General features: G+C 50.9%; 4 protein-coding genes across 13 annotated transcripts in view; 3 read left to right on the forward strand and 1 right to left on the reverse strand.

The window, feature by feature from the left end:
- Positions 1-17,705, forward strand: part of WNT5B (Wnt family member 5B) — a 122,837-nt gene extending 105,132 nt beyond the window's left edge. For 2 of the 4 annotated variants that reach the window (XM_073544170.1, XM_073544168.1), the window contains exons 3-5: positions 276-523; positions 12,311-12,603; positions 15,020-17,705. In XM_073544170.1, coding sequence (XP_073400271.1) covers positions 276-523; positions 12,311-12,603; positions 15,020-15,478 — 1,000 coding nt within the window. In that variant the 3' untranslated portion in view covers positions 15,479-17,705. The remainder of the gene's footprint in view (positions 1-275; positions 524-12,310; positions 12,604-15,019) is intronic. The other 2 variants (XM_073544166.1, XM_073544169.1) reach the window with 1 other exon arrangement.
- Positions 17,706-23,640: 5,935 nt separating this feature from the next.
- On the forward strand, positions 23,641-41,523 carry RAD52 (RAD52 homolog, DNA repair protein). 2 transcript variants are annotated; one of them, XR_012220075.1, is made up of 13 exons: positions 23,641-24,027; positions 26,700-26,792; positions 27,232-27,333; positions 32,332-32,425; positions 32,498-32,565; positions 32,909-33,027; positions 33,239-33,314; positions 33,548-33,750; positions 35,570-35,715; positions 35,932-36,024; positions 36,677-36,892; positions 39,685-39,867; positions 40,001-41,523. XR_012220075.1 is itself a non-coding variant. In XM_073544177.1 (12 exons), the coding sequence occupies exons 2-12, from the start codon at positions 26,712-26,714 to the stop codon at positions 39,735-39,737; spliced, it is 1,251 nt and encodes a 416-aa protein (XP_073400278.1). In that variant the 5' UTR covers positions 23,641-24,027; positions 26,700-26,711; the 3' UTR covers positions 39,738-39,942. The 2 variants fall into 2 exon arrangements, 1 of the variants encoding a protein (XP_073400278.1); XM_073544177.1 differs by lacking the exon at positions 40,001-41,523 and having other exon boundaries at positions 39,685-39,942.
- A 2,292-nt stretch (positions 41,524-43,815) lies between these two features.
- WNK1 (WNK lysine deficient protein kinase 1) lies at positions 43,816-113,453 on the reverse strand. Of its 6 annotated transcripts, XM_073544171.1 has the most exons (31): positions 112,650-113,453; positions 84,622-84,794; positions 82,371-82,591; positions 79,764-79,921; positions 71,398-71,486; positions 70,616-70,835; positions 70,240-70,531; positions 69,945-70,123; positions 64,489-64,725; positions 62,406-63,392; positions 61,718-61,786; positions 61,475-61,600; positions 60,272-60,469; positions 59,205-59,272; positions 58,932-59,094; positions 58,742-58,858; positions 58,476-58,649; positions 58,262-58,319; positions 57,974-58,105; positions 56,517-57,886; positions 53,346-53,429; positions 52,994-53,077; positions 52,571-52,640; positions 52,299-52,363; positions 51,632-52,188; positions 51,264-51,466; positions 50,995-51,174; positions 50,513-50,584; positions 47,531-47,572; positions 46,284-46,474; positions 43,816-46,204 (listed from the first exon to the last, which is right to left on the reverse strand). In XM_073544171.1, exons 1-31 carry the CDS (start codon positions 113,172-113,174, stop codon positions 45,884-45,886), a joined length of 7,425 nt encoding a protein of 2,474 aa, XP_073400272.1. In that variant the 5' UTR covers positions 113,175-113,453; the 3' UTR covers positions 43,816-45,883. The 6 variants fall into 6 exon arrangements, with proteins under 6 accessions (XP_073400272.1, XP_073400275.1, XP_073400273.1 ...); XM_073544174.1 differs by lacking the exon at positions 64,489-64,725 and having other exon boundaries at positions 50,492-50,584; positions 112,650-113,452; XM_073544172.1 differs by lacking the exon at positions 50,513-50,584 and having other exon boundaries at positions 112,650-113,452.
- Positions 113,454-138,680: 25,227 nt separating this feature from the next.
- The window catches only part of NINJ2 (ninjurin 2), a 69,304-nt gene continuing 63,805 nt past the window's right edge, over positions 138,681-144,179 (forward strand). The window contains exon 1 of the mRNA XM_073544179.1: positions 138,681-138,761. Within this exon, the coding sequence (XP_073400280.1) occupies positions 138,729-138,761 (33 nt within the window). The 5' untranslated portion in view covers positions 138,681-138,728. The remainder of the gene's footprint in view (positions 138,762-144,179) is intronic.

The following is a 144,179-nucleotide window of genomic DNA, read 5'->3' on the forward strand; positions in this document are numbered from 1 at the left end:
CATGTTGTGGTGCAGGTGATGGGGGGGCTTCTGTGGTGTAATGCATGTTGTGGTGCAGGTGATGGGGGGGCTTCTGTGGTGTAATGCATGTTGTGGTGCAGGTGATGGGGGGCTTCTGTGGTATAATGCATGTTGTGGTGCAGGTGATGGAGGCTTCTGTGGTATAATACATGTTGTGGTGCAGGTGATGGGGGCTTATGTGGTATAATGTATGCTCTGGTGCAGGGGGGGGGGGGGGCTTCTAGGTCATCTCATCTTTCTCTCTGATTTTCCAGGTCGTTGGCCCTAAACCCCATCCAGAGGCCTGAAATGTACATAATCGGGGCGCAGCCTCTGTGCAGCCAGCTGAGCGGCCTCTCGCCTGGGCAGAGGAAGCTGTGCCACCTGTACCAGGACCACATGGTGTACATTGGGGAGGGTGCCAAGACCGGGATCAAAGAGTGTCAGCAGCAGTTCAAGCAGAGGAGGTGGAACTGCAGCACCGTGGATAACGCCTCCGTCTTCGGGAGAGTCATGCAGATTGGTAAGAACCGCGACAATCTGAAGACCTCCCGTAAATAAAACGTCCTGCGTCACCCTCAGATGGTGAATCATCTGCTGTGGTGGAATCCATCATTTAGTTATTGTAGACCTCAGTGATCGGGCGGAGACGTCCGTGTCCCGGAACAAGCGGCATCTGTCCTGGGCAACATCCACATCATAAACCGGGCCGACCCCAACCGGAAAGGGGGATCGGGCAGAGATAATGACGGCCAGAAGAGAAGTCAGAGAACAGCTTACACGCTCTAATTCTAAACCAATCGTAGACGTATATGGAGAGCACGTCCTGCAACCGCCAACTGTATACAGTGGGTATGGAAAGTCTTCAGACCCCTTTACATTTCTCACTCTGTTTCATTGCAGCCATTTGGTAAATTCTATAAAGTCCATTTTTTTCTCATTAATGTGCACTCTGCACCTCATCTAGACTGAGAAAAACAGAAATGTGGAAATTTTTGCAAATGTATTAAAAAAGAAAACTGAAATCTCCCATGGTCATAAGTATTCAGCCCCTTTGCTCAGTATTGAGTAGCAGCACCTTTTGAGCTAGTGCAGCCATGAGTCTTCTTGGGAATGATGCCACACGTTTTTCACCCCTGGATTTGGGGATCCTCTGCCATTCTTCCTTGCAGATCCTCTCCAGTTCCGTCAGGTTGGATGGTGAACGTTGGTGGACAGCCATTTTCAGGTCTCTCCAGAGATGCTCCATTGGGTTCAGGTCAGGGCCATGGCTGGGCCAGTCAGGAACAGTGACAGTTGTTCTGAAGCCACTCCTTTGTTATTTTAGCTGTGTGCTTAGGGTCATTGTCTTGTTGGAAGGTGAACCTTCGGCCAAGTCTGAGGTCCAGAGCACTCTGGAAGAGGTTTTCATCCAGGATATCTCTGTACTTGGCCGCATTCATGTTTCCTTCAATGGCAACCAATCCTCCTGTCCCTGCAGCTGAAAAACACCCCCATAGCATGATGCTGCCACCACCATGTTTCACTGTGGGGATTGTATTTGGCAGGTGATGAGCAGTGCCTGGTTTTCTCCAAACATACTGCTTAGAAGTAACACCAGAAAGTTCTATCTTCGTCTCATTAGACCAGAGAATCTTATTTCCAATAGTCTGGGAATACTTATGTCCCCCCAAAAATTGAGAAAAGTATTCAAGGTGTGATACCTTTATTGGCTAACCAGAGAAATTATATTTGCAGGCAAGCTTTCAGGACTCAGAAGGTCCCTTCATCAGGCTAGATTACAAGTGAATTACTGAGAAGAGACGGCAACATTTAAATAGGAATTATAGCAGGACATGAGGTGATGCTAGCTACAGAGAGGCCAAGGAAATCAAGTTAAGGTTTTTGTTACACATGCAGATGAGGTCCAAGTGTTCTATTAGAGATCTGAAGACCTTCTTGTGGAGGTAACACGATACCACAATTTTATTTTGTATTGTACATCATAGTCTGGGAGTCCTTCATGTGTTTTTAGCAAACTCTATGCGGGCTTTCATATGTCAGGCACTGAGGATGAGGAGAGGCTTCCGTCGCGCCACTCTGCCATAAAGGCCCGACTGGTGGAGGGCTGCAGTGATAGGTGACTTTGTGGAACTTTCTCCCATCTCCCTACTACATCTGTGGAGCTCAGCCACAGTGATCTTGGGGTTCTTCTTTACCTTTCTCACCAAGGCTCTTCTCCCACTATTGCTCAGTTTAGCTGGACGGCGGTCAGGTCTAGGAAGACTTCTGCTGGTCCCAAACGTCTTCCATGTAAGGATTATGGAGGCCACTGTGCTCTTAGGAACCTTGAGTACTGCAGAAATTCTTTTGTAACCTTGGCCAGATCTGTGCCTTGCCACAATTCTATCTCTGAGCTCCTTGGCCGGTTCCTTTGGCCTCATGATTCTCATTTGGTCTGACATGCACTGTGAGCTGTGAGGTCTTATATACAGTGGGGAAAAAAAGTATTTAGTCAGTCAGCAATAGTGCAAGTTCCACCACTTAAAAAGATGAGAGGCGTCTGTAATTTACATCATAGGTAGACCTCAACTATGGGAGACAAACTGAGAAAAAAAAATCCAGAAAATCACATTGTCTGTTTTTTTTTCATTTTATTTGCATATTATGGTGGAAAATAAGTATTTGGTCAGAAACAAGCAATCAAGATTTCTGGCTCTCACAGACCTGTAACTTCTTCTTTAAGAGTCTCCTCTTTCCTCCACTCATTACCTGTAGTAATGGCACCTGTTTAAACTTGTTATCAGTATAAAAAGACACCTGTGCACACCCTCAAACAGTCTGACTCCAAACTCCACTATGGTGAAGACCAAAGAGCTGTCAAAGGGCACCAGAAACAAAATTGTAGCCCTGCACCAGGCTGGGAAGACTGAATCTGCAATAGCCAACCAGCTTGGAGTGAAGAAATCAACTGTGGGAGCAATAATTAGAAAATGGAAGACATACAAGACCACTGATAATCTCCCTCAATCTGGTGTTCCACGCAAAATCCCACCCCGTGGGGTCAGAATGATCACAAGAACGGTGAGCAAAAATCCCAGAACCACGCGGGGGGACCTAGTGAATGAACTGCAGAGAGCTGGGACCAATGTAACAAGGCCTACCATAAGTAACACACTACGCCACCATGGACTCAGATCCTGCAGTGCCAGACGTGTCCCACTGCTTAAGCCTGTACATGTCCGGGCCCGTCTGAAGTTTGCTAGAGAGCATTTGGATGATCCAGAGGAGTTTTGGGAGAATGTCCTATGGTCTGATGAAACCAAACTGGAACTGTTTGGTAGAAACACAACTTGTCGTGTTTGGAGGAAAAAGAATACTGAGTTGCATCCATCAAACACCATACCTACTGTAAAGCATGGTGGTGGAAACATCATGCTTTGGGGCTGTTTCTCTGCAAAGGGGCCAGGACGACTGATCCGGGTACATGAAAGAATGAATGGGGCCATGTATCGTGAGATTTTGAGTGCAAACCTCCTTCCATCAGCAAGGGCATTGAAGATGAAACGTGGCTGGGTCTTTCAACATGACAATGATCCAAAGCACACCGCCAGGGCAACGAAGGAGTGGCTTCGTAAGAAGCATTTCAAGGTCCTGGAGTGGCCAAGCCAGTCTCCAGATCTCAACCCTATAGAAAACCTTTGGAGGGAGTTGAAAGTCCGTGTTGCCAAGCGAAAAGCCAAAAACATCACTGCTCTAGAGGAGATCTGCATGGAGGAATGGGCCAACATACCAACAACAGTGTGTGGCAACCTTGTGAAGACTTACAGAAAACGTTTGACCTCTGTCTTTGCCAACAAAGGATATATCACAAAGTATTGAGATGAAATTTTGTTTCTGACCAAATACTTATTTTCCACCATAATATGCAAATAAAATGAAAAAAAAAAACAGACAATGTGATTTTCTGGATTTTTTTTTTCTCAGTTTGTCTCCCATAGTTGAGGTCTACCTATGATGTAAATTACAGACGCCTCTCATCTTTTTAAGTGGTGGAACTTGCACTATTGCTGACTGACTAAATACTTTTTTTCCCCACTGTACACAGGTGTGCGCCTTTACAAATCAAGTGCTATCAGTGTAATTACACACAGCTGGACTCCAATGAAGGAGCAGAACCATCTCAAGGAGAATCACAAGGAAATGGATAGCATGTGACTTACATATGAGTGTCTGAGCAAAGGGGCTGAATATTTATGCCCATGGGATATTTCAGGTTTTTAAAAAAAAAAAAAAAAATTTGCAAAAATTACTACATTTCAATGAAACAAAGAGTGAAAAAGTTAAAAGGGTCTGAATACTTTCTGTACCCACTGTATATACACTGCACAGTACCACTCCTCCTGTATATATACACTGCACAGTACCACTCCTCCTGTATATATACACCGCACAGTACCACTCCTCCTGTATATATACACTGCACAGTACCACTCCTCCTGTATATATACACTGCACAGTACCACTCCTCCTGTATATATACACTGCACAGTACCACTCCTCCTGTGTGTGTGTGTGTATATATATATATATATATATATATATATATATATACACTGCACAGTACCGCTCCTCCTGTATATATACACTGCACAGTACCGCTCCTCCTGTATATATACACTGCACAGTACCACTCCTCCTGTATATATACACTGCACAGTACCACTCCTCCTGTATATATACACTGCACAGTACCACTCCTCCTGTATATATACACTGCACAGTACCGCTCCTCCTGCATATATACACTGCACAGTACCGCTCCTCCTGCATATATACACTGCACAGTACCGCTCCTCCTGCATATATACACTGCACAGTACCGCTCCTCCTGCATATATACACTGCACAGTACCGCTCCTCCTGCATATATACACTGCACAGTACCGCTCCTCCTGTATATATACACTGCACAGTACCGCTCCTCCTGTATATATACACTGCACAGTACCACTCCTGTATATATACACTGCACAGTACCGCTCCTCCTGTATATATACACTGCACAATATCACTCCTCCTGTGTATATATACACTGCACAGTACCGCTCCTCCTGTATATATACACTGCACAGTACCACTCCTGTATATATACACTGCACAGCACCACTCCTCCTGTATATATATACACTGCACAGCACCACTCCTGTATATATATACACTGCACAGCACCACTCCTGTATATATATATATACACTGCACAGTACCACTCCTCCTGTATATATATACACTGCACAGTACCACTCCTCCTGTATATATATACACTGCACAGTACCACTCCTCCTGTATATATATACACTGCACAGTACCACTTCTCCTGTATATATACACTGCACAGTACCGCTCCTCCTGCATATATACACTGCACAGTACCGCTCCTCCTGCATATATACACTGCACAGTACCGCTCCTCCTGCATATATACACTGCACAGTACCGCTCCTCCTGCATATATACACTGCACAGTACCGCTCCTCCTGCATATATACACTGCACAGTACCGCTCCTCCTGCATATATACACTGCACAGTACCGCTCCTCCTGTATATATACACTGCACAGTACCGCTCCTCCTGTATATATACACTGCACAGTACCGCTCCTCCTGTATATATACACTGCACAGTACCACTCCTCCTGTATATATACACTGCACAGTACCGCTCCTCCTGTATATATACACTGCACAATATCACTCCTCCTGTGTATATATACACTGCACAGTACCGCTCCTCCTGTATATATACACTGCACAGTACCACTCCTGTATATATACACTGCACAGCACCACTCCTCCTGTATATATATACACTGCACAGCACCACTCCTGTATATATATACACTGCACAGCACCACTCCTGTATATATATATACACTGCACAGTACCACTCCTCCTGTATATATATACACTGCACAGTACCACTCCTCCTGTATATATATACACTGCACAGTACCACTTCTCCTGTCCTGTATAATTCAAATTCAAAGAAGCTTTATTGGCAGGACTAAATACCCATTAGTTTTGCCAAAGCATGTGTCCTGTCCAGTACGGAGTAGGGACTGTGGGGATAATGGAGGGGACTGAAGGAATGATGGATGGGGTACAGGGTGGGGATATATACACTGCACAGTACCAGGGGTTCAGGGCCATGTTTGGGGGTATGGCAGAGGCTGTGTTGCTATAGTGTGGGCTGCCCATGACCGCATCCCTCTGGCCCTTCCCCCGTCAATAGCGGAACATCTCCCCTTTGATTTGAGGTGTGAGGTCTCATTGTCTCCATCCATTTGAAATGGAGAAGAGACTCCTAGATTTTGGGCCAAGTCTCAGGCCACATAATAAAGATAGGTGTTAAAGGGGCAGAGCTCCCTGCATTCCTAATCCCCTGATCAGAGGGGGCAGGGACCACCAACTCCATCATTACTGCAGCATTCAGCCACTTTCTTCTCACAAGATGAAGCTCATAAGCTTAGGGGACTCCTGAAGAACCACAGTGGTCACCATAGAGCTGCTCATGGCCATACAACCCCCCCCCCACACACACACACAGACAGACCCCCATAATCAGATCTCACATTGGAGAAAGTTATTTTTACAGTGTCCTGTTATCAGTGACTGCATAGCCCCAGGGAGACATTCTCACAGCACCTGGACCCCTCCCTCGCTGGCCCTAAGGGGGTCCCAGTACCTTATCAGCCCCATATTTGGAGGTCCCGTTATCACCATTCTTATCCCTGTGGATTCCTGTGTGGATTCCTGCATGTAATCAGCCCCTAAACAACTGACCCTACAGGATCCTCACCCAGATAACCTGGCACCATGGATCTCCCAGCCGCACCACCTGCAGCGGCCACTCGATGGCAGCGCAGTCAACTCACTGACTGTTATAGGAAAACAGGTTCTGAGAAACCCCCCTGGGGGTCTCCCAGTGCCCCTCATCCAGTGTCAGTACCATGGCAATGGAGGTTATCTGTTATCATCCCTACTGATATCAGCTTCAAAAATGCTGAGACCCCGAGGTGTAACGGTATCTGATGTGTCCAAAGGTACCGTCACATTTAGCGATGCACCAGCGATCTCGACCACGATACGACCCGGTCAGGATCGCTGGTGCATCGCTAAATGGTCGCTAGTGAGCTGCCACACAGGCAGATCTCACCAGCGACGTAGCGGCGGTCGCTACTTACCTGTCAGAGGCGGCGATGAAGACGTCCTTCCGCCCGCGTCCACGCGTTGCTCGTCGGCGCCAGCAGAAAGCGGCCGATGAGAAACGGCCCTGGACGATCTCGCGAGATCAGCGATAGACAGCGGGGGAGCCGGACGGAGGTAAGTATCACACATAGCGATATCGCTTAATGTGACGGGGCCTCTACGCATGGTCCGGACAGTAAACGGGTCACGTTCTTCCGACCCCAGGCTCCTGTAACACCAGAAGTCCCAGCATGACCCATCAGTATCTCACCAAGTATCTGTATACTGGGAGCTCCCCCGAGTGGTGACTGCAGACAGGATCTTATGTATCTTTGTATACAGGGAGCTCCCCCTAGTGGTGACTGCAGACAGGATCTTATGTATCTTTGTATACAGGGAGCTCCCCCTAGTGGTGACTGCAGACAGGATCTTATCATGTATCTCTGTATACAGGGAGCTCCCCCTAGTGGTGGCTGCAGACAGGATCTGATGTATATCTGTATACAGGGAGCTCCCCCTAGTGGTGACTGCAGACAGGATCTCATCATCTATCTCTGTATACAGGGAGCTCCCCCTAGTGGTGACTGCAGACAGGATCTCATCATGTGTATCTGTATACAGGGAGCTCCCCCTAGTGGTGACTGCAGACAGGATCTTATCATGTATCTCTGTATACAGGGAGCTCCCCCTAGTGGTGACTGCAGACAGGATCTTATCATGTATCTCTGTATACAGGGAGCTCCCCCTAGTGGTGACTGCAGACAGGATCTTATCATGTATCTCTGTATACAGGGAGCTCCCCCTAGTGGTGACTGCAGACAGGATCTTATCATGTATCTCTGTATACAGGGAGCTCCCCCTAGTGGTGGCTGCAGACAGGATCTGATGTATATCTGTATACAGGGAGCTCCCCCTAGTGGTGACTGCAGACAGGATCTCATCATCTATCTCTGTATACAGGGAGCTCCCCCTAGTGGTGACTGCAGACAGGATCTCATCATGTATCTCTGTATACAGGGAGCTCCCCCTAGTGGTGACTGCAGACAGGATCTTATCATGTATCTCTGTATACAGGGAGCTCCCCCTAGTGGTGACTGCAGACAGGATCTTATCATGTATCTCTGTATACAGGGAGCTCCCCCTAGTGGTGACTGCAGACAGGATCTTATCATGTATCTCTGTATACAGGGAGCTCCCCCTAGTGGTGGCTGCAGACAGGATCTGATGTATATCTGTATACAGGGAGCTCCCCCTAGTGGTGACTGCAGACAGGATCTCATCATCTATCTCTGTATACAGGGAGCTCCCCCTAGTGGTGACTGCAGACAGGATCTTATCATCTATCTCTGTATACAGGGAGCTCCCCCTAGTGGTGACTGCAGACAGGATCTTATCATGTATCTCTGTATACAGGGAGCTCCCCCTAGTGGTGGCTGCAGACAGGATCTTATCATGTATCTCTGTATACAGGGAGCTCCCCCTAGTGGTGGCTGCAGACAGGATCTTATGTATATCTGTATACAGGGAGCTCCCCCTAGTGGTGACTGCAGACAGGATCTCATCATGTATCTCTGTATACAGGGAGCTCCCCCTAGTGGTGACTGCAGACATGTTAGGAGGTGCCACTCAGTGAGACCTATTGCATCTGATGGGGGCACAATTTAAAGGGCATTGACAGAGTGATGTAAATAAAGCTTAAAGGGGTACTTCAGCTTTAAGAAAGTGGTCTCTCTCTCATATATATATATATATATATATATATATATATATATATATATATATATATATATATATATATATATATATATAAAAATAAGAGAGAGAGAGATATATATATATATATATACACACACACTAGCTGAAGAGCCCGGCGCTGCCCGGGCATAGTAACTAACTAGGGTTAGTTATAACAAATTATAATGATTATATATAATATGCTGAGTGTAGAGCCCCGCCCATTCCGCATTCAGTATAATATCCCACATTATCCCGTCAACAGAATGCCAAGAGTGTGCCAAGCAGTAATCACAGCAAAAGGTGGCTAATTTGAAGAACCTAGAATATGACATATTCTCAGTTGTTTCACACTTTCTTGTTAACTATATAATTCCACATGTGTTAATTCATAGTGTTGATGCCTTCACTATTCACTATAATATCCCACATCATCCCGTCAGCCAGAGCCCCCGGACTACTACCCCTAATATCCCACATCATCCCGTCAGCCAGAGTCACCGTACTACTACCACTAATATCCCACATCATCCCGTCAGCCAGAGCCCCCGGACTACTACCACTAATATCCCACATCGTCCCATCAGCCAGAGCCACCGGACTACTACCACTAATATCCCACATCATCCCGTCAGCCAGAGCCACCGGACTACTACTACCCCTAATATCCCACATCATCCCGTCAGCCAGAGCCACAGGACTACTACCCCTAATATCCCACATCATCCCGTCAGCCAGAGTCACCGTACTACTACCACCAATATCCCACATCATCCCGTCAGCCAGAGCCACTTGACTACTACCCCTAATATCGCACATCATCCCGTCAGCCAGAGCCCTCGGACTACTACCCCTAATATCCCACATCATCCCGTCAGCCAGAGCCCCCGGACTACTACCCCTAATATCCCACATCATCCCGTCAGCCAGAGTCACCGTACTACTACCACTAATATCCCACATCATCCCGTCAGCCAGAGTCACCGGACTACTACCCCTAATATCCCACATCATCCCGTCAGCCAGAGCCACCGGACTACTACCACTAATATCCAACATCATCCCGTCAGCCAGAGCCACCGGACTACTACCCCTCATATCCCACATCCTCCCGTCAGCCAGAGCCACCGGACTACTACCCCTAATATCCCACATCCTCCCGTCAGCCAGAGCCACCGGACTACTACCCCTAATATCCCACATCATCCCGTCAGCCAGAGCCACCGGACTACTACCCCTAATATCCCACATCATCCCGTCAGCCAGAGTCACCGTACTACTACCACTAATATCCCACATCATCCCGTCAGCCAGAGCCACTTGACTACTACCCCTAATATCGCACATCATTCCGTCAGCCAGAGCCACCGGACTATTACCCCTAATATCCCACATCATCTCGTCAGCCAGAGTCACCGTACTACTACCACTAATATCCCACATCATCCCGTCAGCCAGAGCCACCGGACTACTACCCCTAATATCCCACATCATCCCGTCAGCCAGAGCCACTTGACTACTACCCCTAATATCGCACATCATCCCGTCAGCCAGAGCCACCGGACTACTACCACTAATATCCCACATCATCCCGTCAGCCAGAGCCACCGGACTACTACCCCTAATATCCCACATCATCCCGTCAGCCAGAGCCACCGGACTACTACCACTAATATCCCACATCATCCCGTCAGCCAGAGCCACCGGACTATTACCCCTAATATCCCACATCATCCCGTCAGCCAGAGCCACCGGACTATTACCCCTAATATCGCACATCATCCCGTCAGCCAGAGCCACCGGACTACTACCACTAATATCCCACATCATCCCGTCAGCCAGAGCCACCGGACTACTACCACTAATATCCCACATCCTCCCGTCAGCCAGAGCCACCGGACTATTACCCCTAATATCCCACATCATCCCGTCAGCCAGAGCCCCCGGACTACTACCCCTAATATCCCACATCCTCCCGTCAGCCAGAGCCACCGGACTATTACCCCTAATATCCCACATCATCCCGTCAGCCAGAGCCACCGGACTATTACCCCTAATATCGCACATCATCCCGTCAGCCAGAGCCACCGGACTACTACCCCTAATATCCCACATCATCCCGTCAGCCAGAGCCACCGGACTACTACCACTAATATCCCACATCCTCCCGTCAGCCAGAGCCACCGGACTATTACCCCTAATATCCCACATCATCCCGTCAGCCAGAGCCCCCGGACTACTACCCCTAATATCCCACATCATCCCGTCAGCCTGGGGCCAGAACCAGAGCGCTGAGTGGAATGGCCCTAACTTCCATACCAGGGAGGCCTGGCGTTGGAACCAGAGTGCAGAGTGGATTTGCCCTGAATTCCATACGAGTGATCCCTTTAATAGAAGCCTGGGGTGAGAATAAGAGCGCAGAGTGGATTTGCCCTCAATTCCGTACGGGGATCCCGTTAAGAGGGGCCTGGGGTCAGAAGCAGAGCAGAGTGGATTTGACCTGACTTGCATACCAATGATCCCTTTAACAGAAGCCTGGGGTCAGAACCAGAGTGCTGAGGGATTTGCCCTAACTTCCATACCGGAGATCCCTTTAAGAGGGGCCTGGGGTCATAACCAGAGCGCTTAGTGGAATTGCCCTAACCTCCATACCAATGATCCCTTTAGGAGGGAAGATGTGCCTATTGGATGGAGGATGTGCGGTGTATATGGGTACAGGAGGGGGGGATTCATTTCTGTCGTGCTCTCTGCTCCTTTCTGGGGGCAGACGATGTCTGGGAGCTTATGTTCCCGGGGATGCTAGATTTCTCCCACCATGTCAGTGTCTGCTGAGGTGTTGTCAAGTGGGAAAACTTGCTCATAGCAACCAATCACAGCTCACCTTCTTTTAACCAGCTCTGGTTAAATGAGAAATGCTTAGTGATTGCTTGCAAGGAAAACTGTTGGTCATGGCAACCAATCACAGCTTAGCTTCTTTTGAACAGCTCTGGTGAAATGAAAGATGCTTTGTGTTTGGTTGGTGATACACACACACACACACACACACACACTCATTTTTATATGTTATGTTTTTTTTTTGTTTGTTTTTTATTTAAGGTCTTTGTTAATCACTTTCTTCGGGTCCAGCAGTGGTTCCACCACTTTTCCAGTCTGTGTCTGGGCAGCAGGAGTGATGTCATGACTACATCACACATTACCACTGCAGCCAATCACCTGAGGTTAGTTGTTCAGCTAATTAATGATTGGCTGCAGTGGTGAAGTGCGCGGGAATATTGATGTCACCCCTACTGCGAAAACACAAACCTTTTGGTTCTATCATCTTTGACCTCTGATCTTCTCCATTTCCAGGAAGCAGAGAAGCTGCCTTCACGTACGCCATCAGCGCCGCCGGTGTGGTGAACGCCATCAGCCGTGCCTGCCGTGAAGGGGAGCTGTCAACCTGCGGCTGCAGCCGGACGCCTCGTCCCAAAGACTTACCCCGGGACTGGCTGTGGGGCGGCTGCGGAGACAACGTGGAGTACGGATACCGCTTTGCCAAGGAATTTGTAGATGCCAGAGAAAGGGAGAAGAATTATCCCAAGGGGTCGGAGGATCAGGCCAGGGCGTTAATGAACCTCCAGAACAACGAGGCCGGCCGCCGGGTAAGTCGCTGCTGGATTGCTATAAATGCTGTCAGTTTATTGCTCTCTGTTATCAGCCATTTCTGGCCGTGACGAGAAGCATAGAAGCCAAAATTGCAGAACTTTTCTTGGATAATGGGGATGGGTCAGTATGATGTAATAGGGTCCGATGGAGAGACCCCCGTTCCTGGCCGAAGACGAGAGATCGTCACCTGTTGGAGATTCAGTAGATTCAGCTGCCGGACAAACAAAAGGCAGCTGACACAACACGATGTGGGGGGAGACTCAGAAAATGTGAGGGACCCTCAGTAAGACAAAACATAAGACACGCCGCATAGGGGATACAAAACTCCCCTCTGGCAAAGTGCACAGGCAGACTCGACAGCCGGGGTCTTTATCCATTCATTGACAGCAAGCAAAGATCTGAGAGCCTCCATGCCAGCCACAATCTCACCTACACCCCCTCCACATAAGGCTGCGGACCCTCACACCAGCACATATGTTGGGGGGGGGGGGTTATTCCCATTCTTCCTCCTCAGGACTTTATGGCCCCCTCTCCTCTTGGGTTACATCCTCCTCTGTTGTTCTACCAATTCCTTTATTTTCAGCTGCCCTCCCCCTTTACCATTAAGTGCGGACCCCCATTCCCTCTGCCTGTTTGTCTTACCTTAGGGTCTCTCCTCCCATGTTTGACTTTCAGGATCTCATGTAGTGACCAAGTGACACCAAGTTCAAAAGGGCACAATCCCGGCCACGGCCATAATGGCGTCCTCTGGATACATTGTCTTTATGCTTTTCTGAAGGGTCGTAACAATTTCCTACAATGTGATGGGAAAAATAAAATAAAAACCTGTTCTTTAAGGGGGAACGCACCGCCCTTTAGGAGCCGAATGATGTGGGAGAAATCCTGCAATGGGCGACCTCCACCTTCCCTGTGGGATCGCAGACATATCGGTCACGTCCCACTCTCCCACAAGCAGACAGAACTTGACGTTAGGGGATGACTCCCTTGTGATTTTTGGGGGAAGCGCTCTGTGAATGCTGAATCGACTCCCAACCTAAAGTGCATTGTGAGGCTAGCTGACCCCAGGCCGGTCGGCACCCCCTACCTCCGAGATCTAAGACCCCCTGGGGCAGTGACCTAATTGCTAAGTTCCTACATGAGGAAATAATCCCTTTCATATGGAAATGGTGAGAGGTCTCTAAAAACCTGCAGTGGCAAGGAGTGGGATCTAAGCATTGGGACCCCCACTGATGAGGGGCTTCCTGTTCTCCCTAGGATTGGAGCCAGACACTCTGTCTGCTCATCCTTGCCATGGTCTAGCCCCATTCTGGTCCCTGGCAGGTCACCAATGGGATAAGCAAAATAAGGGGGCCAGACCAATGCCAGGAGGGGATAAATGGGGCCGCCAGTCCTACTCTTGATTTTGTGCTGTTAGAAGACCAGGGGTTGTCAGTGCGGGGCCCCTACTAATCTCCATGATGGGGCCCCAAGTGGCCGCTCCATTCAGTCAGAAAACAAAGACTTGAGAGCCCCAGACCCTTAGGCTGGAGTCACATTAGTGTTTGAATAATCGGTCCGATGTTGATCAAGAAAAGTAGGACGAGTGTCATTTTTCTCACCTAGCATCTGTCTGACATGCGATATTAATATGAGCTTTTACCTAGAGTAATTTCTCTGTCATTTATAGATTTCCAGGGAAATTATTATTCAGTACATAGAAATATGTCGGCAACATATATAATTAGTACAGGGCTTGGGTAGCTTACTCATCATCTGAAATTTTAATAACCAGCAGAGGGAAAGCTGACGGCTGATGTTTGTAGCCTGAGAAGTGGATAATAGAGGTTCCCAGGCAGCTCACAGCTGTATACATAGCCTTTACTGGCTATTAAAAAGGGGCTCCCCCGCAAAAAAAATACGAGCGGGCCCTCATATAATTAATAACAAGAAAAGGCTAGGCAGACAGCTTCAGGCTGATATTAATAGGCTAGGAAGTGGCCATGGATATTGGCCCCCTCCCAGACTAAAAACATCAGCTCTCCATCACCCCAGAAATGGCACATCCATAAGATGCGCCAATTCTGGAGCTTAGCCTCGCACTTCCCCTGGTATGGAGGCAAGTGGGGTAATGGTATCGAGGCTGATGCCAGCTTTCTATTGGCAACTAACATCAAGTCCAGGGGTTAGTAATGGAGAGGAGTCTATAAGACACCCCTATTACTAGGCGAGGTGAGGCTTCATGGTATATATTTCTAGCAGTGGATATAGTCTGGACTTGGATCGTAGCCCCACCTTGTGGCTGTTACCCGTCACTGCACAATTGAGATGTAGCAGCAGCAGCATTCACCAGCTGTTGGATGCGCAGCGTAAATCTCCGCAGGATGGTATTTCTGTCATATTTAACCCAAGTTTTTTTTCTGTCCTTACTTCCAGGCTGTGTATAAACTCGCAGACGTCGCCTGCAAATGTCACGGCGTCTCCGGATCGTGCAGCTTAAAGACTTGCTGGCTGCAGCTCGCTGACTTCCGCAAAGTGGGCGAATACCTGAAGGAAAAGTACGACAGCGCGGCCGCCATGAGGCTGAACCGCCGCAGCAAACTGGAGCAAGTGAACCAGCGCTTTAACGCCCCCACGCCGGAGGATCTGGTGTACCTGGACCCCAGCCCGGACTACTGCCACCGCAACGAGACAACAGGCTCCCTGGGAACGCAGGGGCGACTTTGCAACAAGACCTCGGAGGGGATGGACGGCTGCGAGCTGATGTGCTGCGGACGCGGTTACGATCAGTTCAAGACCATGCAGGTGGAGCGCTGTCACTGCAAGTTCCACTGGTGCTGCTTCGTCAAATGCAAAAAGTGTACGGAAATTGTGGATCAATACGTGTGCAAGTAACGCTGCGCCCCATTGCAAGCACCGCCACCTCCATACACAGCACCCCTTCCCCCGGCACTTGGAAGGGAGGCAGAAATATATATGTATAGGATATAAAATTAAATCTATATGTGTAGATATATATTTTTATATATGTACAAAGGAACGGACAGGACCGGGGGAGGGGGAGAAGAGCAATGCATGGTGTTTGGACTCGCTGTTGTCAGTGCCTGGCAACATGGCAGAGACTGGCAAAGAAAGACATGATGTCGGCCATTCAGCAAGCCATATGGAAAAGACTGTTATGTCTGCACCGATCACGCTGCAGACAATCACTTTCCCTCCAGTAGATAATGAAGTGTGTGAGCCCACTGTGCATCCCCTTCATTCTCTGGATTATGAGGGGTCCGGACCATCACTGGGATAAGGTGGACTCCGAACGTTCTTATGCACCTAAAATAACACAGAGGGGGGGTGGGGTATTTGCCTTCCCCAGGTCCAGCAGTAACGTTGCATCAAGAGAGCACATCAATGCTGCAGCCAATCACTGAGCTTGGTGATTGACAGCATGCATCATCGCTGCAGCCAATGTGATTTCACCACTCAGCCGAGACCTGAGCAGTGGCAGGGAGCAGACGCTGGACCTGGGGAAGGCGTTACCAGCTCTGTTTATTATTTTAGGTATATGAGTGTGTTTGGTGGTCCACCTAAAGAGGAAAACCCCTTTAAGGAAACTAGGATAGGTGAAAGCCGACACTGTTATTACACCCAGCATCAGACCTAAAGTTCTTCCTTTCAGCTTCTCAGGTGTATTTACTAGGGGGATGTTTTGTGCAAAAATAATGTAAAAAAAGGTCTTTTAAGAAGTTTTTTGAAACTTCCCAAGTTTTTTTTCCTCCTGTTTTTATAGCCCTGCCCCCATTAGTTGGCGGCACACAACCACGCTCTCACTACAATACTGCCCTCTAGTGGTCAAGATTCCAGAAAACAAAAATCTAAAAAAATGTTAACATTATTCTCTTTAGCAGATATTACAGATGACAGACCCTCGCAATAAACAAAAAGTAACAGTCAGTCACGCTTAACCCCTTTCCTGCTGGCCTAGCAATGCAGGAGTTAATTTTAACCTCTGTAATTTTATTTATTTTCTTTTTGTTTTATATTTCTTTTTATATATAAATTTATGTTTTTTTTGGGGGGGGATGGGAGGGGTACAAGAGACAGACTGACACCAGCAGGACAACAACGGGTGTAAATATAATCTGTGCTCCGCCACCGCCGGAGGAAGCGCTCCGGTGTTTGTATAGATCTTCTTTGCTTTGTACGGTTGATAAAACTTTACCAAATTATAATCACAAGAAACAAACAAAAAAATTGGACCACAACCCCCAGCGTCCTTGTATTTTGCGTGGTTGACTACTTTTACCTCCGGACACTGGGAGGTTGCTGAAAGTGTTATCTGTACTGGAAATATTTCCACCTTCCTTTAATCTGGCATGAATAGGTGTCAATCAGACATCCTGGATTACTGGACTGCCTGTAATCGGCCTCTATTACGGCTGCGTCTGATATTCCAGAATGTCTGATATCTGCTTAATCCAATACTTTTAAAATTTACAAATGGAATGTGCCAGATTAGCAGATATACTGGATTACTGGACTGTCTGTATAGTTTATTGGTAACTCACGTACCGATAATCCTTTATTACTGCAGGGTCTGATGGTCCAGAAAGTGACCATAGGTAAGATTGGGAAAGTCCTTTAATCTGGTATTTGATAATCTGATAACTCGGCCACTGATGAGACTCCTAGGAAGAAAAGGACAAGTATTAGTATCCTGGTGTGAGCCAGAGCTTCTCCCCCCAGTATAAGAGCCAGAGCTTCTCCCCCCCAGTATAAATGTCAGAGCTACTCCCCCACTATTCATGCCGTGCACCCCCAGTATCAGAGCCAGAACTCACAAAAGTGACAAGTTCTACAGCCTCCCCGGTCTTGTAGAGATTCTTTCCACAGGAGGGGAGGCCGTGAGCACTGCAAAACGGGTCCTACGGCGGCTGTCCTGCTCCGCATACACAAATATGATCTGTCTAGCTGAGCGTGCATGTGTTCTGAGTGGGGAGAAGGAAGGAAACCAATGCCAGGTCCCTCTTCCATCTTACCAGCTTAGGGGCACAGCGATGGGCGACTCTTGTGCTCCTACCTATACTAATCTGCTGCTGGGAGGAAACTGTGCTTTTTGGTGATGACTCCAGACACAAAGATTATCTGGTCCCGACACACAGACGACATTGTGACCTGGAAGGACGACGTTACACGACTCTGTGACGGACTGAACAGCTATCATTTAGGCTTTAAGCTATTAACAGAAGATGAGGGAGATGATCGGGTCTATGATCCCTATGAGGGGACGTGGGCACTGGATTGAGGCTCCGTCCTCTGCATGGCTCAGTGGATCACTATCACCCCCTGGGAGTCCATCATGGACGCAGCACAGGAATAAGTGCCCTGACGACAGACTCCATGGGGTTAATAGAGAGAGATCTTAGATGATATATTAAGGTTAGATGTTAATCACCCCATTATGTAACAGCACATTATTATCGGGGGGGCTCTAATCAGAAATAATGCTGCTTATTATACCGCTCTGCTCTTCCCCATTCTCCTCAGACTCCTCCACCCCTTCCCCCAAACTCCTCCATCCTTTCCCCCAAGAGATCTGTTTTATCCATCCCAGACACCTCCACCCTTCCCCTCAGACCCCTCCGTCTCCTTCAACCCTCCCCCCGGACCCCTCTGTATCCTTCATCCCGACCCCCCCCCCCCCCCCGGATCTCTCCATTTGCTTCACCCCCTCCCACCATGGATCCCTCAGTCTCCCTCACCCCTCCGTCACTTTCATCTCTCCCCGGACCCTCTGTATCCTTCATTCCTCCCCGCCGTCTCCTCCCCGGACCCCTCCATATCCTTTATCCCTCCCTCTGCTTCACCCCTCCTGTTATGAATGGGTCACCGAGGAGGATGGCAGGAACAGGCTAGGCCACCAGGAAACCAGAGAGGTTGGTAACTAAGCGGATGCAGACCCCTGATCCTATCCACACAGCTAGCAGTAGCCGTGAAGCGTTCCTACGAGGATCCTAGACGCCTCGACACGGCCGGAGAGCTAACTCAGCCTAAAGACAGAAAGATGAAATCTAAACTGCCCCAGAGCAGACCCCAAAGGAATAGATAGCCCCCAAACATATTGTCGGTGGTCAAATCCATCAAAGGTTTAACAATACCAGAAAAATTACTTATAAGTTTACGGTAGAACTTAGCAAAACCCAAAAACTTCTGGAGAGCCTTCAGAGAAGTGGGCTGAGCCCAATCATAAATGGCCTGTACCTTGGCCGGGTCCATTTCAATAGCCAATGGGGACAAAATGAATCCCAAAAATGAAATCCTCTGTACACCAAAAAGGCACTTCGATCCCTTAACATACAGAGCATTTTCCCTCAAAATCCGGAACACAGTCCGAACATGTTCCACATGACAATCCCAATCACTAGAAAAGATCAAAATATCATCCAGATAGATGATCAAAAACTTATCCACAAAGTCACGGAAAATATCATTCATAAAAGACTGTAAGACAGAAGGGGCATTAGTGAGCCCAAAAGGCATCACCAGGTACTCAAAATGTCCTTCCGGAGTATTAAACGCCATCTTCCATTCATCCCCGTGCTTGATGGGAATAAGATTATACGCCCCCCTGAGGTCAAGCTTAATAAACCAGCAAGCACCTTTAACTCTGGAGAATAGATCAGAAATCAGGGGTAACGGATACTGATATTTAACAGTGATTTTGTTAAGGGAACGATAGTCAATACAAGGTCTTAATGAACCATCCTTTTTGGCTACAAAAAAAACCAGCGCCTAACGGTGACGAGGATGGTCTAATATGACCCTTCTCCAACGACTCCTTAATATAAGATCGCATAGCATCATGTTCGGGTACTGATAAGTTGAAAAGCCGACCCTTGGGAAATTTACACCCAGGCATCAACTCAATTGCACAGTCATAACTCCTATGAGGAGGCAAAGACGCAGACTCATTCTCACTAAATACATCATAAAAATCAGCCAGATAATCAGGAATATCAAGAGACTGAGGAGAGGTGGAGAAAACAGGAGCATCACTAAGGGCACACTGACAACCCCAACTCACCACAGACTTCCAATCCAAAACTGGGTTATGAGTTTGCAACCAGGGAAAACCCAGAACAATAGTATTATGCAGCACCAAAAATGTACAATTCTCTTGATGGTCCGGGGCGACCCGCATTATCATCTGGGTCCAAAACTGAGGTTTATTCTCCGTCAAAGGAGTAACATCAATCCCCCTCAAGGGAATAGGCGTCCGCAGAGGTGTCATGGGAAAACCACAACATTTAGCAAAGTCAAGATCCATCAGATTTAAAGCTGCTCCTGAAGCCACAAAAGCCTTAGCGGAAAAAGTAGACAAGGAGCAGATCAAGGTAACTGCCAAAAGGAACTTAGGATGTACACTGCCCACTGCAAATGCGTGAGCAAAATGTTTTTCTCGTTTAGGGCAGACAAATAACATGAGTAGCGTCCCCACAAAAGAAACATAACTTATTACGCCTTCTAAACTCCTGACGTTGCGTCCTAGACAAAACCCTATCACATTGCATGTGTTCAGAAGTTTGTTCAAAAGGCGGCAACGCCTCGCGTACGTTCACGTAAACGCCAATCAATTTGAATGGCTAATGACATGAAGTTGTTAAGACTAGAGGGGACAGGAAATCCCACCATAACATCTTTTACAGTCTCTACCAGACCTTTCCAAAAGAGAGCTGCTAGGGCATCGTCATTCCATTTAGTAAGGACCGCCCACTTTCAGAACTTCTGGCAGTATAACTCTGCAGAATCCTGACCCTGGTTCAATGCCAATAAAGTTTTCTCAGCTTGATCAATAGCATTAGGCTCATCATACAATAACCCCAGGGCCTGAAAAAACGCATCCACATTAGTCAGAATAGGATCTCCAGGTGTCAGAGAAAATCCTGGGGATTGCCGCGCAGCAAGGAGATGACAATTTTAACCTGCTGCACAGAGCTCCCCGATGAGCTAGGCTTCAAGGCAAGAAATAGTTTACAATTATTCTTGAAATTCAAAAATTTAGACTGATCCCCAGAAAACACATCAGGAGTAGGGATCTTTGGTTCTACAGCAGATGATTGAGCGAGAAAGGCAGAAATTCCCCGCACTTCAGCAGCGAGCTGCTCCACACGATCAGACAATTGCTTAGTCTCCATTAAAGAAAAAATCCTACTACGGCCCCAGAGAAAAAATATATATAGATATAAAAAAAAATTGACACTTTTTTTTTTTTTTTTTACAATTCTCTCCTTTTCAGTACCCTAGAGTCTACAACTTTGGCTGGTGATTCTGTTATGAATGGGTCACCGAGGAGGATGGCAGGAACAGGCTAAGCCACCAGAAGGCCAGAGAGGTTGGTAACTAAGCGGATTGCAGACCCCTGATCCTATCCACACAACTAGCAGTAGCCGTGGAGTGTTCCTACGATGCCCTAGACGCTTCCTCACAGCCGGAGGACTAACTAAGCCCAAAGACAGAAAGATGAAATCTAAACTGCCCTGGAGCAGACCCCAAAGGAATAGACAGCCCCCAAACATATATTGTCGGTAAGATAAGATGAGACATAAACGCAGGCAGAAAACAGACTGAGCAAACGGTGGGGCCCAAGCTGTCTAGACAGGACAGGACAGAAAAGATACTGTCTGCAATCATGCACAAAACCCTGAAAAAGTCCAGCACTTCTGATATACAAAAAAACCTGAGATCACACGATCTCACCCCCGCTAGATCAGCACTCTGGTATAAACTGGCAGCAAGCAAAAAGATACTAACATAACAGGGAACTGAACAAGCTGCAACATATAAAGCAAGGCCCAGCGCTGCCCCCAGCAGGGAGCATGCTGAACCATAGCAGCAAAGCAAAAAAAGACACAACCAGATTAGATGCAAAGGATTAGCAAAAGAATCACTTAGCTGCACATGCAGGGGACAAAAGAGCTCCAAATGCACAAAGGAAAAATCACCAGCAACCTTCAAGAGCAGCCAGCTCAATTATATGCTCCCAGCCAGCAATCCCAGACTCCCAATTATCATAGGTGGAGAACCTCCATCCACCTGGCCAGCTCCACTACTCTCAGTAACCACCAGAGGGAGCTTCAGCTCAGAAATCCGAGCAAGGGAGTTCACAATACCCTCCCACCCTGGATCCCTCCGTCTCCTTCACCCCTCCCACCCTGGATCCCTCCGTCTCCTTCACTCCTCCCACCCTGGATCCCTCCGTCTCCTTCACCCCTCCCACCCTGGATCCCTCCGTCTCCTTCACCCCTCCCACCCTGGATCCCTCCGTCTCCTTCACCCCTCCCACCCTGGATCCCTCCATCTCCTTCACCCCTCCCACCCTGGATCCCTCCATCTTCATCCCTCCCCCGTGATCCTTCTGTCTCCATCACCCCTCTCCCTCGTTTCCACCCCTCCCCCCGATCCCTGTCTCCTTCATCCCTCCACCTGGACCCTCCATCTCCTTCACCCCTCCCCCGTCTCCTTCCCCACTACCCCCGGAACCCTCCGTCTTCACCCCTCACCCACCCCTCTTCCTGGACCCCTCCTTAACCCTTCCTTCCCAACCCCTCTCCCTCCATTTCCTTCACCCGTCCCCTCCTTCACCCCTCTTCCCAAACCCCTCAGTCTCCTTCACCCTCCCCTCCTTAACCCTTCCTTCCGGACCACTCTCCCTCCATTTCCTTCACCCCTCCCATCTCCTTCCTCCCAGACCCCTCCATCTCCTTCACCCCTCTCCCCAGACCCCCCATCTCCTTCAGTCTTCCTCCCAGTCCCCTCCATCTCCTTCACCCCTCTCCCTGGACCCCCATCTCCTTCAGTCTTCCTCCCAGACCCCTCCATCTCCTTCAGTCTTCCTCCCAGACCCCTCCATCTCCTTCACCCCTCTCCCCGGACCCCCATCTCCTTCAGTCTTCCTCCCAGTCCCCTCCATCTCCTTCAGTCTTCCTCCCAGTCCCCTCCATCTCCTTCACCCCTCTCCCCGGACCCCCATCTTCAGTCTTCTTCCCGGACCCCTCCCATCTCCTTCAGTCTTCCTCCCAGTCCCCTCCATCTCCTTCACCCCTCTCCCCGGACCCCCATCTTCAGTCTTCCTCCCAGACCCCTCCATCTCCTTCACCCCTCTCCCTGGACCCCCATCTCCTTCAGTCTTCCTCCCAGACCCCTCCATCTCCTTCAGTCTTCCTCCCAGACCCCTCCATCTCCTTCACCCCTCTCCCCAGACCCCTCCATCTCCTTCAGTCTTCCTCCCAGTCCCCTCCATCTCCTTCACCACTCTCCCCGGACCCCCATCTTCAGTCTTCCTCCCAGACCCCTCCATCTCCTTCACCCCTCTCCCCGGACCCCATCTCCTTCAGTCTTCCTCCCAGTCCCCTCCATCTCCTTCAGTCTTCCTCCCAGTCCCCTCCATCTCCTTCACCCCTCTCCCCAGACCCGCCATCTCCTTCAGTCTTCCTCCCAGTCCCCTCCATCTCCTTCAGTCTTCCTCCCAGTCCCCTCCATCTCCTTCACCCCTCTCCCCGGACCCCCATCTTCAGTCTTCTTCCCGGACCCCTCCCATCTCCTTCCCCACTCCCCCTCCATCTCCTTCCCCCGAGGCTTCTTGTCCTATTTCTTCTCACAGTATGGCATTGAGGCGCCTCTGTCTCTAAGTGCAGGACTTGATCATCAGTCCTAGAGACACTGAATGGAGCGACAGCTGCTCTCCCCTCCACCATGCTTTACACTACGTCTCTTCTCACTCAGATTGGTGGAGGTGCAGTGAGAACTACATATTAGTTTTCACATTCAAGAAAAGTTTCAACCACCATGGCCGCCAGCACCGTTCCCTCAGGGGTTGTCTCCACGGCTCGTGAACGGCAGGATGCCTATATCTGTGGTAATGATTAGGAGGGAGGGAGCTCCTCAGCTGATGTGGAACTACAACTCCCAGCATGCCCTGCCAGCTGCTGGATCGCCTATAATTGTGGTCAACCATTAGAGTGAAGCTCAGCACATACAAGGTGGGCGGATGAGGAATGTGACTGAGCCGCAGCCCCTCACGCCCCAAGCTCGGGATCTGGAGCACAAAGATGGCGGCCGCGGGCTTCAGTCCTGAGGAGCTTTAACTATCACTGAGCGGCGCCCCCAGAGCTCCCAGCCCGTCCCGCAGCTCTGTGCGGTCCTCCCACCTCCGTGCCCTCCCGGGGCTCCGCTCACAAGTCACTGTCGCCATTACTGCTTCCGCTTCACTAGCGGACAGACCCATCAATATCTCATGAGGTGAAGCCGCCGGCTCCAGTATACATCCCGAAATGCACTGCGAGCGAGGACTCTGATTGGCTGGCGGCCTAAGGCGGGAACGTCAAGCGGAAACTGAGGCGCAGAAGAGATCGCGGCGTCTGAGGAAGAGGGCGGGAGAATTATCCTCCTCAGTAATACTTTATATATACGTTATTTTCCGATCTAATATCATATATGTGCATTATACCCCTATATAATACTGTATATCTACGTCATACGCCTATATACTAGTGTATATCTATATTATACCCTATATAATACTGTATATCAATGTCATACTCCTATGTAATACTGTATATCTACAATATACCCCTGTATAACACTGTATATGTACATTATACCCCTGTATAACACTGTATATCTACATTATACCCCTGTATAACACTGTATATCTACATTATACCCCTGTGTAACACTGTATATGTACATTATACCCCTGTATAACACTGTATATGTACATTATACCCCTGTATAACACTGTATATCTACAATATACCCCTGTATAACACTGTATATCTACATTATACCCCTGTATAACACTGTATATGTACATTATACCCCTGTATAACACTGTATATGTACAATATACCCCTGTATAACACTGTATATGTACATTATACCCCTGTATAACACTGTATATGTACATTATACCCCTGTATAACACTGTATATGTACATTATACCCCTGTATAACACTGTATATGTACATTATACCCCTGTATAACACTGTATATGTACATTATACCCCTGTATAACACTGTATATGTACATTATACCCCTGTATAACACTGTATATGTACATTATACCCCTGTATAACACTGTATATGTACATTATACCCCGTATAACACTGTATATGTACATTATACCCCGTATAACACTGTATATGTACATTATACCCCTGTATAACACTGTATATGTACATTATACCCCTGTATAACACTGTATATGTACATTATACCCCTGTATAACACTGTATATGTACATTATACCCCTGTATAACACTGTATATGTACATTATACCCCTGTATAACACTGTATATGTACATTATACCCCTGTATAACACTGTATATGTACATTATACCCCTGTATAACACTGTATATGTACATTATACCCCTGTATAACACTGTATATGTACATTATACCCCTGTATAACACTGTATATGTACATTATACCCCTGTATAACACTGTATATGTACATTATACCCCTGTATAACACTGTATATGTACATTATACCCCTGTATAACACTGTATATGTACATTATACCCCTGTATAACACTGTATATGTACATTATACCCCTGTATAACACTGTATATGTACATTATACCCCTGTATAACACTGTATATGTACATTATACCCCTGTATAACACTGTATATGTACATTATACCCCTGTATAACACTGTATATGTACATTATACCCCTGTATAACACTGTATATGTACATTATACCCCTGTATAACACTGTATATGTACATTATACCCCTGTATAACACTGTATATGTACATTATACCCCTGTATAACACTGTATATGTACATTATACCCCTGTATAACACTGTATATGTACATTATACCCCTGTATAACACTGTATATGTACATTATACCCCGTATAACACTGTATATGTACATTATACCCCTGTATAACACTGTATATGTACATTATACCCCTGTATAACACTGTATATGTACATTATACCCCTGTATAACACTGTATATGTACATTATACCCCTGTATAACACTGTATATGTACATTATACCCCTGTATAACACTGTATATGTACATTATACCCCTGTATAACACTGTATATGTACATTATACCCCTGTATAACACTGTATATGTACTTTATACCCCTGTATAACACTGTATATGTACATTATACCCCGTATAACACTGTATATGTACATTATACCCCGTATAACACTGTATATGTACATTATACCCCGTATAACACTGTATATGTACATTATACCCCGTATAACACTGTATATGTACATTATACCCCTGTATAACACTGTATATGTACATTATACCCCTGTATAACACTGTATATGTACATTATACCCCTGTATAACACTGTATATGTACATTATACCCCTGTATAACACTGTATATGTACATTATACCCCGTATAACACTGTATATGTACATTATACCCCGTATAACACTGTATATGTACATTATACCCCTGTATAACACTGTATATGTACATTATACCCCTGTATAACACTGTATATGTACTTTATACCCCTGTATAACACTGTATATGTACATTATACCCCGTATAACACTGTATATGTACATTATACCCCTGTATCACACTGTATATGTACATTATACCCCTGTATAACACTGTATATGTACATTATACCCCTGTATAACACTGTATATGTACAACATTCGTCTTTTTAAGGGTGTGTGTGCTTACGCTGCGGATTCTGCTGCGGTTCCGGCCCTGCGGATCTGCAGCAGTTTGTGCTGCGGTGTACAGTACCATCATTCCCTATGGGAGATGCTGCGGAATTTTCCACGAGGATTTTCTGCGGTTTCTAAACCGCAGAAAGAAATGGCATGTCAATTCTTCCTGCGGATTCCGCAGCGGTTTACCATATCCATTGTGGAGATGGTAAAACCGCAGGATAATCCAAAGGTCTTTTGACCTGCGGATTTATCTGCGGCTCAATCCGCAGCAGATTCCGCAGTGTGTGTACACAGCCTAAAGCTGTATATAGATATATTGCATATATGTATAATATATAGCTGTTTTTTCCGTGTTTGTTTTACGTGATGTTTTCAGCCGGGGCCGACAATGTCTGTTGGAAATATTAAAGACAAGATGAAGTCGGGGGAGACGGGGTCTAGCGGGAGCCAACCTCTGAACTTTGGGCAGGTACTTGGATGTTCCTTTACATAACCACGATGTCAGTATTTATCTTACTGCCCAATGATATCATCGTCCTCTCTCGTGCGGCTGCTCTCCAACTGCTGCAGAACTACAGCTCCCTGCATCCTCTGACCGGCAGGTCTTAACAGCTGGGAGATAGCGTGTTACATCAGCCGGACAGACACAGATCGGGACCATTTTACCTTTTGATATCCTGAAGGGATATATTATAAACTGATAGTGTACGGCTGGGATGTGCTGTCCACTTCTTGACTGGACCTCCGACCTGAGAATGACCGGGCGTCACGGCTGGTTCAGTGCTGTATCTGCGGCATGAGAATCCACTGCACAGCGCCACTGACAGGCAGCCTGGCCGCGTGCACTTCTTTATTAATTAGACTCTGCATTTTTATTTTATCATTTGTTCTTCTTTTTCTATTTGCAGCATAAGTACAGTGCGGAGGAATACCAGGCCATACAGAGCGCCCTGCGCCAGAAGCTGGGGCCCGAGTACATCAGCAGCCGCCAGGCAGGCGGGGGGCAGAAGGTGTGTGGTGACAGACACTTGTACAGCTGCATTTCTGTGCCCAAATTGTGGGCTCCAGGTGCTGAACTGAAAGCCTACTTGCACACAGGGATTTTTAGAAATTTTTGGGGGGCATGTCCGCTTGAAAAATCGCTTAAAAAAATGATTTGTCTTCTGCATTTCTATGGTAAAACTACTTTCTTTATCACACCTCATTGGGGGACACTGGTAACCATGGGTGTATGGTGCTGACAGTAGGCAAATAAAGAGCCAGCTGCCCCTCAGCAGGGTATACCCATCGATCGGCACAAGGCTCGGCAGATTTCGCTCAGTGTCAGGAGGCAGATCTGTACCTGATTATGATCCGTCTTTTCCCCCTTAGGTCACCTTGTTGTATGTTATTAATCTTTTCTCTTTGTTTTCCAGATTCTTGTCTTTTGGGCAACAAGGTGTAACGTCTGGACCTGTTTTCCCAAACTAGCAACCGAGAGAACAGTGTGGTGGCGTCCACATCATCCACTCTGTGGTCTGCGAGGCTGGACCTTTCCCCGTGACACAATCGTGTCTCAGTGGATCCTGGTGGACGTTCCTTTGCCTGTTCCCCACCTCAGCCCTCTCCTAGGAACGGTTCCGGGAGGAAGACGGTGGCCACTTCTCAGTGACCGTCCTCCTCAGGGTCGACACTGTCTTCTGCACCGTCTGGGACCACGACGGTGCTGGAAGGAGTTACAATTTTAAATATATCGTGGCACTACTGAGTAGGTGCACAAAAAGAAGGTTCCCACACCAGAATAAGTAATTGAAAAAATTTTTGGCACTCAACTTTTGCGATATGTGAAGGATTTTATTTGCAGTCACAAGTATTAGACGTTTCGGCTATGACAATAAGCCTTCATCAGTACACAAGACTGGTCATGTTCAAAGAATCATTGAATATTTGAGTGAAGCACCACTCATAAGAAAAATATGGGCCAAAATGTCCACAAAAGATCTGGAGATCTGGGCAGAAAATTAGAAGGATGAACATCAGTATAATATCCTCAGTATATGTGTATTATAAAGTGGAATCCCTTGAAAGGTCAATCTCACACATGGTATTAATATATTTATATCAGCTATTGGAAGGTGACAGCTTTGGTAGTGTGTGGATAGCGGTCGTTGGTGGGTGTTGGCGCTGTGTGGCCTGGAGGAACGCGGTATCCACCGCTAGTGCCGCAGGTCAAGGGATTCCACTTTATAATACACATATACTGAGGATATTATACTGATGTTCATCCTTCTAATTTTCTGCCCAGATCTCCAGATCTTTTGTGGACATTTTGGCCCATATTTTTCTTTGAACATGAGCAGTCTTGTGTACTGGTGAAGGCTTATTGTCATAGCCGAAACGTCTAATACTTGTGACTGCAAATAAAATCCTTCACATATCGCAAAAGTTGAGTGCCAAAAATTTTTTCAATTACTGGTGCTGGAAGGAGGATATTTACGTTTGCCAGTGACTCCTTCCTCACCTGGGAGCTCCTGTCGTCGACCTCGGGATGGAGAAGGAGTTGGGACCTCATCCAGACAGGCACCGCTTCCCCCGTTCTTTGTCCACAGTCCCTCTTCAGGAGGCGGGGAGGCATCACAAACAAGAAGAGATCACAGCGCTCCCCCTACTTCCAACATGTATCCTCCAATGTGCCAATGTAGGACACAGAGATTAATTTCCCGGTCTTTCTTGAGGCCTATTTGCTTAGCTGCGCCCTCCCCCCACTTGTGCATGTGGGCTAGTCAGGAATCGGGGGCTCGAACACTCTTTTTATAACCCTCATTTCACTAGTAGGCTGGGCTCGTTCATGCCTCCCGTGAACGCCAGCCAATCAGCGCGCAAGGCCTCACTCGCCCTTTCTGGTCTATGGGAGCCCATTTTTTATTTTAAGCCAGCTTGTCCCCCCTGCGAGTGTCAACCAATCAACGCGTGAGGACTCCAGCATGCGTTTTTCCTCTTATAGGAGCGATCCTTTTTATTCTTCTCAGCGTGGGATTGCAGTGGTCCTTGCTGGAGCCCTCCCCTTCCATCCCCTTCACTCTGACGTCATCGCCGGACTCACTTCATCCCCTCCGGTGCTTGCACGTCGCTCTTCTTACTGCTGGACCGATCTTCTTATCCAGCAATCTGTAGACTGTCCACCTGAGCTTAGCCCTCCTCAGAATCAGTTCCTGGGAGTGGAGTCCCTGGCCTTACATATGCACAGACCCACGGTCCCTCCCTCACTACTGTTCACTACACATGGGCCCTGTGCTAAAAGAAGTGACTCACAAGTCAAGCCTTGGCCTTCTGCCCAGACTGCAGCCCTTCCACCAGTCAGTTTCTGCCTGGGCAAAGCTTCTTTGTCAGGGCATTTTATCAATGTCCTTACCAGATGAGCTAGCAGATCAGATAGCTCATACCTCGATGCCACTAGTTGTCCCGCCCGTGTTACCAGCAATATTGTAGCCATACGGAGAAGTTCCTCTGCTTGGTGGATATTCAGGACGCCTATCTCCACATCCCGATTTGCTCGACACATCCGAAGTTTCTGCGCTTCAGGGAGAGCACTATCAATTCACCACTCTCCCCTTCCGACTGGCCACTGCCCCCAGAGTGTTCACGAAGGTAATGGCGTCTGTCATGGCCATTCTTCTTTCCAAGGGTATTGCAGTCATTCCCTACCTGGACGACTTACACATCAAGGGCCATACTTCCGAAAGCCTTCAGGTCACCCTGGACACTCTTGCCCGTCTAGGCTGGGTAATCAACACAGCAATGTCCTTTCTGATCCCGACCCAGCGCTTAATTTTCCGAGGCATGTTGTTCGATACCGCTCTCACCAGTTCTTCTTCCAGAGGAAAAGGTTTCGGTACTCAGTCTTGGGATTCAGTCTCTAAGAGGCCCTCTCTTTAACTTTGCATGAGAGTACTAGGGAAGATGATTGTCGTGATGGAAGCGGTTTCTTTTGAACAATTTCAAACCCTTCCCCTCCAGCTAGCCCTTCTGTCAGCTTATAACAAGAAGACTTCTTCCCTGGAATGCCACATACTCCTGACTCTCCAAGTGACACAGTCCCAGAACGGGAGTTCATTCCTCCTTCTCCACTAGCAGGTTGTAAACGACAGATGCCAGTCTTCTTGGATGGGGAGCTGTCTTCCTTCATCACACAGTCAAGGTTTGCTGGAACTCTCGGGAAGCCTCCCTTCCCATCAATATTCTGGAAATCAGAGCCATTTACTTTTCCACTGGCAGGACCATCTGTCGGACCGACCAATCTGAATTCAATCCGATAATGCCACGGCCGTGGCATGCATAAACCACTGGGCAGGACACGCAGATGGTCCGTCATGCTAGAGGTATCACGGATTCTGGCTTGGGATGAATGGCGAGTGCCAGCGATCTTAGCGGTCCACATTCCTGGCGTGGACAACTGGGCCGCCGACTTCCTAAGTCATCAAGGCCTTTCATCGGGCGAATGGTCCCTCAACTCATCTGTGTTGAAACAGATCTATCAGAGGTGGGACACTCCAGATGTTTATCTGATGGCACCTCGGATGAATAGCCAGGTGCCTCGGTTCGTGGCCAGGTCTCATGACCCCCTGTCGAATGATTTTGATGTCCTGGTCATTCCATGGTCTCAGTTTCAACTTCCGAATCTTTTTCCACCAATTCCCCAGACTCTTTAAGAAGATTAAGTTGGAAGATGTGCCAGAAGAACCTTGTACGCAGAGTTAGGAAACCTTCGCCAAATGTTTGTTGAAAGATCCCTGACCGACCAGATCTACTCTCTCAGGGTCCCCTCTTCCTCCAGAATTCTTGGTCTCTCAATTTAATGGCATAGCTGTTGAAGCCACATTCCTGAGGAAGGCAGGCTTCTGTCCCTAGGTCATTCAGACTATGATCAGGGCGAGAAAACACTCGTCTTCATGCATCGGCCCTGGAGGACCTTTTTACGCTGGTGTGAAGATAGACACACAGCTCCCATGTTTTTTTTTTCTCTTCCATTTGTTCTGGCATTTTTGCAATGAGGACTTGTTTGTCTCTTAGTACCCTCAAGGGCCAGGTCTCGGCACTCTCAATCCTGTTTCAACAAAGTTTGGCCTCTCGCCCCCAGGTCAGGACCTTCCTTCAGTGAGTCACTCGTCTAGCACCACCATATCGTGGGACCTTAACCTAGTTTTGAGCGTTCTTCAGGAATCCTCCTTCGTGCCCATCCAGGATATCTCTTATTCTCTTCTCTCTTGGAAGGTTGCCTTTTTAGTTGCGATCATTTCCATTAGACGGGTCTCTGAATTAGCGGTTCTCTCTTGCCGCTCCCCCTTCCTTGTCTTTCACCAGGACAAGGTCGTCCTTCATCCAATGCCCTTCTTCCTTCCTAAGGTGGTATCCCTGTTCCATATCAACTATGATATTGTCCCTCCTTCTGCCAGTCACCCATCCATCCTCTGGAAGGTCTCTCCACAAGCTGGACCCAGTCAGAGCATCGCGCTCCTACCTCTCAAGGACAGCGTCCACACGATCAGACTCTTTGTTTTCGTCATTACTGAGGGTCGCCCCCCAAGTCTACTATCGCCCGTTGGATCCGCTCAACTATTTTGGAGGATTATCGTGTCAAAAACAGACCACCCCCTCCAGGTGTGAGGGCTCACACCACTCGGGCGGTGGTGGCCTCCTGGGCCACTCTTCACCAGGCTTCTGCAACCCAGATTTGCATAAGGTTACATACCTACGTCTCGGCCGATGCCGGCCTGTGTAGGATGGGGCTGCAAGCGGCGGTCACCTGACCTGATTGGGACTGCTTTAGGACGTCAATGGTTACCTGTGTCCTCCATTGAATGGAGCCTTACATGACCATACACAGAGCGATCCCGCTCCCCCCGTATCACAGCGTCACACCCACATCTCTCACTCGCATTGGAAAGCCCAAAAATCAGGAGAGTCGTGCTCCTCCCGTGAGGATGAAAGTTGATCATTTACCGTTTCATTTTTCCGTTCTGTCTTTTCAGGTCTGTTACATCGAGGGGCACAAGGTGATCAGTTTGGCCAATGAAACGTTTGGATATAATGGATGGTCGCATTCTGTAACTCAGCAAAATGTCGGTGAGACTCCATAAAATCCACAATACGAGAACGACCGGCGCCGGCAGATTCACTGAACCGTTTCTCCTGCAGATTTTGTGGACTTAAATAACGGCCGTTTTTTTGTTGGGGTTTGCGCCTTTGTAAAAGTTCAGCTGAAGGTAACCTTCTTTATTCTATCGCTTCTGCACTGATGGAGCAGGTTTTATGGATTTGTTTAATCGAATGTGATCCGTAGAAATTGATTCTCAGGACCTCGGTCCGGCGGTCACGGCATTAGTCTATGTCGACCTGACCGGGAGTCCTGCGACCCGCCTCCTACCTGCGGGCATCCCTGCACACTTGTTTCATAGGCTTAGCATGGCGTCACACCATCCCTACGAGTCTGACTAGGCGCTAGATGACGATCCAGAGAATTGATTATTTCCACTCTGATCATTGGAAAGCAAATGTATAATGATCAAGAGGCTGCAGTCACCATCCTCCTCCATTTGTGATACGTAGGACGGCTCTTACCACGAAGATGTCGGCTACGGCGTCAGTGAGGGGCTGAAGTCTAAAGCTCTTTCCTTGGAGAAAGCACGGAAGGAAGCGGTGACAGACGGGCTGAAGCGAGCACTGAAGTAAGAACAACCCTTCCCAAAATAATATTATGTGTTTCATGATATTATTCCCGTTACCTTTTTTTTTTTTTGCCTCTTTGGTTTTATTTTTAACACAGGATCTGCTATCAGTTTGCACTTTTTAAATAAGATCATTTATTTGTCTTTTTTTTGGTTGTGATATGTCTCCTGGAGATAATTACATCATTGCTTTATGTTTTTACTGTTCCAGGTGCTTCGGCAATGTTCTTGGCAACTGCATAATGGATAAAGATTATCTTCGCGCTGTTAATAAACTTCCAAAATTGGTGAGAAATAAAGACATTAAATAGTAGTAACGTAATATCGTCATTGTCCACCAGGGGGCAGGTGCATTCCCAGATTTACTGTGTGAACATCGACGTAAAGATACAAAGACGATACAAATGAACCAAACGTGGACGGACACTGTAAATTCTGCTGTGGGCTGTAAACCCGGCCCTGGAGTTTGTCCCGACATCGTTATAATTGGTAACATATCTCTCTTCCTCCCATGTGTTAGCCTCAGGGGGAGCTGGATTTGGCTCAGACGAAGCGTCAGGACTATGATGCCACCGTGGAAAACGCACGATATAATAGTTTACTTCCAGAACAGAAAATTTCAGATGGAGCATCGGATCCAGCAGATCAGCAAAAGAGTAAAGATCCATCACCAACCAAACGGCAACAAAACATGAACAGCGAAAACTACCAAAGTGGCCCCAGGTAAATCACCAGAGGCAAAAAGGCCGCACCCGAGCATCCATATACAATCATCCAGAAGAGGAATATTGGAAGGACCACGGTCAAATTATGGCTTGAATATTTTACATCTGTACAATAAAGGACTAGTAATGGGCGAACCCGTAACAACCAGCCAAAGTAAAGCATACTGCTGGGGCCTGGTATTCTCATGCTGGGAAGGGGCCATAGATATTGCTGCCCCCCCCCCCAGCCTAAAAATAGCGTCCAGCCGCCACAGAATAGGTGCTTCTATTAGATGTGCCAATTCTGGCTCTTTGCTCGGCTTTTCCAACTTGCTCTGGTGCAGTGACAAGTGGGGTTTGGGGTTGATTTCAGCTGTTTTATGGTCACTGACATCAAGACCAGGGGTTAATAATGGAGAGGCGTTTATAAGAAACACTCATTAGTAACCCCATAGTTAGATTCTAAAGAGAAACCCAGCGATAATAAAGTCCTTAAATTGAAATAAAGACACTGACTCCTTTATTTGAAATAAAAGGCAAAGTTATACTCATCTAAGCACCGAATCCACTGAAACCCATGTCCCCTGAAAAAGACCAAAAATAATAAAACCCCATATTCCTCACTTGTCCGATGATAATCCATTAATGGGCATGTCCCACAACAATCTGGATAATTTAGAAAGGGGCCACAGATTAAGAATGATTGAGAATTTTGTCATGCAGCGAGCAAGTGATTGTGGTTCACATTAGAGGTGCGTTATCACGGTGAGATGGCTGTCGCTTCACCGATGTTACCACTCTAAATCATCCGGATTGTTGTGGAACATGCCCATTAATGGATTATTGTTGGACAGGTGAGAAATATGGTGTTTTATTATTTTTGTCTTTTACAGGAGACATGGGGCTCAGTGGATTAGGCATTAGATGAGTATAACTTTTGCTTTTTATTTCAAATAAAGGAGTCAGTGTCTTTATCTCAATTAAATGACTTTATTCTGGCTGGGTTGTCTTCACTCTAAGTATGGGGTTAACTAATGGGGTTGTCTTATAGATGCCTATCCATTATTAACCCCTGGACTTGATGTCAGCGGCCATAAAACAGCTGACATCAACTCCAAACCTATTACGCAACTTGCCACCGCACCAGGGCAAGTGGGAAGAGCGGGAATTGGCGTATCTAATGTACCATTTATGGGATGGATGTGGGCTGCTATTTTTAGGCTGGGGGGGTATCCATATCCCCTTACCTGCCTGAGCATACTACCCCCGGATGTCAGCTTTAGCTTGACTGGTTGTCAAAAATAAGGAGGGGGGAGGGCATACCGTCTTATTTTTAATTATTTAAATAATTAAAAAAAAACAAAAAACATGGCATTGGTTCCACTCTATTCTTGATAACCAGCCAAGCAAAAGCTGATAGCTGAGGGTTGCAGCCCACAGCTGTCGCTGTTTATGAATACTCCCATCAGCCTCGCCTGCTCTCACTATCAGTGACATCAGACTCTCATCAGTCGATACGTGTGACTGGTGGTCACAGCTGCTGGCTCACACTGTCATCTGTATGACACTGTGGGAACAGCAGAGCTCTGACCAGCGGTAACTAACTTACCGCCGATCAGAGCCAGTGTTTCTGGCGCTGTCACACAGATTACTGTGGGAAACAGCTGATGTTCAGGGTGCCGAACCCAAACAGTAACATGGACTTACTGGAGAAGTCTGTGTTCAGGGTCCGTACACAGACAATAGGTGTTCGGGACTGACCGACAACCTTACTGTTCGGGTTTGCTCATCACTATAAAGGACTAAAAACCCACAATTTTTCCTTTTGATACCGGCAGCTCCGGATGTGGGTCAATGAGTTTGGCGGCTCAACCCGAGATGGATGCCACGTTCCAACGGAAACTGCGGCAAAAGCAAATGCAACAGCGATTCCGCGAGGAGATGGAGAAGAAACAATGCCGGGATGCGGTGCCCGGGGAAGGCGGTGAGATTAGAGCCCAGTTCATTAGAGTTGAGCAAAAAGTTTAACATCAGGCTGTTCCAGCGGCCATGTAGGTAGTCCGTGACCGCTAGGCCAGAGCTTTTATTTACAGGGGTCTTTTGTGCCCGTCACACTTATCCTCTTCTACACTAAGTGGAAGTTCGATTATGAAATGATTTTGTCCTGACCTAATTCTACCTGATTCCCTCCCTACTGCAGGAACATCTACTGCTTTGAGGGTCCCTCCTGTAGGACACAGCACCCCGGCATCAGTGCTGGCCGCAGCTGCTTCCCCGGATGAGTATCTGCCAGGTGAGACTTTGCATCGTCACCTTTTGCAACCCTGAAATTGGTGCTTGAAGATAAAACGCAAAAACATGGAATAGTCTGTACATTGAATAAATAAATATATTTCCGGTGATCTGGTGCGTTGACTGTTTTCTGTTACACTAAAGCTGCCCACCACAATCTAGTGTCTACAGGGGTCTCACCACAACAGGCAGATCGGTAATGTAGGATTGTCAGAGATCGATAAGATGCCGACTAACATCGGTTTACGTGCGGAGAAAATGTCTGCACAAAAACGCCGGGGCCACGACAGCCGTCTATAGGGGTCTCTATATACGTCCCTATTTAGGCTATCTTTGTGCGGGGAGCTGCCTCACAATCACTGACGTCTCCACAGGGCTTGGACCCCGCTCCTCAGCAGCAGGTTATAGGTTCGGTTCCTGGTTTTTGTACATGACACGTACATTGCATGCCACGTAGCAGACGTGGACTGTGAGCAGCTCAGAGCAAAGCAGGATGGTGGGCTCTGCCCGACCAGGGGGGCACAAGATTAGAAAAACACGGCCCCCGTCGTGTAACAAGGGACAGTCCGTGGAGGGAGGAGAGTGACTGTCACTTGCATAATCTCTGCCTTCACTTTCTGGTAATCTACTTTTTTTTTTTTTGGCATTTTCAGATGACCCAGAGCTCTGGGACATCCCTGTAGAGTTCGAGAGCTTCTCTAATACAACGGCAGCTCAGGCCTCCCTGTCCAGACCTGCGACCCCCCTCGTACACCATCAGATGATGACACGGAGCAAGACCCCACAGAGACCGAACAACGAGCGGCAACCGATGAGAACGATGTCGTGGAACCAGGAGATGGGAAATGTGACCGGACAGCAGCGAACAGGTGACATACAGTTGTTTCCAAAAGTATTGACACCCCTGCAATTCTGTCAGATAATACTCAGTTTCTTCCTGAAAATGATTGCAAACACAAATTCTTTGGTATTATTATCTTCATTTAATTTGTCTTAAATGAAAAAAAAACCACAGAATTGTCCTAAAGCCAAATTGGATATAATTCCACACCAAACATAAAAAAGAGGGTGGACAAAAGTATTGGCACTGTTGGAAAAATCATGTGATGCTTCTCTAATTTGTGTAATTAACAGCACCTGTAACTTACCTGTGGCACCTAACAGGTGTTGGCAATAACTAAATCACACTTGCAGCCAGGTGACATGGATTAAAGTTGACTCAACCTCTGTCCTGTGTCCTTGTGTGCACCACATTGAGCATGGAGAAAAGAAAGAAGACCAAAGAACTGTCTGAGGACTTGAGAAACCATATTGTGAGGAAGCATGAGCAATCTCAAGGCTACAAGTCCATCTCCAAAGACCTGAATGTTCCTGTGTCTACCGTGCGCAGTGTCATCAAGAAGTGTAAAGCCCATGGCACTGTGGCTAACCTCCCTAGATGTGGACTAGGGTGACCGGATCTCATATGGGGGGAAAAAATGTCAGAATCTTGTTCGTCTGGACCCCACAAAACGATTCCCCTTTCCAGATATTGAGAGCCAAAATTTGAGCTCGATCAAACGACGTTAACCCGTGCCGCTCGTCGCTCAAAGTTTGAAAAAATCCAAATTGAGGTATTTTAAGATTTAGGTATTTTGCATAGTCTGTTAGACTATAAAGAATGTGACAACAACATTGCAGAAATAGCCCTGACCAAATTTTCGAACCATTTGTGGTATTTGAATGCAGAGTTGGTGGGATTATAGTTTTTTGATCCCACCATTACAGACAAAGAAAAGTTGTTAATGGCTAATAAATTGCTCAGTAGCACAGATGAACCATCAGAGCACGCTAGGGTTGTAAATCCAAAAGTTAGGAAAGAAAAATTAAAAGAGGTAGGAAGTAACCGACTTTAACGACCTTCTGACAAAAGATGAAGAACAAAAGCAATATGTCCTGCAAGTTGTAAGCAAATGCCGAGCATTATATTCTGACGTTTCAAAAACTACTTTAACAAAAGCTCTAGAATAGATTAGATAACTATGTAAAATTATCAACTCATGTAGGTTAGCGTGCTCTGATGGTTCATCTGTGCTACTGAGCAATTTATTAGCCATTAACAACTTTTCATTGTCTGTAATGGTGGGATCAAAAAACGAGAATCCCACCAACTCTGCATTCAAATACCACAAATGGTTCGAAAATTTGGTCAGGGCTATTTCTGCAATGTTGTTGTCACATTCTTTATAGCCTAACAGACTATGCAAAATACCTAAATCTTAAAATACCTCAATTTGGATTTTTTCAAACTTTGAGCGACGACCGGCACGGGTTAACGTCGTTTGATCGAGCTCAAATTTTGGCTCTCTCAATATCTGGAAAGGGGAATCGTTTTGTGGGGTCCAGACGGACAAAATTCCGACATCGATTTTTTGCGGTCACCCTAATGTGGACGGAAAAGAAAAATTGACAAGAGATTTCAATGCAAGATTGTGCGGATGTTGGATAAAGAACCTCGACTAACATCCAAACAAGTTCAAGCTGCCCTGCAGTCCGAGGGTACAACAGTGTCAACCCGTACTATCCGTCTGCGTCTGAATGAAAAGGGACTGTATGGTAGGAGACCCAGGAAGACCCCACTTCTTACTCCGAGACATAAAAAAGCCAGGCTGGAGTTTGCCAAAACTTACCTGAAAAAGCCTAAAACGTTTTGGAAGAATGTTCTCTGGTCAGATGAGACAAAAGTAGAGCTTTTTGGGCAAAGGCATCAACATAGAGTTTACAGGAGAAAAAAAGAGGCATTCAAAGAAAAGAACACGGTCCCTACAGTCAAACATGGCGGAGGTTCCCTGATGTTTTGGGGTTGCTTTGTTGCCTCTGGCACTGGACTGCTTGATCGTGTGCATGGCATTATGAAGTCTGAAGACTGCCAACAAATTTTGCAGCATAATGTAGGGCCCAGTGTGAGAAAGCTGGGTCTACCTCAGAGGTCATGGGTCTTCCAGCAGGACAATGACCCAAAACACACTTCAAAAAGCACTAGAAAATGGTTTGAGAGAAAGCACTGGAGACTTCTAAGGTGGCCAGCAATGAGTCCAGACCTGAATCCCATAGAACACCTGTGGAGAGATCTAAAAATGGCAGTTTGGAGAAGGCACCCTTCAAATATCAGGGACCCGGAGCAGTTTGCCAAAGAAGAATGGTCTAAAATTCCAGCAGAGCATTGTAAGAAACTCATTGATGGTTACCGGAAGCGGTTGGTCGCAGTTATTTTGGCTAAAGGTTGTGCAACCAAGTATTAGGCTGAGGGTGCCAATACTTTTGTCTGGCCCATTTTTGGAGTTTTGTGTGAAATGATCAATGTTTTGCTTTTTGCTTCATTCTCTTTTGTGTTTTTTCATTTAAGACAAATTAAATGAAGATAATAATAGCAAAGAATTTGTGTTTGCAATCATTTTCAGGAAGAAACGGAGTATTATCTGACAGAATTGCAGGGGTGTCAATACTTTTGGCCACAACTGTAGATGAGTTTATAGAGCCATCGTTCTGTACCGTCCCCGCTATTTGTAGAGGAACCGCACAAATCTGACAGATCCATCACTAAGCCCTAATACTAAAGCCCCCACATCGTTCGTACAAAGCATTTCTTATTGATATCCATTTTTTTTTTTTCACTTTGAAGATAAAAGTCCGCACTGTAGCGACATGAAGAAGCGGCGGCTCAACCCCTCGTGACCGAGATCTTCCCTACACACGTTCTCCTATGATGACGATCACTGACTACCGTCACTTTAAGAATATGGATCGCTAAATTCAATATCTGACAAGCAAAAAAAAGGCCGCGAGGTTTCCCACCTGTGGGACGGTGACTGTTGTTCTGCTTTGTTTTAGAAGATTGTGACGTTTTATTCATGTTTAATAAAAGAAATGTTAGGTTTTATTATTGAACATTTTAACATGTTTTATTCGCTCGGCACCTTTTATCATATCACCATCAGGTCTGCATTGTATAAAGCCGAAAAAGATCCTCTTCCCCATCTGGAAAAGCAGACGGGGATCTGATCGTCATCTGTTACTGCAGAAACCAGCAACGTGCATGGATGAAAGAGAGAGTGGATCCTCCACCACATTGATCAGGTTTTCTTCTCTATGAATCTCATTCTAAGCCGCGAGGGATCACATGAGCGGGTGAGCCTGATGCCTGCAAACTTGGGGGTCCAAGGCCCCACCATGGTTTTATCATTGCTCATCCATGGATCAATGTGAGGTCTATCTGGTGGCACCTTGGATCTTCTGGAGGGCACGGATCTGTTTTCTAAGAATCTCGTGCACCGTTCAGTGTTTCCACGTCGGAGCCATGTTGAAGGTTATTTTTTTTTTTCTTGCAACCAAAAATGTTGTCTTCAATTTTATTTATTTTTTCTAGATCACGTATTCATGAACGCGCAGATACCACATGTTTAGATATTTTCTTAAATAAAAAAAAGGGGGGATTTGATCCATTCCTCAGGCATGGTATAACACTTTTTGGGATGAAACAACAGAATCTGAGAAACCTGCTCCAGAGACAGTGAAGGCACCCGGAATCTGCTCCAGAGACAGTGAAGGCACCCGGAATCTGCTCCAGAGACAGTGAAGGCACCCGGAATCTACTCTAGAGACAATGCGGGCACCCAGAATCTGCTCCAGAGACAATGCGGGCACTGGGAATCTGCTACAGAGACAGTGAGGGCACCCGAAATCTGCTCCAGAGACGGTGAAGGCACCCGGAATCTGCGCCAGAGACAATGCGGGCACCGTGAATCTGCTACAGACAGGGCAAGGAATCTGCTCCAGAGACAATGCAGGCACCGGGAATCTGCTCCAGAGGCAGCGAGGGCACCCGGAATCTGCTCCAGAGACAGCGAGGGCACCCGGAATCTGCTCCAGAACCAGTGCGGGCACCCGGAATCTGCTCCAGAAACAGTGCGGGAGCCCAGAATCTGCTCCAGAGGCAGCGAGGGCACCCAGAATCTGCTCCAGAAACCGTGCCGGCACCCGGAATCTACTCCAGAAACAGTGCGGGCACCCGGAATCTGCTCCAGAAACAGTGCGGGCACCCGGAATCTGCTCCAGAGGCAGCAAGGGCACCCAGAATCTGCTCCAGAAACAGTGCGGGCACCCGGAATCTGCTCTAGAGGCAGCGAGGGCACCCAGAAACAGTGCGGGAACCAGAAATCTGCTCCAGAGGCAGCGAGGGCACCTGCCTCTGATCTTACTTGGCTGTTGGGACTATAAAACTCACCCACCTCTAATCTAATTAATGATTTATTCTCAGAGCTCAGTTTGGTTATTTAAGTGTTCATTTATTATACCAAGCCTTTTTTTTTTTTTTTTGTGCCTGTATTTGTGCGTCTTCAGATACATTGCTATACAATGCCTGAGGAAGGGACCCAAGATTTCCCGAATGTTGCTCTGTAACATTATTTTTGTTAGCCATTAAAATGTATCATAAGCACAAGATTATCTTGTTTTTCGCACTGAGAGCATTTTTTTGATTTTTTTTATATCTTATGAGGTGGACAATGTAATTTTTCTTTAATCTCGAGTTCATCAGTTTATTTTCTAGATCTGTCAGTCTGTCGCTGCAGGATGAGGATTTCACAGAGCTGTGACCAGGTCTCCTATGTGACTTTGGGGTCCGGACACTTGAATGAGACACATGCAGAACACAACCAGTCCTGACACAGCAAACCCCCCCCTAATATCCCGACATCCACTGCAGTGTTATGAGAGGTCATGGAGGAGGGTGCAGGCAGGGCCATGCCTATGTTTTCTCTACAGTGGAGCTTTCACACAAAAACCCTTTAGATGCTGTGATCAATATCCATGACAGCATCTGAGGCGCCGGAGAAGCACCCCCCCGCGTCAAAAATCCTAGGAGTTTGAGTCCCACCTGTGAGTGCATTGATAAAATACATATCTAAGGTCACAATACTCGTGTATGAGTGAGCAGCGCAGGACCATACACGAGGGTACGCTGAAGTCCTCGTCGGTGGGTCACTCAATTGTGAGAGGACGGCGCGGGCTCTGGGACTGTGGCACGCGATCATACGTGAGGGAACAGCTTGGGACTGTGGCACGCGATCATACGTGAGGGAACAGCTTGGGACTGTGGCACGCGATCATACATGAGGGGGCGGGGTGGGACCCGAGGCTGTGGCACACGATTGTTCGGGACTGTGGCGCACGATCATGCATGAAGAGACTTGCAGGATTGTGGTGTGCAATCATAACATGAGCGGACTGTGTGGGAAACAGGATGGTGGCGAGGGAACAGTGCGGGACCAGGGGCCGTGGCACACAATCATACACGAGGGGTCAGCGTGGGACTGTGGTGCGAGATCATACACGAGGGGACGGCGCAAGACCTGGGACTATGTGGACAACAACATGGTGTCGCGCGATCATACATGGGACAGCGCCGGACCTGGGATGGTAAAGCACGATCAGATGAGGGGACGGAGCAGGACTGTGGCCTGTGATCATACATGAGGGGACAACGCGGGACCCGGTATGGTGGTGCACGATCATACATGAGGGGACAGTGTGAGACCCAGTATGGTGGTGCACGATCATACATGAGGGGACAGTGCGGGACCCGGTATGGTGGTGCACGATCATACATGAGGGGACAGTGCGGGACCCGGTATGGTGGTGCACGATCATACATGAGGGGACAGTGCGGGACCCGGTATGGTGGTGCACGATCATACATGAGGGGACAGTGTGAGACCCAGTATGGTGGTGCACGATCATGTACATGAGGGGACAGCGCCGGACCTGGGATGGTAAAGCACGATCACGAGGGGACGGAGCAGGACTGTGGCCTGTGATCATACATAAGGGGACAGTGCGGGACCTGGTATGGTGGTGCACGATCATACATGAGGGGACTGTGCGGGACCCGGTATGGTGGTGCACAATCATACATGAGGGGACAGTGCGGGACCCGGTATGGTGGAGCACGATCATACATGAGAGGACAGTGTGAGACCCAGTATGGTGGTGCACGATCATATACATGAGGGGACAGCGCCGGACCTGGGATGGTAAAGCATGATCACGAGGGGACGGAGCAGGACTGTGGCCTGTGATCATACATGAGGGGACAGTGCGGGACCTGGTATGGTGGTGCACGATCATACATGAGGGGACAGTGCGGGACCCGGTATGGTGGTGCACGATCATACATGAGGGGACAGTGCGGGACCCGGTATGGTGGTGCACGATCATACATGAGGGGACAGTGCGGGACCCGGTATGGTGGTGCACGATCATACATGAGGGGACAGTGCGGGACCCGGTATGGTGGTGCACGATCATACATGAGGGGACAGCGCGGGACCCGGTATGGTGGTGCACGATCATACATGAAGGGACAGTGCGGGACCCGGTATGGTGGTGCACGATCATACATGAGGGGACAGCGCGGGACCCGATATGGGGGTGCACGATCATACATGAAGGGACAGTGCGGGACCCGGTATGGTGGTGCACGATCATACATGAGGGGACAGCGCGGGACCCGGTATGGTGGTGCACGATCATACATGAGGGGACAGCGCGGGACCCGGTATGGGGGTGCACGATCATACATGAGGGGACAGCGCGGGACCCGATATGGGGGTGCACGATCATACATGAGGGGACAGCGCGGGACCCGGTATGGGGGTGCACGATCATACATGAGGGGACAGCGTGAGACCCAGAGCTGTGGCGCATGAAAAGAAATCAAAGATTAAAAACAATCAAAACGCAGAATCAGACGTCATAACAGACGTAAAATAAGGCTTCCTTTATTAATATCAGTCTACAGAGGCGGTAAAAAGAGAAAAGTGCAAATTTGTACAGAAAGATGCAGGACAAAAGTGCAAACGGGAAAATTCACAGCTCCAGGGAATCCCACAAATCTCATTTCTTTCAGCTTAATACAGTGTTAAATAATGTGAGCAATAGGCTCATTTAGGGGAAGGGCTGGATGCAAAGATGTCTACAGATCTGGGAACAATTCAGTAGCATTTTTTTTTTTTATTTTAGTAATTTTGTGTCCACAGGAAAGAAAAAAAAAAATAATTTGTGGAAAATAAACCAAGAGCATGCACAACATAAATGGAGAAAAACGACCTGAAACCGGAAGAAAATGATAAAATACGTATGTAAAATAAATATTCACCTGCCGCCTAATAATCCCTTATCAGACCTCTGCCGACTATAGACAATCCCATCCCTCCCCCACCTCGCTCCTGACAACCCAGCCGCTGCTTTACCCTGGGTTGGAGGGTCTACACTCCTAGAGCCTTTACTGATGGACGACATAGGACATCAACGCTCGGGGTCCGCACAGTCGGGACGGGGAGGCTACAATAGTCCGGTAAGATCCAATCTTTTCCTAATACATTCACTACAGGTTTGCTTGGCTCTTCCCTACTTTGGGCTTCCACGTGCCGTAGCACTTCATGGATGTTTTTTGGTGAAGGAGCCGTTTACACAAAGCAGAGAGTCCGTTTCCCCGATGATCTAACTGCTGGTTGTTGCATAGAACCACAAAAAAAACCACAAAACCGAGACCTAGAACATCACATTAAGTTTTGCACTTAACAGGCAACTTTTACTAATAACAGACGGGACGGTGACGTCGACCCAACGAAACGTACGACAACGCAGGTTTGCCGAAGTCCCAGATCCGTGCGACTTACTAACAACAAAAAAATATCAACCTGGTGTAAACTCCAAAATGAGCCGTGCCGCTCGACAGAATTAATACTGCTCGCAGGTTACATTGCTTTTCTTAAAAGTGCCAAAAGTGAGAGAGAAAAAAACAACAACAAGCAGGTTTCAAGTATAAGATGCCGCCACGGATTGTGAGAGGAGTTAGGACGTGACCGACCACAAGGACATCAAGGCACCTTCACCAGAAGAAAGCACAGCACCACCTCCCATCTAACATCCTTTGACCACTTATCATTTAAGCTATTGACCGGCAGAGTGTTACGTGGTGAGGGCGCCACGGATTTAACCCCCTCACCTCTCTCCAGCCACACCAAACACGAATCACTTACATAATGACATATCCAACAACCTGTGGCCCCAACTCCAGACTCGGGAGAAGAAATCAAAAACCTCGACCCATGTCTTAAAAGGAGAAAAACAAAAAAACCTCCCAGGTTCTCAAGGCACTAAAATACGCAGTGGAAAATATTCGGGTGGGGGAGGAGCCGGGTTCAAGTTACCTTTATACACTTTTACATTCACATTAAATCTAATAAAAGGACAGAGCAAAAAAAGGGTTTTTTTTATTGTCTTTTTTTATATTTAAAGTGACTGATGAGGTCGGGACGGGCCGCTCCGCATCATCTGTAACCCTCTAACATTCTATTACTACTGTTGTCCAACAACATAAATATATATATCACAGTGTGTCCACATCATAATGATGGCAGAGAATTGTCCTCACCGAACTTTGTTTTTTTTAACTTTAATTTTATTTTTCTGTTTAATAAACTTCTATATATTTATATATTTTATAACTTTTATTCCGTACATTGTAATGCTGCAGTCAATTGCCTTAATAGTTCTGAAAGCATAAATGACCTATTACCGGAGAGAACGCTGCGCCCTCCCTGCTGCTGCCCTGCTCACGCGGGCTGAACCGTCCCCAATCTCACGCCACCCCAGTGTATGATGGTGCACGGCTGTGGGGTGCCCCCTGCAACCGCCATTCCTGCCTCCTCGGTGGGAAGGGTCCTTGTGGGGCATGTAACGGCCGGGACGTAGGTACCGCGCTATGGACGCAGCCAGCGCCACCAGAACGTGTGCGGTCCACCAGCCAGCCGTCCTTCCTAGGTAGTCCGCAGGTTGGACCCTTGTGGGTTACTGATGGATTTCTGAAGGCTGCTGCTGATGTTGAAGTTTTGTAATGAAGTAGTCACAGGCGGGGGAAACTGGTTAATGGGCTGGGGAGGTGATGGCCCGCCAGGTCCACTCCATTGGCTTTGGAACGGTGTGCCCTGGAAGCCATACTGTTGTGGGCAGAGTCCTTTGGGATAGTGAGCCAAAGAGTTGGCAGAGGCAGCAGGCATCGAGACGGGGACCCCCAGGGACGGAGTCATAGACACGCACAGCTGTCCGGGGGCAGAAAACTTCCGCGCCATTCCAGGTCCCTTAGAAAAATAAAATATGAAATGGTCAGGATTCTGCCGTCGGATGTTGTGTGACCGGCAGCTTGGCATCGCCGCTCACCTCGTAGCTCGGGTGTCCGGGCTTGCTGCTCTTTTTTCCAGTCAGGTTCATGGCGTCCCGAGCCCAGTTGTCCACCAGTTTGTGCAAGTCGTCCGTAAAGGTTCCCTTCCGGCTGGAGGAGGAAGCTGGGGCCGTGTTTGACTGGGGGGCAGCAGTATTCGAAGGGGCCACTGTGTTGGTGCTGCTTGTTCCTGCAAGAGAGGACAGATCATGGACTTTCTGCACCTTGTTTGTGAGGCGTCTCGCACGTGACACCCGGCGCCCTCCGTGTCTAATGAAAATGCTGTCTAGATGATTAGTAACATGGGACGAGTTTCACACTGCGAGTTATGGGGCTGGCGCCCCCTATGGTCATATGTTATGGACAGCAGATGGTTAGTGTCCACAGACCCCACTGCCTAAAGCCCTGTTCACACCTGATTTTCACATACACATTGCATCCTTTTTTTTCCCTTTGCAGAAAGCACAAACTCGGGTCTCTGACCATTTCCACAGATCCATTGTCATTTTATTTTTGCAAAGAGTTTAGTCCAAACTAACTGGACCGCGATTAAAAAAAAAAAAAAAAAAAAAAGTGACTAAGGGCTCAGGCAGATGTGGTGAGACGTGTGCACCGGACATCCGCGCCACCGTACACGAGGGCAGTGACCCACATACATGTAGTGCTCCAGAGCTGCGAGCATGTGGTGCTTGTAAAGACGCATTTCGGCACTTCACGTTAACGATACATCCAGCTCCGACAGGCAGCGTACGGGGCAGCCAGCTGGCATCGTATGGGACGGCTGACGCATCTCAAACACTCCAGCCATGACTGAGTATAAGCGTCTAAAACGCGCTGGCCGCCCTGCACATGGCTCATCGGCTGTCCTACCCGCTCCCCGTCATAGCTCAATGTATGATTATCAACATGAAAAGTGCTGAAATGCGTCTTTACAACCACACGATTGCTGCTGCCCATCTGGCCGGCACGATTGTTTGTACTCGTTGGATTGGAAGCAGTGGGGTTTGTTGCTTACTCCGGAGCTGCACTCACTATTCTGCTAGGTACTTCGTACAGAAGTCCTCAATAAGTGCTTATGTTTCTAAGCCCCCATGACTGGACTATCAGCCATCCTGTGTGGTCCTACGGTGGCACTAGCCCTATGATCAGTGCAGGGACACTTTATGGAATGGCGCCAGGACAGAACGTGGGATGAGGAGGTTATCCACGGACACGAGACAGATAGATTTAGATAAAGGATAATTACTACAGAGCTGGTTGCAAGGACAGACTTTTTTCACCATCTTCCCTGAAGCAGAGAGAGAGAAAAAAAAGTGTTAGCTCGGAGCCGGCGGCATGAACCGATAACGGGGGAGAAGGAGGAGATCAGAGAGGAAGAAGAAGCGAGTGGTTGGGGAGGGGATCAGCCAGAGCGCAGGTGGTATTCAGCAGAGCAGTGGCGCCTCCAGTGGTCACACACAAAGCTGCGGGTTAAGGCCAAGCCGAGCAATGGGGTGAAGCTGGAGGGGCATCAGCAGATGACAGACCAGTCAGCAGCACGAGGGGCTTCCAAGATGTCAGCCAGCGCTAGACGCGTTAATGGAAATGCTGATTAACTGCCCTGAAAAAGCTGCAACCGCCGAGGACCCCTGCGATAGGGAATGTGCATGTAACCTGCACCGACACATTGTAACAAACGGTGAGGATGTGATACGTAGACAATGATGTACAAAAGGTGACATCACGAGGGCGGAGGCTCCAGACAGGAAGGGAAACTGCACAAAAGGAGCTCAGCAACGTCTCCTGCGGAAATGCACAAAATGGTGCGCGTGCTGGGACTTGTAGTGGGAGCGAAAGGAAGCCTATCTGCAGTGATTTGGGAATACTGCACCTTTAACCCCTTCTAGACACAATATAGGTAACATGTCTGGAGTGGCGTTATACAGCCGGCATCTGCCCGGAACGGCAGCGGTCAGACATCGTCATCAACCACCGACAGCGGCGATTAAATCGTACGATCGCAAAAGGGCAAAGGGGTTTGTCATGGTAGCCGGGGGCGCGAGTCACACACCAACCGTGGCAGCCGGGGGCGCGAGTCACACACCAACCGTGGCAACCGGGGGCGCGAGTCACACACCAACCGTGGCAGCCGAAGGCGCGAGTCACACACCAACCGTGGCAGCCGGGGGTGCGAGTCACACACCAACCGTGGCAGCCGGGGGCGCGAGTCACACACCAACCGTGGCAGCCGGGGGCGCGAGTCACACACCAACCGTGGCAGCCGGGGACGCGAGTCACACACCAACCGTGGCAGCCGGGGACGCGAGTCACACACCAACCGTGGCAGTAACCATGGCAGCCGGGGGCGCGAGTCACACACCAACCGTGGCAGCCGGGGGCGCGAGTCACACACCAACCGTGGCAGCCGGGGACGCGAGTCACACACCAACCGTGGCAGCCGGGGGCGCGAGTCACACACCAACCGTGGCAGTAACCATGGCAGCCGGGGGCGCGAGTCACACACCAACCGTGGCAGTAACCATGGCAGCCGGGGGCGCGAGTCACACACCAACCGTGGCAGTAACCATGGCAGCCGGGGGCGCGAGTCACACACCAACCGTGGCAGCCGGGGGCGCGAGTCACACACCAACCGTGGCAGTAACCATGGCAGCCGGGGGCGCGAGTCACACACCAACCGTGGCAGCCGGGGGCGCGAGTCACACACCAACCGTGGCAGCCGGAGGCGCGAGTCACACACCAACCGTGGCAGTAACCATGGCAGCCGGGGGCGCGAGTCACACACCAACCGTGGCAGCCGGGGGCGCGAGTCACACACCAACCGTGGCAGCCGGAGGCGCGAGTCACACACCAACCGTGGCAGCCCGAGGCGCGAGTCACACACCAACCGTGGCAGCCCGAGGCGCGAGTCACACACCAACCGTGGCAGCCCGAGGCGCGAGTCACACACCAACCGTGGCAGCCCGAGGCGCGAGTCACACACCAACCGTGGCAGCCCGAGGCGCGAGTCACACACCAACCGTGGCAGCCCGAGGCGCGAGTCACACACCAACCGTGGCAGCCCGAGGCGCGAGTCACACACCAACCGTGGCAGCCCGAGGCGCGAGTCACACACCAACCGTGGCAGCCCGAGGCGCGAGTCACACACCAACCGTGGCAGCCCGAGGCGCGAGTCACACACCAACCGTGGCAGCCCGAGGCGCGAGTCACACACCACCCGTGGCAGTAACCGTGGCAGCCGGGGGCGCGAGTCACACACCAACCGTGGCAGCCGGGGGCGCGAGTCACACACCAACCGTGGCAGCCGGAGGCGCGAGTCACACACCAACCGTGGCAGACGGGGGAGCGAGTCACGGCAGACGGGGGTCACGAGTCACACACAACCCGTGGAAGCCGGAGGTGCGAGTCACACCCCCTCTCCCCCATGGCAGCCGGAGGCACGAGTCACCCCCCCTCCCCAGTGGCAGCCGGTGGCGCGTCACACACCCCTCGTGGCAGCTGCCGTCCTCCTAATAGGAGAATCATAGGATACAGAACAATCACTTTGCAAGAAAGTTTAAAAAAATAATTTTTTGCCCAAACCCCCCACATTGCAGGATGTCACCGCGGCTGAGATCTCCCCGACCTGGCGATGACGTTTCCAGATCATTTTACTGCACAATGAAGGTCGTCAAAACAATAAACAAATGGAGAAATAATTTTTTTTCGGTAACTTCACTGCATTCAGGACTTCTCCCCCGTTTTTCGCTACATTATAAAGTGAATGATGAAAACTACAACTCTGCCTGCAAAAAACATGGAGGAAAAAAAAAATTTGTCTAACGCCCCCTTATGGCCAATTAGCAATATAGGTTTTTGCACGACGCTCGCTCCGAGATTTCACCTCATTGACCAAAGACAGAACTGGGAGTGTGACAAGTTTCAGAGCAACATGCGGCTCCAGCAATTGTGGGAACTACAACTCCCAGCATGCCCCACCACCTCTATTACTGAGAGTTCTAGTTTTGCAGCTGCCGGAGAGCTGTGATCGGTGGTGGCATGCTGGGAGCTGTAGTTCCACAACAGACCACTACTCTAGGACTGGGCAGTACCCGACTCCCCGGACCCCGTCCTATACCGGCAGGCAGATCAGTACCAGTTAGGGGGGATGCAGCATGCGAGCAGGAGGGGACGGAGGAGAGAGACGAGGAAGGAGTAAAGAGTTACACACAAAGAGCCAAGCAGGGCGTACTGAGAAATCGCGTCCTCCTGCCCGCCACTTTGAAGGACACCCGCTCGGACGCACAGTTAAACTTGGCCCAGCCTGTGATGGAAACGGAATAGAACAGGAGACAAGAAGGACAGAGACAAAAAAAAAACAACAGCAAACACAAGACACGTGAGCCCCACAATCCCCGCGATTTCAGCAGCACAGAGGATTTACAGCACCGAGCGCTACTGCTAATATCAAGGGCACACGAGGACTGGCACTGTAATCAGTAAGGATTAGTGAGGGTCCACGGACCACCACCCAATCATGCCGAGCATCGCTGGGGTCCCAGTGGTCGGACTCCCACAAATCAGGCACCGAGACTACGCAATGGATGGGCGTCATTACCAAGGAACTGCACTACCGCCAGCGGCCAGGAGATGGCAGCCTCCAGCTCTGACAACGCACAGCTCTGGGTCCGTCTCAGCCGGCACTGAATGACGGGGAGTGAGTGCAGGATTTACCTTGTCCCTGGCCCGATAAGCTCGGTGCCGACAGCGCGGCGTCACTGGTGAAGGCAGAGCACAGGATGTCACTGGAAGGGGAAGGTTTCATGAGTCCGGACTCTGCCACACTGCAAGGAGGTAGGAGAAGGCTCTGCTGGGGAGGGGCCGCAGGCGGAGCGCTCTGTGTGGATAGGTCGCCTACAGTAAAGAGCGATATGTGTGAGGTGGAGCGGGGACGAGGGCCGGGGGTCTCCACCCTATGTGCACAGCTATTCATAGCACCGTACCTGAGTGATGGGGGCTGCGGTTCCCGTGGGAGCTCCCTCTGCTGGATTTACTGCCCTTCCCCTTGGTGGGTCTCCTCCGTCGGCCAGAGAGGGGCGCTGCGGGTGGGATAATAACAGACGGGGGCACTTTTCCCAACGCTGTGTACAGCAGCTCGATCTCTTTCTTCTGGCGTCCGTGTAAATCCTGGATCTCACGGAGATGTCTGGAGATGAGATACGAGGTTACAAGCAGCCGGCGATGTAGCAGAGCTGAAGGCATCACCGTGCAGAACCAGACAGCGCTACTACAACCGAAGCAGGATTAATAGAGGACACGTCTACACCTCCACCCTCCCACCGCCCCAGGATAACCCCCAGCAGACGCTCACTTGTCTCGCAGTCTCCGCAGTTCCTTCTTCAGCTCCTCGTCTTCTATGTCGGACTCGTTGTCGCTGCTCATGTAGGAGGAGTTGAAGGAGTTACTGAGGCTCTGCAGGCTGACTTTGGAGCCCAGAGGGTGCTGTGCGACCGGGCTGTCGTTGTGTGAGGCTCTGGGTGGGTCGCTCAGGGAGGCCGAGGACTCTGGGTGAGAGGAGGGTCCATTCAGGTGCGGCTGAGTCTTTGGAGAGGACGACCCAGGAAGCTCGGGGTCCGTGTGTCCTGGTGAAAGATCATCATCGGCACGAGACACTGAGAAGCGACCGACTTTGCCCGTGGTTGATGACGTGGTCACTTGGAACCGTCCCACCTGAACGGACTGTTTGGGGGAGGGGCTGCGCACCAGGGGGTGTGGGAAGCCAACACCGTCCACAATATCCAAAGGAGCGGCCTCCAAGCGCTGCGGCTCAACCAAGGTGCTCTCCGGGCTGCTGCAGGACGAGGAGGACGAGGAGGTGGAGGAAGACTCCGGAGGAGGTTTTAGCACATCGTCTGTTGCAACAGAGACCTAAAAACACAAAACAGACATCAGCGCCAGCCATCAATGATGGGGGGGGGGGGCGCCATGTCCTGGAAATCAGTGCTGCAGCTCGAGACCCCCCGTTATCACACACCAACCTGAAATCGACCCATCTTTAGTACCCCTGTAGACTGCTCTGCTTCTGGCTTTGGCTTTAGTGGATCTGAAATTAAAAAGTATAAAATTGGTATTTCTAAAACTTTCAGTATCTGGGGGACAGTGACCCCCTACGATCGCTTCGAAACAGAGGCCAGGAGTGGCAATAGCCGATCCCTCGATAGTCAGTCGCTTTCATCCCCGTGCTCATCAGAAGTTTCCATAAAGTTCGATTGGAGACATCCCCTGTAAGACTGAGGAGTGCGGCACTTACCGTCAGCGTGGGGCTGCGAGGAGGCGCTGGCAGGCGCAGGGGCACTCGACAGGCCGGCAGCGGGTGCAGGCTGTGTAGAGAACAGGCTGTCAGAATGGACGCCGACTTATATTTACTGACCTCCTAGTAAAAGGCTAAAAAAGCAAAAGCACAAATACAAGATCACACCATGCGGGGGCGCTACTGTCTATAAGGGAGATGATGCAGGTGACGAGAGTGCACCGAGGCCGAGCCGCCATTCAGTCGTCTGTATTTATGTATACACTATCGGCGGCCATATTGGGGAGCGATATCCGTGCATCCTATAGATGGAGCATCTCACAGGTAACGGTCCCAAATTCATTATGTTTACTTAGGGACCCCACTGGGCACAGGGGAGACCCCGGCATCCTGAGCCGTCACACGCACATCCATCACACTCACAGCGTTGGATGCGGCGACGGTATCAGGGCTCAATGTCCGTCTCAGTTGGAAATCCAGGTCCTCCAAAGGCTGCTGCGGCTGGGACTGAAATGAGAATCAATGGGGGGGGGTGAAGGTCTGGAAACACCTGCCTGGTGCAGACACCCCACTACATGGCCCTCAGTGCACCCCACTACACGGCCCCCGCCCTCGGTGCACCCCACAACACAGCCCCCGCCCTCGGTGCACCCCACAACACAGCCCCCGCCCTAGGAAAAGAGTACATGCTCATGAGACAGAGGACACAGACGTGCAGACCTCAGAGGTTATGAGGGGGAAGGAGGAAAGCAAGAACACGAGGCTCATGCGGCACCTGAGTTAGTGACGGTCCTGGGAGAGGAGGCAGCGGTTCGCCAGGCGGACTGCCCACTGTGAGCTCTGCCCCAGCCGGGGGCACCTACAGGACGGAGAGGGAGCGCCATCAGAGGCAAGAAAAACAACCTGCTCATCACACCCAACCCCCGCATCACGGAGCGTCAGACTAGTACCCCCATCCTCCACTGACATCTGTCCCCATCATGCACTGCAGACAATGAAGAGGATGCAGGGTTAGGATCGGAGGGTCGAAGCCTATCGGCCGCAGGATATCGATTAGAAACGAACATTCCTGTTAGTGCTATGGGAAATACAGAGATGACTGCTGCGCTCAAAGACTATCACTCCCATCATCTGCACAATATATGTACCATCAAAGGATATATCCGACACCAACCCCCTGACACAGGAGAGATACAGGATGTAACTGATAAAATCTCTTATCCTCCAGAGCAGCACTCACTATTCTACTGGTGCTGTCACTGTGTACATACATTACGTTACTGATCCTGAGTTACATCCTGTATTATACCCCAGAGCTGCACTCACTATTCTGCTGGTGCAGTCACTGTGTACATACATTACTGATCCTGAGTTACATTCTGTATTATACCCCAGAGCTGCACTCACTATTCTGCTGGTGCAGTCACTGTGTACATACATTACTGATCCTGAGTTACCTCCAGTATTATACTCCAGAGCTGCACTCACTATTCTGCTGGTGCAGTCACTGTGTACATACATTACTGATCCTGAGTTACCTCCTGTATTATACCCCAGAGCTGCACTCACTATTCTGCTGGTGCAGACACTGTGTACATACATTACATTACTGATCCTGAGTTACATCCTGTATTATACTCCAGAGCTGCACTCACTATTCTGCTGGTGCAGTCACTGTGTACATACATTACTGATCCTGAGTTACCTCCAGTATTATACTCCAGAGCTGCACTCACTATTCTGCTGGTGCAGTCACTGTGTACATACATGACTGATCCTGAGTTACATCCTGTATTATACTCCAGAGCTGCACTCACTATTCTGCTGGTGCAGTCACTGTGTACATACATTACTGATCCTGAGTTACATCCAGTATTATACTCCAGAGCTGCACTCACTATTCTGCTGGTGCAGTCACTGTGTACATACATGACTGATCCTGAGTTACATCCTGTATTATACTCCAGAGCTGCACTCACTATTCTGCTGGTGTAGTCACTGTGTACATACATTACATTACTGATCCTGAGTTACCTCCAGTATTATACTCCAGAGCTGCACTCACTATTCTGCTGGTGCAGTCACTGTGTACATACATGACTGATCCTGAGTTACATCCTGTATTATACTCCAGAGCTGCACTCACTATTCTGCTGGTGCAGTCACTGTGTATATACATTACTGATCCTGAGTTACAGCCTGTATTATACCCCAGAGCTGCACTCACTATTCTGCTGGTACAGTCACTGTGTACATACATCCTGTATTATATCCCAGAGCTGTACTCACTATTCTGCTGGTGCAGTCACTGTCTACATACATTACTGATCCTGAGTGATTTCAGTTCTAGATAATGACATATAGTGGCTTGCAAAATTATTCACTCCTGTAGCATTTTTCATGTTTTCCTACCTCACAACCTAGAATTTCACTCTTTTTTTTTATAGGGTTTGCATCAGGTGATGTACAGAACATGCCACAACTGTTAGCTTCACAATAACAAGATGTTAACAAATCGGACAGAATAACTGAAAACTTCAGGGCGCATAAGCATTCAACCCCTTAAAGTCAGTACTTTGTAGAGCCTCCTTTTGCCGCAAATACAGCTGCAGTCGCTTTAGATAAGTCTCTGAGCTTTACACATTTTGCCATTGAGATTTCTCCCCATTCCTCAAGACAAAACTACCCCAGCTCCTTCACGTTGGATTGTTTCCTCTGACCACAGATTCTCCATAGGATTAAGGTCTAGACTGTAACTCGGCCACTGCAGAACATTCACACATTTCCCCTTACACCACCTAAGTGTTGCTTTAGCAGTATGCTTTGGGTCATTGTCTTGTTGGGACTGGGACGGAGATTCACCTTCCAAGACTGAAACAAGTTTTGCTGAAGAATATTCCTGTATTTCGCACCATCCATCTTCCCCATTTTCCCTGTCCCTGCTGCTGAAAAACATCCCCAGAGCATGATGCTGCCACCATCATGCTTCACTGTGGGGATGGTGTTTGGGTTAGTGACAGACATCGTGTTTAGCTTAGTGGCCAAAATGTTCCATTTTGGTCTCATCTGACCACAGCACCTTCCTACATTTGGGGAGTCTTCCATATGTCTCTTGGCAAACTCAAAACGAGCCTTACAATGTGTGTAAGTAAAGGCTTTTTTTCTGCCCACTCCTCCAAAAAGGCCAACTGTATGGAGTGAATGGCTTATTGTGGTCATATGGACAGATACTCCAGTCTCTGCTTGGGAACTCAGCAGCTCCTTCAGGGTTACATTTGGTCTCTGTACTGCCTCTCTGATTAATGCCCTCCTTGCAAGGGCTGAGAGTTTTGGTGGGCACCCTCTCTTGGCAGGTTTGTTATTGTACCACGTTCTTGCCATCTGATAATGGATTTGATGGTGCTCCGGGGAATCATCAGAGATTGGGATATTTATTCATAACCCAACCCTGACTTGTACATCTCCACAACTTTGTCCCTTACTCGCTTGGAGATCTCCTTGGTCTTCATGGTGGTGCCTCTTGTTAATGGTGTTGCATCCTCTGTGGCCTTACAGAGAAGGTAAAGTGTATATACTGACAGACACGTGACACTTAGATTGCACACAGGGGGACGTCATGTCACTAAACAATGGGACTTATGAAGGGAATTACTTGCACCAGAAATATTTAGGGGCTTCACAGTAAAAGGTTGAATACATTGTGCACATGCCAATTTTTAGTTATTTCATCCCACACATTTAATGTGTGCCTATATTTTTCTCTCTTCACCATCTTAGACTGTTTAGAGCTGATGTGTCACACACAAATAGGATTACAAATGTTCATACAGGTTGTAATGTAACAAATTAGGTAAAAGCTAAGGGCGTGAATACTTTTGCAAGCCTTCGTATTCTCAGTGCTTTCTTTATTCGTTTCTATGGTTACAGCTCGGTTTCAGCTACTTACCGGTACCCTACAGAGTGGGGGCTTGGAAGGCGGGGTCCCAGGTTTCCCTGCTGTTGCTGTGGCGATTGGGGCCGTCACATACGTCACTGGAGTAACAGCCTGTCCGGAGGTCGGACCTTGGCTCAGAATGGGAACGCCAGAGGGCCCCAAAGGCAAACTTGAAGGCGGTGCTGTTGGCGTGGACTTGGTCTGGCCCGAGACTGTGGTGGTCGGGGGTCCGGGCAGGGGAACACCTTCGATTCCTCCAGCAACCTCTTGCGGGGTGAGGCCGTGCTGAGCACCCACGTTGCCATGCTCACTAAACAGTGAGCGCAGCTTCTCCTCCAGGGTTTTGATGTCATCGATGCCCGGCTTTGAGCTGTCGGGGTCGCCCTCCACTGAGTGAGCGTGGGTGAGACTGCAGGCCGTGCCTGACTGACCGTGCGGCAGCGAGTGCTGCAGGCTCGGCGCTTGGTGGCCCACGGGCAAAGCTCCTGGCAATGGGACCTGGGAGGACAAAGGAGTGGAAGCTGCGCCTCCTGCCTGAGATACGACAGGCATGGTCGCAACGTGGGCCGGATGGATCAATGGCTGATTGCCAGTCATTGCCAAGCCAGCAGCTGCCACCCCGGCATAGGTAAGTGGAGCAGATAAAGGCAGGGACATGCCCGCCGTACTGGCAGCCAGCGATCCCTCCGTCATCTTCATGCTGCCCTCGGGTTGAGGTGCGGTCACGGGTGCACCTTCTACAAAGCTCGGTGCAGAACTGCTGCTGCTCAGCTGGACCTGTGCTGGTGGTCCGGTGCCAAGGATGACTGGAGCAGACACCGAGGTGTGAGGCACGCTCCCAGCTAGGCCACCGATCGGTTGTGGCATCGGAGTCGTCGGAGATGTAAGCAACTGTTGTAGCCCTGCAGGGGTGCCGACAGAAGGAACAGACTGTACAGGGGGCGAAGTCATAGCAGCAGGGGCAACTGGGACCCCCATGACCAGAGGCAATGCCGGTAACGAAGACACCGGGAGAGGAGTGGCTGTGGATATGGATACACCGGATGACTCCCAGGTCCGCTGAGTAGACACACTGGTGATTGGAGGCACCGAGGTTGGCACACCGCTGCGTGCCGGTATGGCAGTCCCCGCCTCCACCAGCGGATGTGGGGCAGCAGTGTGCAAGCTGCCGGGGATGGCTGCAGATGGTGGGGGAAAGGTGGATGAAAAGGAGCTGGCCAGATTCGTCAGTGAGGATGGGAACGGGGGTCCGGTCTGATTAAAGATTGGCGGAGCAGTACTGGGACCCTCGGCCATTTGTGCCAGTTTCATCTCTGCGAAGGCATTATGCAGACTGACAGAGGACGCGGAGTGAGAGAGGTTCATCCCGGGACCGTGAGACACTGGGACAAAAGAGGGGAAAAAATGATGAGACCAACAGCCAATATATGGGGCGGGATGCAGAGCGGCACTCATCCCCCACCAATCACCTGGAAGCGGAGGATCCTGTGCCGAAGCTGTAAAGAAGGTGGGCTCCCGCAGGCGGCTCTCCGGGACTGGACTGACGATGAAGCGTCTCCCCGCCGAGTGGACCACCTGCATGTTCAGAATTGGGGCGAGGTCTGTAGGAGCACAAAACATTAAATTATCAACTCTGTCCACACTGCCCTTGTCGGGGGTCCGGGCCTCACTTCTGTGCGAGGCACCATGCAGGGTCATGGCCCAGAACAACCCAAAGACTGGACGCCACGGTTACAAAAGAAGTGGTGGGCATTTACCTGGTCGCTGGGGCAAGCAGTAGATGGGGTCCGGATGCCTGAACTCGCCCTCCAGCTTCTGGAAGGAGAAGATGCTTTCACTATGTGCTACAGATGTAAATGGAGCGGCGACACGGAGGAGAAGCAGCGGTACCACGGGGGAAGGGGGTGAAAGAGCGGCGCCATGAGGCAGGTGAAAGAGCATCTGCGGGGTGGGGGACGGAGCCACCAGTACCTGTCCCTCTGGGTAGTAAGCGTCGTCCTTTATCTGCATGCTTTCCACCTCCTGCTCTCCCTCCGGCTCCGCAGTAACATCCTCACTCAGCATCTCGTCGGCCTTTTCAATAATGTCCTTCACCTGCTCCACAAAGGATTCTCTCTCAGAGGCCAAGATGAACACGTTCTGAACCTACGTGGGGGGGAAAAAAAAAAATAAATAAATAATTAGGCACCGAGATGTGAAGATGGATCTGCAGTCCCTGACGCAGGCAGGTCGCTCACCATGATGGTGGCAATTTCCTCCGGGTTATCTCCATCCAAGTCAAACTTGAAGGTGACCATCTTCCGGTTGTGGGTCTCCAGCTGGCACTCCACCACTCTGTCACCTTTGTTCGATACCTAAACGACAAGCCCGTTATGAAGACGCACAAGGATCACAAACCGTAAAAAGCTCCACGGAGGGGTGACTCACGTTGAGGATCCTTAGTTTGGGGCGTGCTGTCTTATCATGTCGGGATCGGCTGCGCACCGACTTCCGGTAATGGCGCTTGGTGGTGCGGCCCTCGTGTCGTCCAGTGGACGCCGCCGCTCCCTCGTTGCTGTCGCTCAGACCTGATGCCACGTCTGAGTGGGCGCTGCCAGAAGAAACACAGGCTTCACTTTGACCAAGTGGTTTTTTTTTTGACCGGTGACCTTGACATCCTTTACCTGTCATGATGCATAAAACCCATCTACTGACACTTACCTGTCCATGGAGGAGACCACCTGGGTGGTCTGCAACTGTGTCTCCACAGGGGCAGCGCTCTGAGGTACCTAAGATAAGACACAGAATTATTATGCAGAATTATCAGCCAAGCAGATGATGACAATGTACAATGGCAGCCTAACACAAAGCAAAGACCCTCGGCCGCTGATCTGCCCTCAACATGCAGGACTGGTGACCGATGCCCAGCCCCCGCCATGCATTGTCGGCAGCACCGGACCCCCCAGCAGTGAGGAGGAGCAGAAGACACAGCAATCGCCCAGCAGCGATGAGACATGGACCCTCTGGGCAGAGCCATGCTAGTGGGAAAGTGGAAGACTCACGCCCCAGGAGAAGGACCAGTGACAGCACGACCGCCACAACATGGTGTCACACTGCGGCAAGAGAAAGAGGACCATGTATGGGGGTCCGCAGGGTCCCAAGGTGCTCACAATATTACATGTAGGGGGGGGGGGGGCTTCAGTGTCCCAAGGTGCTCACAATATTACATGTACGGGGGGCTTCAGGATCCCAAGGTGCGCATAATATTACATGTACGGGGGGCGCTTCAGGGTCCCAAGGTGCTCACAATATTACATGTACGGGGGGGGGGGCTTCAGGGTCCCAAGGTGCTCACAATATTACATGTACGGGGGGCTTCAGGGTCCCAAGGTGCTCACATCCCTGGCCTCTTGTCTAGGCTGTTTGGCTACAATGCTTCAGTGCAGGTCAAATATCTATGGCCAAAGTTTTAATTAGTGGTGGTCCGAGTGCTGGGACCCCCAATCATAACCAAAACCAAGATGAGGGAACAAAAAAAAGTTTCTTTCCGCCAAGACTGAAAATGGAAAGTCCACGGGGTCTGTCTTCAGTCTAGTAGGAAAGAAGCTGAACCGAGACGCTCTGCACCTCCATTTCAGCGATTGTGGGGGTTTCAAACCAGATGACCGTTTCCTCCAGACCTCTATGGCACGCGAATCACTGTCCGTCGTGTCAGGTCTCAGCCGCAGCCTCAGCATAGTGTGTTACAGTATTTCATGTGACGCCATGACTGATAATCGACTTCGTACCTCTGTGACGGGCTGTGATGGAGGCGCCGCAGGCTGTGGCGCTACAGGAAGGACGCCGCTGATCTCCATGTAAGGCTGCGGCATGTTACCCTGGTATCCAGGCTGCACCAGGGGAGGGGAGACCACCGACGGAGGGGGACCAGCAGGAGGGGGTCCGATCTCTACAGGGAAATGTGATGGAACCGGAGCAGGAAAACCCTGGAACAGAGAAAGCAAAGTATGATGTCAGCAACATAGAAACACGGAGAAAAGCAGCGCCTACACGCAGGATGAGACAGTCACCCGATGGATGCCACAATGACTGCCTCACTGTGACATACACATACAGCCCCCCCAAGCGGAGCCAATAACACAAGATACGATCCTGTCTGCAGCCACCAATAGGGGGAGCTCCCTGTATACAGAGACACATGATAAGATCCTGTCTGCAGCCACCACTAGGTGAACTCCCTGTATACAGAGATACATGATAAGATCCTGTCTGCAGCCACCACTAGGTGGAGCTCCCTGTATAGAGTTACATGATAGGATCCTGTCTGCAGTCACCACTAGGGGGAGCTCCTTGTATACAGATATATGATAAGATCCTGTCTGCAGCCACCACTAGGGGAAGCTCCCTGTATACAGATATATGATAAGATCCTGTCTGCAGCCACCACTAGGGGAGCTCCCTGTATACAGAGATACAGGATAAGATCCTGCCTGCTGTCACCACTAGGGGGAGCTCCCTGTATACAGAGATACATGATAAGATCCTGCCTGCAGTCACCACTAGGGGGAGCTCCCTGTATACAGAGATACATAATAAGATCCTTTCTGCAGCCACCACTAGGGGGAGCTTCCTGTATATAGAGATGCATGATAGGATCCTGTCTGCAGCCACCACTAAGGGAAGCTCCCTGTATATAGAGATGCATGATAGGATCCTGTCTGCAGCCACCACTAGGGGGAGCTTCCTGTATATAGAGATGCATGATAGGATCCTGTCTGCAGTCACCACTAGGGGGAGCTCCCTGTATATACAGATGCATAATGATATCACAATTTTGCCCCTTTTCACCAGTAATAACCAGTGATTATCAGATTACAGTCATTTACTATCATGACCTCATTCTTTTTCCCCCTCTTTATATCACAGCTCGTCCGGTATCAGGATTTTCCTGCACCCTCGGCCAGGATGTCCACACCCAGGACGTCACTCACCTGGGGGAGCGTGGAAGCCATTTGGACCTGGGTAACGATGGGTTGGACCTGGGCAGGTTGGTTGGGCAGAGCAGCGGGCATCTGGTAATGTGTTGGCGGATGGGCCGGCGGCTGGTGCTGCGCGCTCTGAAATGAGAGATGAAAAACACAAGGGCACAAATGTTACTGACGCAGCAGCCACAATGGCCGAGGATGACGCTGCACTGTTAATGGGGAAGGAAGGGGAGAGGTCAAATGTGTCACCTGAGCATGCGGGGCTATCTGGACGCTGACACCGCCGGGCACGGCTGTGGTGTGAGGCTGACCGGGTACCTGTGCCAACAGCAATAAAAAGACTAAGTTAAAGCGCTGACTGACGACCGCATTGAACCCCACTATTGAGCAGCGGCATCTTCTGTCCCCCGTGTTTCGCTCCCGCCCTGGATTTGCCCACGTAATGCTAATCATGGGCAGATATATGTGGCTCTGGATTGGGATCAGCTACTAATTGGTCTTTGGGAGCAGAGGAGTAATCACTAGTGACAACCCCACACGGCAGCCCCTGCAACTATATCCCCCAGCATACTAGGAGCTGCAGTTCTGAGATGTGCAGGTCCCCTTTTTTTGTGATGTAGACCCCTTTAATATCTACACACATTTTTGAGTCCCCCCTGGAGGCCATTACATCTAGAGGAGGAAATCCTAAGTCTGGAACAGAACAAGAGTAAAGGGCAAGAATACAGAAATGGCACATGGGGCGGGGGACCTCGCCGGGACGCTGGAGGGGCGGGGGACCCCGCCGGGACACTGGAGGGGCAGGGGACCCCGCCGGGACGCTGGAACCCATCTGCTATCCTACTGTGGTGCGGGGTCCGGTTTGATCCAGCATGGCTGCAGTGCGAGGTCTATGGTCCGTCCCGTGCCCCCAATGATAGAACTCATAGCTAATAACCTGGGCGCCATAGACAGCAGTCTGGGTAGCGCATGTCACTCCGGATGAGGGGACTGAGAAGACGACAGGTTGGTCTTGAGGGAATTTCTGGGGGTACGTCAGGGGCATCTCCGGCTTCTGGCTGGATCCCGGAGGCAGAAGAGACAGATACTCTCTGGAGTCTCTCTGGGACGAATCGCTGGAGTATTCTGGTCTGTTACAGATGAGCGGACACTGGGGGGCTGGGCCCGGGGGTCCGTTCAGCTCCTCAGTCACAGTCTGGAGACGGTTCTGCAGCAATGCACTGTAGGAGACCTCCTCTATCCCCCCGGCCGTGCAGCGGGCGCAGTACACACGGTGGGGCACATACACGGCACCCTCGGGTCCGGAGGAATGGACATGAAACTCAAAGACGCAGCTGGGTTGTCCTTCAGTGCCCTGTGCGAGGACTGGTGGAGCAGACTGCGGCATGAACACCTGATGGAACATGATCTGGGGCTCAGCGGTCACTGGAGCAGACATGCTCCCCAGAGCGGACGGCTGGGCAGCGCCGGTTTCCAGTCTCAGCACCGGACGGGTCAGATAGGTTTGACCGGTCTGGTAATTATACATGGAGCCAACTTGTGCTATCAATGGTTCATTCGGTTGCCCGGTGGCTGCAGCGGTGCCGTAACCCTCAGCCTGTATGTTGTAGGGCACGCTGGCCAGATATATGGCCTCCGCCGGTCTCTTCTGGGAGTCTCCGGCAGCACCGGCACCATCATGTCGGAGATTCGTTATCCTTTGTGCATTCGTCCCATCGAGTGGAGGAATGGGGCTGAGTGTCCTCACGGGGGGCTGTCCGTGATGGCGGACCTGCGACTCCAGGAAGGACGTGCTCTTTCTTCTTTGGCTGATGGCCGCCATTGGAGACACGGATGGTGGTGGAGAGAATGAAATGGGACGCTCGTGAATGGTCGGGAAATAGTGTGACGTGTCTGAGCGTGGAGGATGCGCCATGGGTTGTGGCTGCAGCAATATGGAGGAGACAAGTGAAACGTTTAGACAGCAGGAAAACAGACAGATGACACATAATACAGTCACCCGAAAACCAACGGGGAGCGGGGAGGATGGAGACAGACAACGAGAACCGGCCATTGAACACATGGCGGCCAGCGCACCAGCTGCATTGACGGAGACATGACTTGCTTTACCAGCTGCTTTCCAGAAATCACCATTGACTCCCAACATGGGCTGTCATGGGTTGGCACATCTGCGCCTTCCCACCCAGCTTTCCCAGAACCCTGAGAAACAAATCTGCAAGAAGATTTCGGCCAGTGGGAAAAGCTGCAGCCACATTGGTGGTCCCCCATCGCCGGGCCAATGCCAAATGATGGGTGAATATCTCTTTAAGGATCAAATAAACGAGAGTCTTGCACAATTTTGGGAAGGATTGGCTGTCACCCAGATCCCCCCCCTCCCAATAACAGACCTGAGGATGGCCGTCATTACTTCATGTCCCTGGAAAGCAGCAGCAACATGTCAGCAGCCGACGCCACCATCGAACCGTTAATGCAGCCAGTATGGAGGCAAGACGGGCGATGTCTGGTGAGGGAGGCCAAGGAGAAGGAGTTAAAGCGCTCGTATTGACATTGGTGGCCACTGTGGCGGCGCAGGTAGTCGCCCAGCAGATATCGTGCACCAGGCGCTGGAGGACCCCTTTAATAAGTCAGGAGGTCTTCATATCTACGTAAAGAATAAAATGTTCTTAAATACTTGGTATCTCAATTCTTTCCAGATCTCTAATTGCTGTCAGTGAATGGTGATACTATACCCCTTCTAGACTTCGGTCCACCCTAAACGAGCTCCCAACACAACTGAAGCAAACCCTCAGCTGTGAGATGACCGAGTCTGTACACCGTATTTCAGTCACTGGAAGTAAACAGCAAGCAGAGATATTGGAAATGTAACGATTATTGGAAAGTTTTAGAACTTTATAGTGCAGGTTTCACCTTCGGGGCCACTTTCACCAAACCATCGCCGGCCTCGCCAGCGCTCGCCGGCCCCCCGCATTTAATGGGGACTTATCTGCCATGCCGGGATGTGCAGAGGTAAGGACACATACAGGGCTGGTATAGAGGGTGGGCATGCTGCATCGCCGCCGCTGCTGCTGTTTGCTGGGGCTGCCGGAGCGCATGGGCAGAATGCATTCTAGAGCCTTGGAAAGCTTGTCGGCAAAGGTTTCCTCAGGGGACGTCCAGCGAGGAGAGGTGGGGACCGACGGAGGAGGGGAGTACAGAGGCAGGAGAGGGGTGGAGGAGCAGACAGGGATGCACATGGACATGCTACGACATCGGCGTGGCTATGAGGAGAGAAAACACAGAAAATCAACATAACACGAAAACAAACAGGACAATAGAGGTGAAGATGAGCGCTGGTGACAATGGAGTCTTGTGGGGTAGGGGGTGACAGCATGGATGCATCATGGTGACCACTGGGGAGGAAGGGGCAACTAGCGGTCAGCTCCTGGCATGGACCTCCATCTGACCCAATGAAGAGTCAGGTGTACTTTCTTTTCTCTCGTTTAACCCAACATGTTTCCTGCAGGTTGCATTAATCAACGTGGCAAAAGACCTGAATAACTTATCGGTTATGGGATTTTTCATAACTAATGAGAGCGCCTGAGAGAGGATCTGCCCTCCAAGGAAAGGAAACCTACAGAGTAAAAGGAGGACACTCTCCAATCACATCAGCACCCTTTCAAAAGAAACCGCTCAACAAAAAGATTTTTATCATCATGAGATTGAGACACCATGCAAGCCCAAAACCCCCCAAAAAAGATCGGTATGTGACCAAACAATTTAGGGGATAAGGGCGCTGCCATAGGTTTTGGAAAACCCCATTACCTTTAAGTAGTTAACATCTGTTCCGTTCACCCATGACAGCGCCCCGGAGAGCGTAGAAGAGACCCCGTAAACCATAAGGAGGGACCACTGCCTGAAAAAATCTTCTCCCAAAGGAAAGATCGGAAGATGACCCCTACTCTTCTAGGGCATGAAGGTCACTAACCATAAGGGCCGAGGTTAGGACCAAAAGAAGGATGTTTTTCAGCATGATTACCCCCCACAGGCCTTACTTGGTGCTCTCTGACTACCAGACTCAAGTCCCATGATGGCAGTTTTAGGGCAGACACTGGCCTGGTCCCAAAGTTTGCCTGGAAATCCAACTGTTACTTGTAAGAGCACACTGGCACAAAGCACCGCCATCTGAACTTTGTCCTCGCCGACAGTCACTTCTCAATTACATTGTGGAGAAACTGTAAAATGGGTCTGTCCCGCACGACATACGTCTTTATTTAATCCTGACCTATTTAGAAATTTCTGCCATGATCTGACAGATCTTATCGCGGTTATCACCTCCATGCGTTATTTTTCCCCAACGTTGAAGCCCGATTAGGCAAAAAATCCTTTCAAAATTCCAGGCTGTCAAATGTGGGCTGGACCAGGATGGAGAATCAGGCCCTGGGATCTAGAATCTCTGGTGGAAACCATGGATGGGAGTTTGGCATGAGTCGAGGCCATCGGGATCACCTGATTCTCTCGGATCGTCAGACCTGTTGGGATCAGCGTCTGCCAGTCTAAAATCCTACTTGCGCATGAAGAACCCATGTCCTGCTTGAGAGTTTCTCTTAGGATCCAGAGAACAAAACATTTTCTTTACTTTCCCGCAAACAGATCTACGTCTGAGGCTCCACATAGGATCACAATTTGCTCCAACAACTTTTGCATTTAGTGTCCATGACTTAGAAGGGACGCTTTTCTGTTTTCCTCCCCCCTTATGTGAAGCGCTGAAGGGATAAGGGACGCCATTCTGCTACCTGCAGGATCCGATCGGTTTCTGCCATCAGATCTAGGTCTTGTTCTCCTTCTTGATGATTTTTGTCCCAGTTACCCTGTTGCTGATCAGATGCTTCTTTCATGGTCATTTATCCGCCAAAGTCATTCTTTTAATCCCCATTTCACTGCCGAAAGCTCCTTCAGGTTGGAGGAACCGGCCCCTCTTCTTCTGACCACAAACCTAAGTCCCGCAGGTGAGCTCTTCAGTCCTGAGGACTCGCGTCTCATCCAGTGCAGCCGTCTATACAGGTTCTTCACTTCTTACCACCAGAACAGAGACTGGATCGCAGCGGCGCAAAGAGTAAATATGGCCTAGAGTTCCCATTGCAAGCAGTGGCCGGACTGACCATCAGGGAAGATACCTCCTCCTTTTCTACTGGAAGAAAACATTTCCGCTTGACTGAATCCAGGAGGAGGAAGAATATTTGTGCCCTTTAGGGATAGATTTTGGATCTAACGTCATCATCCGTCAGGATGGCTCCGATTCCCCTGATCTGGACCCTGTAGTGTCGGCTGGATCTGCCAACTATCTGGAAATCGTCGAGACGAGGTCCTGGAAGTGGACGGGCGTCTCAGACACCATCTTCATAAATAGCACAGATATTCAAAATGGAAGAGCGTGAAACTGGACGTGCCGGATCTCTCCTCCATGCAGAGGGCCGCTCTTACGTACTTTTGACGATTCGCTCGGATTGGGACGTGGTAGGAGGCGTCAAAGCTAAAACTGCCAGGAAACAATCTGGAGAGAGAAGCTTATTGCCGACCTTGTGGAATCTATCCCAAAAGATTTGACGTTTAGGACCTTATATCTGGTTCTTTTACCAAAATGAGGGTCGAGTAGAGCAGGGTTTCCCAACTCCAGTCCTCAAGGCACACCAACAGATCATGTTTTCAGGATTTCCTTTGTATTGCACAGGTGAAGCAATTATCACCTGAGCAATACTAAGGAAATCCTGAAAACATGATCTATTGGTGTGCCTTGAGGACTGGAGTTGGGAAACCCTGGAGTAGAGCACCCATTCTTCTTTCGGGACTGGTATCAGATTTTCTTTTCCCTTCAGAGGAACAGAAGGGACTAACCCTAGTCCTGATCCTACGGTATTGAGAACTTTTGGGGGTCTTTCATGCCAATACCTCCTCCTTCGAAAACATTTTGTACACAAGGGTAAGACCAAGTTCAGGAACCAGGATGTCATCCACAGGTCCCCATAGGCATTACCCTTGTCCTCGTATGGAGCTAAGCCTTGATATGGACTGGATATTCCCGAACCACAGTGCGCGTCGTGCTGCACAGAAGATATGGCTGCCAACCCAACCATGTCTACTGAGGCATCTCCTAAGAACACAGATGCCCCCTGTACTATAGGGAGCGAAGATAAAATACTTTCCCATGAAGCCTCCAACATTGAGGACCTGGCCATACAGTGAAAACCTGCTTAAGACTCCACCTTCCTAGCTAGGGGGTCTCTCAATACCCCCATATCATCAAAGGGCAGTAACACTCTTGACATCCATTTCTTCTATGCAGGACTGACACCTTTCGACCCCCCGACACAGAGCCCCGGGAGTGTGCCCTGTCTTAGCGCCTTCTAGGCCTGTCCTATAAAGATAAGGATAAAACCCCGGAGGTTACTCACCCCCTCAGGAGTCTTCACATGCCGGATTAGGACGAATCGCACCCTCCAAATGATCCCTTCCTCCGTTGCGGGCTCCTCCATCCCGAAGTCTAGACACGACCCTGCCGGCAAGTCGACCACGCTTCTGCATTGAACAGATCTGGCCTTTTTCGACATGCGGAGTGAAACTTACGTCGGACGAGCCCCGCATAGCCCCCCGACTTCACAAAAGCACTTACACCGCTGTCCCAGCGCTCTGCAGCTACACACCCCCGCAGATGTGCTGCGGCGCCCCAGCTCTCCACCTGGCCGGCCGCGGGCAGTACACAGTATACCCCCTGGAGGCGACCGGACCAGGGCAAGTACTCCCTGATGATATATTCCCTGGACCAACCCCAGGGAGCAGATTCCCTTTCCATGGACAAGAAAGTACTGACGCCATGGGCGAGGCTCCTCCTCGTATTTTGTAGGTTTCCGGTCCTTGAAAGCAGATCCTCTCTCTCCGGGGGGCAGTGACGTGGGTAATAAGAAAATAGTGAATTCAAGGGATTAGAGAAAGGAAAAATGAAACGTCTACTGGAGCCTGGATCCACCTCCTACCTTACTCTTTGTCTCCATCTCTCCTACATGCTTTACACTGCACCTCCACTCCATTTAGCTACAATAGTCTACCCAAGTCCGAGGCACCCCTTCTATATCAGGGACTCTGGCCGCAATTTTGTTTTTCGCTGTACTATCCCCTGCAGCTTTGCTCGTTCAGACTGGCAGCACAATCTCCGCACGGAGAGGGTATCCATTACATGTAAACCACCAGCGTGATGAACGCTCTAAGGGTTACACCCTGGGTTATGCTCCAGTCACACCCAGAGCTGCACTCATAATGATGCTCCTCTTTTGCAGCACAGCACAATACTAAGATCTCAGCAGTGCATTCTGGGTGACGGGATCGGTTCAGGGTGGGAGTTGGGGTGTCTGGACCAGTTCAGCGTGGGAGAAAGGGGTGTAGAAAGGTTTCCAGGTTGCAACTAGCAGAATTGTGATTGCAGCTCTGGGTGGGACTGGAGAACAAGGCATGACATATTGAGAGCACAGGTCCCGTCATCTCTATTTTTAGGATCGCTTTGCCTCTCCGGGACCTGGAATTACACTTTCCGATCCTCAATATTTCAAGAAAGGACACGATTTAATAAAAGCAAATAAAATTAGTAACTGAAAGAAAGAGAAGCAAAACTGAGGAAGAGATCAGGGGGATCGTGGCTGTCCGGGGGTCCGGCCTCAGGCCCCTCGTCCTGTCTGGAGCTCAGTGCCAATAACATTACAATATAAATAAAAAGGGAAATGCGAGGAACGGGCAGAAGACGGGGGTCCAGGGAGCTGAGGACGGCGGGTCCAGGGGTTTACATTACATCAGGCAAATATTTCAGCGCAATGGCATACAGAACCACATGCAGGACTTGGTACACTGGAAGATCACAACAGCCCCCCCAAATATTCCAATTAATACTGGTAGAAGGCAAAGACCCCACAAATATATCATGTTAACACTGCCATCCTGTGAAGCCCCCAATAAAAATGGACGTCTCGACTTAATGTTACCTCTATGCGGCGGTAAGCGGCAGGTACCCAGATGTGACGCGGTACAAATCGAGCCCTGCTTCCTCCAACAAGCCCGCCCCAGGCCCGCAAGTAAAAGAGGGGTCCGAGCCCCCAGGGGTACGCAAGTAAAAGGGGGGTTCCCGAGCCACCAGGCCCGTGAGTAAAAGGGGAGTTCTGCGCCGCCAGGAACGAAAGTAAAAGGTGGGTTCCGCGCCGCCAGGAACGCAAGTAAAAGGTGGGTTCCGCACCGCCAGGAACGCAAGGAGGGTCCCGCGCCACCAGGAACACAAGTAAAAGGGGGGGTTCCGTGCCGCCAAGAACACAAGTAAAAGGGGGGCTTGCGCCACCAGGAACACAAGTATAATGGTCATAGTTACACGGCATGCTGTGAGTAAAGAAGCCGAGATCACAGACTGATTCCTATCCCGCATATATCCCTATGACAACACTACTGGCAGTCACCGGTCACTTACCCCTACTGATGAGCTGAAGCCACCTGGCTGGGGCTGTACGCTAGGACTGCTGTAGCCAGACACAGCAGTTGAGGAGACCCCCAGATCCTGCTGAGAGCTGAAGGAGACTGCATGCTGACTGGCAGCTCTGGACTCTGAGTACACCGTGGACCCCTGACCGCTGTCAATCGTGGCGTCTGCTGTGATGGGAAGACAAGTCAGGAGAAATATAAAGCGGTTGCTCTGAGCCATCAGCACAGACTAAGTGCTTCTACTGCGAAACAGGACTACTCTCCCCATCCTCCCCTGGACTCACAGGTCACGGAGATGCTGGGCTGCGGATACTGCAGATGCTGATCGGCCTCTGGCTCCTCCGGCTCTACCTGGGATGTGGTGGAGGCTTTACCGGTGCCCACAGGGGGGCTGTGGGGTTGCACCTCAGTCTGCTGCGCCGGTGGCTGCAGGCCGCCCTCCTCCTGCTTCCTTTTCTCCTGCTCTTCCCGCACCTGTTGCCGCTGCTCTCGCTTGCGTTTGATCAGCGACACTCGATCTTTGATGGCTTTGGCCATGGTTTTGTGATCGGCCTCACAGACATAGCCAGACTCCACCTGCAGAGGAGAAAATTTAAAGGCATAGCAAGTGCATAGTCCCTTTAAGAAGCCGGATGCCTACAAGCAGAATTTGGCCCTCACCATCTCCTGGGCCACGTCATCGGGGACATCTCTCTCCAGATCAAAGGAGAATTCGATGGCCTCATTGTCCTTGTATTTGCCTTTCAGCTTCTTGATGTCCTCGATGCGCAGCCACAGTTTCAGGGCGATCTTCTCTCCGTCGTCCTCTTCTGCCAGCTCCACCCGCACCCGGGTCTCCTCCTGGAAGAACGCGTGGTTCAGGAGGTCCTTGATGACGTACCTGCCCAAAACACAAGGGGAGAACAAAAGAGAGGGTCAGTCGTGCCATCAAGACCACAGACGAGCAGAAAGTGGAGGGTAACTGTGCAAAGAACTTTGCAAAACTGTCTCTTGCGGTTAGGTCTAAAGCTGCAGTCAAAATCCAGCAATGCATTATGGGAGCTCAGCGCAGTAGAATTGTGAAAGCAGCTCTGTAGGAAGCAATGCCAACAGGTCGGCCTGACCCGCTAGCCAAGGAACAGTCATGGCCGCCAACGGCCGCCCCTTTAAGGAGCCAATTCCATATTAATGATCAGGAAAGTACTGCAAAGGTCAACGGAAAGCAAAGCGAGCGGCCGAGATAACCTGCCATATAAGCTGCTGCCCCCAGGGGGCGCTGTCCTGGGCACTGCAAGCCCTCTCCCACTGCTCCTCATACCCAGGGGACACCACATGGCACCGGACTAGTGCCAGGAATGGAAGAGACCAGGACGTGGCCCAATATGCTGGTAGGGGTAACCGAGCTCTGCTAAAATACTCTGTGCTGCATTCAGCATTAAATAAACAGAGCGCCTTGTTCCTACCTTTCATCTTTGTTCTGGCGGATGCATCCCTCGATGATCTCCTTCACCTCCGGGATGGCGACCTTATCAAAGCTGGCCGGCTTCACACCCTGCAGACAGAGGAGAGAGCGGAGCCATCAGAAGATGGGGGGGTCGTCAGGCACAGCCCCCGCAGTTTATCCCGGGCGCTTGGTGTGAATGCAGATTCTGGAGTGGCCAGTCTACACACTGGGCACTAGGGGGAGCCGTGTAGTTTCACGTTGTGCTACGCCACCTCTGATGGTGGCGAAGTGCGCCAATCACACGGTTAAAGGGGCTATCCAGGATTAGAAAAATAAAGCTGTCAACAAACAGCGCCACCCCAGTCTACAGGTCGGGTCTAGTATCGCAACTCAGCTCTACACAATGTGGTTCCAGACAAACAACCCAGAGCGGGGGCGACAGACGATGGGGGGAGTAACGTGCCCTCCATATAGTATCATTAACCAGCGATGGGAAGGCGATCCAAACACATACTAATGCCACTGAGCACAAAACAAGCTGAAGTGGCTGATACCAGAGGACAATAGAAGGCATTCAGCAGGTGTCCGGTCACTGTGCTAATCCTGCTGCAAGACGCCGAGTAAGGGGCAGAGTTGGCAGCTCCCCCCCATCCCCGGCACTTACCCACCTGACTGCCCGGACATTCCCGGGAGGCGCTGCAGCAGCAGCAGCAGCGGGAGTCCACGAAGAGGATCACCGGAGAGAAATCCTTCCACATATAATCCATTGGGACAGAGCAGGGAGGCGCAGGGTCTGCCAGTCAAAGCACAGCGGGCGCAGGGTGCCGACCAGTGACCGAGCCGGGCATGGTGCTGGGACTATTAGATCAAGGACGCCGGAGCCTCCTACACTGGAAGCAGCAGCCCAGGTAATGTGCCAGCCCCCTCCGGACAAGGCCCGGCCTCCACATCGTCCCCATTGGTGGAGCAAACTCCCCTCCGCACCAGGGACCACAGTCCACCATGGCTCTATCCCCACAGTTTAACCCTTCAATGCCAGAAAGTTCTTAGGACCCACGTTGGGTCCGGTGTAACCAGTCACACCGCACAGTGGCACCATACCAGTGTAACCAGTCACCTCTATGGCACGTACCCTACTGAGGCTGTAACACGGCCGCAAGTGTCACCCAGGGTGTGAACAGGCACCTACACAGCAGACAATAAGGGATTACTGGGCAGTCACTGATCGGATGTGACCGCAGGCCCGATACATTGTATCACTGTAGGACATCGATTACTCATTCTGTGCCACCAAGGTCATAATTCCCAATACACCCAAGAAACAGGGCGATGCCGCCCCAGCCTGCTCCTCCATCACCCACATCTGTCAGGACGGGGCCCCGCAGAGCGTCACCTGTCAGCCGGCACTTCTAGATCTCACCGCCACCGATCGTCCTAGAAAAGGAAGACTAACAGTTCTACAATGTATCGGACAACGAAGGTCAGACGTGTAATAATCCCATATAAACAGGTATTTATTACCCCATATTCAGTGCAACCCAACCCTGGCCCCGTGACCACATCTCCACCCCACAACCCGGGGTCCCGTGACCACATCTCCACCCCACAACCCCGGGTCCCGTGACCACATCTCCACCCCACAACCCGGGGTCCCGTGACCACATCTCCACCCCACAACCCGGGGTCCCGTGACCACATCTCCACCCCACAACCCGGGGTCCCGTGACCACATCTCCACCCCACAACCCGGGGTCCCGTGACCACATCTCCACCCCACAACCCGGGGTCCCGTGACCACATCTCCACCCCACAACCCGGGGTCCCGTGACCACATCTCCACCCCACAACCCGGGGTCCCGTGACCACATCTCCACCCCACAACCCGGGGTCCCGTGACCACATCTCCACCCCACAACCCGGGGTCCCGTGACCACATCTCCACCCCACAACCCGGGGTCCCGTGACCACATCTCCACCCCACAACCCGGGGTCCCGTGACCACATCTCCACCCCACAACCCGGGGTCCCGTGACCACATCTCCACCCCACAACCCGGGGTCCCGTGACCACATCTCCACCCCACAACCCGGGGTCCCGTGACCACATCTCCACCCCACAACCCGGGGTCCCGTGACCACATCTCCACCCCACAACCCGGGGTCCCGTGACCACATCTCCACCCCACAACCCGGGGTCCCGTGACCACATCTCCACCCCACAACCCGGGGTCCCGTGACCACATCTCCACCCCACAACCCGGGGTCCCGTGACCACATCTCCACCCCACAACCCGGGGTCCCGTGACCACATCTCCACCCCACAACCCCGGGTCCCGTGACCACATCTCCACCCCACAACCCCGGGTCCCGTGACCACATCTCCACCCCACAACCCCGGGTCCCGTGACCACATCTCCACCCCACAACCCCGGGTCCCGTGACCACATCTCCACCCCACAACCCCGGGTCCCGTGACCACATCTCCACCCCACAACCCCGGGTCCCGTGACCACATCTCCACCCCACAACCCCGGGTCCCGTGACCACATCTCCACCCCACAACCCCGGGTCCCGTGACCACATCTCCACCCCACAACCCCTGGTCCCGTGACCACATCTCCACCCCACAACCCAGGGTCCCGTGATCACATCTCCACCAGACAACCCAGGGTCCCGTGATCACATTTCCACCAGACAACCCAGGGTCCCGTGATCACATTTCCACCAGACAACCCGGGGTCCCGTGATCACATCTCCACCCCACAACCCAGGGTCCCGTGATCACATCTCCACCAGACAACCCGGGGTCCCGTGATCACATCTCCACCCCACAACCCAGGGTCCCGTGACCACATCTCCACCAGACAACCCGGGGTCCCGTGATCACATCTCCACCCCACAACCCAGGGTCCCGTGATCACATCTCCACCAGACAACCCGGGGTCCCGTGATCACATCTCCACCAGACAACCCGGGGTCCCGTGATCACATCTCCACCCCACAACCCAGGGTCCCGTGACGACATCTCCACCCCACAACCCGGGGTCCCGTGATCACATCTCCACCCCACAACCCAGGGTCCCGTGATCACATCTCCACCAGACAACCCGGGGTCCCGTGATCACATCTCCACCAGACAACCCGGGGTCCCGTGATCACATCTCCACCCCACAACCCAGGGTCCCGTGATCACATCTCCACCAGACAACCCAGGGTCCCGTGATCACATCTCCACCAGACAACCCGGGGTCCCGTGATCACATCTCCACCCCACAACCCAGGGTCCCGTGATCACATCTCCACCCCACAACCCAGGGTCCCGTGATCACATCTCCACCAGACAACCCGGGGTCCCGTGATCACATCTCCACCAGACAACCCGGGGTCCCGTGATCACATCTCCACCCCACAACCCAGGGTCCCGTGACGACATCTCCACCAGACAACCCGGGGTCCCGTGATCACATCTCCACCCCACAACCCAGGGTCCCGTGACCACATCTCCACCCCACAACCCAGGGTCCCGTGACCACATCTCCACCCCACAACCCAGGGTCCCGTGACGACATCTCCACCAGACAACCCGGGGTCCCGTGATCACATCTCCACCCCACAACCCAGGGTCCCGTGACCACATCTCCACCCCACAACCCAGGGTCCCGTGACCACATCTCCACCCCACAACCCAGGGTCCCGTGACCACATCTCCACCCCACAACCCAGGGTCCCGTGATCACATCTCCACCAGACAACCCGGGGTCCCGTGATCACATCTCCACCAGACAACCCGGGGTCCCGTGATCACATCTCCACCAGACAACCCGGGGTCCCGTGATCACATCTCCACCAGACAACCCGGGGTCCCGTGATCACATCTCCACCAGACAACCCGGGGTCCCGTGATCACATCTCCACTATGCACCTTACATGTAGCAAAATTCTAGAATACTATAAACCTCTGTTACAAGAGGATGAAGATTTAATATCTGGAATCTTTTTGCTGGACAAGGCCAGAGCGGTAATGATAGGTATGATTACCAGTAGCATTCCTATTCTCCTAATAAGTTACTGCACCCCTTCCCCCACACTCCGGCAGGCAGCGTGTGCCTAGCGCTGGGATAACCAGTGGAAGGAGGAACCATTATCCAGACGTAACCTGACCGGACTGGACCAAAACAAGATTATTTCCAGGACGGACATCTGACCGACCGCTGGGATTTAATTAACTTTGTATGGAGGCTCCGGAGCAGGAGATATGAAGCCAATGATCGGCTCTGCAGGAGCCCACCCAACGCCCCTGTAACTACAAGCCCCCGTGTAGTCAGGCAGACTTACCATTCAGGAGCCTGGACAAGCTGGTTGACCACCCCAGAGAGAGCAGTCTCGTATATGGCAAATTTTAGGATTCATTATATGCGAGTCCGCCATTTCTGTACAACACAGTTGTGCTGTGTGTTACAACCTCATTAAAGGCAGAAGTTATGGCATTTCGCTCATCCCCATCATTCAGGAGAGTTTTAAGACATCAGCAATGGTCTTAGAGACAATTGTTGCCAACATTAATTAGGAATGATTATAAGGCTGTGTCCAAACCACTTTTAAAGCTCCTTGTGTTACGGTGAGAAAACAAGTGAAAAATATTCAAGACCAGAGTGAACGTTCCATCAAATGCCCCCAATGTCAGAGCATGTAAGAAACCCAAGAGCTAAAGGTCAGACTCTAAAGGACTTACAATGTCACAATTAGAAGAATAAAAGCCGGAAGAAGTTTTACTCATTTGGAAGGAAAAAAGCTGCTGCGTTCTCAAAAAGAAAAAGAAAAACACGAACATGGCAGAGCGGCAATACCTTGCAAAAATGCATCTGAACAAGACCCAAGACATCCGAACCAACGTCGTTAGGAGAGAGGAGACTGAAGTGGGGAAGTACAAGGCACGGTGGTGGAGGGGGTGGGGGATAATTTGTGCTGGTTTTACAGCCACAGGACCTGGGCACCGGGCAGTCGTGGAGTCGACCCATGGACCCCTTTGTTTACTAAAGCTACCTAGAGCCAAAACACTAGGTCACCTATCCAAAAGCGACCGCTCGGCCGAAACTTGGTCATGTCCGATAGTCCCGCCTAGAAAACAAAACGGCTGAAAAAGTAAAGAATGGCGGAGTCACGTGTCTGTTTATTATATCCCCGCAAGTAAAAATAACATTCAGAGAGGGCGTACTTTTTTCATGCATACATACACCTATACATAAATCCTATACACTTTTACTGTATTTACCTGATATAGCAGAAGAAAGCTTAAAAAAATAAAAAGCCTCTGCCGCGCTGCTGCTGCTGCCGCCCCTGCAGTGAATTAGTGTCAGGAGCTGCTGATAGTTCCTGATCCCAATTTACTGACGCATGAAGATCTGACCTTGTGCTGAACTCACAAAGAGCCGACACCTCAGCTGCAAAACAACCCACCGAGAACAACGCTCCGAAACGCGACTACCGGGCCAAAAATCCTACAGCCGCGAGCCCTCCCGACACGATCACTGGCCACCATGCCGGCAGATCCAGAAGTGTTGCTGCCAGGGAAGTGGTAAAGGGCCAGTACAATAGAAACCGTCTGCAACTCCCTAACATGCTTTATACTTCACGCCGCTTACAAGATCTCTGCGGCCGTAACTGAACAGAGGCCAGGAGCGACGCTCGAGAGGACGGTCAAAAGATCCACAGTCCGTACCAGGCTGCTGCTTGCTTTCTCCTCCATGCTTTACACTGCAGTTTGGTTGCAGTGCTCAGATACAGGGTCAGCAAGGAGACGGGAGAAGATACTGCAATCATGACACAGTCAGCACAGCTACATCATGAATCCCCCCCATCTATGGGCTGTTTGGGCTGGGGGAGCAGACACGGGGTGCTGCGCGGTTACATGGCATCAGCAACACTTCTCCCACGGGAAAGGAATTTACAAAACGGCTAATTAACACTGAGAGGATTAAGGGAAAATACAGGACAGTAATCTGGGGGGAGAGGAGCGGCACAGGGGGCTCCTCATATCAGAGGAGGGTCCTAATGAACCAGTCACCTGACTGCTTAAAGGGGCGCTGCGGGAAATAAGGTGAAAGCAAAGTACAACAACAAGCACCGACACCGTCTCCACGGTTAATAATTACAAATCGCTGCAGTTAAAGTATTTATTGTGTATAACTGGAGGCTAAACCTGGCGAACAACAGCAGGATCAGTAATGCATGTACACAGTGACTGCACCAGCAGAATATTGAGTGCAGCTCTGGAGTATAATACAGGATGTAACTCAGGATCAGTAATGTAATGTATGTACACAGTGACTGCACCAGCAGAATAGTGAGTGCAGCTCTGGAGTATAATACAGGAGGTAACTCAGGATCAGTAATGTAATGTATGTACACAGTGACTGCACCAGCAGAATAGTGAGTGCAGCTCTGGAGTATAATACAGGATGTAACTCAGGAAGAGTAATGTAATGTATGTACACAGTGACTGCACCAGCAGAATAGTGAGTGCAGCTCTGGAGTATAATACAGGATGTAACTCAGGATCAGTAATGTAATGTATGTACACAGTGACTGCACCAGCAGAATAGTGAGTGCCGCTCTGGAGTATAATACAGGATGTAACTCAGGATCAGTAATGTAATGTATGTACACAGTGACTGCACCAGCAGAATAGTGAGTGCAGCTCTGGAGTATAATACAGATTGTAACTCAGGATCAGTAATGTAATGTATGAACATAGTGACTGCACCAGCAGAATAGTGAGTGCAGCTCTAGAGGATAATACAGGATGTAACTCAGGATCAGTAATGTAATATGTATGTACACAGTGACTGCACCAGCAGAATAGCGAACGCAGCCCTGGAGTATAAAACAGGATGTAACTCAGGATCAGTAATGTAATGTATGCACACAGTGACTGCACCAGCAGAATAGTGAGCGCAGCTCTGGAGTATAATACAGGATGTTACGCAGGATCAGTAATGTAATGTATGTACACAATGACTGCACCAGCAGAATAGTGAGTGCAGCTCTGGAGTATAATACAGAAGTTAATAATTGATCGTCTCTGTGCCCTTGCCATACCCCCAGGCACGCCGCTCAGCAGTAGGGGCCATAATGATGTGTTTGCAGTGACGTTGCTGCTCATTAGACAGGATCAGCGCGGGTGATTACAGGTTGGACAATTTCTTCCTGGTATACGGCCATTTTGGTTTTTTTGGTTTTTTTTAAGCAAAAGTCAAAAACTTCTACAAATGTCACAATGAATAAGTCGGATGTAACATCACTCGCCCATCTTTATACGAACACCTTGACCCTATTTTCCTATATTTCTGTGGGTGTAGATGACCCCAGAAGAAAATCCACAATGTGCTGTTGGTATCCGCAAGCACTGCAGCCACTACAACTCCCAGCATGAAGCACAGATATCCAGCATGCAATCCTACAAATCTCCAATAGCGGCCGCTGCAGGAAGATTTTAAGTGTGATCATTGAGGGTCCGCTGCTGGACCAGGGTCCTTAGAGTAGTGGGAAGTGTCAATGACTTCAACCCCACTGTATAACACATACAATAACTCCTGACTAATGCGCGACCGTATGATGCAAAAACTACATTACTAAATTATTTTTCCTTCATTAAAAAAAAAAAAGTGCAGGAAAATCCATTGAATTACACAAGGGCGCAGCAGGACAACATGGACCCGGTACGGAAGGTTCTGTGCCGTCTCGGTACAAGGCACCCATGTGTAAATGTTTAACAGAACGCTGACATTATCCCGCTTTATGGCCGGTGTAGTGCCGGAGGCGGCAGCATAGCACTCCAGCACTAATGAAAGGAATGAGGTTCATGTGTGCGCCCACTGCTGGCTGCAACGTCACATGGCAACCGTAAACCAAAATGTCATGTGCCCCCCTTCACACCCAGTGATCTTCTGGTCACCTTCAATGATGGTCTGCATGGCTTAGGATGGTCGAGGCTTCGGCACGGGATTACAGCCTCATGCACAACCCATCAGTGTTAAGCCCCTTCCCCAGGCTGTGTCCAGTTTAACAAAGACCACCGCACTGGGATCGGGTGAAGCCGCTATGCCCTCCCGATGGAATCGCGGCTTCACCTGATGGCACGGCCATGCTGATTCTACCCAGGAAATGCATCCACATGGGCCACAAGCTGGAGGTGCTGCCATCTACTGGCACATAACAGAATTACTACATCCAGAAAAGCACCCATTGCGGGACAGACCGAGCGAGCCCCCGGCCGCCCGAGCGAGCCCCCGGCCGCCCGAGCGAGCCCGTAGGACTATATTGCACCTTTTTTTCATGCCGCTATCCTTACAATCCTCCGCACGGCCGGCTCAACGCAGACACTTACGCTGGTGACTCTCCGGTAGATCTGCGCAGCGTTTTGGCACTCGGAGTAGGGGTATTCGGAGGTGGCCATCTCAAGCATGCACATCCCAAACGCATACACGTCTACAGACTCGTCATATTTCTCCTCATACATCTCGGGCGCCATGAACTCAGGGGTACCTTAAAATTAAAAGAACGGTTCAGACGCTAAGTTTTCTGATACTCTCGAGCAGGATGCTGGCGCCACTACTCACCACGATAGTGTTCGGGGGCAGAAGACCTGCGAGAAAGACAGTGGGGGGCAAAGAAGAAAAAAAAAAAAAGGAAAAAAAAGAGGAGGAAAGCTTCTTAGTCAGGCTGTAAAGAAAATGCAATTTACACGTCTTCCATTGCAAGGTCTCAGAAGGGAAGTGGGTTGGAGCAAAAACCCGACCCCCAACATTACGGCCACTGTAGGATTAATTTCCTTCCATCACCAAGTAAATGGAGAGATGCAGAAGCGCGGCTCCCTGTACCGCACGCTACCTGTACCTACCTGTGAGGACGGCGCCACCTGCTGCTGGGAGGAAGAACAGATGACTATTAGTCATAACTTTCCATTCACCTGGGAGAACCGGACGCAGGATGAGGAGGAGGAGGAAACCTTGCAATGGAAAACGGCCACGAGTCTGGGCAGTAAATACATCACATTGGAAATCGGAAACGGCAGGGGGAAAAAAAAAAAAAAAAAAAAAAAATCACTCCGGACTCGAACTCACCAGATCCCTGCTCTTCACATACTTACGGCATAAACTGCAGTACACACTAATAAATGGCCAACTGCGGCCAAATATGGGGGAGCCCGTGGCCTACAGGCAAGAAAAACACTCAAAATACAGAGAGGTTGTCAGGATGGAGCGTCATGTGCTGTGAGGGGCTCTGGGGACATGTGATAGGGGGTTTGGTAGGGGGTCGGTCTATGACCTGGGAAACTGATCAGCCATCCTGGAAAGAAAGTGTTAAGAGCTACCGAATGTGAATAACCTGCATTATAGGACCACACAAGTCGCCCCCGTTATAAAAGACCCCAGAAACATGAGGCGGACCGCAGCCGGCAGGTCCACTTTTAGCCGCACACATGTGGGGATGCCCTTGTCACTGATTTAGGGCGTTGTTCAAACCCTTCAATACTGGAGGTATTTTCATTTTTGCTTCTCGCTCCCCTTCTTCCCAGAGCCATAACTTTTTTATTTTTCGGTCAATATGGCCATTTGAGGACTTGTTTTTTGGGAGACGAGTTTTACTTTTGAACGACACCATTGGTTTTAATATATCGTGTACCGGAAAATGGGGGAAAAAATTCCAAGTGCGGTGAAATTGCAAAAAGTGCAATCCCACAGTTTATTGCTTGGCTTTTTTACTAGGTTCACTAAATGCTGAAGCTGCCCTGCCATTATGATTCTCCCAGTGATTACGAGTTCACAAACACCTAATATGTCTGGGTTCTTTTTTATCTAAGTGGTGAAAAAAAATTCCAAATTTAAAAAAAAAAAAATTGCACCATTTTCCGATACCCGTAGCGTCTCCATTTTTCGTGATCTGGGGTCGGGTGAGGGCTTATTTTTTGCGTGCCGGGCTGACGTTTTTATTGATACCATTTTGGTGCAGATATGAACTTTTGATCACCCGTTATTGCATTTTAATGCAATGTTGTGGCGACCAAAAAAAGGTAATTCTGGCGTTCTGACTTTTTTTTCTCGCTATGCCGTTTAGCGATCGGGTTAATTTTTATTTATATTGATAGACTGGGAGATTCTGAACGCGGCGATACCAAATATGTGTATGTGTGATTTTTTTGTTTGTTTTATTTTGAATGGGGCGAAAGAGTGATTTGAACTTTATTTTTTTTTTAAATAATTTTTAAAAGTTTTTTTCTTCTTTTTTTTACTTTTGCTTTTGTTTGAATAGTCAATAGAAGTTGCCATAACCTGATCGCCTCTGCTACATACAGGCAATGATCAGATCGCCTGTATGTAGCAGAATTGCTCACTTGCTATGAGCACCAACCACCGGGCAGCGCTCATAGCAATCTGGCAGGGACAACCATAGAGGTGTGCTGGAGACCTCTGGTTGTCATGCCAACCCATCGGCGACCCACAGTCATGTGACACGGGTGCCGATGGGCGGAATTTCCAGCGCGATCACCGGAAGCGCCTTTTAAATGCTGCCGGCAGAGTTTGACAGCAGCATTTAACTTGTTAAGAGCCGCAGGTGGATCGCGATTCCACCTGTGGCTCGCGATTCCACCTGTGGCTATTAGAGGCACATGTCAGCTGTTCAAAACAGCTGACGTGCCGCAAAAGATCTGGTCTCCGTACCGGAGCCCACATCAAAGGGAGGGAGTCCGGACGCAATAGGACACCGATGTCAGAAAGGGGTTAAAGGACTGTTTAAAGATTGCTCCCCCCACAGGAGGGACGTGAGTAGCAGAGCGGTAATAGACTTCATAAATCCCACTGTGACTTGTAGCTAAAAGGGGCGACTACCAGCTCGGCCCCCCCCCCCAATCGGCAGAAGGGTTCATACATGTAAGTAGCGGCGGCCCCTGAGGGGCAGACGAGGAGGAGGAGGAGCGATTGCATGGACCTACCTATGACACTCTTGGCGAAGGACGCCCTCTTCAGGGTGGCCAGCCCCAGGTCTCCGATCTTCACTGAGCCGGTGGGGCCGGTGATGAAGATGTTGTCGCATTTCAGGTCCCTGTGGATTATGGGTGGGGTCCGCGTGTGCAGGAAGTGCAGCCCCTTCAGGATCTGCCGACACCAGCTGCGGAGGACCTTCAGCTTCATCACCTTGAACCTCTTCAGATACCTGAGGCAGAAAAATCGATTTGGATCGGGCGATGCGAGAAGTGTAGCCAGCTGTCCGGACCCCTGAGACGCTGGTCCATGGCCGCTCATTGCGATACCTGGCAAGCAGCCGGACAACCCCTTTAATCCAAGACATGGTGGTGGTCTGACTGCTAGGACTGTGGCAGATCCCCACAATTAGGCTGAGTGCAGACGGAATTTTTGGCCCTGCGGATTTTTCCGCGCAGAATGGAAGAAATTCGCAGGTCAAATGACCTGCATTTTTCCTGCGGATTTCTTCCATTTTTCATGCGGTTTTCTTGCGGTTTTTGTGCGGTTTTCCCCCTGCGGATTTGGTGACAGGGGAGATGGAAAACCGCACAAAAGTAGTAACATGCTGCGGATTTTGTACCGCAGGAAAACCGCACGGAAAAATCCGCAGCGTCTGCACAGCATTTTTTTTTTTTATTGATTCTAAGGCTACTGTACATCACAATGCGGATATGCAACGTTTCTGCACGGTAAAATCCGCTGCGGATCCGCTGCAAATCTGCATCGTGTGCACACAGCCTTAAGGGCCGAGTTCTGGATCACATGCAGCAGCCTCTGCCAGAGCCCACGCCATACGATGCACGGCAGAGGTCGGGAAGGGGATAAGTTATAAAAGCTGCAGAACTTTAATTATAACAGCCCCTTTAATTGCTGAATGTCGGCTTCCTCCAACGCCTGCACTAATGTGGCACCATCCTGCCGATGCCTACGGGTGACTGGGTGATGTGCCAACAGTACATGAAAAGCGGGAAAAACGAGAACAAACCCTGCGATAAAAATATGTTAGAGGTGGGCGCTGCCCGCACGTGGCACCCAGACCTCAGACAACAAAGAGGCATTCTGTGGGTGCCGGCTCCGGCGCTGCACCAGCACGTCACACTTGTTAATCAGAGGCTTCAGGGCTAAAAAATAACAAGACCGTGACGCCTCCAGAGCCCCCAGGACACCAGGAGGATCAGGATGAGCGGACAATGCCATGTTCCACCTCTGTACGGATACACGGGACATTGCAGCACGCAGGGTCAAATTGCCGACATCTACGGTGCGGTGCACAAGGGTGCAGAACGGCCCCATTGTTTGGTTGGTTGGCGGTGCTCATGTGAATAGCGTCATCCGCTGCTGATTCACTGTAATAAGCCTAGGCGGTAGCACCAGGGATGGCCAGCAGAGGGCGCCTGCGGATTTCAGCAGCGGGTGACGGAGGAGCGATGATGGACGATGTGATGATGAGGAGCGGACCGTCCCGGATTCCCAGCATTCCTTCTCGGTGTGCAGACCTCAAACACACAAAGCAAAGAGGCCGAAACCCACCCATTTCCTACTAAACTTCCTGCTGCCCCCCACCCACGGGGATGAGTCCAATGTTCTCCTCACAGCACCCCACTCAGGAATCCCTTTGTCATGAAGTGCAGCAGCCAGAAACGCCATCGCCACAATCCATCCGATAAAAACCGCAACGAGAAGTTCTGCAAGTTGCATCCAGCCAAAAACATGACACCGTGAAAGTAAAATATCATTAAAATGGGGATCAAGACCAGCGACCACCCCGATGGGACGGCGATCATCTCGGGGTCCGCCACCCAGTGTCTGCGGTGTCCGTGTAAATTTCCTTCACATATTATCCACAACAGACAGATCAGACTGAATCCCACAGCCACGGGGCGAGAACAAGGGTTCACAGACGTCCGAAACGCGACCAGCGCCGGCCCCCACTGCCTGCAGGGTCAAACGCCCCAATATAGGAGGAGAGCTCCTATATTCAAGGCACTTGGCCTTTCTACATCTGGTATCAATTAATGCTGCACTTTTTGCATTGAAACATCTGTTGGAGAAAATATATATTTTGATTTTTTATTATTTTAATTAATCTAATATTTATTTGTAATATTACTATAATTATTAATAATTTAATCGTATTAATAATATTTCTTTTTGCCTCCTTTAAGTCTCCCGTTCCTTTAACAGGAGCCTCCATTAGTAGGCATCAGGCCTGCGACTTACGTCTTCAGGGTCCCGGAAGTCATCAGCTCGGTCACTAGGACGATGAACTTCTTTCCTTTCAGGGTGGACTCCCAGGAATCGTAGAAGCGGACGATGTTGGGGTGCTGGAGACCTTTCAGCATGCCCGCCTCCTCTTTGAAGCGCTGGCGTTCAGACTTGGACAGTTTACGGTCCTGTGAGGGTCAGGAAAAATAAATGAATTACATTTATGTGTGCAGAGACCTCATGAGGCCGCACTGCGCTCGCTCCAGGCCAGAGCAATCCATCTGCAGGATCAGCTTGATCCCTGATCACTTTTGCTCCAGGCATCACTTGCAGAGCACCCATTCCCACATCTCCGCCTGCGATGACTCCTAATTATGACAACCGCTTCCCCGCGCCGCACGTGTTCCGGATTAGACATTTTCCACATTTTTGTGTAATCGCTTTCCCTGAGGATTCGCTGATGTCACAACGATGCAGACGCCATGATGTGTGCCGCCGCCAGCTGTAGCGGGCAGGACAGAAATAGCAGCCATTACACCTGGGTAATATATCAGCAGCGGGCGGTGACAGAGCGTCAGCAGCGCTGAAGGATGTTCACAAGGATCCCACAGCGTTCTGCAGCCATCAAGCCCCAACCTGCCAGAGATATCAAGAATGAAGATTCTCATCCCAATATGTAACTGCAGAGGGGCGGACTCACCGCATCCACCGACGCTGGGTACTACCAATGATCTCTGTACGCAGCTCAGTGACTGCCGACAGGCATCCTCACTAACCCACCGGATAACATCAATAGATGGTGGCTGACAGCCCCATTACTTAACCAGCCCCCAATAAGCAATTTGATGGGGGTGGGGGGGGGGGCTGTTTGTTGCAGGGTGCCTGCGTACACAAAAACGGCATGAGAAATCACCTGATATTAGACGTAATGCACAGAAATAGGAGGTGACAATTTTCCCTTTGCAGTTGTCCCTGGGGATCAGCTGGATGTCACGGCTCCGGGTGTCACGGGGTTTTGTTTGGTTACTGCGCGTTTTAGGACCAGAGGAAGGTTTATTTATTGGAAGCAGCAGACATGTGCCCCGAGTAACCCACCCAACCCGGGGGCATCCAGAATGTTATCAGAGAGCTTGTGTGCCCACCTTTCAGTCCGTCCGTCCACCCACATGTGGCTGCCCATACGTCAGTCCGTCCCTCCCATCCGTCCACCTTTCCATCTCCTCCACCCTTCCATCCCTCCACGTGTGGCCGTCCATCCGTCCTTCCCTGCCATCCCTCCACGTGTGGCCGCCCATCCGTCCTTCCCTCCCATCCCTCCACGTGTGGCCGCCCATCCGTCCTTCCCTCCACGTGTGGCCGCCCGTCCGTCCTTCCCTCCACGTGTGGCCGCCCGTCCGTCCGTCCTTCCCTCCCATCCCTCCACGTGTGGACGCTCGTCCGTCCTTCCCTCCCATCCCTCCACGTGTGGCCGCCCGTCCGTCCTTCCCTCCCATCCCTCCACGTGTGGCCGCCCGTCCGTCCGTCCCTCCCATCCCTCCACGTGTGGCCGCCCGTCCGTCCCTCCCTTTCATCGCTCCACGTGTGGCCGCCCGTCCGTCCCTCCATTCCATCGCTCCACGTGTGGCCGCCCGTCCATCCTTCCCCTCCCATCCCTCCACGTGTGGCCGGTTGTACTTCCATGCCTCCACATGTGGCCGCCCGTCCTTCCTTCCCTCCCAATCCTCCACGTGTGGCCGCCCGTCCTTCCTTCCCTCCCAATCCTTCACGTGGGCCCGCCCCCGTCCTTCCGTCCCACCCAATCCTCCACGTGGGGCCGCCCCCGTCCTTCCGTCCCACCCAATCCTCCACGTGGGGCCGCCCCCGTCCTTCCGTCCCACCCACGTGGGGCCGCCCCCGTCCTTCCGTCCCACCCACGTGGCCCTGTCCTATCCTTCCATCCCTCCACGTGGCCCTGCCTGTCTGTCCTCTGGGTGGAGGAGCTTCCCTGTCGACTACATGGCTGTGGAGACCCATAAGGGTGACTAACCTAAACTATGAATTAAGGTGGGTGATCAGGAGACTAGAAGCAGCCCCCACACAGCCTCCAGACACCAAAGGAGCAGTAGCTCTGGAGCACAAACTGCTCCAAAGAACTGGAGCATTTCAATTGCTATAACCCACATGTAAGCGACCGCCGTTCACCCTGGCAGCGCCGGTATGGAGTGACGAAAAGCAGGTGATAACTACATTTCTTGGTTTGTGGCAGACTAATCCATCCTGTCACACCTCAGCCCTTATCGGCGGCGCCTGTGAGACATCAGCCTGAGCGGACGACCATAGTGTCCCGGGCGAGACGTCTACAAACCAGAGCGAGGATGCACTGAGGAGCGTTGCTCTGCAAGGGGTTCACATCAGGATGAAGCAAGAACAGAAAGCCTTGCGCCAACTGCAAACCACACACTTCAGGCACATTCAGAGCTGAAATCTCAATTCTGCTGACACTCCCATAACCCCTCGTGATACATTTACAACTCAGATACAAAAAAATAATAAAGTTTCTGCAGCGAGACTGTGCCCCACTTCTGTGTTTCCGGTGGGCACGCCAGCAGTCATTGTAGCCTATCTACAGGGCACCCCTGTCCTGTGCAGCTCCCAGGTCACCGCACCAGTTAGAGTCCAGTAAGCCTGAAATACCAGTCAGACGGAGACTACGAGCAGCCGCAGGCAGGAGCCGGGCGCCGCGGGCCAGAAGGGACGTATGTGGTCCGGTAATCAGACGAAGAACCTACAGCCGCTACACGAGACTCCGGAGAGCAGAGGTCGGCGACAAACCGCCCGAAAGCCACAGCGGCTACAGCAAAGTGTAGAGAACGTACAAATGTTTCCTAGAAAAGAAGACGACACTAAAGTCTAAAAAGGAAAAATGCAAAATAAAAAGGAAAAAAAAAAAATGACGCACCAAACTAACAATCCGCCTAACTAAGCGCACGTGTCGCCCGTCTGGACGCGTCCAAGAATTCTTACGCCGTTAGCTTATTTTCATTACCACGGTGTAATGACAGACCCCCGGACGGGATGCCCCTTTAACCCCGTGCAGGATCCAAGCTTCCTGCCGGCTGCAGAAACAATTCATCAAAAAAAAAATTTTCACGTTTTACATTTTTTGGGTGAGGGGGTCCTCATCACATGATATCGGCCTCTTTCTCCCGGTCGTACCCAGGGAGCGTCAGTCCGGCTGCTCCTTTCCAGGCCTGTGGCCGGCAGCCAGCAGATGCCATTGTGTGCCGCACCGTGAATGCCGGACATCCTTAGCGAGACGTTACACAACCCTCCGACAGCGGCCATATAAACACATCAATAGGAGCGGCTGACCCTCCGCCCTCGCTGCACGGGGGGCACAACTGTTTATGTATCTGGGCAGGTGCAATGGCCCCAGCTTTATAAACCCGAGACTCCGGGAGGGACGAGGCTATATTACAACGCCGGATCGAGCCTTTGAGCTTATGGCTACCTCTAACCCTGCAATACAAGGCACAGCCACAGAGATTAAGGTGGCGCCGTTTCTCAAAGTTGTGGGGGAGGGGGAAAGACTCAGCTAAAAGACTTGATGACTGGGGGGGGGCACCGATGGAGAGCGTTGACCGCCGCCCGGCTTCAGGAGGCACCGCTGTGTATAAGCAATGTCTGCTGCATTAACTATCGCGAGACTGAAGTACAGAACTGGTCGGAAATAATGGCTGCAAATTCCCGGGATAACAGGAGATCACGGACACGCCTCGGCCGAACCCCTGCGGACAATCGCCTGTTTACAGGAGCTCTCAGACCGCGAACATTCTGGGGGATAAGCGCTGGGAAAAAGAGCAGCGAGGGCGCTTAACCCGAAAAACAACAACGTGACCCTCTGGAGTAAACAAGGCCCCATGAAAGGGAACGTCCAAAAAAAAAAAGAGCCCCTCACCGATAACCCCATTATACGGATAAACACCAACCTGACCGCGATCGCCTGATGGGGCGACCGGTCACGGGGTGGAACGTCCGCCATGAGGAGCTTTTGGGGAATTTATGAAAAAGTGAACAAGATCTGTGACCTCCGGACTGGAACAATGGACGGAGTTTATAGGGATTAGCGGGGGGGGGGGGGATTAATGGAAACTGATCCATTACTCACCCGCCGCCAAACAAAGGACCGCGAAACTTCAGTAATCCTCAAAGTTTCACAGCAAAGAGTGGCCGCGCGTACGAGGTCCTGCCGTGGAGGAAGGGTCACTCGTCATGGGGTGCAATGACTCCAGCTCCGCTCTGCCCGCGGGATGTGAACCCTGTCATCTCACCGAGATCTCATCATCTGCAGCGATTACAGGATCAACGAGACGCACAGAAGCCGCGATGAGCGAGAATGTGTGTCAGTCATGAGAGCAGTGAGCGATGCTGCAGGGTAAAGCACAGCGCTGAACAGTAAACTCAGTCATGTCATTAGACGTCTATCTGGGTGCAGTTTGGGAATCGCCAACCTTCGATGGGACGGATGAAATTGATAGATTTAGAAATGAAAGAAAGTCCTAATTTAGCAGCAGCTTTGTCACCAGTCAGTAATAACCACATCCGCCCCAAGAAAAGGACGCGCGAATGTGCGACTTCCTGCAGCGTCCTGACAATGGGGCTTCCTGTTCTGCAGAACAGGACGAGCGCAGAGAAACTACCGTCCTCCTGAGAGGCTTCACATCTTACAGGGGTGCCGCACTGTAACCGTGCAATACTCCATTTCTCCTGCGGGGGCGCTGCAGGGAAACCCTTCCCGCAGGGGGACTCATCTCATCACTAGGAACAAGTCATTAGTTTACAGCTGGGGACCTTTACACGCGCGGACCGCAGCCTGGCGTCTGAATGCGCTGGGATGCTGAGGATTGTAGTCCGATCACAAAGCGTGTCTCAGCAGAAACTCGTCATAAAAGAAAGTCAAAACTTCACTTTACCGACTTCTGCTTGGAAATGACAAAAACTTTCTTCCCTTGTAGTTCCTCTATCACTCTGGCCCACGCTGCACTTTTTCTTGTCCCGCTACTCACAATACAGATTACACTTGGCGGTCTATTGCTCCCAGTTATCAGCCACCAATGATAACGCCATGACGTGGCTTTGGTCAGGAAAGGATAGTGCCCCCCCCACTGAAAAATCCCAATCACAGGCTGGTTTCACACTTGCGTTTTTTTTGCGCTGTATTTTAGCGCTAAAAAACGCATGCGCTTTTTATTCCTATATTTTGCATGGGATGCGCTTATGTGCGCATACACACGCGTTTTTACGCACATGCGGTTTTTGTGGTGTGCGCTCGGGCGCACAAAATGAATTCTGTTGCATTTTTTGGGCGTCCGACTCGCCTCAAAAAACGCATGCGCGCACAATGCGTTTTTTTTACAGCAAGACACCGATTGTAAGTCTATGGGTGCGCATACGTGCACATTGGCATGCTCATGTATGCTTTTTTTGCGCATGCGTTTTTTTGTTGACCATTGGTTAGACAATGGAAATTAGTGGTTTGGGTTAGGGTTAGTTAAGGGGGTTTAGGGTTAGAATGGTTTGGTTAAGGGTTAGAGATAGTAAAGTCATGGTTTGGGTTAGTGTTAATCCTAACCCTATCTTGATTTTTTTGGTGAGGCCAACTAATGTTGGAAAAAACGCAAACGCATACAAACTCTGCGTCTTTTTCATGCATGCGCATAAAAATGCTTGAAAAAACCGCAGCATTTGTATGCGTTTTTTCCATGCGTTTTTTTGCGGGAAAAACGCGCTGCAAAAAAAAAAAAAAAAAGCAAGTGTGAAAGTAGCCACAGATCTTATAATTTACCCCCAGACGGGTCAGAAAGGGGAAAGTCCTCCATTATCCAGACGTAATGGAATATTAGCAGAGGGCGGGGGCATAACCGGACCCCTGATTACACCGGCTGCAGATCTGGGCGGAGGGAGAAGGATGGAATTGCTGAACCGCAAGAGTGACCCAGGCCTCGAAAAAATGGGCCCCATAGGCTTGGCCTAGTGCCTCCTCCACCTAAGGAGTCTTGTGCCACAAGGAGGTTATACGAGGGGTTAACTACCTCCATTATGGAGGTCCTTGCCGAGGGTTAATGCAGAGGGCCGGGAGGGGGCCGGTAATGCAGGGAGTGCGGCTTTTACCAGTTAGGTCATAAAAGCTTCTATGTTTCTAGAAGGAATTCTCCATCACGTTCCGGATAATCTCCTCCATTAGGGCCGAGCGGCATGTGAGCAGCAGCACCGGACCCGGCTCCTACGCACGCCGTAATCTGCTCAGTGTGCACAGGCCCTATATACAGGAGGACGTGCTGTACCCTATAGCGCTATACAACAGGACGTGCTGTGCCCTATAGCCCTATACAACAGGACGTGCTGTGCCCTATAGCCCTACACAACAGGACGTGCTGTACCCTATAGCCCTATACAACAGGACGTACTGTGCCCTATACAACAAGACGTGCTGTACCCTATAGCCCTACACAACAGGACGTGCTGTGCCCTATAGCCCTACACAACAGGACGTGCTGTGCCCTATAGCCCTACACAACAGGACGTGCTGTGCCCTATAGCCCTACACAACAGGACGTGCTGTGCCCTATAGCCCTACACAACGGGACGTGCTGTGCCCTATAGCCCTACACAACGGGACGTGCTGTGCCCTATAGCCCTACACAACAGGACGTGCTGTGCCCTATAGCCCTACACAACGGGACGTGCTGTACCCTATAGCCCTACACAACGGGACGTGCTGTGCCCTATAGCCCTACACAACAGGACGTGCTGTGCCCTATAGCCCTACACAACAGGACGTGCTGTGCCCTATAGCCCTACACAACAGGACGTGCTGTACCCTATAGCCCTACACAACAGGACGTGCTGTACCCTATAGCCCTATACAACAGGACGTGCTGTACGCTATAGCCCTATACAACAGGACGTGCTGTACCCTATAGCCCTACACAACGGGACGTGCTGTACCCTATAGCCCTACACAACAGGACGTGCTGTGCCCTATAGCCCTACACAACAGGACGTGCTGTGCCCTATAGCCCTACACAACAGGACGTGCTGTACCCTATAGCCCTACACAACAGGACGTGCTGTGCCCTATAGCCCTATACAACAGGACGTGCTGTACCCTATAGCCCTATACAACAGGACGTGTTGTACGCTATAGCCCTATACCACAGGACGTACTGTGCCCTATAGCCCTACACAACAGGACGTGCTGTACCCTATAGCCCTACACAACAGGACGTGCTGTACCCTATAGCCCTACACAACAGGACGTGCTGTACCCTATAGCCCTACACAACAGGACGTGCTGTGCCCTATAGCCCTACACAACAGGACGTGCTGTGCCCTATAGCCCTACACAACAGGACGTGCTGTACCCTATAGCCCTACACAACAGGACGTGCTGTGCCCTATAGCCCTATACAACAGGACGTGCTGTACCCTATAGCCCTATACAACAGGACGTGCTGTACGCTATAGCCCTACACAACAGGACGTGCTGTGTCCTATAGCCCTATACAGGAGGACGTGCTGTACCCTATAGCCCTATACAACAGGACGTGCTGTACCCTATAGCCCTATACAGGAGGACATGCTGTACCCTATAGCCCTATACAACAGGACGTGCTGTACGCTATAGCCCTACACAACAGGACGTGCTGTACCCTATAGCCCTACACAACAGGACGTGCTGTGCCCTATAGCCCTATACAACAGGACGTGCTGTACCCTATAGCCCTACACAACAGGACGTGCTATGCCCTATAGCCCTACACAACAGGACGTGCTGTACCCTATAGCCCTATACAACAGGACGTGCTGTACCCTATAGCCCTATACCACAGGACGTGCTGTACCCTATAGAAGGGGAACACTATAACCCCTGAGGAGTCACATGTTCCAGATGTCACGGGGGACAATTTACTCCTAATGAAAGGGCGCAAAGCCAGTGACCCCCATACGTGACGCCGTGCCGGATTAACCTTATCCCACCCGATCTGATCCCAAAAAAGAGTCACTGTGCGATGTTACGTCAGTGGTCCGGGCAGGGGGCGCTCTGATGGCGGACCCCCCCCCCATTATCACCGCTGATGCTTACACTGCGCACTTTACTCCCGTGTGAGGTCACATGTTCACAGTTCAGCCAGACCCAGGGATCTCCCACTAATCCATCCAAGGACCCCCAACATCTTTCTAAGAATCCCACCAGGCAGAGGAGGGGGCTGCAGAGCAAAAGACCGGTGTGTGTAGCCCCTGCTCCTGTCACATCAAGTGCACTCACATCTGCTGTGATGGATGCACAACACCTACACATTGAGAATGCAGCTGTGGAAGCGACTGGAGCATAAGGAACCGGAATGGAGAATGCAGCTGTGGAAGCGACTGGAGCATAAGGAACCAGAATGGAGAATGCAGCTGTGGAAGCGACTGGAGCATAAGGAACCAGAATGAAGAATGCAGCTGTGGAAGCGACTGGAGCATAAGGAACCGGAATGGAGAATGCAGCTGTGGAAGCGACTGGAGCATAAGGAACCGGAATGAAGAATGCAGCTGTGGAAGCGACTGGAGCATAAGGAACCAGAATGGAGAATGCAGCTGTGGAAGCGACTGGAGCATAAGGAACCGGAATGAAGAACGCAGCTGTGGAAGCGACTGGAGCATAAGGAACCAGAATGAAGAATGCAGCTGTGGAAGCGACTGGAGCATAAGGAACCAGAATGGAGAATGCAGCAGTGGAAGCGACTGGAGCATAAGGAACCAGAATGGAGAACGCAGCTGTGGAAGCGACTGGAGCATTAGGAACCGGAATGAAGAACGCAGCTGTGGAAGCGACTGGAGCATAAGGAACCAGAATGAAGAACGCAGCTGTGGAAGCGACTGGAGCATAAGGAACCAGAATGAAGAATGCAGCTGTGGAAGCGACTGGAGCATAAGGAACCAGAATGAAGAATGCAGCTGTGGAAGCGACTGGAGCATAAGGAACCAGAATGAAGAATGCAGCTGTGGAAGCGACTGGAGCATAAGGAACCAGAATGAAGAATGCAGCTGTGGAAGCGACTGGAGCATAAGGAACCAGAATGAAGAATGCAGCTGTGGAAGCGACTGGAGCATAAGGAACCAGAATGAAGAATGCAGCTGTGGAAGCGACTGGAGCATAAGGAACCTGAATGAAAAACGCAGCTGTGGAAGCGACTGGAGCATAAGAAACCGGAATGAAGAACGCAGCTGTGGAAGCGACTGGAGCATAAGGAACCGGAATGAAGAACGCAGCTGTGGAAGCGACTGGAGCATAAGGAACCGGAATGAAGAACGCAGCTGTGGAAGCGACTGGAGCATAAGGAACCAGAATGAAGAATGCAGCTGTGGAAGCGACTGGAGCATAAGGAACCAGAATGAAGAATGCAGCTGTGGAAGCGACTGGAGCATAAGGAACCAGAATGAAGAATGCAGCTGTGGAAGCGACTGGAGCATAAGGAACCAGAATGAAGAATGCAGCGGTGGAAGCGACTGGAGCATAAGGAACCGGAATGAAGAACGCAGCTGTGGAAGTGACTGGAGCATAAGGAACCGGAATGAAGAACGCGGCTGTGGAAGAGACTGGAGCATAACTAACGGGAATGAAGAACGCAGCTGTGGAAGCGACTGGAGCATAAGGAACCGGAATGAAGAACGCAGCTGTGGAAGCGACTGGAGCATAAGGAACCGGAATTAAGAATGCAGGTGTGGAAGTGATTGGAGTACAGGACATGAGGATGTCCTCCGCTATGCGGAGATGGAAGAGAACCCATTCTACTGAACACGTCAGCGCATACAAGCAGTCCCTTGACAGCTTTAAGTCCACGCTCTCTGCTGCAAAACAAACTTACTTCTCATCTCATATCCTTCGTCTCACAACCCTAAACAGCTCTTCAACACTTTCAATTCTCTGCTCCGTCCCACAACACCTCCTCCCCCTCCTCTCATTTCTGCTGAAGACTTTGCCTCCTTCTTTAAGCCGAAGATTGACACGATCACACAATACTTTGGCCCGCAGCCCCCAATGCCCCTCTTAGGCCTGTTTCACACTTCAGTTTTTGTCCATCAGTCAAGATCCGCCGTTTTGCAAAAAAAAAAAAAACGGATCCGCCATTTTGTTTGTCGGATCCGTTTTTCCCCATTGAGTTGCATTACTGGCGGATCTTGACGGATGGCCATCCGTTGGATCCGTTTTTTTGCGGATCTGTCAAAATTTCGCTGTCCGCCGACATGCCCGAACGGAGCATGTAACGTTTTTTCGCCCGGCAGGATCCGCACTTCACACTGCGCATGGCCAAAAGTCTTCACTCAGCCGGAAATTTAACCCTAAAGTCTGTTCTGCCGGCTGGTAAAAAAAATTCTCTCGGTTCCTTTAAAATTCTTCATTCATCAGATCAGTCAAAAAAAAAATGGTCCGGTGGCATCCGTTCACATCAGTTAGCAACGGATCCACTTTCCACCATTTTGGCGGATTTTAACTGACAAAAAAACTGAAGTGTGAAACGGCCTGCTCAGCCCTGTTCTGCAAAAGCCAGCTTCTCCACCATGACAGATCAGCTCGCCACCCTTCTGTCAAGATCACACGTTGCCACTTGTGCCCTCGACCCGCTTCCATCCCACCTCATCCCTACCTTGGCCACAGTCCTCATCCCATCTCTAACACACCTCTTCAACCTTTCACTTACAAATGGTATCTTTCCCTCATCCTTCAAACATGCCTCTATCACACCCATCCTCAAAAAGCCCTCCCTCAACCCCCATCCTCTGTGTCTAACTATCGCCCGATATCTCTTCTCCCTTACGCCTCAGAACTACTGGAGCAGCATGTATATCTTGAACTGTCCTCCCACCTCTCCTCCTGTTCCCTCTTTGACCGGTTACAATCTGGCTTCCGACCGCATCACTCAACTGAAACTGCCCTAACTAAAGTCACCAACGACCTACTAACCGCCAAGAGCAAGCGACACTACTCTGTCCTCCTTCTCCTGGACCTGTCCTCTGCCTTCGACACCGTGGACCATTCCCTCCTGCTACAGACTCTCCTCTTGGCATCACAGACCTGGCCCTATCCAGGATCTCATCATACCTAACAGACCGAACATTCACCGTCTCCCTCTCACACACCACCTCCTCACCTCACCCTCTGTCTGTCGGTGTTCCCCAATGCTCAGTCCTAGGACCCCTACTATTCTCCATCTACACCTTCGGCTTGGGACAGCTCATAGAATCCCACGGTTTGCAGTATCACCTCTATGCCGATGACACGCAGATCTACCTATCTGGACCCGACCTCGCCTCCTTACTGACTGACATCCCACAATGTCTGTCTGCTATCTCAGCCTTCTTCTCTGCTCGCTTTCTCAAACTGAACCTGGACAAAACAGAATTCATCCTCTTTCCCCCATCTCACTCTACCCCTCCACCAGACCTATCCATCAATGTCAATGGCTGCTCGCTTTCCCCAGTCCCGCACGCTCAGTGCCTTGGGGTGATCCTCGACCCTGCCCTCGCTTTCAAACCACATATCCAAGCCCTCGCCTCCTCAAACTCAAAAATATTTCCTGGATCCACTCATTCCTCAACCACAAAAACACTAGTGCACACTCTTATCTCCCGCCTCGACTACTGCAACCTCCTACTCTCTGGCCTCCCCTCTAGAACTCTGGTTCCGCTCCAGTCCATCCTACACTCTGCTGCCCGACTAATCCACCTGTCTCCCCGCTATTCCCCAGCCTCCCCCCTATGCCAGGCCCTTCACTGGCTTCCTATCGCCCAGAGGCTCCAAATCAAAACCCTAACCATGACATACAAAGCCATCCACAACCTGTCTCCTCCATACATCTGTGACATGGTCTCTAGGTACCTACCCGCACGCAACCTCCGATCCTCTCAAGATCTCCTTCTCTACTCCCCCCTTATCTCTTCTTCCCACAACCGCATACAAGACTTCTCCCGTGCTTCCCCCCTACTCTGGAACTCTCTGCCGCAACACATCAGACTCTCACCATCAACGGAAACCTTCAAGAAGTACCTGAAGACCCACCTGTTCCGACAAGCCTACAGCCTGCAATGATCCTCGGTCTACTGAACCAGCACACGACCTGCTCTACCCTCTCCTACTGTATCCTCACCCTCCCTGTAGACTGTGAGCCGTCGCGGGCAGGGTCCCCTCTCCTTATGTACTTGTGTGTCCCTTGTCTTACACATGTTTATGACACTTGTCTATATTTCCCTTTTTCACATGCAAAAGCGCCATGGAATAAATGGCGCTATATAAATGCATAATAATATCAGCACTAGATAAAGCGTTAGTAATTGTCTTTAGGGCAGGGTCCCATCTGTGACGACACTACAACTCCAGACATGACCGCACACTAGGAGTTGTAGTTTTGCCAGCGGCTGGAAACCAGCAACAAGCAAGGACATGACCCAGGAATCTGCCCTCAGACCAGTTCTGGCCCCCTGAAAATGTCAGCCCCCCATTAGTTCTTGACCTTCATCCATCAACATAACAGGTAAAGCCCCCATATCTCCGACCCACAGACTCTTGCTGCGGAACACCGGGGGAGGCGACGACTACAACGCCACTAAATGTACGAAGAGGGTAATACTGCGCAGCATTCACCCTTGACACATCGCATCAGCGCCGCGTCCCACAGGACGGGCAGAGACCGCCGCGTCCCACAGGACGGGCAGAGACCGCCGCGTCCCACAGGACGGGCAGAGACCGCCGCGTCCCACAGGACGGGCAGAGACCGCCGCGTCCCACAGGACGGGCAGAGACCGCCGCGTCCCACAGGACGGGCAGAGACCGCCGCGTCCCACAGGACGGGCAGAGACCGCCGCGTCCCACAGGACGGGCAGAGACCGCCGCGTCCCACAGGACGGGCAGAGACCGCCGCGTCCCACAGGACGGGCAGAGACCGCCGCGTCCCACAGGACGGGCAGAGACCGCCGCGTCCCACAGGACGGGCAGAGACCGCCGCGTCCCACAGGACGGGCAGAGACCGCCGCGTCCCACAGGACGGGCAGAGACCGCCGCGTCCCACAGGACGGGCAGAGACCGCCGCGTCCCACAGGACGGGCAGAGACCGCCGCGTCCCACAGGACGGGCAGAGACCGCCGCGTCCCACAGGACGGGCAGAGACCGCCGCGTCCCACAGGACGGGCAGAGACCGCCGCGTCCCACAGGACGGGCAGAGACCGCCGCGTCCCACAGGACGGGCAGAGACCGCCGCGTCCCACAGGACGGGCAGAGACCGCCGCGTCCCACAGGACGGGCAGAGACCGCCGCGTCCCACAGGACAGGCAGAGACCGCCGTGTCCAGTGCATCTCTGCTAAACCACAAGCTCAGAAAAGTAACAGGAGCCTCCACAATAACATGGGGTATCCCCTTTAAGAAGCAGATGCTGCCCTCATGAAGCTGCTGTTTACAGCAGCCTGTGCTCTGTGAATGGGTAGAGGGTCAGGAGGGTGCAGGGAAAGCCACAACACTGCAAAATCTAAAATGTAGCAGTATAAGAGGCTGCGTAACGTCAACATATCACACAGTAGTTTTCATAGGGGCCTGAAATGGCGGAGAACAGGGAGTAACAGATTGTGGGTGATAACAGAGCAACAGATTTCATGTCTCAAACAGAGAAAGGGGAAGCATTAAAGGTGCGCTGTCCCTTTAAGAGGAGCAGAAAGCCGATCTGTCCTGCATTAAACCCTCTGCACAGACTCGCTGACTTTCTTCTTCTCATTTTGTGTGGTGGAGTTTTATCTGTGCACTAATTCCTCTGATCGGGGTTAATCCTGTCTCTGGGGGGGGGGGGGGGGGGGGAAAATCGCAGTGACCAGACAAGGGGAAGAGCAGGAGGACCTGCGACTACCACCCCCAGCATTGCTCCACACCACCAGTCCTCCTGTAGGTTCAGTCTGTACAATTCCTTCCCTCTTGGAGTGTTTGCTACAATGTATGAGCGCAGGTAGAATCCATCAGGCAGTGGATTGTCTAAACCGGATACAACTGTACCAAACCCTCAGCTGTCAGCAGTATTGGGTCTGTGCAAGTCAATGACCGCAAAGATTGAGCTGCAGAACTTCTCAAACAATTAAACTTACAATGACAAAATGTTTCCTACTCCAGGACATCCAGAACTGCATTCACAATTCTGCAGGCAAACGGCAAGATAACGCAATGCACTTAGGAATCGCGCGGCGTTACACTTTAATCACTATATTGTGCCCGGTGTAAACTGCATCTCCAATGATCCAGACCCTGAACCAGCAGGACGTGCGAGGTCAGGAGCCCAGAAGTCATCCGGCGGACACTCCACGGACACTCGTACACAGGCACAGAACATCTGCATCACCGGAGGCGAGAAGGTCTGTGTGAACTGCGGCGCTCATGGTCTGCAGAGGTGCCCTGTAGATCTGTGCTGTTTACAGATCCTTACTACAAGATGAAGAATTGGGGCCCATTAACAAAAGTTTCTGCTCCCAGAGGGAGTGAAGAGTCCTCAGATCAGAGACACCTGGCAGCAGCCGACAACGGAAACCGCAGACCGAGAATCCTACAATAAAGCTCGGGAAATAGTCCCCAAGAGCGAGCGACGTCAGGAAACCGGAGCGAGGTTGGCAGCTATAAGGGTCATATACAACATCGCTGGGTCACCGAGGGGCTGAAAACAGAGGAAAATAGCCACAAAGCACCATAGTCACACTATACATTACTTATCCTGTATTTTACCCCAGAGCTGCACTCACTATTCTGGTGGTGCAGTCACTGTGTACATACATTACTGATCCTGAGTTACATCCTGTATTATACCCCAGAGCTGCGCTCACTATTCTGCTGGTGCAGTCACTGTGTACATACATTACTGATCCGGAGTTAGATCCTGTATTTTACCCCAGAGCTGCGCTCACTATTCTGCTGGTGCAGTCACTGTGTACATACATTACATTACTGATCCTGAGTTACATCCTGTATTATACCCCAGAGCTGCGCTCACTATTCTGCTTGTGCAGTCACTGTGTACATACATTACTGATCCGGAGTTAGATCCTGTATTTTACCCCAGAGCTGCGCTCACTATTCTGCTGGTGCAGTCACTGTGTACATACATTACTGATCCTGAGTTACATCCTGTATTATACCCCAGAGCTACACTCACTATTCTGCTGGTGCAGTCACTGTGTACATACATTACTGATCCTGAGTTACATCCAGTATTATACCCCAGAGCTGCACTCACTATTCTGCTGGTGCAGTCACTGTGTACATACATTACGTTACTGATCCTGAGTGACATCCTGTATTATACCCCAGAGCTGCGCTCACTATTCTGCTGGTGCAGTCACTGTGTACATACATTGCATTACTGATCCTGAGTGACATCCTGTATTATACCCCAGAGCTGCGCTCACTATTCTGCTGGTGCAGTCACTGTGTACATACATTGCATTACTGATCCTGAGTGACATCCTGTATTATACCCCAGAGATGCGCTCACTATTCTGCTGGTGCAGTCACTGTGTACATACATTACTGATCCTGAGTTACCTCCTGTATTATACCCGAGAGCTGCACTCACTATTCTGCTGGTGCAGTCACTGTGTACACACATTACATTACTGATCCTGAGTTACATCCTGTATTATACTCCAGAGCTGCACTCACTATTCTACTGGTGCAGTCACTGTGTACATACATTACATTACTGATCCTGAGTTACCTCCTGTATTGTACTCCAGAGCTGCACTCACTATTCTGCTGGTGCAGTCACTGCGTACATACATTACTGATCCTGAGTTACCTCCTGTATTATACCCCAGAGCTGCACTCACTATTAATACTGCTGGTGAAGTCACTGTATACATACATTACTGATCCTGAGTTACCTCCTGTATTATAATCCAGAGCTGCAATCACTATTCTGCTGGTGCAGTCACTGTGTACATACATTACTGATCCTGAGTTACATCCTGTATTATACCCCAGAGCTGCACTCACTATTCTGCTGGTGCACTCACTGTGTACATACAGTGCCTACAAGTAGTATTCAACCCCCTGCAGATTTAGCAGGTTTACACATTCGGAATTAACTTGGCATTGTGACATTTGGACTGTAGATCAGCCTGGAAGTGTGAAATGCACTGCAGCAAAAAAGAATGTTATTTCTTTGTTTAATTTTTTTTTAAATTGTGAAAAGTTTATTCAGAGGGTTATTTATTATTCAACCCCTCAAACCACCAGAATTCTGTTTGGTTCCCCTAAAGTATTAAGAAGTATTTCAGGCACAAAGAACAATGAGCTTCACATGTTTGGATTAATTATCTTTTTCCAGCCTTTTCTGACTATTTAAGACCCTCCCCAAACTTGTGAGCAGCACTCATACATGGTCAACATGGGAAAGACAAAGGAGCATTCCAAGGCCATCAGAGACAAGATCGTGGAGGGTCACAAGGCTGGCAAGGGGTACAAAACCCTTTCCAAGGAGTTGGGCCTACCTGTCTCCACTGTTGGGAGCATCATCCGGAAGTGGAAGGCTTATGGAACTACTGTTAGCCTTCCACGGCCTGGACAGCCTTTGAAAGTTTCCTCCCGTGCCGAGGCCAGGCTTGTCCGAAGAGTCAAGGCTAACCCAAGGACAACAAGGAAGGAGCTCCGGGAAGATCTCATGGCACTGGGGACATTGGTTTCAGTCAATACCATAAGTAAAGTACTCCACCGCAATGGTCTCCGTTCCAGACGAGCCCGTAAGGTACCTTTACTTTCAAAGCGTCATGTCAAGGCTCATCTACAGTTTGCTCATGATCACTTGGAGGACTCTGAGACAGACTGGTTCAAGGTTCTCTGGTCTGATGAGACCAAGATCGAGATCTTTGGTGCCAACCACACACGTGACGTTTGGAGACTGGATGGCACTGCATACGACCCCAAGAATACCATCCCTACAGTCAAGCATGGTGGTGGCAGCATCATGCTGTGGGGCTGTTTCTCAGCCAAGGGGCCTGGCCATCTGGTCCGCATCCATGGGAAGATGGATAGCACGGCCTACCTGGAGATTTTGGCCAAGAACCTCCGCTCCTCCATCAAGGATCTTAAGATGGGTCGTCATTTCATCTTCCAACAAGACAACGACCCAAAGCACACAGCCAAGAAAACCAAGGCCTGGTTCAAGAGGGAAAAAAATCAAGGTGTTGCAGTGGCCTAGTCAGTCTCCTGACCTTAACCCAATTGAAAACTTGTGGAAGGAGCTCAAGATTAAAGTCCACATGAGACACCCAAAGAACCTAGATAACTTGGAGAAGATCTGCATGGAGGAGTGGGCCAAGATAACTCCAGAGACCTGTGCCGGCCTGATCAGGTCTTATAAAAGACGATTATTAGCTGTAATTGCAAACAAGGGTTATTCCACAAAATATTAAACCTAGGGGTTGAATAATAATTGACCCACACTTGTATGTTTAAAATTTATTAAAATTTAACTGAGCAACGTAACTTTTTGGTTAGTAAGATTTATGCATCTGTTAATAAATCCTGCTGTTGTGTGAAGTTTGAAGGCTCTAACTTATTTGCATCTTATCAAACCTGCTAAATCTGCAGGGGGTTGAATACTACTTGTAGGCACTGTACATCCTGTATTATACCCCAGAGCTGCACTCACTATTCTGCTGGTGCAGTCACTGTGTACATACATTACATTACTGATCCTGAGTTACCTCCTGTATTATACTCCAGAGCTGCGCTCACTATTCTGCTGGTGCAGTCACTGTGTACATACATTACTTATTTAGCATTATACTCCAGAGCAGCGCTCACTCTTGTCCAGTACTTATGATTTAGCAGATCATTCTGGCCTCAGTCCTAGATGAAATACCACATCTGTAATCTGATGAGTCTCGGATTCTCGCACCCACGTGAGAATGAAGAGAAAAATACAGAGACCGTCGGGTTTCGTCCTCCTTCGCCGAGCGCCACATTCTACACCGATCATTTACATTCCGACATGCGATAGCGGCGCAGGAGCGCAGTCGGGAACCTCTCTGGAGAGAAGCCGCTGCCCGCTTCTGTGCCCACCAGATCCATCCAGCTGCACAGAGACCTGCAGAGCGGAAATCCCAGAAATATAGAGAAAGGTAGAAGGAGCTTAACCCACGCGGTGCTGGAGGGAACATTCCAACCACAGATATGGGGCATCCGGGGATCCATCCTACAGCTTTGTCCTATTCCAGTGCTTTACACTGCAGCTTTGCTCAATTCGGACTCAAGCTTAGCTGCACTGTACTTACAGAGTCTAAATTAGAGTGAAAATGACCATGTGGCTCAATAAAAGCTAAGTCTGCAGGTTTATCTCTCCGCCATGCTTTAGACTGCAGCTCTGCTCCATTAGGGCAGAATAGTCTCTGGTAACTCCGGTTCGGGTGACTTGTCCCCCGGGCGGTGGTAGGATGCTCTGTGTGCAGATCCCAGCACTGTGGCTCGTCCTCTGGGCTGCGCCTGTCGTGAGGCCGCACGTGTTCACCTTTATTCCTCTGGTGTTTCGTTACTATAACACTATGAGTCAGCGGCTAATCACCGGCTCCTGGATAACCCCTGGCAGCCGCAGTGTCCTCCACCTGGCACCAGCCGCACAACACAGGACCAGTGAACGAGGCCGGAGGGAGCGCAGCTCTGAGGTCTCTCACCAAACATCTGCATCTACATTACAACCAATAAGCCAAAGACTGAGGGGAAAACTTCACCACCACTGCCAATCACACGCAAAAAAACAAATCTATCCCAGGACCCCCCACTCGCCCAGAGACCACCGAAGAGGTGTCTTACCATTGTATAATGGAAGTTCCTGAAAATTATTTATATACTTTCAATTTCAAGACCTCTACTTGGGGAGGCCCCAAACCCCAGAGGCGCGGCGAGGCCCCCAAACCCCAGAGGCCCCCAAAAGCAGAAGCGTGGCGAAGCCCCCAAAAGCAGAAGCGTGGCGAGGCCCCCAAACCCAGAGGCGCGTAATTCAAACTAAAATAAATTCTGCTGGCTTCAGGTGGAAACAGTCACCAAGTTGGCGGCAAAACATGTCACTAAATGCGAAGCTTGGGAGGAGCCAGAGCTGCTCATCCAGAGCTTCCCGGTTCATTAATCTAATGTTAGAGCCACAGTGAAGAATGAGGAAGTGAATAATGACTGCAACGCAGGGTAAGGCCGGGGTCACACTAACCGACGCAAAATACGGTCAGTATTTTACATGCGTAATACGGATGAATGGCCCCTAAACAGTGCTCCGTATGTCATCCGTAATCAAGGTGTGGTCGCGTATTTTGCGCATGTTAACATCCGTATGTAATCCGTATGGCGAGATTTTCTCGCAGGCTTGCAAAATGGACATATAATGGAGCCCTATGACAGGGTTTATAACAGAAACCAAAGAATAGATATAGACACATAGAATGCATATATATATATATATATGTGTGTGTGTATTCTATGTGTATATATCTATTCATTCGTTTCTTTATTAAACCTGTCAGTGTGAGTTTACTGTATCGCGCACTGAATTGTCGGCTTTTCTAAGACACCGGGTGCGTATTTCTCGCAAGTCACATGTGTGCTCCGTGTGTAATCCGTATTTTTTGCGCACCCATAGACTTGCATTGGCGTATTACGGGTGTAGTACGCTGACAGTTCCAGCATGCTGCGATTGGCACGGAGCTTAGAATACGGATGAGAAATATACGGCTGGTGCGAGGGACCCCATAGAGAATCATTGGTCCGTGTCTAATGCGTGCTTTTAGCGCCTCTCACTCGGCCGTATTCCTCGCCAGTGTGACCCCGGCCTAATACAGAAGCTGTTGTCTGAAACAGTCAGCAAGTTGGCAGTCGTTCCCTTCCCATACAAATATCAATGATTGGGCTCTAACTGCACGATCCTCGTCACTCACAATCTGACCCCAGGAACAGGTGTTTGCAGGCCGCTGCTCGCTGGCCGCAGATTCTGCAGCAGCCGGGGCCGCCATGCTTCCCCTCTCCCATGTGGCAATGTGGGAACAGTGCGGGATGACAAGACCATGCATGCTGCGGCTGCTCGGCTCTGCTACGCCGCACTTTCCCAGGTGACCTGGATTCCTGAGGAAACGTATCATGCATGTGTCACGTCTGTTTGATGAGGGAGAATGCACATTCCTCTCCGAGGATTTTTTTTGCCTTCTCCTCCCGCTGAGAGCAGTGTGACCCTCTGTAACTTCTCTGCGCAACGTGGGGGAAAGAGCTCAAATAGCAACTCCCTAATACAGTGCGACCCGCTCAGAACGTCCGTGTCCACCAGATACAATCACCGATATAGTCCGGTCTGTAGTTCTAGAGAGAGGGTGGTCTATATGTCGTCAGGACCCCCTATACGTATATGGCCGCTATACACCAGCTGAGCGCTGATCCGGCCTCGCTCACTAAATCATTGGTTACTGCATAACTCTGGCAGAGGAGCGGCCGGCCAGTCGGGCGGGGGTGCAGGGGCCCCTCGGGGCCTTTCCTAATGGCTTTATGTTCTCTGTCCACCAGTAATAAAGGGCGATTAGCGCTTTTATAAATCATCCTAACGGCGACATAAAGAGGCAAAATGAGGAAGTCGCAGATACAGATCTGAAAGCATGGAAGTTTATGGCGTGAGGAAAGTTCTCCGCTCACCTGAGCGGCACAAGGGGGTGACAGCTATGGGACAGGTGCGATCCCACGGCTGGAAACTCCAAGGAAGGGGCTCATGATCCCCTTTCATGCGCCCAAGTACAAAGATGCTGCCGGCAGACTATTCTATACAAATCCGCATGGAGGAGAAGGGGCGAGCGCCCCTGTGGGTCCGGGCCCTGCGGCCGTATTGGTAGTCACCCGGCTTTCACACAAGACACATGAAGACGGCTGGCGATGCAGCACAAAGCCCCATCTGTTTGGAGAACGGTCACGCTGGGGGCAGAGCACCCATTACCTGTGCGCAGGAAGCGGCCATTATCCCGAGCACATGGATCAGATAGGACGCTCATTGTCAGGGAGGCGGCACACGCAAAAACACCACGTCCCTGCCATTACCCTCCGGGTCACCGATCCATTATGTGACCCCGCGGGATTCATCGTCACTTGGCCAAACTGCCGGGGATTTCCTCTGCACATGTCTGCAGCGCGGCCACTGATGGAGAAGGTGACCGCCATATGAGCGTCCATATCCTCACACAGCGGCCTCATCCAATCCTGACAACTCCTGCAGCCGTCTGCACTCACTTCACGTCAACATCTCTGCTTCGTGTCAGTGACGGTAAACACGGCCCAACAACGCTCATCACATCTGAGGGGTTCCTGCATTTCTACATAACCGCTCACTGCGCCAACGCTCAGCTGTCAGCTCCACGTACAGGCGACCGCGGAGAAGCATCAGGTCTGGGCAGGTTGTCACACAATCGGCGCACGCAGCTCTGCTGTACGATAAAGTGGAGCAGCCGCAGCGTCGTCACCGAGCAGAAGTGCTGAGCCTACAAGTCCCCAACCACAAGAGGAAGACGACACGAAACAGCACAACCACCCACAGAGGCCGACGGTCACAGGACAGTGCAGGGCACAAGCAGATACAGATCCCGAGTTACGGTACAGCATGTATTATACTCCAGAGCTGCACTCACTATTCTGCTGGTGCAGTCACTGTGTATATACATTACTGATCCTGAGTTACATCCTGTATTATACCCAAGAGCTGCACTCACTATTCTGCTGGTGCAGTCACTGTGTACATTACTGATCCTGAGTTACATCCTGTATTATACCCCAGAGCTGCACTCACTATTCTGCTGGTGCAATCACTGTGTACATACATTACTGATCCTGAGTTACATCCTGTATTATACCCCAGAGCTGCACTCACTATTCTGCTGGTGCAGTCACTGTGTACATACATTACTGATCCTGAGTTACATACTGTATTATACCCCAGAGCTGCACTCACTATTCTGCTGGTGCAGTCACTGTGTACATACATTACTGATCCTGAGTTACATCCTGTATTATACCCCAGAGCTGCACTCACTATTCTGCTGGTGCAGTCACTGTGTACATACATTACTGATCCTGAGTTACATCCTGTATTATACCCCAGAGCTGCACTCACTATTCTGCTGGTGCAGTCACTGTGTACATACATTACTGATCCTGAGTTACCTCCTGTATTATACTCCAGAGCAGCACTCACTATTCTGCTGTCTGGAGACGATTCGGCGCTCACACAGTTAAGCTGCGGCCGGCTCTTACTATAGAATATCACTTTCTAGGAATCGTGCGGGGCCGGATATATTTAGCTCTCTGAGGGCCAGAAGCCGAGCAGTCTGTACGGCCTGTGGAGCAGAATTATATGTCTTACCAGTGAGACATTACCCCCATCCTCGGTGCGGCCTGTATGGGAGCAGTGACCTCATTCTGACCAAAAGGTCACAAAATACAGTGCAGCCCCTCAGACACAAAAGGAGCGGCCGGAGCAGGCGCTCCCCACGTGCAGAGCGGAGGACACGGCCGCACCCAGCGGAGGAGCGGCGACAGGGAAAACTCTGGACCATCAAAAGTGATAACGAGACATAATGACTATTCATCACGTCGAGCGACGGGATGAGAACGACTAGTAACTAGGTGTAAGCAGAACGATCCGGTCACTGACAGCAGGCAGAGATCTTCTGTAACTCTGCATCCAGCGCAGAATGGCTGCCGCAGACCAGCAGGACGACCGCAGACCTGACTGTCAGCTCACAGCCCGCAGCAGAGCGCGAGAATGGTGCTGCAGCAGCCAGCGTACAATGGGGCGGCATTGTACCAGCCGGGCCGCACACACGAGACACAGAAGTCACTGTCCAGTACGGGCAACACAAAGCTGTCAATGCGCCGTTATTTTCAATAGCACCGATGCGCCACACATCACCACGGTCTGCATCGTCGCCAGGTTTCTCCATCGTGTGCCGAGTGTTGTGCAGATCTGCTCTGCCTCTGTGCCAGGCAACCTGAGAGCGGGGGCCGGACGGGCGTCAGACGCGTCTGTAGTGGACTGGAAACTGAGGATCAGCGCCCTATACAGAGATGGATGGTCGCCGTACCAGGTGCCGCTGATCTCCGTGAACAGAGCTGCTACGCCAGAGATAAGGGGAACAATAGATCGGCTGCAGACATACTGTCCCTTTAAGGGGTCTCACTACGAGGATGGACCTCCAGCACTGGGTGACCGCCGGCTATTAAACGCATGGTACCTATGATGACGCCTGAGGATGGCAGTTAACAGGTTAAGTGCACAGTCTGGAGCTCTGCCAGCCAGGTGAGCAGTCGCCGGCCCTTTAATTGGTGCCCGGTCTGAGCAGCGGGTGATCGCGTCGTGCAATTAGCATAATTCCAACCTGCTCTATAATTAGCTGCAGATGAGCTGTGCCAGGCCGTGCCCTCGCCACCACAGCTCTACAGGACAGGTCTGTGCCACGCTCACAGCTGGAAAGACATTAGTCACCGGAAGAGTTTCAGTATAGTGTGCGGATGTTTAGGGTGGTGATACCCGGCAAGACCATCACCCTGCAGCAGTATAACACTGTGCCCTACCTGCCCCCTGGTGTCGCCTCACCTGGTACCTGCCTGCAGAGACTTCCCCAGCCCGGTCCTCCTCGAGGGCACCACTACCACCCATCATCCTCTCCAGGGCACCACCACCTCATCATCATCCTCCTCCTCTCCAGGGCACCACCACCACCTCATCATCATCATCCTCTCCAGGGCACCACCACCACCACCTCATCATCCTCTCCAGGGCACCACCACCACCACCTCATCATCCTCTCCAGGGCACCACCACCACCACCTCATCATCCTCTCCAGGGCACCACCACCACCCCATCAACCTCTCCAGGGCACCACCACCACCCCCATCAACCTCTCCAGGGCACCACCACCACCCCCATCAACCTCTCCAGGGCACCACCACCACCCCCATCAACCTCTCCAGGGCACCACCACCACCCCCATCAACCTCTCCAGGGCACCACCACCACCCCCATCAACCTCTCCAGGGCACCACCACCACCCCCATCAACCTCTCCAGGGCACCACCACCACCCCCATCAACCTCTCCAGGGCACCACCACCACCCCCATCAACCTCTCCAGGGCACCACCACCACCCCCATCAACCTCTCCAGGGCACCACCACCACCCCCATCAACCTCTCCAGGGCACCACCACCACCCCCATCAACCTCTCCAGGGCACCACCACCACCCCCATCAACCTCTCCAGGGCACCACCACCACCCCCATCAACCTCTCCAGGGCACCACCACCACCCCCATCAACCTCTCCAGGGCACCACCACCACCCCCATCAACCTCTCCAGGGCACCACCACCACCCCCATCAACCTCTCCAGGGCACCACCACCACCCCCATCAACCTCTCCAGGGCACCACCACCACCCCCATCAACCTCTCCAGGGCACCACCACCACCCCCATCAACCTCTCCAGGGCACCACCACCACCCCCATCAACCTCTCCAGGGCACCACCACCACCCCCATCAACCTCTCCAGGGCACCACCACCACCCCCATCAACCTCTCCAGGGCACCACCACCACCCCCATCAACCTCTCCAGGGCACCACCACCACCCCCATCAACCTCTCCAGGGCACCACCACCACCCCCATCAACCTCTCCAGGGCACCACCACCACCCCCATCAACCTCTCCAGGGCACCACCACCACCCCCATCAACCTCTCCAGGGCACCACCACCACCCCCATCAACCTCTCCAGGGCACCACCACCACCCCATCAACCTCTCCAGGGCACCACCACCACCCCATCAACCTCTCCAGGGCACCACCACCACCCCATCAACCTCTCCAGGGCACCACCACCACCCCATCAACCTCTCCAGGGCACCACCACCACCCCATCAACCTCTCCAGGGCACCACCACCACCCCATCAACCTCTCCAGGGCACCACCACCACCCCATCAACCTCTCCAGGGCACCACCACCACCCCATCAACCTCTCCAGGGCACCACCACCACATCATTCTCTCCAGGGCACCACCACCACCTCATCATCCTCTCCAGGGCACCACCACCTCATCATCCTCTCCAGGGCACCACCACCTCATCATCCTCTCCAGGGCACCACTACCACCACCTCATCATCCTCTCCAGGGCACCACCACCTCATCATCCTCTCCAGGGCGGCACCACCACCACCACATCATCCTCTCCAGGGCACCACTACCACCACATCATCCTCTCCAGGGCACCACTACCACCACATCATCCTCTCCAGGGCACCACTACCACCACATCATCCTCTCCAGGGCACCACTACCACCACATCATCCTCTCCAGGGCACCACTACCACCACATCATCCTCTCCAGGGCACCACTACCACCACATCATCCTCTCCAGGGCACCACTACCACCTCATCATCCTCTCCAGGGCACCACTACCACCTCATCATCCTCTCCAGGGCACCACAACCACCACCTCATCCAGGGCACCACCACCACCTCATCCTCCTCTCCAGGGCACCACCTCCACCTCCTCTCCAGGGCACCACTTCCACCACCTCATCATCCTCTCCAGGGCACCACTACCACCTCATCCTCTCCAGGGCACCACTACCACCTCATCCTCTCCAGGGCACCACTACCACCACCTCATCATCCTCTCCAGGGCACCACTACCACCACCTCATCATCCTCTCCAGGGCACCACTACCATCACCTCATTATCCTCTCCAGGGCACCACTACCACCACCTCATCATCCTCTACAGGGCACCACTACCTCATCATCCTCTCCAGGGCACCACTACCACCACCTCATCATCTCCAGGGCACCACCACCACCCCATCATCCTCTCCAGAGCACCACCACGACCACCTCATCATCCTCTCCAGGGCACCACCACGACCACCTCATCATCCTCTCCAGGGCACCACCACCACCCCATCATCCTCTCCAGGGATCTTCACTTTAATAACGCGGCAACTCTAAAGACGAGAAACTTACTGACCCCGAGCGAAAGTCACCAAACCCTGGAGGGAGGGAGGCCACGATCAGCTCTGCTCCAGTCACCCACAAGGCTGCAACCTGGCGCCCTCAGCTGTGACACTACAATTCCCAGCATGTCACAAGTTATACAAGAGGGTCAGACCAGAGGGATCTGCACAACTACTGCTCTGCAAGTGCAGCTCTGCCCACCGAGCTCACGCCTGCGGTTACAACTCCTGCCACCGCCATCTGCAGACGCCGGCCCCCCGCCACCCCCTCCATCCACAGACGCCGCCCCCCCCCCGTCCCCTCCATCCACAGACGCCGGCCCATCCGCCCGCCCCCTCCATCCACAGACGCCGGCCCATCCGCCCGCCCCCTCCATCCACAGACGCCGGCCCATCCGCCCGCCCCCTCCATCCACAGACGCCGGCCCATCCGCCCTCCCCCTCCATCCACAGACGCCGGCCCATCCGCCCTCCCCCTCCATCCACAGACGCCGGCCCATCCGCCCTCCCCCTCCATCCACAGACGCCGGCCCATCCGCCCGCCCCCTCCATCCACAGACGCCGGCCCATCCGCCCGCCCCCTCCATCCACAGACGCCGGCCCATCCGCCCGCCCCCTCCATCCACAGACGCCGGCCCATCCGCCCGCCCCCTCCATCCACAGACGCCGGCCCATCCGCCCGCCCCCTCCATCCACAGACGCCGGCCCATCCGCCCGCCCCCTCCATCCACAGACGCCGGCCCATCCGCCCGCCCCCTCCATCCACAGACGCCGGCCCATCCGCCCGCCCCCTCCATCCACAGACGCCGGCCCATCCGCCCGCCCCCTCCATCCACAGACGCCGGCCCATCCGCCCGCCCCCTCCATCCACAGACGCCGGCCCATCCGCCCGCCCCCTCCATCCACAGACGCCGGCCCATCCGCCCGCCCCCTCCATCCACAGACGCCGGCCCATCCGCCCGCCCCCTCCATCCACAGACGCCGGCCCATCCGCCCGCCCCCTCCATCCACAGACGCCGGCCCATCCGCCCGCCCCCTCCATCCACAGACGCCGGCCCATCCGCCCGCCCCCTCCATCCACAGACGCCGGCCCATCCGCCCGCCCCCTCCATCCACAGACGCCGGCCCATCCGCCCGCCCCCTCCATCCACAGACGCCGGCCCCCCCGCCTGTCCCCTCCATCCACAGACGCCGGCCCATCCGCCTGTCCCCTCCATCCACAGACGCCGGCCCCCCCGCCTGTCCCCTCCATCCACAGACGCCGGCCCATCCGCCTGTCCCCTCCATCCACAGACGCCGGCCCATCCGCCTGTCCCCTCCATCCACAGACGCCGGCCCATCCGCCTGTCCCCTCCTTCCACAGACGCCGGCCCATCCGCCTGCCCCCTCCATCCACAGACGCAGGCCCATCCGCCTGCCCCCTCCATCCACAGACGCAGGCCCATCCGCCTGTCCCCTCCATCCACAGACGCCGGCTCCCCCGCCTGTCCCCTCCATCCACAGACGCCGGCTCCCCCGCCTGTCCCCTCCATCCACAGACGCCGGCCCATCCGCCTGTCCCCTCCATCCACAGACGCCGGCTCCCCCGCCTGTCCCCTCCATCCACAGACGCCGGCCCCCCCGCCTGTCCCCTCCATCCACAGACGCCGGCCCATCAGCCTGTCCCCTCCATCCACAGACGCCGGCCCATCAGCCTGTCCCCTCCATCCACAGACGCCGGCCCATCCGCCTGTCCCCTCCATCCACAGACGCCGGCCCCCCCGCCTGTCCCCTCCATCCACAGACGCCGGCCCATCAGCCTGTCACCTCCATCCACAGACGCCGGCCCCCCCGCCTGTCTCCTCCATCCCAGCCCCTCTCTCGGGCCCTGTGGCCCCCCCAGCCCCTCTCTCGGGCCCTGTGGCCCCCCCAGCCCCTCTCTCGGGCCCTGTGGCCCCCCCAGCCCCTCTCTCGGGCCCCCCCTCACCTGCAGCTCGCACCAGGCCACCTCCACCGTGGTCTCCGTGTCCAGCCCCTTATAAACCGTCTTGAACGATCCTCTCCCGATCTCGATGTCGAACTTGAGGAACCGGCCGTCCGGGGAGAAGCCCACCGCTTTGGTCTCCAGCTCCTCGTTGTCGTCCTGGGCCCTCTCCTCGGGCAGGGAGCGCGGCAGCCGGGAGTCCGGGGCCTCGGCGGGAGCGGGCGGCGGGGCTACGGCCTCCGGGCTGCTCTCCTCCTCTTCCTCGGGCCGGGGCAGCGCGGGCACGGCCGGGAGGCAGAGCACGGACTCGGGCGGGGAGATGCACTGGTTGGACGGCAGCTCCAGGGCTGTGGCGTTGGAGTCGCAGATGACGCTGCGGCGGAAGAAGCGGTGCTCGGCCTTGTCCTTGTCCATGGTGTGCCGGCGCCGGCGGAACTCCTCGGGCCGCCCGTCCGCCTCCTCCCTGGGGGCCGACAGCGACGTATCCGAGCTGGAGCCATTAGAAGGCCGCGGCGGAGCGAGCGACATGGTAGTGGGAGCGCGGGCTGTGGTCTCAGCGGGGCCGGGGGTCGGGGCCCTGCGCGGGCAGCGGGCTGTGAGTCGGCTCCCAGGGCCGGAGCTCACAGGCCATGCTGAGACACGGACATGAGACGAGACGGCCGCTCTCTGACAGGAAGAAGCTCTCCCCTCACACTCCACAGCCTAATGGCGCTCAGCGGCGCCGCGCCGACACACAGCGAGCGCCGGGCACGTCCCTCGCAGCATCGACACGCCCACTAACAAACGTAGCCCCGCCCACCACATGTAACACCCGCCACGCCTTCGCTTTCTTGCTGAAAGCGCTGAAGACGAGGGGGCAACGCCCATTATTTGGTTTTGCTCTCCATCGACCACGCCCACACGCATTGTCACGCCCATAACAGTGTACGCATGCGTATTACCTCTCCTTCGCCTAAGCGGGAAATGACGTCACTGCAGTCCCCAGGGCGTGATGGGAAATGTAGTCTTTTGCGATGCTTGCGGTCTACTGAGATTTTGACTAAAGGCCGGTTAGGTGCGCGGGTGACGCCGTAAAGAAAGATGGTTTCACAATAGCTCAGTGACGGTGAGTCAAGTGTGAGCGATGCAGAGCAGGGTGCCACAAGACAGAATGCAACATGCACAGAGAACGTGTGACCCCAAAATTATCAGTATTATTATAACGCCATTTATTCCATGGCTCTTTATAAATGCTATGGGAAACGGCACATCTTCCTCACTACTCAGATGTGCAGAAATAATACTGTGCACAGATAATACCACCATACATGACACATGAATAATGCCGCCATACAGTGCACAGATAATACCGCCATACATGACACATGAATAATGCCGCCATACTGTGCACACCAGGGCCGGGACTAAAATTCAGCCCTGGCATTTGAAGTTACACAGGGCCACTAGTCACATGGTGACTATATAATATCTTTGTACACTTGTAGGTTACAAGAAGTGAGAGGAGATTAACACGACTATATAACATGTAGTCAGAGCTGTGCCCAGTATTTCAGCTCAGTCCTATTTATTGCTTTTAGGTACAGTACTCCTCCCAAAGCTCTTTCCCCTGTTGTACGCACAGTGACAGAATTCCTGGCAGAACTGCTATCCATTGGGCAACCAGACCCCCTGGACACAGCCGCCCCTATCATACCTCCCAACTTTTGAAGTTGGAAATTTTAGGCCACACCCATTTCGCAACTAGTCACACCCATATCCTCGCCTAATCGCACCCATTTAGCACTGCTGATCACACTGACTGGTACCCGAGGGCACAGTGACTGGCACTAAGGAAGAGAGAAAGAAAAAAGAGAAAGAAAGAACAGAGAGAGACAGAGAAAGAACAGCAGAGAAAGAAAGAAGTAAAGAAAAGAAAGAACAGAGAGAAAGAGAGGAAAGAAAAAGAAAGAAAGAGGGGAAGAAAGAACAGAGAGAGAGAAAGAAAGAACAGAGAAAGAAAGGAAAAAGAGAGAAAGAAATAAAGAAATATTCTATAAAGATACTATAGCAGCCCGGCTCCCATTGTAGTGCCCACCTGAGCCTCCCGGTGCAGGACATATCATGATCCGCTCACATGGCCGGCATCCCCGATTCCAAGGTGATCCTGCTGTCTGCGCTGTCAGAGGAGGACACGGTGATGGATCTGAAGCATTCCTGGTTCCGTCACAATCTCCTCAAGAAATTATCTCATTTCCGGTCAGCTTCCAGCACATCACTTAAGGTGGAACGTCGTCATGTGTGTGTTTTAAAATGCTCCTCGGGGCTCTGCCGTGTACTCCTGTGTCCGTGGGAAAAGCCCGCTTTGTATGCTTCCTACACACTTAGCTCCGCTCCGTACATCCCGTACACATATGGCTCCACTCCGTACACGTCGTACACACACGGCTCCGCTCCGTACACCTCGTACACGCACGGCTCCGCTCCGTACACCTCGTACACACACGGCTCCGCTCCGTACACCTCGTACACACGCGGCTCCGCTCCGTACACCTCGTACACCCACGGCTCCGCTCCGTACATCCCGTACACACGCGGCTCCGCTCCGTACACCTCGTACACGCACGGCTCCGCTCCGTACACCTCGTACACACACGGCTCCGCTCCGTACACCTCGTACACACACGACTCCGCTCCTTACACCTCGTACACACACGGCTCCGCTCCGTACACCTCGTACACACACGGCTCCGCTCCGTACACACACGGCTCCGCTCCGCACACCTCGTACACACGCGGCTCCGCTCCGTACACCTCGTACACACACGGCTCCGCTCCGTACACACACGGCTCCGCTCCGTACACACACATGGCTCCACTCCGTACACCTCGTACACACGCTGCTCCGCTCCGTACACCTCGTACACACACGGCTCCGCTCCGTACACCTCGTACACACACGGCTCCGCTCCGTACACCTCGTACACACACGGCTCCGCTCCGTACACCTCGTACACACACGGCTCCGCTCCGTACACCTCGTACACACACGGCTCCGCTCCGTACACCTCGTACACACACGGCTCCGCTCCGCACACCTCGTACACACACACGGCTCCGCTCCGTACACCTCGTACACACGGCTCCGCTCCGTACACCTCGTACACGCGCGGCTCCGCTCCGTACACCTCGTACACACACTGCTCCGCTCCGTACACCTCGTACACACGCGACTCCGCTCCGTACACCTCGTACACACACGGCTCCGCTCCGTACACCTCGTACACACACGGCTCCGCTCCGTACACCTCGTACACACACGGCTCCGCTCCGTACACCTCGTACACACACGGCTCCGCTCCGCACACCTCGTACACACACGGCTCCGCTCCGCACACCTCGTACACACACGGCTCCGCTCCGTACACACACGGCTCCGCTCCGTACACATGCGGCTCCGCTCCGTACACCTCGTACGCACACGGCTCCGCTCCGTACGCACACGGCTCCGCTCCGTACACCTCGTACATGTTAAGGGCTGGCGGAACACACCAAATAATAAGATGGTGTTAAGGTGCGTTCGCAGTCCGAGGTCCACCGTGCAGAGGTGTTAACTGCTGCTCGGTAATGGCGGACGCGATATGGCGGTGCAATAACGGCACACACGGGGTTAACCTCACCTAAGGTGTACCGAGGCGAACTCTTATGACTTAGAGCCGCACTACCGCAAATAATAGATGCCGTAGCCTGTTTTCGCTCACAGAGCTCGGCAGAGTAAGCGCTAGCGTAACGTCACAGGACTCAGCCCTTAGACAGCAGGACTGAAGTCCCTCTAGACCGCTAGCGCCCGGCACCGCGACTGCGATACCAACAGGGATCAAATAAATGGCGTGAGCAAGTGTGCAGACGGCCGGTATGCACTGTGGCCTACAGGCTAGCCACTAGCAGGCGCTGACTCAGTCTCTAAACCCTAACAACAGACGTATCAAAGGGTAGGGGTTTCATAATGAGTCAGACACCAGATACATGCATCCATCATCATACACACCAAACTATTTGAGTCTATCTTAGCGCATGGCCGAGCGGCCATGCAAACCTTTTATAGCCGCAGGCGTCCGTGATCCTCCTTGCTTCTCGGATGGGCCAATCCGAACACGAGCAGGACCTGAGCACATGACCTTTGATCTCCAATGGGAGATCACTCTGCAGGCATGCTCAGTGGCCCGACATGAGGACTTAGTCCCTGGAGGATCTTGCTGCTGAGCAGCATGCATTGCCAAAGCTGAACCAGGGGTGGCAGCAGCAAGCAAACCCACGGAGCTGGTCTGGACAGAGCGCCGGGACCGACAAGTTTGCTGAGCAAGCTCCTCTGCGGCTGGGGAGGAATGGGAGACCGTCGGAGGCAAGGCTCGGGATTCCCGCTGTGCAGCGCTGGAAATCCGACGCCTAACATTACCCCCCCCCCTCCTCTCTGAGCCTCACTCTGCAATGAGAAGAGGAGCATGGATATTCTCCACCGGCTCCCAGGTCCGGGCCTCTGGACCATGACCCTTCCAATCCACCAAGTAAAACTTTGCCCCGCATTACCTTGCATCCCATGATGGCATTGACCTCAAACTCGTCAGACGACAGATCTGATGTTCTGGCAGCTGGCTCAGAAAACCGGGACATGTGAACTGGCTTGAGGAGAGACACATGAAACGTGTCCGAGATAGCCAAGTGTGGTGGAAGGGCTAGACGGTAGACCACAGGATTAATCTGCTCGAGGACCTTGAAAGGACCGATGTAGCGTGGTGCGAACTTAGCGGATTCCACCCGCAGCCTGATGTTACGGGCAGAGAGCCACACTAAGTCGCCAGGGGCAAAGGTCAGAGCAGGGCGCCGGCAGGTATCAGCGGAGGACCTCATTCTCTCCTTGGAGGCCCGGATAGCATCCTGCGTGCGGTCCCAAATGTCACGTGCCTCCACCGCCCAGTCTGCCACCCTAGAGTCGGTGGTTGACATGGGCACGGGGACGCGCGGATGCTGACCGTAATTTAAGAGAAATGGGGTCTGACCGGTGGAGTCGGCTACCGCGTTGTTCAAGGCGAACTCCGCCCACGGCAGTAAGGACGCCCAATCATCCTGCCGAGACAAAATGTCGCAGATATGTCACCAGGGTCTGGTTGGCTCTCTCCACCAACCCATTCGTCTCGGGATGATAGGCCGAAGAGAGATTTAGCTCAATGCTGAGCAGAGAACAGAGCTCTCTCCAGAACCGAGAAGCAAACTGGGGACCCCGGTCGCTGACAATCTTATCCGGCATGTCGTGTAGGCGGAAAACATGTTTAATGAACAATGCCGCTAGGCCTCGTGCCGACGGTAGCCGAGAGAGTGGTACTAGGTGCACCATCTTGGAGAAATGATCGGTGATCACCCAGATGACGGTGCTGCCACTGGACTTGGGCAGACCCACCACAAAGTCCATACCAACCATCTCCCAGGGCCTGTCCGCAACCGGCAGAGTAACCCAGCGGGCTGCTGCCGAGAGGGCCGATTCTGGGCGCAAGAGACGCACGCCTGAATATAGTCCTTGACGTCACGGGCCATATGTGGCCACCAGTACGTCCTCGCCAGTAGTTCAGTGGTCCGTTTGATCCCGAAATGACCTCCCACTCTGGACGAATGAGCCTACGAGAAGGACCTCCGGTCGCAGATGGACAGCGACAAAAGTCTTGCCCGGAGGTACAGACTCAAGAGCAACCGGAGCCACGGTCCTCAGGCTCTCCGATGGGACTATCAGTCAAGGCTCCTCCTCCTCCTCTGATGACACCACAGAGCGAGAAAGAGCATCGGCTCGGACGTTCTTCTCCCCGGAGAGAAAATGTAGTGTGAAATGGAACCGGGAGAAGAACAGGGACCATCTGGCCTGACGAGAATTCAGCCGCTGAGCCGTCTGCAAATAGACCAAATTTTTGTGATCGGTGAACACCTGGAAAGGATGGCGAGCCCCCTCCAGGAGATGTCTCCATTCTGAGAAGGCCAGCTTCATTGCTAGCAACTCCCTGTCCCCGATGGAATAATTCCTCTCCGCCGGTGTGAAGGTCTTGGAGAAGAAGAAGCATGGGTGCTTCCGACCTTGCGAGTCCTTCTGGAAAAGGACCGCCCCAGCACCGACGGAGGAGGCATCCACTTCTAGAATGAATGGCTTATCTACATCAGGGCGATGTAGGATGGGAGCGCTAGCAAAATGGGACTTAATGGAGGCGAAAGCCTTGGAGACAGTCTCCGACCACAGTTTGGGGTTCGCACCCTTCTTGGTGAGGGCTACCACGGGTGCAACCAAAGTTGAGAAATGGGGAATGAATTGGCGATAGTAATTTATGAACCCCATAAAGCGCTGCACCGCTTTGAGAGAATGGGGTTCCTGCCAATCCATCACCGCCTGTAGCTTGGCAGGATCCATGGCCAAACCCTGGGCTGAGATGATGTAACCCAGGAAAGGCAAGGACTCCTGCTCAAACACACATTTCTCCAATTTGGCATAGAGGGAGTTGGCCCGCAGGAGATCGAAAACTTTGCGAACATCTCTCCGGTGGGAGTCAATATCTGGAGAAAAAATAAGAATATCATCCAGATAGACTACTACCGAGGTGGTAAGCATATCCCGGAAGATATCGTTCACAAAATCTTGGAAGACGGCTGGGGCGTTACATAGCCCGAAGGGCATCACCAGATACTCATAGTGCCCATCTCTGGTGTTAAATGCCGTCTTCCATTCGTCCCCATCACGGATGCGAATCAGGTTATAGGCTCCCCGCAGATCAAGCTTAGTAAACACTCTCGCTCCCCGTAGCCTATCAAATAGTTCCGATATCAGGGGCAGAGGATACTTGTTCTTAACGGTTATGGCGTTAAGTCCCCTGTAATCGATGCACGGACGTAATTCCCCATTCTTCTTTTGGACAAAGAAGAATCCCGCTCCCGCTGGGGACACCGACTTCCTAATGAATCCCCTTGCCAGATTCTCCCTGATATACTGCGACATGGCCTCTGTCTCTGGGAGAGATAGGGGGTATACTCGACCCCGGGGAGGCTCAGCGCCGGGCAAGAGGTCAATAGGACAGTCGTAAGGGCGGTGCGGCGGAAGGATCTCCGCCGCCTTCTTGGAGAAAACGTCTGCATACTGCCGATATGGCTTGGGAAGCGAGGAGAGATCTGCAGGAACCTCAGAGGTAGCGACCTGAATGCAGTCCCTCAGACAACTACCCTCGCAGGACTTACTCCAAGCGAGGATTTTCCCCGAGGACCAGTCTATGTGGGGAGAGTGGGCCCGTAACCAGGGAACCCCTAGGAGGACCTGGTCGATACCTTCTGGCATCACAAGGAGAGACAGCATCTACTGATGAGACGGAGACAGTGAGAGTCTCAGTGGAGCCGTTTGGTGGGTGATTAGGGACGGGAGTGTCGCCCCATTCACCACCCTAATGGTAACTGGCTGAGGTAGCAAGACCAGAGGGACAGCGTGTTGTTGAGCGAAGGCAGATGACATAAAGTTGCCCTCCACTCCAGAGTCCACGCAAACCTCCACCATCAGAGTGGAAGACTCAAACTCTAACGCCCCTTTAAACAGGAGCTTGGAGGAGAAATTAGCTGTGTCTAGTAGACCCCCTCCGATAACCACTAGACGGGGACGTTTCCCGGCCGCTGTGGGCACAGATTAGCGTGGTGCCCAGTCTGCCGACAACGGAAGCAGACTGGGGGTACCCGCACGGACCGGACCCTGGACCCAGAGCGGGACACCTCCATGGCCTCTGGAGGCTCAGGCGGTGGGCCGAGGGGTTCCAGCGGTCTGGCAAAATTTGGAGCCAACCTATAGCGTTGGCGGGACCTGGAGCGCTCCAACCCTCGCTCAGTGAAGCGAACGTCAATCCGGGTGGAGACTGTAATGAGCTCCTCTAGGGTGGTAGGCACCTCCCTGGTGGCCAGGGCGTCCTTGACATGATCAGCCAGGCCTCTCCAGAATATGGGTATGAGCACCTTATCTGGCCACTCCAGCTCAGAGACCAGAGTTCTGAAGAGGATGGCATACTGGCTGACCAAAGACGAACCCTGAGTTAGCTCCAGCAACTGGAGTGCCGTGTCATGTGTGACCTGAGGTCCCAGGAACACCTGTTTCAGAGCGACCAAGAAGTGGGTGGCACTCTGTACCAGGGGATCCCCACGCTCCCACAGTGGAGTGGCCCATTCCAAGGCCCTGCCCGACAGGAGGGAGATGATAAATCCCACCTTGGCCCGCTCAGAGGAAAATCGTGTAGCCAGCAGCTCTAGGTGAATGGAGCACTGACTCACGAAACCCCTACACGAAGCACTATCCCCTTAGAACTTCTCGGGCAGCGGGAGGCGGGACAAGGTCGGGGCAGGACTGGCCGTGGAGACACGAGCGACAGCCTCTGTAGCTGCCTGAACGGCGACCGAGGTAACATCCGCAGCTGAGGTGGAACGCTCTAGCGCTGCCAACCTACCCTCCAGCTGCTGGATGTACCTATGCAGTCGTTGTTCATCCGCCATTATCGGCCAGACCCTGGCGCTAAGATAATGTTAAGGGCTGGCGGAGCACACCAAATAATAAGATGGTGTTAAGGTGCGTTCGCAGCCCGAGGTCCACCGTGCAGAGGTGTTAACTGCTGCTCGGTAATGGCGGACGCGATATGGCGGTGCAATAACGGCACACACGGGGTTAACCTCACCCAAGGTGTACCGAGGCGAACTCTTATGACTTAGAGCCGCACTACCGCAAATAATAGATGCCGTAGCCTGTTTTCGCTCACAGAGCTCGGCAGAGTAAGCGCTAGCGTAACGTCACAGGACTCAGCCCTTAGACAGCAGGACTGAAGTCCCTCTAGACCGCTAGCGCCCGGCACCGCGACTGCGATACCAACAGGGATCAAATAAATGGCGTGAGCAAGTGTGCAGACGGCCGGTATGCACTGTGGCCTACAGGCTAGCCACTAGCAGGCGCTGACTCAGTCTCTAAACCCTAACAACAGACGTATCAAAGGGTAGGGGTTTCATAATGAGTCAGACACCAGATACATGCATCCATCATCATACACACCAAACTATTTGAGTGTATCTTAGCGCATGGCCGAGCGGCCATGCGAACCTTTTATAGCCGCAGGCGTCCGTGATCCTCCTTGCTTCTCGGATGGGCCAATCCGAACACGAGCAGGACCTGAGCACATGACCTTTGATCTCCAATGGGAGATCACTCCACAGGCATGCTCAGTGGCCCGACATGAGGACTTAGTCCCTGGAGGATCTTGCTGCTGAGCAGCATGCATTGCCAAAGCTGAACCAGGGGTGGCAGCAGCAAGCAAACCCACGGAGCTGGTCTGGACAGAGCGCCGGGACCGACGAGTTTGCTGAGCAAGCTCCGCTGGGGAGGAATGGGAGACCGTCGGAGGCAAGGCTCGAGATTCCCGCTGTGCAGCGCCGGAAATCCGACGCCTAACAGTACACACACGGCTCCGCTCCGTACACCTCGTACACACACGGCTCCGCTCCATACACCTCGCACACACACGGCTCTGCTCCGTATACCTCGTACACAAACGGCTCCGCTCCGTACACCTCGTACACACACGGCTCCGCACACCTCTTACACACACGGCTCCGTACACCTCTTACACACACGGCTCCGTACACCTCTTACACACACGGCTCAGTACACCTCATACACGCGGCTCCGCTCCGTACACCCACGGCTCCGCTCCGTACACACACGGCTCCGCTCCGTACACCTCGTACACACACGGCTCCGCTCCGTACACCTCATACGCACGCGGCTCCACTCTGTACACCTCGTACACACGCGGCTCCGCTCTGTACACCTCGTACACACACATGGCTCCGCTCCGTACACCTCGTACACACGCGGCTCCGCTCCGTACACCTCGTACACACGCGGCTCCGCTCCGTACACCTCGTACACACGCGGCTCCGCTCCGTACACACACATGGCTCCACTCCGTACACCTCGTACGCACACGGCTCCACTCTGTACACCTCGTACACACAGCCCTGCTACATCTACCCTGTAAACCCCTCCTGACCCCACACATACTTACCTGTTATGAATGAGTCACCGTAGGAGGCAAAAGCAGAAATACAAGCTAAGTCCAGAAAACCAGAGAAGTTGGCAACTATCAGATTGCAGACCCTTGAACCTATCAACACAACTAGCAGTAGCCGTGTGGGGTTCCTACGATGCCCTAGACCCCTCGATCACAGCTGGAGAATTAAATAGGCCTAAAGAAAGAAAGGGGAAATCTAAACTGCTCCAGAGCAGACCCCAAAGCAATAGGCAGCCCCCAACATATAATGACGGTGAAGCAAGATGAAAACACTAACACAGACAGAAAGATAGACTGAGCAAAGACGGGGCCCAAAACTACCTAGATAGGAAAGGACAGGAAGGCTGCTGTCTGCAATCTGCCAAAACCCTATCAAAGACATAAGCCAACAAGCTGATATGAAAAAGGCCCTGAAGCAGCTAGGCTTCAAAAACTAAATCAGCACTCAGGTAATTTCAGAAGACAGAGCTAAAGGAATTCAGCACACCCCAACAGGGAATGGCAGAAATCCAGAAAAACAAAGCAAAACAAAGTCAAAGCACCAAAGCAAAAGGCCGAGCAGCAAACTTAGCTTTAGAGGAGCAGGAATTCAGACTGGTCTCCAAGGATCCCACAGAGAAATCACCCGCAGGGCAGAAGGGCGTCGGCAGCCTTATATCCAGTCAGTAACTCCACTCAGCCAGTCATCATCATCAGCCTCAGATGTTTGATAATCAGGCTCACTACCTTTCTCTACCAGAAGAGGGAGTTCCTCGGGCCTCAGTAATGAAGGGGAAAATTAACTTACAACAGTACCTCCCCCTTGAGGAGGGGTCACCGAACCCTCAACTACGCCACCAGGGCGATCAGGGTGAGCCCGATGAAAGGCACGCACCAATCTTTTGGCATGAATATCAGAGGCAGAGACCCAGGAATTATCCTCCTGACCATAACCCTTCCACTTAACCAAATACTGGAGTCTCCATCTAGCCAGACGGGAATCCAGAATTTTCTCTAACTCATATTCCAAGTTACCTTCAACCAATACAGGGTCTGGAGGTGCCACCCCCGGAACAACAGGTTCAACAAACCTCTTCAACAAGGACTTATGGAACACATTATGGATCTTAAATGTGACAGGAAGAGCCAAACGAAAAGAGACCGGATTAATAATCTCCACAATCTTGTAAGGTCCAATAAATCTAGGCTTAAACTTAGGAGAAGCCACCTTCATAGCAATATTTTTTGATGATAACCACACCATATCACCAACCTTAAACTGGGGACCAATGGTCCTATGTCGGTTGGAAAACCGCTGGGCCTTTTCCTGGGAGAGAGATAACTTATCCACCACTTGGTCCCAGATCTGGTGCATTCTCTCCACCACAGTGTCAACACCTGGGCAGGCAGAAGGCTCCACCTGCCCTGAAGAAAATCGAGGATGAAACCCAAAGTTACAAAAAAAAGGTGACATCAAAGTGGCAGAACTAGCTCTATTATTTAAAGCAAATTCGGCCAAGGGCAAAAATGAAACCCAATCATCCTGATCAGCAGAAATAAAACATCTCAAATATGACTCCAAGGTCTGGTTTGTTCTCTCTGTCTGCCCATTGGTCTGAGGGTGAAAAGCAGAGGAGAAGGACAACTGAATTCCCAGCCTGGAACAGAAAGTTCTCCAAAATCTAGTCACAAACAGCACTCCTCTGTCAGATACAATGTTCTCAGGAATCCCGTGCAAACGAACCACCTGTTGTAAAAACAGGGGCACCAACTCAGAGGAAGACGGCAACTTAGGGAGTGCTACAAGATGAACCATCTTAGAGAACCTATCACAAATCACCCAAATAACAGTCTTCCTTTGAGAGACAGGCATATCAGAGATGAAATCCATTGAAATATGGGTCCATGGCTTCTTGGGGACAGGCAAAGGCATCAACAACCCACTGGAGCGAGAACACGATTTAGACCGGGAGCACGTCCCACAGGACTGCACAAAATTCCTGACATCACGAGACAAGGAGGGCCACCAAAAAAACCCGACTCACCAGATCTCTAGTACCAAAAATACCTGGATGACCAGCCAATGCAGAGCAATGAACTTCAGACATCACTCTCTTCTTCCACTGGTCAGGAACATACAACTTTCCACTGGGACAACGCTCAGGTTTGTCCTTCTGGAACTCCCCCAGAGCACGTCTCAAATCGGGCGAGATGGCAGAGAGAACCACCCCCTCGCCTAAGATGGTAGCAGGCTTGGTCACCACAGGAGAATCAGCAAAGAAACTCCTAGAGAGGGCGTCTGCCTTGACATTCTTCGTTCCAGGAAGAAAAGAAACCACAAAATCAAAACGTGTAAAAAACAAGGCCCACCTAGCCTGTCTAGGGTTCAAGCGCTTAGCCGACTCTAGGTAAATCAAATTCTTGTGGTCAGTGAGGACCACGACTTGATGCTTAGCTCCCTCCAACCAATGTCTCCACTCCTCAAATGCCCATTTCATGGCCAACAGTTCCCTATTCCCCACATCATAGTTACGTTCAGATGGAGAGAACTTTCGGGAAAAGAAAGCACAGGGATTCATTTTAGATGTTACAGGATCCTTTTGAGACAAAACAGCTCCTGCACCAATCTCAGAAGCATCCACCTCTACCTGGAATGGAAGTGAGACATCAGGTTGCCGCAAAACCGGGGCAGAAGTGAATCTTTGCTTCAGCTCCTGAAAGGAAGAAACAGCCTCCGGAGACCAATTTAACACATCAGCACCCTTCTTAGTCAAATCAGTCAACGGCTTGGCAATACTAGAAAATTTTGCTATAAATTTCCAAATAAAAACCCAAAAACTTCTGGAGGGCCTTCAAAGAAGTGGGCTGAACCCAATCATAAATGGCCTGTACCTTGACCGCGTCCATTTCAATAGTTGACGGGGACAAAATAAATCCCAAAAAAGAAATCCTCTGTACTCCAAAAAGGCATTTAGATCCTTTGACATACAGGGAATTCTCCCTCAAGATCCGGAACACAGTCCGAATATGTTCCACATGAGAATCCCAATCGTTGGAGAAGATCAAAATATCATCCAGATAGATAATCAGAAATTTATCGACAAAATCTCAGAAAATATCGTTCATGAAACACTGGAAGACGGAAGGGGCATTAGTGAGCCCAAAAGGCATCACCAGGTACTCAAAATGTCCCTCCGGAGTATTAAACGCCGTCTTCCATTCATCCCCATGCTTAATGCGAATAAGATTATACGCCCCCCTGAGGTCAAGCTTGGTAAACCAGCAAGCACCTTTAACTCTGGAGAATAGATCAGAAATCAGGGGTAACGGATACTGATATTTAACAGTAATTTTGTTGAGGGCACGATAATCAATACAAGGTCTTAATGATCCATCCTTTTTGGCTACAAAAAAAAAACCGGCACCTAAGGGTGACGAGGATGGTCTAATATGACCCTTCTCCAACGCCTCCTTAATATAGGATCGCATAGCCTCGTGCTCGGGTACAGATAAATTGAAGAGCTGACCCTTGGGAAATTTACACCCCGAGCTCAGTTCAATTGCACAGTCATAACTCCTATGAGGAGGCAGAGACGCAGACTCATTCTCACTAAATACATCATAAAAGTCAGCCAAATAGTCAGGAACATCATGCGACTGAGGAGAGGTGGAAAACACCGGAGCCTCACTAAAGGCACACCGACAACCCCAACTCACCACAGACACAGATTTCCAATCCAAAACTGGATTATGAATTTGTAACCAGGGAAACCCCAGAACAATAGTATCATGCAGATTATGCAACACCAAAAATCTGCAATTTTCTTGATGGTCTGGGGCGACCCGCACTACCACCTGGGTCCAAAACTGAGGTTTATTTTTAGCCAAAGGAGTAGCATCAATCCCCCTCAAAGGGATAGGCGTCTGCAGAGGTGTCATCGGAAATCCACATCGTTTAGCAAAATCCAAGTCCATTAGGTTTAGGGCTGCTTCCGAATCCACAAAAGCCTTAGCGGAAAATGTGGACAGGGAGCAGATCAGAGTAATAGCCAGAAGAAACTTAGGTTGAACACCCCCAACAGAAAACGTGTGTGCAAAGCGTTTCTCTCATTTAGGACAGACAGAAATAATATGCGAGGCATCTCCACAGAAAAAACACAACTTATTACGCCTTCTGAACTCCTGACGCTGCTCTCTGGAAAAAACTCTATCACATTGCATAGGTTCAGACATTTGTTCAACAGGTGGCAACACCTCTCGTGCAGCTTTGCGTTCGCGCAAACGCCGATCAACCTGAATGGCTAATGACATAGAATCGTCAAGACCAGAGGGAACAGGAAATCCCACCATAGTATCTTTTACGGCTTCTGACAACCCCTTCCGAAAGAGAGCAGCCAAGGCACCATCATTCCAGGTAGTAAGTACTGCCCACTTTCGGAATTTTTGACAGTACAATTCTGCATAAACACGACCCTGGTTCAATGCCAGCAGGGTCTTTTCAGCCTGATCAATGGCATTAGGTTCGTCATACAACAACCCCAAGGCTTGAAAGAATGCGTTCACATTAGTCAGAATAGGATCATCTGGTTTCAAAGAAAACGCCCAATCCTGGGGATCGCCGCGCAGCAAAGAGATGACAATTTTAACCTGCTGCGCGATTCAAAAATTTAGACCGATCCCCAAAAAATACATCAGGTGTAGGAATCTTTGGTTCAGCAGCATGTGAATGAGCAAGGTAGGCGGAAATTCCCCGCACTTCCGCAGCGAGCTGCTCCACACGATCAGACAATTGCTTTATCTCCATTGAGAGGAAAAAAAATTCCCCCTACGGCCTCAGAGATATAGAGGAAAAAATATACACACACTTTTTTTTTTTTTTTTTTTTACAATTCTTTCCTGCTATTGAGTACCCTAGGATCTGCGGTATGGCGGGTGATTCTGTTATGAATGAGTCACCGTAGGAGGCAAAAGCAGAAATACAAGCTAAGTCCAGAAAACCAGAGAAGTTGGCAACTATCAGATTGCAGACCCCTGAACCTATCAACACAACTAGCAGTAGCCGTGGGGGGTTCCTACGATGCCCTAGACCCCTCGATCACAGCCAGAGAATTAAATAGGCCTAAAGAAAGAAAGGGGAAATCTAAACTGCCCCAGAGCAGACCCCAAAGCAATAGGCAGCCCCCAACATATAATGACGGTGAAGCAAGATGAAAACACTAACACAGACAGAAAGATAGACTGAGCAAAGACGGGGCCCAAAACTACCTAGATAGGAAAGGACAGGAAGGCTGCTGTCTGCAATCTGCCAAAACCCTATCAAAGACATAAGCCAACAAGCTGATATGAAAAAGGCCCTGAAGCAGCTAGGCTTCAAAAACTAAATCAGCACTCAGGTAATTTCAGAAAACAGAGCTAAAGGAATTCAGCACACCCCAGCAGGGAATGGCAGAAATCCAGAAAAACAAAGCAAAACAAAGTCAAAGCACCAAAGCAAAAGGCCGAGCAGCAAACTTAGCTTTAGAGGAGCAGGAATTCAGACTGGTCTCCAAGGATCCCACAGAGAAATCACCCGCAGGGCAGAAGGGCGTCGGCAGCCTTATATCCAGTCAGTAACTCCACTCAGCCAGTCATCATCATCAGCCTCAGGTGTTTGATAATCAGGCTCACTACCTTTCTTTACCAGAAGAGGGAGTTCCTCGGGCCTCAGTAATGAAGGGGAAAATGAACTCACAACACTTACCTCATCCAGCACCGTGACAACCAGCACTGCAGAGTCTTGCAGACACCAAGAGGCAAGGCTGAGCGCACAGGACCTGTGATGAGGTCACAGGAGGGGCGGAGTCAGGGGTCACATGATCAGGGGTCTGGACAAAGGCTCCTGATCATGTGACCCCTGACTCCTCCACTCCTGTGACCTCATCACAGGTCCTGTAAACAGAGAAGAGAGCCGGCAAGCGACGCTGTGAGTGGCTGTGGGGCGGGGGGGCGTGGCGGCTTATCTCCCTGCAGTGCGGGAGGGTTGGAAACTATAACCGCCGTGCCCGCAGAGGGCAGGAGCAACAGCCAGGCCAGTGGCCGCATCAGCTGGCAAGCGGCCAGATGATCGGGCGCTGCCGCCCGCGGCCCACATGACAGCAGCCCAGTGGGAAAATGCCCGGTTGGTTATATTACCAATCCGGGCCTGTTACACACATAAATAATACCGCCATACTATACACTTAATACCACCATACATTACACAGAAATAATGCCGCCATACTGTGCACAGATAATAATACCACCATACGTTCCACATAAATAATGCCGCCATACTGTACACAGATAATACCACCATACATTACACACATAAATAATACCACCATAGTGTACACAGATAATACCACCATACATTACACATAATAATACCGCCATACTGTGCACAGATAGTACCACCATACATTACACATAAATAATGCCGCCATACTGTACACAGATATAATACCACCATACATTACACATATAAATAATACCATCATACTGTACACAGATAATACCACCATACATTACACATAAATAATGCCACCATACTGTACACAGATAATACCACCATACAGTACACATATAAATAATACCGCCATACTGTACACAGATAATACCACCATACATTACACATAAATAATACATCCATGCTGTACACAGATAATAATACCACCATACATTACACATATAAATAATGCCACCATACTGTACACATATTTATAATGCTGACATACTATGCACAGATAATACCACCGTACATTACACATATAAATAATGCTGCCATAATGAAGATATATTTATAATGCTGCCTTACTATACACACATAATACCACATACATTACACGTATAATAATAATGCCGCCATACTGAACACAGTTAATACCACTACACATTACATAAATTAGTAATGCCGTCTTGTTGTGCACCGATAATGATACCACCGTACATTATACATATAAAGTGTAATATCCCATATGAATATAATATTTCTGTTATATCTGGTGTGTCTGTGTCACCTTGTAGAAGAAAAAGACGCGCACTCTTGCTATGTAGATAGGTGCTGACTGAGCGTGGAAAATCCACAAGCAATAGTCACTAAATAGACAGTCGCACTCAAAAAAGACTCGGTCTTAGGCTACTTTCAGATTTCCGTTTTGAAGCATCAGGCGCGATAAGGCGAAAAATGTAAAAACCGGATCTGGCTTTTTTCCCATAGACTTACATTATCGCCGCATTGCGCCTGATGGCCGTGCCGCGTGTCCGGCGTCTGCAAAAAAAGTTCCATGCAACGTTTCTTGACAGCGCCGGACCGCTTTTTTGCAGAGCGCATGCGCGTAGACTCTCTCTCCCTCTCCTGCACCGTATCCGGCAAAAATAGATGATCCGGCGGCTGCGGCTTCTACCCGATCATGTTTGACAAGTTTTTGCCGCAGCCGCCGGATTTAAAATCCAGAAATCTGAAAGTAGCCTTATTAAAGAATCTTTGTAATTTTAGTAATTTTTATTTTTTGTTTTTCAATTCAACAAATAGTGTCACACCGCAATAAATCCCAGGAGTGCACTCTATGTGGTTACGTTTCGACCATAGGTCGTTTTCAAACCGTACTGCAAAATAAAATATGGGCAATAATTACAAAAATGAACAGAGTAAACATAATGTCAGAAAAAAACAAACATATTTGGCCCCTCGTTCCTCCTGCGTCACAAGCCTCACACTGGCGCTCTGACACCTGCGCCCGCATCTCCCCTCCTTAGGTCGAAACGTAACCACATAGAGCACACTTCTGGGATTTATTGCGGTGTTACACTATTTGTTGAATTGAAAAACAAAAAAATAAAAATTACAAAAATTACAAAGATTCTTCAATAAGACCAAGTCTTTTTTGAGTGCGACTGTCTATTTAGTGACCGTGTGTGTCACCTTGGACCTGACGTGTGCCGCAGCTGGCCCTCGTGTGTCACCGCCATCCTCTGTGCTGTCCAGTTGTCCACAGTGATCTCTTCTCATCCCTTGATGTATGAGTCCTGGCAGTGGCACAGAGGCCGGAGTGCGGCCGGGCCCGCAGCATGTGCTGTAATCAGACACCCAGAAGTTAGCAGATGCCATAAGCCCGTAACCCCGATCCCGTGTAGACCCATACTGACCCAATAAAAGTGCGTCATCCACAGATCCCCCATAACAGTGTGTCATCCACAGATCCCGCATAACAGTGTGTCATCCACAGATCCCCCATAATAGCGCGTCATCCACAGATCCCCCATAACAGTGAGTTACCTACAGATCCCCATAACAGCGCACCCTCCACAGATCCCCAAAACAGTGTGTCATCCACATATCCACCATAATAGGGCATCATCCACAGATCCCGCATAACAGTGTCTCATCCACAGATCCCCCATAACAGTATCTCATCCACAGATCCCCCCATAACAGTGTGTCATCCACAGATCCCCAAAACAGTGTGTCATCCACATATCCACCATAATAACGCATCATCCACAGATCCCGCATAACAGTGTCTCATCCACAGATCCCCCCATAACAGTGTGTCATCCACAGATCTCCATAACAGTGTGTCATCCACAGATCTCCATAACAGTGCGTCATCCACAGATCCCCCATAACAGTGAGTTACCTACAGATCCCCCATAGCAGCGTACCCTCCACAGATCCCCAAAACAGTGTGTCATCCACATATCCCCCATAATAGCGCATCATCCACAGATCCCCCATAACAGTGTGTCATCCACAGATCCCCCATAACAGCGCGTCATCCACAGATCCCCCCATAACAGTGTGTCATCCACAGATCCCCCATAACAGTGTGTCATCCACAGATCCCCCATAATAGCGCGTCATCCACAGATCCCCCATAACAGTCTCTCATCCTCAGATCCCCCCATAACAGTGTCTCATCCTCAGATCCCCAATAACAGTGCGTCATCCACAGATCCTCCATAACAGCGCGTCATCCACAGATCCCCCATAACAGCGCATCCACAGATCCCCCATAACAGCACACCTTCCACAGATCCCCCATAACAGCGCACCCTCCATAGATCCCCATAACAGCGCACCCTCCATAGATCCCCATAACAGCGCGTCCACAGATCCCCCATAACAGCACACCTTCCACAGATCCCCCATAACAGCGCACCCTCCATAGATCCCCATAACAGCGCACCCTCCATAGATCCCCATAACAGCGCACCCTCCGTAGATCCCCCATAACAGCGCACCCTCCATAGATCCCCCATAATAGCGCACCCTCCATAGATCCCCCATAACAGCGCTCCTTTAGTTCTCGTGTCTTATTTCCTCATCCATTCCGCTCATCTTGACAGGACACAGAATTTTTGGATCTTATTATCTTCAGCCTCCACTTATCCCAACAAACAAAGTGTAGGAAGCGGGGAGGAGGCGTCGCGGGGAGCCCAAGTGGTCATGAAACAGACTCTGCTTTCTTCCCTGGGCACAGCTGGCACACATGGAGAGATGCCAGTGAGGAGAGTCAGGCAGAGACAGAGGGGGGCTCCAGAGAGAGACCCTCTGTCATCTCTGCTGGTGATCACCCTCCATAATGTAACATTCATAGATGGGGAGATCTCAGATCGTTCTATAAAGTCGTCCATGTCTCCTCCAGCTGCTCTATGTAGGTCAGATCTGTAATGTGGTGGTATTATTATTATTATTATTTATTATTATAGCGCCATGGAATAAATGGCGCTATAATAATAAATAATAATAATAAAAACAAGTACAGTAATCTTACACAATACAAGTCACGACTGGTCCAGAAGGAGAGAGGACCCTGCCGGCGAGGGCTCACAATCTACAAGGGATGAGAGAGGACCCTGCCGGCGAGGGCTCACAATCTACAAGGGATGAGAGAGGACCCTGCCGGCGAGGGCTCACAATCTACAAGGGATGAGAGAGGACCCTGCCCGCGAGGGCTCACAATCTACAAGGGATGAGAGAGGACCCTGCCGGCGAGGGCTCACAATCTACAAGGGATGGGTGAGGACCCTGCCCGCGAGGGCTCACAATCTACAAGGGATGGGTGAGGACCCTGCCCGCGAGGGCTCACAATCTACAAGGGATGAGAGAGGACCCTGCCCGCGAGGGCTCACAATCTACAAGGGATGAGAGAGGAGCCTGCCCGCGAGGGCTCACAATCTACAAGGGATGAGAGAGGAGCCTGCCCGCGAAGGCTCACAATCTACAAGGGATGAGAGAGGACCCTGCCCGCGAGGGCTCACAATCTACAAGGGATGAGAGAGGACCCTGCCGGCGAGGGCTCACAATCTACAAGGGATGAGAGAGGACCCTGCCCGCGAAGGCTCACAATCTACAAGGGATGAGAGAGTTTCCTGCCCGCGAAGGCTCACAATCTACAAGGGATGAGAGAGGACCCTGCCCGCGAAGGCTCACAATCTACAAGGGATGAGAGAGGACCCTGCCGGCGAGGGCTCACAATCTACAAGGGATGAGAGAGGACCCTGCCCGCGAAGGCTCACAATCTACAAGGGATGAGAGAGGACCCTGCCGGCGAGGGCTCACAATCTACAAGGGATGCGAGAGGACCCTGCCGGCGAGGGCTCACAATCTACAAGGGATGAGAGAGGACCCTGCCGGCGAGGGCTCACAATCTACAAGGGATGAGAGAGGACCCTGCTGGCGAGGGCTCACAATCTACAAGGGATGAGAGAGGACCATGCCGGCGAGGGCTCACAATCTACAAGGGATGAGAGAGGACCCTGCCCGCGAAGGCTCACAATCTACAAGGGATGAGAGAGGACCCTGCCCGCGAGGGCTCACAATCTACAAGGGATAAGAGAGGAGCCTGCCTGCGAGGGCTCATAATCTACAAGGGATGAGAGAGTACCCTGTCGGCGAGGGCTCACAATCTACAAGGGATGAGAGAGGACCCTGCCGGCGAGGGCTCACAATCTACAAGGGATGAGAGAGGACACTGACGGCGAGGGCTCACAATCTACAAGGGATGAGAGAGGAGCCTGCCAGCGAAGGCTCACAATCTACAAGGGATGGGTGAGGATACAGTAGGGCAGAGCGGGTCGTGCAGCGGTTTGGTGGATCGGTGGTCACTGCAGGTTGTAGGCTTGTCGGATGAGGTAGGTCTTCAGGTTCATTTTGAAGGTTTCCATGGTAGGCGAGAGTCTGATATGTTGCAGCAGAGAGTTCCAGAGTATGGGAGAAGCACAGGAGAAATCTTGTATGCGATTGTGGGAAGAGGAGATGAGGGGGAGAGAAGGAGATCTTGTGAGGATCGGAGGTTGCGTGCGGGTAGGTACCGGGAGACGAGGTCACAGATGTATGGAGGACACAGGTTGTGGATGGCTTTGTACGTCATGGTTAGGGTTTTGAACTGGAATCTCGGGGTAATAGGGAGCCAGTGCAGCGATTGACAGAGGGGAGAGGTCGTGGAATAGCGGGGGGACAGGTGGATTAGTCGGGCAGCAGAATTTAGATTAGATTGGATGGGTGCGAGAGTGTTAGAGGAGAGGCCACAGAGCAGGAGGTTGCAGGGGTGCGAGAGTGTTAGAGGGGAGGCCACAGAGCAGTAGGTTGCACTAGTCAAGGCGGGAGATGATGAGGGCATGGACTAGGGTTTTTGCAGATTCTTGGTTGAGGAATGTACGGATCCAGGAAATATTTTTGAGTTGAAGTTGGCAGGAAGTGGAAAGGTCTTGGATATGTGGGTTGAAGGAGAGATCAGAGTCAAGAATTACCCCGGGGCAGCGAGCTTGTGGGACTGGGGAGAGTGAGCAGCCATTTACTTTAATGGATATGGATGGGGCAAAGATGATGAATTCTGTTTTGTCCATATTAAGTTTTAGAAATCTAGCTGAGAAGAAGGATGAAATAGCGGCCAGACATTGTGGGATTCTGGTTAGTAGGGAGGTGATATCTGGTCTAGAGATGTAGATCTGTCATCAGCATAGAGGTGATACTGAAAGCTATGAGATTCTATGAGCTGTCCGAGGCCGAAGGTGTAAATGGAGAAGAGCAGGGGCCCTAGGACTGAACCTTGCGGGACTCCAACAGACAGGGGGCGAGGTGGCATGCGAGTGGGAGGCGCTAAATGTCCGGTCTGTTAGGTATGAGGAGATCCAAGATAGGGCCAAGTCTTTGATACCAAGAGATGAGAGGGTCTGTAGTAATAGGGAATGGTCCACTGTGTCAAAGGCAGAGGACAGGTCCAGGAGGAGGACAGAGTCATATATAAGGGATGAATGCAAATGTTAATTTTGGAAGTCAGAGCTGGTCGCACTTTTATGTATGCCCACGGAGGATGCACAGATCCCATGTATAAAAATATCACTATGGGCCCTCCACCACTAGGGGGAGCTCCCTGTATACAGAGATACATGATAAGATCCTGTCTGCAGTCACCACTAGGGGGAGCTCCCTGTATACAGATACATGATAATATCCTGTCTGCAGCCACCACTAGGGGGAGCTCCCTGTATACAGAGATACGTGATAAGATCCTGTCTGCAGCCACCACTAGGGCGAGCTCCCTGTATACAGAGATACATGATAAGATCCTGTCTGCAGCCACAACTAGGGTGAGCTCCCCGTATACAGAGATACGTGATAAGATCCTGTCTGCAGTCACAACTAGGGTGAGCTCCCCGTATACAGAGATACATGATAAGATCCTGTCTGCAGCCATCACTAGGGGGAGCTCTCTGTATACAGAGATACATGATAAGATCCTGTCTGCAGCCATCACTAGGGGGAGCTCCCCGTATACAGAGATACGTGATAAGATCCTGTCTGCAGCCACCACTAGGGGGAGCTCCCTGTATACAGAGATACATGATAAGATCCTGTCTGCAGCCACAACTAGGGTGAGCTCCCCGTATACAGAGATACGTGATAAGATCCTGTCTGCAGTCACCACTAGGGTGAGCTCCCCGTATACAGAGATACATGATAAGATCCTGTCTGCAGCCATCACTAGGGGGAGCTCCCTGTATATAGAGATACATGATAAGATCCTGTCTGCAGCCAACACTAGGGGGTGCTCCCTGTATACAGAGATACATGATAAGATCCTGTCTGCAGTCACCACTAGGGTGAGCTCCCCGTGTACAGAGATACGTGATAAGATCCTGTCTGCAGCCACCACTAGGGGGAGCTCCCCGTATACAGAGATACGTGATAAGATCCTGTCTGCAGCCACCACTAGGGGAAGCTCCCCGTATACAGAGATACATGATAAGATCCTGTCTGCAGCCATCACTAGGGGGAGCTCCCTGTATACAGAGATACATGATAAGATCCTGTCTGCAGCCAACACTAGGAGGTGCTCTCTGTATACAGAGATACATGATAAGATCCTGTCTGCAGCCACCACTAGGGGGAGCTCCCTGTATACAGAGATACATGATAAGATCCTGTCTGCAGTCACCACTAGGGGTGCTCCCTGTATACAGAGATACATGATAAGATCCTGTCTGCAGTCACCACTAGGGGTGCTCCCTGTATACAGAGATACATGATAAGATCCTGTCTGCAGCCATCACTAGGGGGAGCTCCCTGTATACAGAGATACATGATAAGATCCTGTCTGCAGCCACCACTAGGGGGAGCTCCCTGTATACAGAGATACATGATAAGATCCTGTCTGCAGTCACCACTAGGGGTGCTCCCTGTATACAGAGATACATGATAAGATCCTGTCTGCAGCCATCACTAGGGGGAGCTCCCTGTATACAGAGATACATGATAAGATCCTGTCTGCAGCCACCACTAGGGGGAGCTCCCTGTATACAGAGATACATGATAAGATTCTGTCTGCAGTCACCACTAGGGGAGCTCCCTGTATACAGAGATACATGACTAGATCCTGTCTGCAGCCACCACTAGGGGGAGCTCTGTGTATACAGAGATATATGGGGTATTATGTAGGTGATGTTGGGGGCGGATTATTCTAGCTCAGCGGTAGATTTGCTCAGTTCCTGTCCGCTCAGTGATGAGCTGCCTACATGTAAAGTATTTTCGGCTTAGTTTCCCTGCAGCGAGGACTCTCCCTGTGATCTCATCTGCCCTGCTTCTCGCCTCTGACTCTGACTTTTCTCGGGCTCTTGTGAGTCACATCCTGCGCTCTTCATGAATGTTAGGTACAGCGGAGCCCGAGGGGGCTTTCATCTCTATGTCGTAGCGTTCACATGGGCACAGTTTTCTACCTGCCGTCCACATCTGCAGTCAGCAGGTATGAGATACACCAGTTAGGTTAGTCACACTTGTTGGATCTCATTGGCTTGTGGTGCTATCGGCCTCTCCATCTGCAGATGAACATGTCTTGTCAGGTTCGGCCCTATGTAACATTGAATCTAAACTTCAAAATGAAGATACAAATAAAATACCAAGTCCGCTAACATCAGCTTGCTGACAGTTTCCCAGAAAGTCGCTTTTATTCTGTACAGATAAAAAAACAATGATTAAAAATAAGAGAAAACAGAAAAGAAACAGTCTCTTAATTCTCTTTCTTGTTCCTCTCAATAAGTTTGCGCTCACAGACTAATGTCATTCAAGCATTTTATCTTTACTTATCATGGCGGTCGATACAGCGGCACAAAACAATATTTTGCCACTGTCACTTTAAGGGCATGTTTCCACATTCAGTATTTCCTGCGGATTGAATGCTGAGTACATCCACAGCGTCAAATACGCAGCGTCCAGATGTTACAGCATAGTGGAGGGATTTTACGAAATCCCGGCTCCACTATGCGTGCAGGGACACCTCCGGCAATCACTGCGCGTACAAAAGCCGGCAGCGCTTTGGGCAGAGCTGCGTCCAAAGCGCTGACAATACTGACCGTGGAGACCCGTAATCATAGAGACTCAATAAGACCACTGGTATCAGCACTGGGGTGAGGCACAGAATCTTGGCAGGAAAGGTGGGTACTATTATGGACATTATTATGGCACGATTTTGGCACCATTATGGGCACTATTATGACACTATTATGGGCACTGTTATGGCACCAGTATGGGCACTTTTATGGCACCATTATGGGCACTGTTATGCACCATTATGGGCACTATTATTACACTAATTTGGGAACTATTATGGCACCATTATGGGCATTATTATTAAACTATTATGGCACCATTATGGGCACTGTTACGATACCATTATGGGCACTATTATTATGGCACTGCTCTGGGCACTTTTATGGGCACTGTTATTTCCCAATTTAGCCACACACTGATAATTACGTGACCTTGTATCTCATACTCCTTTTCGCCTCACACGGGTCACCCCGTCTCTCACAGTTCTGGCTTTGAAGGCCGCTGTCCATCTACACCGAATCCCCTGCTATACCATTCGGTCGGCTGTATCTCAGCAGTGGATCTACTCATTATAGGCAGAAGGGCATCATCCCCTCATCCTCCAGAGCAGCGCTCCGCGGCCTCTGTCACACAGGCGCCACATTGTCGCTGACACCATATTTAGCATTTCCAGGTTCCGGCTCTTATTTAGCATGTGCCAAGCACAGACCCGTTACCGAAAGATCCTCCAATTGGCCTCTTTTGTTTTTTCGTCGTTGACCTGTTTGGGAGCATGCTGGGAGTAGTAGTTGCAAAGCTTGAGAGTAACAATGTGCAGATCAATTCTGCCTTAATTATACAACTGCAACTCCCATCATCACCAACACTTTCAGTGTCCCTAGAAAACTTACCACTACAACTCCCAACCTTCTTTATTGTCAGGAATTGCTGGGAGTTGTAGTCATATCCACGTTCTCGGCTGACGCTTGCGGGGAACGTGTTAAATATCTGGCTGCGCGCACAATGAGGAATCTGTGCTCTTCCTGCACCGTGGATAGCGCCCCATTCCAGCTGGATCAATGGCACATGTGTGTGTCCAGCTGTGCCCACGCCCTGAGATCGGCCCCCCGCCTCCGACTGCTGCCACCACAGCAGCAGAAGGAGAACTTATCCACCGGAGCACAGAGAATGGGCACCGAGGGGGAGAGAATCAGCATGGAGGTGAGTACACAAGAGGGAGCGACTCCTTCCCCTAACCCCGGTATTTGGGACATTGGTGTAGAATGTATCAGATCTGGGAAAGAAATTAGTTACATAATAGCAACAAGTTCATCCAATCAGGGAGGCCCCAACAATGCCCCGGACAACGATGGGCACGAACGTCACCCCCATGTGTTCAGAGCCCAAGACGAGAGCCCTAGGGTCCTAGACAAATAGAGATTGAGGACCTGTAATCCACCAGAAAAGGGAACCCTGGACCCTCCAAAAGTGAGAGCTAAGAACGTAGATGAGGACCAGAAGATCTCCTCTAAGAGGACCTTGTATTGGTCTCATATAGAAGGGACATCATCCCTGGAGATGGCAGTTGGGACCCTCACTCCACCTACAAATCATCAGAGATAACACTAAACCTTTAATTCACGTTCCGTCAAGGAGACACGCTGGCCCCTAGTTAAAAACCCAAAAAGTTTAAGGATTCCGAGTATGTTCTCTCTCTATTCCAAACATTTTATAAAAGAACAGACAAAAGTTTCCAAAAGAAGGATCGTCAGACAAGTGTTAATGGAGACCAAAATAATGAAGAGGGACAGCATCTTGAGATGCTGTTCCTCTTCATTATTTTGGATTCTATGATGTCCAACTGAGTCAAGCAGAGATATAACTTGAAGCTTCTGGGGATTATTGGGTCCCATGGGTCTGGGTACAACTCCGAACTCTCCACACCCACAACTACATCTACAGAAGACCTTCTGAAAAGAATCCCAATTCCGGACTCGTTGGGCTAGCGAGATGTGATCACGGAGGGATCTCTTGGTATCATCTAGTTCCTTGGGGGCCAGTCTAATGGGAAAATCCTGGCCAATATGGACTGCCATTTGAAGACTCAAAAGATTCCCGTTGAAAAGAGTCTTCCGAAGTTTGTGACCGTTTAGGGTTCCTATTATCAATGACCTTCCATTCAAGAGAAAGGATGTTTAAGGCCCCCAAGGACCCACCCAGAATATAGACCCATTATTAGATCCGAGATTTACTATGGGAAATGAGAGATTGTGACGTCACTCAGGCTGAGAAGCCTTATACAGTCCCTCGGACGGAGACCTCTGGACAAAGCCCCTCAGGGGCTCAGTATGTCCGATTCGGGGAAGGTAGGGCGCTCAGTATCTCCGATTCAGTAAAGGTCGGGGGCTCAGTGTCTATGATCTGGTGAAAGTTGGAGACTCAGTATCTCCGTCCGGTCCGGTGAAGTTCATGTGCTCAGTATCTCCGATCCTGTGAAGGTTAGGAGCTCAGTAGGTCTGGCCCGATGAAGGTCGGGGACTCAGAATCTTCGGTCCGGTGAAGGTTGGGGGCGCAGTATCTCCGGTCCAGTGAGGGTAGGTGGCTCAGTATTTCCGGTCCGGTGAAAGTCGGAGGCTCAGTATCTCCAGTCCCGTGAAGGTTGGGGGCTCAGTATCTCCGGTCCTGTGAAGGTCAGGGGCTTAGTAAGTCTGGTCCGGTGAAGGTCGGGGGGCTCAGTATCTCCAGTCTTGTGAAGGTCGTGGGGACTCAGTATCTCCTATCCTGTGAAGGTCGAGGGCTCAGTAAGTCTGGTCCGGTGAAGGTCGGGGGGCCTCTGTATCCCCGGTACAGTGAAGGTCAAGGGCTCAGTAAGTCTGGTCCGGTGAAGGTCGGGGGGCTCAGTATCTCCAGTCTTGTGAAGGTCGTGGGGACTCAGTATCTCCTATCCGGTGAAGGTCGAGGGCTCAGTAAGTCTGGTCCGGTGAAGGTCGGGGGGCCTCCGTATCCCCGGTACAGTGAAGGTCAAGGGCTCAGTAAGTCTGGTCCGGTGAAGGTCGGGGGCTCAGTATCTCCAGTCTTGTGAAGGTCGTGGGGACTCAGTATCTCCTATCCGGTGAAGGTCGAGGGCTCAGTAAGTCTGGTCCGGTGAAGGTCGGGGGGCCTCCGTATCCCCGGTACAGTGAAGGTCAAGGGCTCAGTAAGTCTGGTCCGGTGAAGGTTGGGAGGACTCAGTATCGCTGGTACAGTGAAGGTAGGGGGGGCTCTTACAGGTACGTGTCATATCTTACTCCAGGATGTATAACGGCAATGTGGAAAAAGTTGGATCTTTATCTACAATTGTTGTGATGGTCACCAGCCTGTCTGGAATATTAGAGGGGAGAGATTCCTGATATTCTGCAGATGTTGGATAATCCGAGCACCAGTCCTGAACCTATCGGACCTCCGTGGCCTCTGCACTCACCTCACCGGATCTGTGCAGGAAAAGGAGGCTCATCATAGTCATGGTAGGGTTGTGGCTCATCATAGTCATGGTAGGGTTGTAGTATATCTAGAGTCGAAATACAAGTCTTCATTGGAAATTGTGTGCACTGGTAATCGGGACACAGAATGGCACTTACTGGGCGCTGCTTGGTCATGCTCCGTGTAGGCAGACATGACCATGTGGGCAAAGAAGGGCACTTTTGGACAGTTTTGAACATTGTGACTAATAGGGCACAGTATGACACTATAATAGAGCACTATATGGGCATTATATGACCACGCTATGGCACTATAACAACATTACATACCCACTTGGGCTACAGTGTAGCAATAAATGAGTATATGAGCACAGTATGGCACTATGTAAGCACTGTATGGCACTATATGAGCTCTGTATGACACTAAATGAGCTCTGTGTGGCACTTTGTGAACACTGTATGGCTCTATATGAGCACTGTATAGCACTATATGAGTAGTATATGGCACTATATGAGCACTGTATGACACTTAATGAGTGGAACAGGCTGCCACGAGAGGTGGTGAGTTCTCCTTCAATAGAAGTCTTCAAACAGAGGCTGGACAGACATCTGACTGGGATGATTTAGCGAATCCTGCTTTGAGCAGGGGGTTGGACCAGATGGCCCAGGAGGTCCCTTCCAACTCTACGATTCTATGATTCTACTATATGAGCACTATATGGTACTGTATGAGAACTGTATGACACTCTATGAGTGCTGTATGTATGTGATCGAGTATGTCACTATGTGAGCTCTGTATGGCACTGTAATCTCTGTATGGTACTCTATGGGCTCTGTATGGCACTATATGAGCGCTGTATGGCCCTATGTGAGCACTGTATGGTACTATATGAACTCTATATGGCACTATACAGTATGAGCATTGTATGGCACTATAAGCACTGTATGACACTATGTGAGCGCTATATGGCACTATGAACTCTATATGGCACTATGTGAGCACTGTGTAGCAGACTTGAGTATACTGCACTTTCATTCCTCTATATGTGAATTGTGTCGCCATATATCTGTGTCCTAATCACTGTTTACAGAAGATGCTGCTACATGTGGAGCAGTCACTAGATTGTACCTGTGCAGCCAGATCCCAGTAATATCACAGTTATAGTAATTAATCTGTGGTTAATGACTCCCCTCCTGGCAACACTCCAATAAGTCTGATCAGATCAGACTAATCATGATCCATCGCTACTCGGGTCACAGTATTTACCTGTGTACCAGCGATCCATGAACTCTCCCCTCTGTGCAGTATCATAGCAATTATATTCTTGTACATAGGGAGCAGTATTATATTCTATTCTTGTACATAGGGGGCAGTATTATAGTAGTTATATTCTTGTACATAGGAGCAGTATTATAGTAGTTATATTCTTGTACATAGGAGCAATATTATAGTAGTTATATTCTTGTACATAGGAGCAATATTATAGTAGTTATATTCTTGTACATAGGAGCAATATTATAGTAGTTATATTCTTGTACATAGGGGGCAGTATTATAGTAGTTATATTCTTGTACATAGGAGCAGTATTATAGTAGTTATATTCTTGTACATAGGGGGCAGTATTATAGTAGTTATATTCTTGTACATAGGAGCAGTATTATAGTAGTTATATTCTTGTACATAGGGGGCAGTATTATAGTAGTTATATTCTTGTACATAGGGGCAGTATTATAGTAGTTATATTCTTGTACAGAGGGGCAGTATTATAGTAGTTATATTGTACATAGGGGCAGTATTATAGTAGTTATATTCTTGTACATAGGGGCAGTATTATAGTAGTTATATTCTTGTACATAGGGGCAGTATTATAGTAGTTATATTCTTGTACATAGGGGGCAGTATCACAGGACGCTCCTTTTTTTGTCCTGATCTCTTAGTATTTCTGGAGATGGTGTTGGTTTGTAGGGTAGATCGCCATTGCTGTTACTTCCCCTAGCTTTTTTATTATGCAGCTGGGTTTGCCTTCATATATTATTTTTGAATAGCAACACTGCCACCTACAGGTTAAAGGGAGATTCTTCATATTTTGTCTATAAAATAATGCAAAACTAAGACACCCACAATAGACAAATCAACGAATGCGGGAAAATAGAAAAAAAAAATGACTAGGAAGGAAAGTGGTATCTGTACCGTATATATACAGGACAGGAGGAGTGGTGCTGTGCAGTGTATATACAGGAGGAGTGGTACTGTGCAGTGTATATATACAGGAGGAGTGGTACTGTGCAGTGTATATATACAGGAGGAGTGGTACTGTGCAGTGTATATATACAGGAGGCATAGTACTGTGCAGTGTATATACAGTATACAGGAGGAGTGGTACTGTGCAGTGTATATATACAGGAGGAGCGGTACTGTGCAGTGTATATATACAGGAGGAGTGGTACTGTGCAGTGTGTATATACAGGAGGAGTGGTACTGTGCAGTGTATATATACAGGAGGAGTGGTACTGTGCAGTGTGTATATACAGGAGGAGTGGTACTGTGCAGTGTATATATACAGGAGGAGTGGTACTGTGCAGTATATATACAGGAGGAGTGGTACTGTGCAGTATATATACAGGAGGAGTGGTACTGTGCAGTGTATATATACAGGAGGAGCGGTACTGTGCAGTGTATATATACAGGAGGAGTGGTACTGTGCAGTGTGTATATACAGGAGGAGTGGTACTGTGCAGTGTATATATACAGGAGGAGCGGTACTGTGTAGTGTATATATACAGGAGGAGTGGTACTGTGCAGTGTATATATACAGGAGGAGCGGTACTGTGTAGTGTATATATACAGGAGGAGGGGTACTGTGCAGTGTATATACAGTATACAGGAGGAGTGGTACTGTGCAGTGTATATATACAGGAGGAGTGGTACTGTGTAGTGTATATATACAGGAGGAGGGGTACTGTGCAGTGTATATATACAGGAGGAGGGGTACTGTGCAGTGTATATATACAGGAGGAGTGGTACTGTGTAGTGTATATATACAGGAGGAGTGGTGCTGTGCAGTGTATATATACAGGAGGAGTGGTACTGTGCAGTGTATATATACAGGAGGAGCGGTACTGTGCAGTGTATATATACAGGAGGAGTGGTACTGTGCAGTGTATATATACAGGAGGAGTG

Source organism: Dendrobates tinctorius, unplaced genomic scaffold, assembly GCF_039654945.1.
Source record: "Dendrobates tinctorius isolate UK_male_01 unplaced genomic scaffold, ASM3965494v1 ptg000136l, whole genome shotgun sequence".
Taxonomy (NCBI): domain Eukaryota; kingdom Metazoa; phylum Chordata; class Amphibia; order Anura; family Dendrobatidae; genus Dendrobates; species Dendrobates tinctorius.

Coding starts and splice junctions, on each gene's coding strand:
- RAD52 (XM_073544177.1), top strand. CDS start 26,712: ATGTCTGTTGGAAATATTAAAGACAAGATGAAGTCGGGGGAGACGGGG. Junction 35,716..35,931: donor TGCGGTGCCCGGGGAAGGCG/GTGAGATTAGAG, acceptor TCCCTACTGCAG/GAACATCTACTGCTTTGAGG. Junction 36,893..39,684: donor GACCGGACAGCAGCGAACAG/GTGACATACAGT, acceptor TTCACTTTGAAG/ATAAAAGTCCGCACTGTAGC.
- WNK1 (XM_073544171.1), bottom strand. CDS start 113,174: ATGTCGCTCGCTCCGCCGCGGCCTTCTAATGGCTCCAGCTCGGATACG. Junction 57,887..57,973: donor ACAGGATCCTCCGCTTCCAG/GTGATTGGTGGG, acceptor CTTTTGTCCCAG/TGTCTCACGGTCCCGGGATG. Junction 50,585..50,994: donor CTTATCGGGCCAGGGACAAG/GTAAATCCTGCA, acceptor TTTCCATCACAG/GCTGGGCCAAGTTTAACTGT.